Genomic DNA, 142,271 nt, shown 5'->3' on the forward strand with positions numbered 1-142,271 from the left:
AGCCTCTACCTTTAACCATTGTATAGAAGAGGGAATTTTAGCAGGTGCAGCTTTTTAAATCCTTCCATGTTGAGCTGCACCTGCCAAAATTCTCTCTTCTATACAATGGTTAAAGACAGAGGCACTCTGTCCCTATTTGCATCTGGTAACCCTACTATTTAAGAGTGCCATCCCACAACACTTTCTTGAGAGTAAAACCCATTGAAAACAATGGGAGTTACTTCTAAGTAGTCATGCACAAGATTGTGCAGTCAGTCCATAATTAGCACAAATTAACAACAGATGGGGTAAGAAATTTTATCCATCCCAAGAGCATAGTGCTCATAGGAGGTCAGCCCTGGAACCTCCCCCAACTCCTTATAATATGAAGATTCGTATTATATCTTGATATAAGCATCTCTCAATAGATGCATCTCTGAGTATAAACAAGAGCATTTCTGAGTATATAAAAAGTTCCTACCACTCACCACCTCAGCCCCTAAATGAGATCAGGGGATTAATCACATCTCAGTTGATTTCAGCCCCCAACGTAAGTGGGGCAAAGTTATTTATTTCATTTGTTTTCCACATTTTATAGCACCCTCCCTCCAAGGCAGCAATTTTCAACCTTTTTCATCTCTTGGCACACTGACAAGGTGCTAAAATTGCCAAGGCACACGGTTGGTATCTTGACCATCGACAAGGCACACCGTGTTGCTGGTAGGGGGCTCAAACCTCCCAGTGGCCCTACTAATAAATGACCCCCCCCAAACTCCTGCAGCACACCTGTGGACCATCTGCAGCACGCCAGGGTACCACAGCACAGTGGTTTGAAAATGGCTGTGCCAAGGAGTTCAGAGTGGTGCGCATGGTTCCTGCCCTCCTTTTGTCCCCACAACAACCCTGCGAGGGAGGCGAGGCAGAGAGTGACTAGACCAAGGTCACCCAGGCAGCTTCATGCCCATGGAAGGATCTGAACCTGGATCTTCCAGGTCTAAGTCCAGCTCCCTAACTGGCTCTCCCAGGACTGTGCAAGAGCCCCTTTCCCCATCTACCCCTCTCCTTCTCTCCCACCTCTTCAGGTGGGACCCTCATTTGCACCCCACCTACCTGCCCTCCAACTGCCTAAGCAGACCACACCCCCAAGGAGCAGAATGGGCGGGGCAAGCGACTCCCTTGCTCCGCCTCGTGCACAGACAGTTGGCTCCAAGCTCGAGAAAAGCGCAAGTGACCGAACTCCTTTTTCCCGCGCTCGGAGCAGCTGCCTGCGGAAAAGAGGAAGCCACTGGGCTGGCCACGCCCCTGCCTGGCAGGGATTGGGCGCGGAGGCAGCGCTGCACGCTGATTGGCTGCGGGAGTCTGGAGACTGTAGTGGAGGGGTGAGGCTGGCAAGTCCTGAGCCTAGAAGCAGGTGCTGGTGTAGGTGCTCTGGTGAGGGGTTTGGAGACATGTGTGTGCTAGGAGCGTGGATGCGCACGCACTCTCGCTCAGGTGTGTGTCTGTGTGTGTGTGTATATATATATATATATACACACACACACCTACCTACCTACCTGAGAGAGTGTGTATATATATGCTCTAGCTCAGGTGTGTGTTTTTATATATATATATATATACACACACACACACACACTCATTAACTCAGGTGTGTATGTATATATACATGTATACACACACTCTCACTCTAGCTCAAGTGTGTGTGTATGTATATATGATTGTATATATATACACACACAAGCTCAGGTGTGTGTGTAGCTCAGATGTGTGTATACACACACACAAGCAAGCTCAGGTGTGTGTGTATATATATTGTACACAATATATTGTACACACCTCTTGTACACTCCTGAGCTAGAGTGTGTGTACATCCATGCTCCTAGCTCAGGCATGTCTCCAAACCCCTCACCTGGAGCACCTGTACCTGCTTCCAGGCTCAGGGCTTGCCAGCCTCTCCCCTCCACTACAGTCTCCAAACTTTCACAGCCAATCAGCCTGCAGTGCTATGTGTGTACATACATGCGCGCGCGCGCACACACACACACACACTCACTCTCTCTCTCTCTCTCTCTCTCTCTCTATATATATATATATATATACACACACACACACACACCATCCAGAAAGCACATAGGAAGCCAGTTGATCCAAGTTTGGCTGCAGCCCAATGCACACTTACTCCCGAGTAAGCACTGCTGTGCAAGAGGAAAGTTCACTGTCCCTCTTCATTCCAGCACAGCATCTTTTCTAGTGGCTGTTTGCTGGAGTTTTCTTCTGCATCTTTTTTTTTATTGTGAGCCATTTGGGGACACGCAGTCATTTTAGTGATTTGATTTTTTTCCCCCCTGTAAACTGCTTCATGACCTTTTTTTGGTTGAATACTGGTACATTCTGGTAAATATTCTTAATGCTTGCTTAGGAGTAAATATGTTCAGAATTCCACTGTTAGAATGGGATAGGTTTTCCTCTTGGTGCATTTCCTGTTTGTTTCCTGTGCAGCTGAAAATGCACTCTGTGTGTGTGTGTGTGTGTGTGTGTGTGTGTGTGTGTGTGTGTGTGTGTGTGTTATTGGGGCATAGCAAGCCTGACCATGGGGCACATGATTTTTTTCCCCTCTTGTGTAAAGATTTTAGCTGCCCCCCCCCCTTACTGGGGGCTGGAATTTTTCACTGGACCCAAACCCTCTCTGCAGGTTGAGGTTGCAACACTTGGTCTTGGGGCACCTCCTGATGGAATGGAAAAGGTGGAGTATAGATATTTAAGATAAATACAGCATATCAAACATCATTGACCATGCATGAGTCTTGTCATTTGCACTCTATGAGCATTAAATTTATTATAGACGTGCAAGAACACAAAATGGCTTTTCCATACCCTTACAAATAAGGCATTTCAGTTCCTTTCATTGTGTGTTTGGCCCCCTCCATCATCAGTTGCACCTGTTGGCATTCCTGTTTCTTGTTGCTGAAGGTGCTAGGTTATCAGAGTGTGAAAATATGAACTCTTTCATTATTGTTACCACTTACAATTACCAAAACAATTATGCTTGTAAGTGCAAGAAAGGAAATGATAAAATATGGAGTCTTGTATGATTCTAACTGATTACAAGTATCAACACACTTATGATTTATGCAGTACGTATTGGAAAACAGGACAGTGGAAGCTGTGATCCAGTCCTTTGCTTGCTTTTGCTATGTCTGTTGCTTATCCATTTTTTTTATTTTTAATCAAAGCCAATGTAGTGGTTTGGGAAAAGAAAAACAATTGGGATGCATGTCGCCATGATCTGATTTTCTAGAGCGATTTAAACTTTAAAAAAATTCTATTCTAGCTTTTGCAGTCGTGATTTGCTCAACTATAATAATATAAATTCAACATCCCTGACAAAAGAGCTTCATCAATCTTTTGATAGCAATATTTGAACAAAGAAGGTCTTGTTTACATGTGATTATGAATACCATTTATTATCACTGTACTAATAAAAACTCAGACCATCAGTTCAGGGTATTAATAAATATTTTATTCAAGAGATCACAAAAGGTTAGAATGCTGAGATTAATTTTCAGACCCATTAATATTTCAGTGGGTCTGTTTAGCGTCCATCTCTCTCTCTCTCTCTCTCTCTCTGGCGTTAGGTCAGTCTTGACCAGATAATGCTTTAATCCAAGTTTTGAATTCACAACACCATCATCAGTTGCTCCCCATGGATGATCATGAAATACTAGATAATGCATTTTCTCCTCAAGCAGTCTATAATTTGTCTTCTGTGTCTTGGGAATATCACTATGTTCTTAACATTTGAATTAACTGGTTTGAATTGCTAGTCTTGGAACATGCAAAATAATGAAGAAAAGTGTACAGTACTTGAGATCATGTGCAGAGTAGCCTACCCTTTTTGCTGGCTAATGGGCATCAAGGAAGCATGGTCAAGAACAGATCACATTTTGCAGTACACAATTTTTAGAATTTGCAAATCTCCTCTCCCACTTTGTATAATAATATATGCATGATTTCCCCTGGGGGCTGGGGATAAGAATAAGCCCTCAGTTTGGCTGTACTTGTCCTAAGAGGCGACTAAACAGCCACCGGGTAGATGGGACTCGTTAGCCTGGGAAGGCAGCTCATCTGAGAGAAGGAAAACACTTATCCTAAACCTCCACTGCCTTGTGGCTACATCCAGTCATGGAAAAGGCTTCAGGAGTCAACCTTGAGGCAAAATCCGGAGCCGGAGTCCCTGAGGCAGTTCATGGCTGAACACAGTCACGTTCTGGCAACTCCTGTGATGCTGCTGGAACCAACCATACTGGCTTCTGCCTTTCCATTGGACCATTTCAGCGACATGGAGAGGGGGGATTTACTGCATGGGTAACAGTCTATCCTCCATATCTACCTTACCCAGGCTTCGCGCACTGGAGAGGACACTGTTCTGGAACCACTATTCAGAGTGCGATACCATAGTCTTCCAAGAAGGATGCCAACAACTGATTTGTATGATAATCCCTATCTATGATTCAGAGTGCCAGGATAGGCCCTGCTTCATGTTTCATTTGCATAGAAGTTCGGTGGTGGATATGTGGCAGAGGGCCTTTCAATATTAGTACCCAGACTCTAGAACACCTTGCCCCAAGGGACCTGGCTGGCTGTCTCCCTGAAAGTATATCACAATGGCAACTCCAACTTTTGTGGGAGCCTCACAGCAAAAGCCCTTCAAGGATCCTGCAGTGATGCGATGTCTTATGCTTTGGAAATTGTGTGCCCATGCCACTGACCTCATCCTTTCATCCCATGGTGTTGCTGGGAGTGGGAACTGGGCAGCGGGCAGACCTGCAGCTGTAGCGGTAGTGGTGAACAAGAACAGCCACTTGCCCCATGTCTAGCTTCCAGTTAACCAGGCAGTTGGATGGGAAATAATGCTCCTTTGCTTCTGTTTCTACAGTTCTGCTGCTGCTCCCCCACAACTGCCCAGCCAGTAAGCATAGGCTCTGGATTACTGGCTGGTAGTGGGGCAGCAGCAACATTTCACTGCTTCAGGGGTTGACCACCCATGGATGATGGGCTGTTGCATGAGAATGTACCCCTCTAGTGGAGTCCCCCTGCCTACAGATGCCATGCAGAGCCTGTTCTACTTTGTTGGCCTATGGCATGTGTTATGTATGGATCGAAATCCTGCATAACTGATTGGGCCAGACTTATGGCTGGCCAAACGGGTGATGGACTGAAATCCTACCATCCGATTGGCCCTCTAGTTAATGTAAGTTCTGGCCAATCAGGTGATGGATCAAAATCCTACCATCCGATTGGCCCTCTAGTTAAGATTCCAATTGCACCAATCACGGGAAGTCTGGGCGGAGTTAAAGGCTATAAAAAGCCAGGGGTTTGCCTTGTATTTCGCTAGGTTCGGTTCTGAAGATGGAATAAATGTATTGAGCTGTTATCACTATGCCTTCCTTTATTTGCATGGAACAACTATATAACACTGGCAACGAAGGTGGGATGCTATTCCTCCATGCTGAACAACGCTAGAACCAAGAGCTGATCCACTTAGAGCTGATTCACCACTGGGGAATTGTCGCTCCAGACAAAGAAAGAAGACCGGCTTCCATACGTCTGTTGAGCTGCCAGCATGACCACCCAAGGTCACATTGGGGAATTTGATCCAGTGTCCCCAGAGCTATGAGACACTTGTGCAGAATGTCTTGAGTTCTTCCTGGAGGCCAATGCAGTTAAAGATGCCGTCCTAAAGCAGGCCACCTTGCTCAGTGTCTGTGGCTCTGCCACTTTTGAAATCGCCCAGAATCTTGTGGCACCAGCAGAATTAAGGGATACCAGTTATAAGGATATTGTGGGCCTCCTGCAGAATCACTTCTCGCCCCAGCTGTCCTGTATTGCACGCTGCCATGCCTTCTACAAGCGAGATCAGGCTGCCAGTGAGTCTATTCCAGCTTACGTGTCCGTGCTTCGTCATCTTGCACGAAGATGTGAATTCCGAGAACTGGAAGAAATGCTTCTCGAACGGTTCATATGCAGCCTCCGGGACGAAAGGATTCAGAGGAAGCTCTTTGCGAAGGAAGAGCTGACCTTTGAAGAGGCTGTCAAGGAGGCGCTGGCGTTTGAAAAAGCAGAAGATGCAGCAAGGGAGATTCGTGCCTCTGGCAGCCCAGCCACAACTTGAAAAGCCGAGGCAGTCCACCATGAGGACACGGCCGCAGATCATTTGGAAGAAGGGGAGGTGCTACGAATTAATCGAGGTATGTCAAGACGCAATGATCACCAGGAACCACAAGCACCTAGACCCAGGGTCCGGCAGGCCTCCGATGTCTCTAACCAGGGCCCTTGTGCCAGCTGTGGGGAACCACATGAACGTCAGAGTTGCCGGTTCCATGATGTGACTTGCCAGGCCTGCGGAAAGAGGGGCCATATTGCCCTTGCTTGTCGCAGTAAGCCTTCTCAGGCTTCTCAGAGCCTTCTCAGAGCCAGAAAGTTCTTCAGGGGTCTGTCAGCCAGGAAGAGATCTACACTACTTCAGTACACCCCATCCAGAGCGTCTGGTTGCCAACCAAGGAAAAGATACAGGTGACAGTAGAAATTCAAGGATCTCCCTGCGTAATGGAAGTGGACTCCGGATCAGCGCTGTCTATTAGTTCTACAGAGACTTTTCGGCGCATTTGCCCTAGAAAGGGCCCCAGCCTGGAGCTGATTGGACTTTTGCTTACAGATTTTCAGGTTAACCGTGTTCCTGTTTGGGGTGCGGGTAAGTTTCAGGTTCGTTATAAGCACTTTGATGGGCTCCTGGATCTGGTGGTCACCAAGGACATCGCACCAGTCTCCTCGGCCTTGCATGGTTTGATCCTCTGGGCATCCAGGTGACTGGGGTCCAGAGTATCAGCAAATTTGACTTTGATGCAGTCTGCCAAGAGTTCGCCCAGGTCTTTGAGGGGACCCGTGGCTGTTACATTGGCCCCCTGGTCTCTCTGCACCTAGATCCAGCCGTCACGCCCATCCGCATGAAGGCACGGCGGGTTCCCTTTGCACTCAAGCCCAAGATAGACGAGGAACTGGATCGCCTTGTGGCTCAAGGGGTCTTAGAGCCAGTGCCACATGCACTCTGGGAGACTCCAATTGTTACCCCTCTCAAGCCTAATGGGGATGTGAGGATCTGTGCGGACTACAAATGTACAATCAACAAGGCTCTCCAGCAGCATGCGTACCCGGTGCCGGTCATCATCCATCTCCTCGCCTCCCTTGCAGGCTCCAAGGTTTTTGGAAAATTGGACTTAGCCCAGCCTTATCAGCAGTTGCCAGTGGATGATGACACAGCAGAAGCACAGACGATAGTTACCTACCGGGGTGCCTTTAGGGTCAAGCGCTTACAGTTTGGCATCTGTGTTGCACCAGGAATTTTTCAGGGCCTCATGGACACTCTCCTCAAAGGAATTCCCGGGGTCATTCCCTTCTTTGACGACGTGCTGATTGCCGGGGCATCAAATTTGGAATTCGACAGTCGCCTTCACGAGGTCCTTCACCGCTTCCAGTCTGCTGGACTTAAAGTAAAGAAAGAGAAGTGCATCTTGGGAACCCCAAAAGTTGAGTTCCTGGGATACCTCATCGATGCTAATGGTATCCATCCTGCACCAGAAAAGGTTTGAGCTATCATGAATGCCCCGACTCCAACCTCCAAGCAGGAGTTACAGGCATTTTAGGACTCCTGAACTTTTACCATTCCTTTTTGCCACATAAGGCAGCATTAGCAGAGCCACTCCATTGCCTCCTGGACAAGAGGACCCCCTGGGTCTGGGGCCGCAGCGAGGTTGCTGCCTTCCAAGAGGTAAAGAATTTACTCACTTCCAACTCTGTACTGGCTCACTTTGATGAGTCACTTCCTGTTGTCCTTGCATGCAACACCTCTCCATACGGTATTGGTGCAGTCCTCAGCCACACACTCCCAGATGGAAGAGAGGCTCCAGTAGCCTATTATTTGCGCACCTTGTCTCCTGCTGAACGGAATTATGCACAGATAGACAAAGAGGCTCTGGCTATAGTGGCGGGAATCAAAAAAATTCCATGACTATCTTTATGGTCGACAATTTTTGATATTGACGGACCATAAGCCTCTGCTGGGTCTTTTCGCCCCAGATAAACAGACACCACAGATTCTGTCTCCCCACACACATCCTGCATTGGTCCATATTCCTGGCAGCATATCAGTACTCCCTGAATTACAGGCCTGGCAAAGCAGTGGGCCATGCAAATGCCCTCAGTCGCCTTCTGCTGCCTGCTTATGGACCCGATCCGACTCCAGCACATGACATCATGCTCCTGGAATCACTCCCAGAACCTCTCCTCCATGCGTCAGATGTGGCTTCACAGTCGGCCAAGGACCGTATTCTTTCTCGTGTTCTCAACTGGGTGTGGAGCGGGTGGCCTACGGATCGCATGGACGCAGAGTTCACTGCATATAATAATAATAATAATAATAATAATAATAATAATAATAATAATAATAATAATAATATTTATATACCGCCTTTCTTGGTCTTTATTCAAGACTTTATTCAAGGCAGTTTACATAGGCAGGCTATTTAAATCCCCGTAGGGATTTTTACAGTTGAAAGAAGGTTCTATCTTTCAAGAACCATAACATTCAGATGTTTCTTTCGCCGCCTAGGGAGGTACGTGGGGCGGCGGCAAGAAATAGGGCCTTCTCAGTAGTGGCACCAATGCCATGGAACTCCCTTCCCCTTGACTTAAGAATGGCTCCCTCTCTTGAGACTTTTCGGCGAGGCCTGAAGACCCTTCTGTTTAAACAAGCCTTCTGAGTTCTCGGCCTTTTTAACATCTTTTTAACATCTTTTAATATTTTGTACAGGCCTGATTCTTTTATGACTTGCTGCTGCTCTATGCTCTTTTTACCTATTTTTATTCGAATTGCTTTTTTTTAATGATATGTGTTAATACGTTTTTATTTGTTTTAAATTATGTTTTTAATCTGTTGTAAGCTGCCTTGAGTCCCTTTGGGGAGAAAGGCGGGGTAAAAAATAAAGTTATTATTATTATTATTATCTGGTTTCACATTCTGGCCTCCATCCTCCCACGCTCAGAGCAGATGGAATAACTTGGCTCAGCTTGTCAGCTACTTCAAGTTTGCACGGTGCTGGTGGCCTCAAACTGGCAACCTTGAGGATGTTATCTTCAGGCAAATGGAGGCTCTACCCTCTAGACCAGACCTCCTGCCCGCCAGCACAAACTCTCAGCCCATAAGGGTTGCCTCCTCTAGGGAAGCCGGGTCATCATTCTGACTAAGCTCCGTCACCGGATCCTAGAAGCCCTACATGAAAACTATCCGGGCATCGTACAAATGAAGGCACTGGCCAGGAGCTACGTCTGGTGGCCCAGAATTGATGCGGCCATCGAAGAATGGGTGAATCGATGCAACACCTGCCAGGAGTCTCGGCCAGAAGCACCTAGAGCACCCGTACAACAGTGGGTCCACTCACACCCTGTGGTTCCGACTACATATAGACTTTGCAGAGCCCTTTCATGGACAAAATTTCTTCATTCTAGTGAACTCCTATACCAAATGGCTAGAAGTTGTCTCAGTAGCAGCTATGACATCCCGGGTAGTCATCAAGACTCTCTGCAAGATCTTTGCTACCCACGGCCTACCTGATCGTGTCTGATAAAGCTGCCCAGTTCACATCAGTAGAATTCAAGGAGTTCATTGGCAGGTATTTGATCCACCATGTGACATCAGCTCCCTTCCATCCATCCACGAATGGTCAAGCTGAACGCATGGTGAGAACCACAAAAGAAGCACTCACCCACATCATCCAGGGTGAGTGGGACCATCGGCTGGCAGCATTCCTTTTCAGCCAGTGAGTCACACCATGCACTGCCACAGGCCGCAGTCCAGTGGAACTTCTTATGGGCCTGCGCCTGACAACGTGTCTTGACCAGCTACACCCAGACAGGACTTCGGAAAGACCACCGACCTCTGAGATACAAGAGGGTGTTTGTGGGTTCAGCACAAGTGACCCAGTGTATGTACGGAACTATGTGAATGGTCCAGTGAATGATCCTAGCAACCGTCATTAGAATCACTGGCCCCATCTCATACGAGGTGGCCATTCCGGACAGCCGGACCCTCTGCCATCATGTGGACCAGATGTGTCGCCGCCTGGCTGACTCAGCACCCACCACACCTATTCAAGTCCCCAGTAGAGAGCATTAGGTCTTGCCACAATCTGGAGAGGCCATCAGTCCAGACGTGATATTGCAGGAACCAGAAACCTCCCTGGACTTATCTGAGCCACCAGATGTCAGCGCACCTATGAGGAGTCCCTCTGCCATAGATGTGCAAAACCCAGATCTGACTGAGGAACCAGAGGTCCTGATACTGACGCCGCACCATTCTTTGCGAATGCGAGTACGGCCCCGCCACTTACAGGACTATGTTGGTTAATCTTGAACTGTACTGGGGGGGGGGGGGAGTAACTTATGTATGTAAGTTATGCAGGATCGAAATCCTGCATAACTGATTAGCCCAGACTTATGGCTGGCCAATCGGGTGATGGATCAAAATCCTACCATCCAATTGGCCCTCTAGTTAATGTAAGTTCTGGCCAATTGGGTGATGGATTGAAGTCCTACCATCCGATTGGCCCTCTAGTTAATGTAAGTTCTGGCCAATTGGGTGATGGGTCGAAATCCTACCATCTGATTGGCCCTTTAGTTAAGGTTCCAATTGCACCAATCATGGGAAGTCTGGGCGGAGTTAAAGGTTATAAAAAGCCAGGGGTTTGCCTTGTATTTTGCTAGATTCAGTTCTGAAGATGGAATAAACGTATTGAGATGTTATCACTATGCCTTCCTTTATTCGCATGGACCCACTATATAACAGCATGTGCTCTCAAATATCCAATTTTCCTGCCTTCCCAACATGTTTTCCATTTGAAGCTATTAGCTCAGTGGAGTTGCAGTACCATCTAGTGGCCACTTTAGGTAGCACAAAAAATACTTCAATTTAATTTGAAGTATTTCAAATTACTGGCTTTACTACATCCTAAGTGAAATGCCTGTTTCTAGACATCCCAAGGTTGCAGAGGAGAGGAGGTTTGCAGTATTTTTTCCCCCTACATATATATATGATATCATAAAATACTGAAAATCACCTATCCTCACATATCATAATCACATATGATCTTAAGTGACCTGTACAATTAGTAAAAAGGCAAAGAGCTATGGCGACTCAGCAGCTTCAGTGTGGCAATTGGTTCATTTTGCTACGTGAACTGCTTTGAACTTTTTTTCTTTTTGTTGCTGAAAAGTGATATATAAGTATTCTTAACAATGGGTGCGAAGGTGTGTGAAGCAAGCCCTGTTCTGAAACATCTTCATCAAGGTGTTTGGTGTATGGATGAACAAAGCACTCTTCCCCATAAGGCAGGTGAACGTTACGCGGGGGGGGGGGGGGGCAAATCCACTGATCCTATATCTATGGTTTCAGGTATCCATGGATTGGGTCCACTGGGCCCCCCTTGCCTCCGATAGGTGGGGGGGTGTCCCCAGTTATCTGTGGTTTCACTTAACCATAGGAGGTTAACTTAATCATGGATACTGGGGCACACCTGTATTTCTAAAAATCACTTGTCTGAAATGAGTAGTGGCTATCACATGCACCTATATTAAAGCAGTGGTTCTCAAACCTTTTAGCACTGGGACGCACTTTTTACAATGACAACCTGTCAGGACTCCCCCCCCCCCCCAGAAGTGATATCATAGCCAGAACTGACATCATCAAGCAGGGAAATTTTTAACACCTGCATACAACCAAATCAAATTAATTAAATAAATTTAAAGTTTACAATGTCTAAAACTTTATTTAAAATTAAAAAGGAACCTCCTAATTCTCCCAATGATGATCTGTTTAAAAAGAAAAAAATAATTTCCAAACTTTCCAAAGGCTGCAATCCTATCCATACTTACCCAGGAGTAAGCCCTATTGACTATTATTGTTAAAAGTATATACATAATAGTCTGTTAAAAGTACAGATCTGTAATATTTCCCCAAACGCAGTCACATACCATGGTAGCATCAGGCCTAAGGTATTAAAAATACAATATGCATTGAAATGAATAGGGACCCACCTGAAATTGACTCACGACAATACCTGTAGTTTGCAAGGTAGTTGCTAATTGCCCTGGAAAGAGCTCAGCACCTGCAGTTTGCAAGGTCTAATTGCCCTGCAATGAGCTCAGCTTCTGCAGTTTGCAAGGTAGTTGCTAATTGCCCTGGAAAGAGCTCAGCCCATGCAGTTTGCAAGGTAGTTGCTACTGGTTGGCAACTTTCAGTCTCCAAAGACTATGGTATAAGCCTACAGCACCCAGTATTCCCAGGCGGTCTCCCATCCAAGTACTAACCAGGCCTTACCCTGCTTAGCTTCAGAGATCAGATGAGATTGGGCATGTGCAGGGTAACAGTTGCTGCCAGGTAGTTGCTAATTGCCCTGAAAAGAGCTCAGCTCCTGCAGTTTGCAAGCATGTGTACATATATGGAGATAAATGTTTGAGGGTCTTTTCCTGGTTATTGTCATAAATAAATGAGATAAAATATTATTTCTTTCTAGTTCTGCTTTTTTTAAAAGCCTGGTAAACCTAGTTGGGTCCTGATAGAGTGTTGTTTAGAAAAGTGGGTCCCGGCCCTAAAAAGTTTGGGAACCACTGTGTCAGAGAATATGTAGAGGTGTTAGAAAATGGTTTTGTTGCAAGGCCAAAGGGCCAACCCAAATGAGCAACAGGGTGAAAGTTCACAGGCTTTATTGAATTGTATACAATTGGCCCATGGGACTCTGGTCACAAAGCATGGGACCAGGATTGACTATTGTGTTTTAACTTTTATAATTTTTTTTACAGTTTTTTGTTTAAACATCTAGACGTTTCATTTGCTGAAGGTTTGACATCTTAAATGGTGGCACAACTTTAACAGGACAGAGATGATGATGATGATGATGATGATGATGATGATGATACAGGTATTTATATACTGCCTTTCTTGGTTTAATTCAAGGCGGTTTACATAGGCAGGCTGTTTAAATCCCTGTAGGGATTTTTACAATTAAAGAAAGGTTCTATCTTTCAAGAACCACACAACATTTCAGATGGAACTTTTGCCATCTGTTATCACTTTCTGGCCTCCTCCCACACAGGCTGACAGCAGCTCCTTCCAAAGAGCAGGTGGAATAACTCGGCTCAGCTTGTCAGCTGCTTCAAGGTCTCACCATTCAAGGTGCTGGTGGCATCGTGATATGATATGATATGATACATTTACATTCAAGATGGAGGAGAGGTGGGCAACAAGTGAGCACAAACATTGATTGGCTCTCATTTACATACAGGTGGAGTTTCATCTTCAAACTTTGCCAAAATTATACAATTTCCAACAATTCTTAAAACCGAGACAAGGCCATAAAGGCATTTATGCTAAAATTAATCATTTATGTAAATGTTTACAAGTTTAATGAACCAAATGTTTATGTTATGTTATGGGTGTTTATAGCTAAATTAGTTATTACTTTCTATGTTTAAGAAATAGGGGGAAATGTTATGTTTAGCATGCTTATATGTTTGGAACAAGAAAGCATTTTTGGTCTCTGTCTGCAAACAGCAGACAGGCCGTAAATCAGCAAAGGAATGTTTCTTGGCAAATTGCCAAAGCATCAGATAAAGAGAGCGCTTCATGAAAAAAGGGAGTATGAAGCTGGAATTTCCATCTTAGCTTAATTGCTAGTATGACAAATGATTTAAGCTTCTCTTGGAATCAAATTTACAGCCTTGTATATGCATACCAAAGCAACATACCTAAGCATCATAAGAAGTGCCAATGTTTGCATGCATTCATCAATATTTTAATAGTTATTACTTAAAAGTGTAAATTAATGTTAGTAGCAATATACGGTAGTTCAAAGTGAAATTTTAGCTGTTAGAATAGTTAAATCAAAGCATAAAATACACAGAAAGGGAAAAACTATTAAAGAGGCTTAAAGCCACAAGTCTGAAAATGTAATTCAGATGTAACCTTGAGAAAGCAAATGTCTGGCAGAAGTTAATTAACAAGGAGACACTAGAACTCTTATCTTAAGCAAAAGCATTCCAACTCTGTAGACTCAAGGTTCCACCTGTCACTTTAATTGGAACTAGAGAGTTACAATCTAAAGTGAGATTAGATACAACATACAGAGGAACTAGGGAGTAGCCAGGAAGTCAGATATCTCTTGGCACCAAGAAGTGAGAACTAAAGGTTATACACAGGTTAGAAACACTTTAATGAGGGAAAACTAGCAACATTAGATAAGAAAGGCCTTGGCAAAGACAGTAAATCTGTTGCCAATTAAAATAGAGTTTTCTAAGATACAGACACCTGCAGAAACAGCTGGACAGGAACAAGATAATAAAGTTGTCTATGAGAAAGCCCCTAATTAGCAAAACATTCCTGAGAGCCTCTGTCTGAGCTGAAAGCTGACAGGAGGGGCTGGATTTAATTAAAATAAATTGAAAGGTCTCTTAAAATCCTTTTTACAATAAGAAGTTAGTTTGTCTTGTATTAAATATAAGTTTATACCACTATACAAATCACATATAGAGAATCACACATAGAATAGAGGGAAAGACCAAAGGCTTAGTTTAAACAGAGGTTAACAGAAAGCCCACAGTGATTGATGAGACCAGACAGAAGGAATTTAGAAAGATAATGCTGGTAGTTCTATCAAGGACAGAGATAAGCAGAGGCATACCAAAGGCCAGTAAATGAGTAATGAATGAGTAAACAGTGCCACCTAGTGGTTTTTGAAATCTTTAAATTCCATATGTCTCAATGTATGTATATGCCTTTTTGGAGTTCGTAACTTGAAGCCAACCAATCAAATGCTTGTAAAGTTATCTGTGGCCAACCCTGAGAAAGCCCCCATTTCTGATGTCACACACCAGCCAATGAGAAATGTAAGACTCCTCAAACAAAGGAGCCAGAATCAAATATAAGTGAGAGGCTCACACTGGAAAATTGCTTTTCTCTGAGGGCTCTGAGAGTTCCCACATGGCTCTCATTGCTCTCTTCACTTTGGACAGGAGTCCCTGAGAAGCCCGTTGCTGTCAATGAAATAAAGCTTGCAGATGATCACCACTCTTGCTTACTGAGTTTGCTTTTGAACTTTGTTTTTGACCTTGCAACAAAACCAGTAGGGTTCACTGTCTCTCTGTCTTTATTCAGAACTGACCCTTACTCACATTTATTAATTTATTATGGACTTCTTAGAAAAAAACAAGTTTTTCATACCATCTTTATTAAAGAGTACATATAAACACTTAAATGTGAGTGTATAGGCCCTGGTTTGGTAGAACTCATGTTTTTAAACTCCTTTAATTGCTTTAAGCTAATAATTTGTTTGTGAACATGCTAAGCACTATTAAGCTTATAAACATTTTGTTTGTTAGCATAAGTGGCTTTCATGGCCTTGCCTCACTTTTAATTAAATTGTTTTGCTAAACTTACTTATTTACATCTTCTTTCATGGGTTTAACATGTTTTAAGAGTTCTTTTACTAACCTGTGTGAACCAATCCTTTTAAACTTCTTTTAACACTCTTTTATATATTTTGTGACTTATTTTAGAGCTAAAATAAGGTTTTGTGACTGTCCTACATTTCAGCGTTGTACTTTGCACATTCTCTTGGTAACTTCTTGTTTTGTTAACCTTTCATGAACCTACTACTTTACATCATACTAACTTTTCCTTCTTTTATAACACTAAACTGCTCTCTGTACCTGCTTATTAAACTCTTCCTTCTGTTCTTATCACACACTATGGGACTTTCTGCTAACTCCTGTTCTCCATGTTTTAATCTTGTTTGTGACTTGTCACTTCTGGACACTTTTATAGATGTATTCCTTGAGGGATGTATAGTTTTTATTTTAATTCAAAACAAATTAAACTTTATTATAGTAAGGGCTCTTAATAAGAAATACCTTTAACCCAATTTTAGCTCCTTCTGTCTTACAGAGGCTTTTCTTGGATATTTTGTTTTGGTTTCTGCAGGTGCTTGCATCTAAAAAAAGTTCTATTTTTAACCTGCCTACAGATATGGCTCTTCATTTAATGTTGCAAGTGAATCCTTTGGTTCACGGTTGCAGCGGACAAGACAACCTCAATTTATCAAATTATCTTTGAGGAACAACTTCTCTCACATTCCAGTGTTTGTGAGCTGTCTGTAAGACAGTCCTTTGATTTGAGCTGGAATGGTTTTTCACTTTTCTATGTTTCACGGTTCTCAATACTATCTCTGTGAGACCAAAATAACTTGTTTGCTTGAATTTTAGCTGGGAATGTCTTCTTGGATTAAGCAGTTAAAATTTACTTATATTTTGTGGGGCTTTAAACTATTAAGCATTTGTTTCTAAAGATCAAACTTTTCTTTATGCATTTACTTTTAACATTAATACTCTGTTTATACTCTATTGGGTTGGCCTATATATTACAAAAAACGCCGGACTTTAGTTCTATAAAATCTTCTTTAAAATTTTTGTAGTCACCTTTCGCTATCTAATACCTGTTTTATTGAAAGGATAAGGTTGTCCCTTCTGGCTCCTTTTCTTTCTAGACCCTATTTCTTTTTTCTCTATTTAGTTTTCCTGAACTAATCTAGTGGATAACGGTTGTATTGTTCCACTTTGTTGTCAGTTGTCTGCTGTAATATTTATAATGCCAATAAAGGTTAACTAACTAACTAACTTATACTCTATTGGGCCATTTAGGTTTAGGTTCAAAGGTCACCTTGCCTTTTTGTTTATATTATTTATAATACAGTTATTTATATTATTTATGCAGATTTTGGATTTTTTTTTCCATAACCGAAATGAGAGGTGCAGAAAGTGGTGTTAAGTATTTTTATTCATTATCACAAAAAAAAAAAAAATTCCACCTCTACCTATAGGTGCTGCCTGGTGTAGCTACTCAGCAGTGAGGGGGAAAGCACTTTGTATATGTTCAGAGGCACATTAATAATACAGGGGGCTCACATTAAACTGTGGCCTATACAGTTCATAGGATTTTCCTTGCAAATCAGGGAAACCCCCCATTAGGAATCGTGAATTCGCTGACTAGGGGAAATTTTGCCTCATGAGAGATTCCCCCTTCTGTGAAAAATGGCGGGGGAAAAACCCTCATGCCCTCCCCCACCCTCCTTTCTCTGGCACTGAGGCAATCCCAACTGCCAGAGACCTGTACTTTATTTTCCCGCGCTCGACGGTGATTGGTCGCGGTGAACCCAGTGCCTTTCACTGATTGGCTGAGTCGTTTCGGAGCGCCTTTTTGGTCTGTGCCTGAAGGGCTGACAGGCGCTTGTGAGGGGAAGGAGCAGGTGGCAGTGGGGGGGAGGGGCCAGAATTTGGGCGGGAAAAGGGATGGTTACCTCAGAGAGCAGTTTACCTCAGAGAGTTTAGCTTATGGGTTTTGTCATGGAGAGCAGGGCAGGGAGAGGTGGCTGAACCTCCATACTAGGGCTGAATCCCTGAAGGGAGACGCTCAAGTTGAGGCTGACAGGGAGAAATTAATAGGACAAACTGAGTTTGAAGGACTTAAGAGAGAAATGGTCAAGCAGGAGGGCAGAAGCTGAGGAGAAAATATGCCAGGAGCAAAGCCAGGGGACTTTGGGAGGAGATGACCACAAGGCAAGGGGCACAGTGGTTGAAAGGACAGGTGCCAAGTGGGGCTGATGCCCAGGAGGGATGGAAGGAGAGGTCCAGTGGGGTATACTCTCAGGAACTGGGAGAGATGCCCAGTGGGGCTGAAGCCCAGGGAGTGTGGGGGAAGATGTCCACTAGGCAACGGGAACAGCGGGAGAAAGGACAGGTGCCTACTGGGGCTGATGCCCAGGAGGGATGGAAGGAGAGATCCAGTGGGGTAGACTCTCAGGAGCTGGGAAAGATGCCCAGTGGGGCTGAAGCCCAGGGAGTGTGGGGGAAGATGACCACTAGGCAAGCGGCACAGCGGTTGAAAGAACAGGTGCCTACTGGGGCTGATGCCCAGGAGGGATGGAAGGAGAGGTCCAGTGGGGTAGACTCTCAGGATCTGGGAGAGATGCCCAGTGGGGCTGAAGTCCAGGGAGTGTTGGGGAAGATGACCACTAGGCAAGCGGCACAGCGGTTGAAAGAACAGGTGCTCACTGGGGCTGATGCCCAGGAGGGATGGAAGGAGAGGTCCAGTGGGGTAGACTCTCAGGATCTGGGAGAGATGCCCAGTGGGGCTGAAGCCCAGGGAGTGTGGGGGAAGATGACCACTAGGCAAGCGGCACAGCGGTTGAAAGAACAGGTGCCCACTGAGACTGATGCCCAGGAGAGATGGAAGGAGAGGTCCAGTGGGGTAGACTCTCAGGAGATGGGAAAGATGCCCTGTGGGGCTGAAGCCCCGGGATTGTGGGGGAAGATGACCACTAGACAAGGGGCACAGCAGTTGAAAGGACAAGTGCCAAGTGGGGCTGATGCCCAGGAGGGATGGAAGGAGAGGTCCAGTGGGGTAGACTCCCAGGATCCGGGAGAGATGCCCAGTGGGGCTGAAGTCCAGGGAGTGTGGAGGAAGATGTCCACTAGGCAAGGGGCACAGTGGTTGAAAGAACAGGTGCTCACTGGGACTGACGCCCAGGAGGGATGGAAGGAGAGGTCTAGTGGGGTAGACTCTCAGGAGCTGGGAAAGATGCCCAGTGGGGCTGATGCCCAGGGAGTGTGGGGGAAGATGTCCACTAGGCAAGGAGCACAGCAGGAGAAAGGACAGGTGCCTACTGGGGCTGATGCCCAGGAGGGATGGAAGGAGAGGTCCAGTGGGGTAGACTCTCAGGATCTGGGAGAGATGCCCAGTAGGGCTGATGCCCAGGGAGTGTGGGGAAAGATGACCACTAGGCAAGGGGCACAGCGGTTGAAAGGGCAGGTACCAAGTGGGGCTGATGCCCAGGATGGATGGAAGGAGATGTCTAGTGGGGTAGACTCTCAGGAGCTGGGACAGATGCCCAATGGTGCTGCAGCCCAGGGAGTATGGGGAAAGATGTCCACTAGGCAAGGGGCACAGCGGGAGAAAGGACAGGTGCCAAGTGGGGCTGATGGCCAGGAGGGATGTAAGGAGAGGTCTAGTGTTGTAGACTGTCAGGAGCTGGGACAGATGCCCTGTGGGGCTGAAGCCCCGGGATTGTGGGGGAAGATGACCACTAGACAAGGGGCACAGCAGTTGAAAGGACAGGTGCTCACTTGGGCTGATGCCCAGGAGGGATGGAAGGAGAGGTCCAGTGGGGTAGACTCTCAGGATCTGGGAGAGATGCCCAGTGGGGCTGAAGTCCAGGGAGTGTGGGGGAAGATGACCACTAGGCAACGGGAACAGCGGGAGAAAGGACAGGTGCCTACTGGGGCTGATGCCCAGGAGGGAAGGAAGGAGAGATCCAGTGGGGTAGACTCTCAGGAGCTGGGAAAGATGCCCAGTGGGGCTGAAGCCCAGGGGGTGTGGGGAAAGATGTCCACTAGGCAAGCGGCACAGTGGTTGAAAGAACAGGTGCCTACTGGGGCTGATGCCCAGGAGGGATGGAAGGAGAGTTCCAGTGCTGTAGACTCTCAGGAGCTGGGAAAGATGCCCAGTGGGGATGAAGCCCAGGGAGTGAGGGGAAGGATGTTCACTAGGCATGGGGCACAGCGGGAGAAAGGACAGGTGCCCACGTGGGCTGATGCCCAGGAGGGATGGAAGGAGAGTTCCAGTTTTGTAGACTCTCAGGAGCTGGGAAAGATGCCCAGTGGGGCTGAAGCCCAGGGAGTGTGGGGGAAGATGACCACTAGGCAAGGGGCACAGGGGTTGAAAGGAGAGGTGCCAACTGGGACTGAGCTGAAGGGGCTGAGGCCAGGCATATCAAACAGGGCTGAAGTCCAAGGGTCAAGGGAAGAAACCTCAGGCAGAGCTGAAAGCCAAGCACAGAGGGCAATGGAGGTTGAATGTCAGGGGCTTAAGGAAAAAATGGTAGTTGAGATTGATCTAAGGAATCTTGGGGAAAACACTTTGAAGGATAAAGTCAATGTGGCACCTCCTCCTAATTTTCTAGCAGTTAAAACAATGACAGGTACCAGAAAGGGCAGATCTGGAAATAGCGGCTTTGCAAAGAAGGGTAAAAAACAGACCAACAAGAAAAAGGAGCAGAAACACAAGGTGAGGCATACAGACTGGGCAAAGCTCTGGCAAAAGGACCCATAAGAAATATCTGGGAGATTACAATTGTCTGAGAATCTTAGGGAGAATACTTAAGAGGAGAAAAGAATGAGATGTATTGTGTATTTGTATTGAATAAGATGTATTATGTATTTCTGGTTAAAAGGAGCACACAAACCTGCAAACTCTGGCTTTACCAAAAGAGCATGCTCCCTTGATGGGACACTTATGACTTGTTCAGATAGCTGGTTCCATGCTATATTGACAAATTAGAAATTGACAGGGGGAAAAAAGTTATATCATGCCGGTGAGGTTTTCATGCAGGTGTTGCTGCTTTAGACCGTGCCCCTTTCACTAATCCTGCTAGTCCCTGATTAGTCACAGTTCCTATTTTGCAACTTACATAGGCCATGTGCCTGAACCCTCCCACCCAAAGTATTTCATGTGGAAATATTCACAGGAAGATTCATTTTTCTATTGCAAATGATCAGTTAGGTCAGTGTTTCCCAAACTGTGGGTCAGGACCCACCAGTGTATCATGAACCAATTTTTGGTGGGTAGTGGAAAGTGTTGGAAAACATTAAATAAATTTGCAAGCATGCTTGCCCAGTTTGTAGAAGGAAATTGTTAGCTGGCATGCTAACCTATGGTATGAGGTCATCGTCATACCTCCAAATTAAAATGTCACATTTTGTGTAGTAATTGGTGTGCCATAGATCACTTGTGAACCCAGTTTCAGCCTTTTGTCTGTCCTAGAAATCCCTAACTGCACATCTTGTCTCCAGTTTAGCCCTCTGCATACCCTGGAATGATTGTCAAGGTTTGGGGGAACAGTTCTTAAACTGTTTCTAGGAAAAGTAGCAAATGTTGACTCTAGCACAGAACCCCAACTATTATGAATTAATAATTTATTATTGTTAAAAATAAAATATTTCTTTCTAGATTTCTTTTTTTGACTAGTGCAGGGATGGGCAAGCTTTCAACTTTAGGGATCCTGGACCTTTAACAACTGTATAGAAGAGGGAATTTCAGCAGGTGCAGCTTGTCATCTCTGACATGCTGCACCTGCTGAAATTCTCTCTCCTACACAGTTGTTAAAGGTCAGGATCCCTAAAGTTGAAAGTTTGCCCATCCCTGGTCTAGTGGGTCATGATGGATTGTCATTTTTAAAAATGGGTCCTAATGCTTATAAGTTTGGGAAACACGGAGTTAGGTGATGATACCCAGCATAGTTCAGTATATCAAATAAGCATCATCTAGTCAACTGGTCTAACCAGTTAGTTGCTTTAATTGAAATAAATTTATAAGTCTAAATAAAAGTGTGCTTTGAGGACTTCATTGGAAAGAGACGTTTTAAAAAAGTTTAATTTGCAATTCACTGAGCAAAAAGTATAACTTACTGCTGGAACAAAAGGCTATCCTTTAATATCTTCTAGAAAAATTGAGGCATCCTCTCTATTACAATAATTAGAGATGTCTGATTAAAGTTTTTATTGATTACCTGATTTCTGAGTATTGGATCAATTGATTCATTTAAATATAATTAATTCATAACTTAGAAACCAGATAATAATGTTCATATTATCAAAGGCTCAATATTAATCCATTTATGAGGCTATTGAAATAAGGCAATTATCTTGTATGATATTAGTTACAATTCATGAAACACAAGTTACTAATCCTTGTTAGAAGGAAAGAGCATCTTTAATATTCTCTTTCATAAATGCAAGCTGGAATGTAGAATGTGCATGGTTGCAATAACATGCTTGAACAGTATGACTTAAAATGTAAAGAAAATCCAAATCAAACACCTTCAGTATTATGGAAGATCTTGAAAAGGCACATTTTCTCAAAAAGTCTCAAAAAATCTTTGCTGGTTGTCAACCCCATTGATTAATTGGTATGTGAATTTAAATATGTTATTAGCATTTATTAAATGCATAGATTGATTAAAATTTGTTGCAAAGCCTCTTTTTTTTTTGCAGGAAACTTCAACATGTAGTGTTGTTTCTAATTCCTTCTAACTTCCCATGTATTAGGCTGAAGATGCTTTTAAAGGATTATCTATTTACTTTCCTAAAGAGCAATGGTCTGAAATGGGAGAATGGGAGAAAATCCGCTACAAGAACATGAAACAAAACTACAAGTTTATGATTCAACTAGGTGAGAGATTACGGCAAACGGGGGGGGGGAGGAGTAAAAGGGTAATTGTCAAAATAAAAATATTGGCATAACTAAGATTGCCAAGTTGCAAAAGCCGTTGAAGAATTTATTCCTAGCAGACACTCTATTTTAACTTTTATTCATTGTAGAGGGAGAATTTTCAAGGAGCTACATGACATTAACATTTGGTAAAGTGTTATGTACAGTTATCAGGAGTTCAAAATGTGTACCTGTCTCTCAGATTAAGTTATGCACCAGCATTTCTCAATGTTTGTCTCCTGCTGTACCACTTTGCTTTGTCCACCTATTGGAAGTACCACCAGAAGTGGTGATGATGTCATCAGTAGTTGCCTCCAGATTGGGAGGCCAGACAAAATGCAGCAAACACCAGTAAGAGGCTCAGGGCAGACAAGCTTTTTCAAGTTCATGAAAAGCACATGCTAACGCTCCGCCCACTGAGCTGAACCTCCTACTGCTGCTTGTTGCATTGCATTGCTGGAGAGCAGGGGTCTGCATGCATACCACCGGACACCACTTCAAGTGCCACCAGTGGTACAAGTTGAGTACAGTGGTTCAGAAACACCATTTTCAGATCCATAAGAAAGGCAGGATATAAATGTAATAATAAATTATCTACTTGATCATTCCCTGAGCATGTATCAATCACTGCTGTAAGTTATGGGTTTAAAATTCAGTACTTGCTTCTTTAGGTAGAATCTAGAATATAAATCTGGCGGTGGTCGTAGTAAAGAGAGATTAGAAAGAATGTGTGTGGTCCATTGTGGATTGTACCTTGGATGTCTGGGTTCAGCTTCCTGCCAAGCCACGAATTATCTCACTACTATTAGACTTGGGTAAAAGTCACTGGTTTGTACAGTATCTAAAGAAAGTGAATCCTGACTGACAGCTTAATCTTATGCATACTTCCCTGAGAGAAAGCCCCAAAAACAGCAGGGTTTACTTCTGAGTAAACATGCATAGGCTTGTATTGAATGTACCATTGAAATTAATGAGGCTAAGGGCCCAATCCTATACAACGCGTGCATTGTCGCTAATGTGCCTTAAGGCACATTTGCGGGGGATTAGTGCTGGCCCAGCACTGGAGCAGGCTCAGCAAGAGCATGCACCTGTCTCAGGATGGTGGAGTGCTGGCTGGTGTTGCATGGAAGCGCTAGACAGCAGAGCGGTAAGTGGGGGCAGGGGAAGGTGGGAGAAGACATGGTGGGGAGGGGGGAGAATTGGTGGAGATCCAGAGCCCTGCATCAGACCTCCTGGCCTGACACAGGACTCCTTTATACTATGCTGGCTAAATAGCCAGCGCAGAGTCGAGTAGCCCTATTGCAGGGCCAATTTCCTTACTCAGGGGAAGGCGGCCAATATCCCCTTCCCCCGAGGAGGCGTCGGGAGACGCCAGTGGCTGCCTGAATACCCATAGGATGCTGCAGTAGCCGTTTTGGCGCCATGGCAGCCCTGCGTGCCGGGCAGCTCAGGACTGGGCTGTAAGAGCCGAATTCAAACTAAATTTTCTGTCAGCAGGATCCAGGTGGAAGTGCTTGGATTCAGCCGGAAGTTGTGCAACTTTGTCAGTGCAGTTGCTGGTGGCTGTGCGTGCAGACCAGTGGCCAAACCACTGTCTGCTGGTGCAAGGTAGTGTGGCAGTGGGGGCAGGTGGAACGGAGTGGAACAGAGGAGTTTCTGGATGGGGAGGGAGGTGGAATGGGGGGGGGGTTCAGAGCACAAACGTGCATCCAAATCCTATCCCCCTCCCTTTCTGTTGCTGGCACAGGACCAAGGAGTCCCATAGGGACAGTAGAAGCTTTCCCCATTGCAAGTGAACAAACTTTCACTTACACAGAGACCTCTTAAACCACCACCCCCCCCCCCACCATAAGAATGTAGCGTGCAGCTACTACAGTGGATGGAGAATTTATTTTGGATTGGGCTGTTAAGGGAATCACAATGCATTGATTTCAATTGAGAAAGGGCCCAATCCTATCCTAGTACCAATGCAGCTCTGAAGTAAGACAAAAAATGTTCCCTTACCTTGAGTGGTCTCCACCACAGAATGCAGCATACACCTGTTGGCACACCTGCATCAGAGCTGGAAAACTGGATAGGACCGGACTCTTAATGAAGATTCACTTTCTTTGGATACTGCCTGCTACCTTTCAGCTTCACTTCCTAACCTTCCTTAATAGGAATAGCTGTGACCTATTTTACTGAGGTTTGGTGAGAATGAGAAAGATGATCAGGTTATTTATCTTTAAAAAACTTGTTGGCATGTTAGAATTGATTTGTAAAATCTTACTAAAACCTTCTTGTGAACTCTGATGAGTAGGTTAGCATAGTGATCCAGTATAGCTAGGGTTACCAGATGCAAAGTGGGAGAGTGCCTATACCTTTAACTGTTGTATAGAAGAGGGAATTTTGGCAGGTGTGGCTCAACATGGAAAGGTTTAAAAAGCTCCACTGCCAAAATTCCCTTTTCTATACAATGGTAAATGAATACATTAGTGACGGAACTTACATGAATGAATGAATTTTAATGATCTTATTTATAATACACATGAGAACTGTAACACAGGCATGTAGAACCACAAGAGAATGATGAACTGTTTGCCACACACCTCTTGCACAGTGAAAACATACAGACCAAGTCTGTACACATGGAGACATAAGTTGTCCAGAGGCAATGGGGGGTTAAAATAATGCCCAGGTGTCACCTAGGCCCAGCCCAGGTGGACTGGAGCTCCTCAGGAGCAGGGATCTCCTCAAGGGTAGGGGCCTCCACGGGAGCAAGACCTAAGCACTGTCAGGACTGGGGTCCCAGGCAAGACACCTCCCTGGAAGTAGGACCTAGTGCCTCCTGGGAGCAGCCAGCAGTCACGTGGGCAGAAGGGGTGGGGCTGGCCCAGCCCAAGGCTGGCTTCATAAGGAGGCTGGATAGCATAGAGAGGGGTCACTCCTCTCCAGTTGGGAGCAGGGTCAAAGGGAAGGCCAGAGGGAGTAGCCACCCCGGCCTTATGCTGACAACCCAGGATCCGAGGGGAATTTTGCTGACCTCGGCCCTGGAGAAAGGGGCCGGGGAACTCCCTGATCCTAGGCCCACCCGGGCCCCGGGGGTGATAGCAGGAGAGGTGAGGTTGCTGAACCGACGACCCGGTACCAACTATCTCCATTGGAGGCCAGCGGATCGGGAGGCAAGCCCGGAAGTACCGGGGCCCTCCTGAGGACTGCTAAACTGACCCCAGGCAAGAGCACTGCTGCCCTCGGGAATCCATACCCTTGGCCGACAGGCACCAGCCAGAGAGCTCTGCCGGAAAGCTCAAGGGATCGGGAAGGAGCAGGGAAAGAGCATATCATGCGCCGATGCCACGAGTCTGTGTAAGGCAATGGGGCCTGTGATGTAACAGGCCCCATGAATGTCAAGAGTTTGACATGAGTAAACCGTCTGTGCAAAACAGCTGTGTCTGCCTCCCGTCCTTCTTTCCGCCGCCGACCAACTTGCCTTGACAGGGTAAGCTCCCCGCACTCGGTCGCACAACAAGGGGCGGGGTCTCCGCCCGCCATGGACGTTACACCTGGGTAAAGCAGAAAACACATGGAGACTATGAAAGACCTTGCTCTAACTCAACCTGCAGCTCATGTCTGGCAGTCGTGACTGGAAGTTGCGGGCCAGCATAGGCTCCAACAGTCTCCGATGGACCAGAGGCTCATTGGAGACTGGGGGTTCCCTGCAGGCCAGATTGGAGGACCCCAATGGCCACAAATGGCCCCTGGCTGGGGTTTGCCCACCCCTGATCTAGGTTATCCTTAAAGGGGAGCAAGGAAACAAAAGGGCATTCACCACAAGTGGTTTTCCGGTTTGCTCCTTCAGCTATGGGCTCTACAAACGATTGAAGCTAGATGTAGTCAGCTACAGATCAGAAGTTTCTCATATCGTGTAGAGATGTTATTTGGCTTTTCCTTAAACCACAATGTTGGTAATTACATTGGCATCAATTAGAACATGGTTTTCTAGAAGCACTTTCTCAGTAAGGGCCTAATCCTATTCAAATTTCCAATGCCAGTGCAGCCATGCCAATGGGGCATGCTCTGCATCCTGCGGGGGGGGTGGGGGGTGGAGGGAGTCACAGACACCTCCTTAAGGTAAGGGAACATTTGCTGCCTTGTAACCTTGCAGCTATATTGCAGCTGCACTGGTATTGGAAAGTTGGATAGGGTTGCGCCCTTAGTTTAATCACTCTATAATGCTTATTTTTTATTAGGTCTTCCTACTCCTAAACCAACATTTATGTATTATGCACGGCAGTCCTCAAAGTCTGAAGGAAATGAATCATCTGAGTCAGATGAAGAATGGACACCAAAACATTTAGGTAAATTTCCAAAATGTGGTCCTTTGGTTTAATGAGACATACTAGGCAGTGATTTGAAAGTGTCACTGAAGGATGCATTCTTTATACAAATACTTAAGCTAGGTATAGCTAATGTGTGTCCTTTATTTCAATTGCTTAGTTGAAAACCTGAATACATTCTTTGTGTTTTGTTAAATACAGGTTGAGCCTCATTATTCGCATGGGTTCTGTTCTACTTACGTGGATGGCAAAAAACGCACTATAGCAAATCAATTTTAAAAACAAAGTTTCTTTGCTCCGGTGATTTAAAAACCGCCTTGCTGACCTTTGTGATGTAAGATAAGAGTCATTAAGAAGACAATCCATCAATCAGCCATCCTCCAAGCGCTTAGAAAGGCGCTTCACTCCCTCCCTCCCTTCACCAATGCAAAATGATCACCTTTCTTTCACGTGCTCAGGGGGAAGGGAGGGGTCGCCTGGAGAGAGAAGGATTGATGGACTGTCAGCCAGCTGCTCCCCTCTCATTAATGAGGCTATTGTTAAAGGACTGTTCCGTTTTTTAAACTGATTTTAAACGGATGCATTTTTCCCCTTCTCCAGGGATCAGCACATTCCTTCTCATTTGCAGTGGCCATTCGTGTTGAGTCAAATCCGTGTATAAAAAATCCGTGTATAACAAGGCTGGACCTGTAGTTACAACTGTACAGAAAACACTATGTCATCTGGATTCCAAAGTCTTTCTAAGTCATGGGCAGTAATATATAAATAGAATACAGCACAATCCTCTCTTGTGCTGGTACAGGCAGGCCAGGAGGCCTGTGCTGTATCCAGCGCAAGATAGGGCCCCAAAGTGGCTCAGCTGGAGGTAAGGGGAAACCACTGCAGCCCCAATGGGTCTCATTGGACTTGCACAACTTCCTGAGGTGGCATAAGTCTGAGGACAGCAGAGTGACTTGAAGTCGCTCCGCGCTGCTCGAGCACAGGGGTTGGGACCCAGTATAAGAGCCGGGTCCACCCACCTTCCACTTCCCACCCACCTGCCCCAGGACCGCCCTCCCCCCACCTTGGAACGCCTCCCTCCCACCTCCTCACTGCCCACCCCAGAGCCTTACGTTGTCCAAGCTTGGTGGACACGAGGCTCTCCAGCAGAGTTGGTGCGGAGGCTGGATTCAGCCTCCACAGGCCGGCACATGTCCATGCACTGGCCCAGCTGACTCACAAGGAGGTACAAACATACTTTATGGCACATTTGCGACCCTCCTGGCCTGGCGCAAGGGACTTGCTCCGACCCAACCCTGGGTCAGGATTGCACCCTTAGTTAAGTTTTGATTCAGAGCTTTGTGTGGGACACTTTTTCTTAATTGCTTCTACTCATCTGAAACTTTATGGTGGTGTCGGGGAAACTGTTTGGGGAAAGTGGTGGATGTGAGAAGAATTAAGCACTTCTACTAACATTCAGATTATCTCTTCCCAAAGTGAATTTGCCTGGAAGGTATCATTGGTGCTTTATTATGTCTGTTGCACTTAATGTGTAATTTGGCTCTTATATGAATAGACTTTCTTCCTTTTTAAAAAAAATAGCTCTGAATTTTCAGCAATAAAAATGTATCCGTCTGAATCATTGTTTCATACTAGTACTAATATTCGAGTACAGCTCAGACTCAAGTCTATCTCTACTTTCTTCATTTCTGTCATTATTGAACATGTTTCATATTCTCAGGAAGTGATGCATTTTTCTGTGTAAAACAGTTTGTTTTTTCACTCCAGTAAAATCTTTAAGGCTAGCAAATAACCTGAACAACCTGAAAGAGGAAAAGAAGAAAAAGCAGAACTTTGCAGACGTAAGATGTTTTTAGATATTTTCTAGTTATCTGTAATTATTTCTAATTCTGTTTGCCTGATTGTCATGGCAAATACGGAATCAAATAATTTTTGAGAAACAATTCAGTGTGACTGAACTCACATGCAAAAGATATGGGTGATGGCAGAAATGTGCGGGTACATGGAGAATTTTTTTTAATTATTCATAGTTAATTTGACTGGGAATAACCATTCAGAATCATTAGCTTTCAGTATTCTGTATCCAAACTGTGAATTCTGACTAAGCAGCTTTGAAATTGGTGGAAGCCAGTTCATTATGAATAGCTTAAATCCCATTAATTTCAGTGAAATTTAGGCTGCACTCCAATACCAATTATCTGGGAGTAAGTCCCATTAAACCCAGTGGGGTGTATGTCTTTACACTATGTTCTATCCAGTGCCAGTTCTATCCAGTGCCACTCCATAGCATGCAGCTGTGTCAATGGAGTATGTGCTGCACACCTTGGTGGGAAGGAGACCAGAAGGCCAGCAAGAGGTAACTAAAAAAATTTATAAGTAATTAAAAAAATGGATAGACTGCTGATGAAAGTACTTTTGCTCATACATATAAACCATGATTGTTGTAACAACTGTTTCTAAAACGTTTTATGGTACTCTCCAGATGCAGACAATAATACTGATAGCAATACACATTCATAATTATTACCATGTATGTTGAAATACTCTACTTTATTACCAGTTTAAGAGCCCAATCCTGGGCTCAGTGCCGCCGTGCACTGTCGCAAACATGCCGTAAGTAATGTTTGCGAGCCTTACCGCTGGGCTACTGCCTGTGCTAGCCCAGCACTGGCCAGTGCTGGGCTAGTGCGGGGTGGGCACCCAGCCACTGTGGCTCAGTGGTCTCATGGACTGCTGAGCCACAGCACAGTAAGTGGGGCAGGGAGGAGGCATTCCGGGGAGTGGGGAGGCTGGTAGGGGGCAGAGAGAGGGCAGGGGGAGGCGTGACGGAGAGGTGGGGGGCATGACGGGGAAGGGAGGGAGGCGGGTCAGTGGAGCTCTGTTCCACTGGATCCAAAGCGCTTGTGGAGGGCTCAGTGCCCTGCATGAGCGCCTTTACTTTACAGCTGACCTTTTGGTTGGCGGTAAAGCGAGTAGCCCCATTGCGCGGCTGCTTACCTTACCTGGTAAGGCGCCACCCGCGGTAGCCTGGGTCGCACAGGATCTGGCAGCAGCCGTTCTCAGTGCTGCCAAGACTGGATGCCCAGGACAGCTCCGGATTGGGCTGCCCAATGACAGAGATTTTTGAGAAAAATAAATAATTGATAGGCTCAATACAGTTTAATAGCTGAATATACTAACAATAATTTTATCTCCCGTCACTGTTGAGGTGAAAATAAATGTGAAAATCTCCATTCTGAAGATTCACCTAATCCACAAGCTTCTCTTTAAAAAGTAGCTTTTAATTCTTTGTCAGTATTTTCCTATCTCAGGTTTGATTTAAGATGCTGCAGTATAATACAGGACAATTTTTGTTGCAGAATAAACAAATAAATATGGAGAAATTCACTACAGAACTTAGCTTCCAAAATCAGGATGATACCAAAACAACTGACAAAGATACATGTACAGACACATCTGTCCACACCACTGATCATACAGCAGACTCCAAGGCTGGTAAATGCTGACTGTTCAGTCATTTCCAATTTATTTTCATAGCAGCTCTAACTTTAGATACCCATAAGAACTCTTGTGACCTTTATCACTGCTGGCAAAATTATTTACACTAAAAAATTTAAGTTACTTTCCAAGATTAGAAAATGGTCCTCTTAATTGTCTGCTCCTATGGTCTAAAAACAAAACTAAAAAGGTTGAATGGGATATAATAGTCAGTATGATGCTGCAAGTTGTTATTCCTTTAGCACCAGGGCAGAAAAATGTCTGACAGCCCATCTCTAACCTGCACTGGCACAGCCAGGGCACTTGGCCTGTGCTGTATCCAGTGCAGGTTAAGAAGTGACTGGAGGTCTCCTTGGGAAAAGGGGATATTTTCCCCTGTACTCCGAGTAACACCTCAGTCCGCCTGATAGGGTTACTAAGATCTCCACCAGTTATACAGCTGGTGGAAGTCTGAGCAGCCTGGTGTAACACTGGATGGACTGAGAGGGGGGTTAGGATATGGCAGAGGAGGCCTCTGCTGATCTTACCCCCTCCCAAGCTTGTCCCACCCCCATTCTGCCCTCACCTTACCCTGAAACTCCCCCTCCCCACCTCAGAAATGCCCTCCTGCCCCCTCTCTCCCAGCCTCTCCGCTATCTGACACAAAACTCACCTCCACCGTTGGCCATCAGGCTGGATACAGCATTGGCAGGACAGAGCAGGCCTCCCAACTGGTGCTGTTTACTCACTGGGTGTGCAAACATGCTTTATGCCCCGTTTGCAACATCTTCCACTGGCACAGCCAGTTAAGATTGTGCTCTGTGATGTTCTACTGAGACTGCAATCCTATGCACACTTTCCTGAGAGTAAGTTGCATTGAAGATCATGGGACTCACTTCTGGGTAGACAAACTTAGGACTGTGTTCTCATTGCACCTGCTTAAGACAGTGCAAAGTACACTGAAAGGTCTTGTGCAAGTTAAATGTAGGAGGAGAAAAGGTGTATAATGTGACTAAGGTTACACAAAGTGCTATTTGCACAACACTGCAACCAGAAAATAGTGTTCATAAGACAAAAAAGGATAAGTTCCATAAAATATTCCCCATAGAATACAAGAAGATACTCATGTGACAAAACTATGCCACATACTGACCAGGAAACATGATGGCATAATTATGTATTAAAACACATTCTACCCCTTGATTCTTCCACTATGGTTTTTGACTTGTAGGTCTCCCTGGTAGCCCAGTCCTATGCATCACTGGTGCAATGGGGCCATCAGGCCCACACTGTGTCCTGTGCTGCAATTAAGCAGGCAGCAAGTCTCCTTGTGGTAAGGAAACATTTGTTCTAATGCAGCTAATGAGTTTCTAGGTGGGAACAAAGTGCTTATTTCTGGCCATCATCTGCTTAATGATGTCACTTTCTGCTAAATGACATCACTTCTGGTCCTCAGTGGGCACCATGAATGCTGACTTAGGCTCTATGTATGAAACAGGTTTGACACCCCCTGCTTTGAAGTTTGTTGTTGCCATGGTTCCAAACCTGACTACATCCCCCCCCCCCACATGCTAATTAAAATATAAAAAACTTTCTATTGGAAAAGTAAAATAGTAAGGAAATGTTTTAACCAGAAGTACAGTTTTTGACGGAAATCCTAGTGTAAGTATCTATTGGTCTTCAGTCTGAGTAACCTTTTTAGATGCTTCAGTACTGTTTCTTCTCTCTGTTCTTTGGTGCTTACTACTGGCAGGCATTTTCTATGCACTTATGATGTCATCCTGCTGTACATCACCCATTTGTACCCTGCCATGCGAGCTCTCTATCCAGTTCAATGTGCTCATCCCATGTATTTAGCCAATATCTGATTTGCTTAACTCATTAAAGACTCTAATATATTAGAGAGTTTTTAAGGGAACAGCAGCATTACTCAATATAATAGAATCTTCTTGCTTGTCATTCTATATCCAACTTCCAGAAACAATAATTTGACTCATGTTCTTGCATGAGTTCCATGATTTTAAATAAAATAAATTAAGTAAATTTTTTTCCATAAGTTTCTGTATTACAAAAATTACTCTGTGTGTTCTGATCTTCAGCTTTCCAGAGGCACGTTGTTTCTGGGGAAAAAGATAATGAGAAAAGGAAACGGAACAAACAAGTTGGCATATACAGTTTGCGGAAGAGAGAGAGAAAAACATATATGGAAATAAATGAACCAAATGATGATGATTACTTGTGTAAGTGACACCATTCTAATCAGCACTTTTCAGGCTTTGCTTCTATGAAAATTGTTTACAAACATAAACACTGCTTGTATGTTCAAATAGTTGATGGCATGATTTTCAGACTCCAGATTTTCAAACTTTGAAGGTTTGTATTGCAAAGTAAACAGGAGGTCTATGCTTTTGTTTTAAAGACTGCTTAATTTAAAAAAAATTAATTAATACCTCTGCATCAGGATTATAACAACTGCCTGATGGAAAAGGTCAAGGCTATTCTAGACTCACCCCCTGACTTAAAGCTGCCTTGATCTTTTGTAACACTAGTTTATCTTGTAAGAATTTACAACAACCCCCCACACAGGAAGTGCCTGGGCTATATCTCTGACTTTTGAATGGAATTTCATTACACCTTTTCACTAATATCGGTGGAATATGTTATTGAGATTTCTTTAAAAGCCTAAGCCAAGATAGTATTAATATTTTGTTGTAAAAGTCACTTCTTCATGGCAGCCAGCATTATTCAATTGGATTTAGAGTTTGGGATGATGTGCCCTTCTCTATTTAGAAAGATTGGGAGAGGTCATCTGGGGGTTTGGAGTGAGGTGCCATCAATATGCTGATGACACCCAGCTCTATCTCTTCCTTTCCTCCAGACTCCAGGATGGCGATTGAGGGCCTGGAGCGCTGTCTGGAAGCAGTGAGGATCTGGATGGGGGCTAACAAGCTGAAATAAAATCCGGATAAGACAGAGGCTCTCCTGGTTCGGAAATCCTCGATGCAGGTGCTGGATTATCGGCTTGCTCTGAATGGGGTTGCACTCCCTCTGAAGGAGCAGGTTCGCAGCTTGGGGGTCCTCCTGGACTCACAGCTGCTCCTGGATTCCCAGGTGGCGGCTGTGGCTAGGGGGGCCTTCGCTCAGCTTCGGCTGGTGCGCCAGCTGCAGCCGTACTTGGATAGTGCAGACCTGGCCACGGTGATCCATGCCATGGTGACATCGAGGTTAGATTATTGTAACGCGCTCTATGTGGGGCTGCCCCTGAAGATGGTTCGGAAACTGCAATTAGTGCAGAATGCGGCAGCCCGTGTGGTCACTGGAGCTAGGCGGTTTGACTCTGTCAGTCCGCTTCTCCGGGGGCTACATTGGCTGCCCATTCGTTTCCGGGCCCAATTCAAGGTGCTGGTTTTGACCTTTAAAGCCCTATACTGCTCTGGGCCAGGATATCTTAGAGACCACCTACTCCCGTACAATCCGGCTCGCCCTCTCAGGTCATCAGAGAAGGACTTTTTACAAGTGCCGCCACCCAAGGAGGTCCGGGGGGCGGCTGCAAGAAATAGGGCCTTCTCAGTAGTGGCACCAACATTATGGAACTCCCTTCCCCTTGACTTGAGAATGGCTCCCTCTCTTGAGAGTTTCCGGCGAGGCCTGAGGACACTGCTGTTTACACAAGCCTTCTGATTCGTTGGCCTTTTAAACATTTTTTACACATTTTGTAGTTTTTACAGGCCTGATTTCCTCTGTGACTTGCTCTTTTGTACTCTTTTTATTCTGTCTTTTAATCTGACTACTGTTTTTATGGTCTCTGTTAATGTGTTTTTAATGTTTTTATCTGCTATTTGTCTTAAATTATGTTTTTAAATGTGTTTTTTACATGTTGTTAGCCGCCCTGGGACCCTTTAGGGAGAAGGGTGGGATATAAATAAAGTTTATTATTATTATTATTATTGCCATTTGCATGTACACTTACAGATGTTATCAGCAGAGTAATAACAATAGCCAATTGTAAGTCTTCCTATGAGCTTTATGACCATATTCCTCAAATTTAGTTTTTCCTGACGTTTCACTCTTTCACTCACTGTGAGGGACTAGATTGCTTCTGGTAATTTTAGTTTTTAGGTAGCAAAGATGTAAATGCTCCAAACATGCAGATAGTAGGCCTAGAACAGAAATTTCCCCAGTCAAAGTCCAAAAAGACTCTAAACCCAGGCAATTCAAAGTAGAATCTAGCTCCTGAAAAAGCTTACTCCCATCTGAATGAAGAGGAAAGAAAGGGTATTTATAACCACAGGCTTCCATTGCCCAGGAAGCTTCAGCTAATCAGTTCCCTGATTACCTTCCACATGTCTCCAATTAGATGATCAACCTCCTGTTCCATCTCTTGCTGACCAGCTCCATTACGGGGCATGTATTTGTAGATCCCGTATCCGTGGTTTCACTCATCCATGGATCCACTGCCCCCCTTTGCCCCCTTCGGAGGCCGTTGGCCCTCATAATGCCTTTTAAAGGCATAAAAATGTCACTTCTGGTTTTGCTGAAAAACCAGAAGTGACTTTTTTGCTTTTAAAAGTTATTCTGAGCCCCACATAGGCTGCAGGTGGAGGCATGCGGCCTCTGTGGGACTCAGAAGAGCCTCTAGAGGTGAGGGAAGCTCAGCTCCCTTCACCTCTGGGGAGCAGGGGTGTCTCCCCATAGTCGAGGATTCAGGTATCTGCTGGGAGTATCCAGAACAGGGGCATGTCTGTATTCTTAAGGGTACCCTGCTCTCCACTGAATCTGAGGATTCTGGTGTTTTTGAGCACAGGGAACCAAGCATGACTGAGACTAAGGGCCCAATCCTATCCAATTTTCCAGTGCCGGTGCTGCTGTGCCAATGGGACATGCAGTGCATCCTGTGGTGGGGAGGCATTTGCAGAGGCCTCAAGGTATGGGAACATTTGTTCCCTTACCGTGGGGCTGCACTGCAGTTGCACAGGTACTGGAAAATTGGATAGGATTGGAACCCAAGGGTCTCTTCCTTACAGTTCATATTCAGATTATGTTTCTGGATCTCTTTAGCCTCTCGAAGAATTTGTGTCTGGTAATGCTGTTCTTTAACCAGCACTTGTGTTTGGGCAAAGTTGATCTTGCTCAATAATAACTGCTTTCTAGTGAGCTAATATTTTGTTTTTTGTCAGTATTCTTTTACAAAGTTCTTTAATACAGTTCTCATAAACTGTGGAAACTGTTGGAAGAGTAGCAGAAACTCTCTCGAGACAGGGTAATTTTATTTATTTGATCTTTTTGGATCCCTTTATAGGCTCCTGGGAAAAGAGGTGCCTGGACTACTTTAATTTTTGCGATCTTTCCCCTGAGTCTTTAACGATGATGAGCCTGGGAGACGCAAAAGAAATTTTGTGTCAGAGGTTGGTGGATCTTGAAATGAGATCTGCGAGAGCCAGACTTTCTACATATGTTTTTCTTGGGGATCAAGCTCTTATGCTTTCTCCTGCCAGATATTTTTATAACATTGTTATTCCAAAATTCAGGAATGCCTTTACTAAAGCCAGGTGCAATGCACTTCTATCAGCAGTTCTTTTGGGACGTTACGCAAGGCGTCCTTATTCAGAGAGACTGTGCCCCTGCCATAATAATGTGGTGGAGACAACTGCCCACATTATTCTGCAATGTTCAAACTATGATGATTTGCGATCAAAATTTATTTCCCCGATTTTTGGCGCTGCAACGGGGATGCAGGTGGAGAAGCAGCTTGCTTTTCTGCTATCTGATGTTAATCCTGATATATCACTCAGGGTGGCCCGTTTCTGTCATGCTGCACAGTTGATAAGAAAGAAAATCGAGAGTATAAACTGATGATTTTATATATGTGTAAAGGGATGTTGGTTTTTAATTTTGTGTATTTTGCTGTGTTTTGTGACTAGCTGGTCGGATGACTGTTAATAAAGTATCTGTATCTAGCAGAAACTCTTTCAAACCCAGTGAATATTGTTTAAATGATCCTGGGGAGTGTGGAGTTCTTCTACAGACAGGTGATAGTCTTGATGTTATCAGATACTGTACAAGGGATCTGTGGCACCTGAACTGAAAGGATAGACAACTGAGGGCCCAATTCTATCCAGTTTTCCAGTGCCAGTGGAGCTATGTCAATTGGGCATGTGCTGTATCCTTTGGTGGGGAGGCAGTCATGGAGGCCTCTTCAAGGTAAGGGAACATTTGTTCCTTTATCTCAGGGCTGCAGTATGCCTGCATCAGTGCTGGGAAGTTGGATAGGATTGGGTCCTTAGGGCCCAATCCTATCCAATTTTCCAGTGCAGGTGCAACCATGCCAATGGGGCGTGTGCTGCATCCTGTGGTGGGGAGGCAGTCCCAGAGACCTCCTCAAGATAAGGGAGTGTTTGTTCCCCTACCTCGGGACTGCATTGCAACTGGACCACTGCTGGAAAGTGGGATAGGATTGGGCCCTCAGTGGTATCTCTGTCCAGAAGCTGGTATATTTTTTTAAGGATGGTGCTGTGGAATTTTCACTAGTAAATAAATATTTCATAAAATTATAAGGATGGAAGGAGCCAGATGGCCACCTAGACAAATTCCTTGCTATGAAACTGGTTTTAAAACTTTAGCTGTGTGTGTGTGTGTGTGTGTGTGTGTGAGAGAGAGAGAGAGAGAGAGAGAGAGAGAGAGAGAGAGAGAGAGAGATTTTGCTGCATCATGTCTCTATTCTCTCTTTTCCCTTCCCAGTCTGTGAATGGTGCCTAATATTCTTTATTGATGAGTGTTCAGTTCATGGCTCTCCAGTTTTCATCAGGGATTCACCAGCAGAAATAGGAGTGGAAAAGAGAGCTACCCTTACTTTACCTTCAGGTTTGAGAATTGGCCCTTCAGGTATTCCCAAAGCTGGCCTTGGAGTCTGGAATGAAGGAGAAACATTGCCTGCAGGAATTCATTTTGGGCCTTATGAAGGGAAAATGACAGAGGAAGAGGAAGCAGCCAACACTGGCTATTCTTGGCTGGTATGATTTACTCATAGAATGTATTTATATATATATTTTTACAGCATTTTTACCCCATCTTTCTCCCCAAGGGGACTCAAGGCAGCTTACAAAAGGGCAGGTACAAAAAAGTAAAAACACAGTTAAAACAATCATATTCTGCCCTAAAAATCAAAATTTTTTACATCACCCCCAATTACTTCCGTATCTGTGCACTGGGTGGGGTTGCACCACAAGTGACTGCCCTGAGTGATACCAAAGGTAGAGCTACCACTGTCTAGACCTCATACCTTGTGACAGTGAATTCTATCAATTCATTATCCAATGTGTGAAGTATTTTCTTTTGTCTGTTCTGAATGTCATTGGGCAGATACAGATGTCAGAGGTAGATTCATTTTTATCCGTTGCACGCCATGTATAATTTTATAAACATTTATCATGTCTTCTCTTATTGGTCAATCGTTTTCCTATCTACTCAGAATTAAGCTCCATTGAGTTCAGTGGGACTTACTCCTGGGTTAATTAGCATAAAATGGCAGCCTCCATCATCTTTTTCCCCTTAGGCTAAACTAACATTTTATCCTGTCCTTTTAGAGAATGTGCTCCACCACTTAGGGTGCAATCCTAACCTCCTATGTCAGTGCTTTCCAGCACTGACATAAGGACAATGCAGCTCTGAGGTAAGGGAACAAACATTCCCTTACTTTGAAGAGGCCTCCGTGAGTGACATCCAACTGCAGGATGCAGCACATGTCTCATTGGCACCGCTATGCCAGTGCTGGAAAGCACTGACATAAGGGGTTAAGATTGTGCCCTCAATCATTTTTGTTTGTTCTTCTTTTCCAGCTCAACAATGTCCCTTTGAGATAGAGTGACCAGGGTTGGGCAAAGTGTTCCAAATGTGACCACATTACTGATGTATCTGAAGGCATCACTGAGGCACCATGATTTAGGATAATTTTTTTTAAAGTACTATTCAGTGCTCCTCACTTTTCTAAGTGGTGAGACATTCTGGGCAGTACTGCAGGGTCTTTAGAACTGGGCTGTTTGAACTGTAGGCATTGTCAGGTCCTTTTTGGAGGGGAACAATGGGGGTAAATCACCTCATGCTGCACACATGGAGGGGACCACATCAATAGTGATAGCATACTCCAGCTGAGAACAGAAGGAAAAGGAGACCCCCAAATTAATATTCAGTCCCTTGGTGTTTAAAGGTCCTGTTTGTTGTGGTGTTATACTGATCCCTGTGGTTCATGTCTCATTTAATTACAGATTACCAGGGGGCGAAACTGCTGTATTTACGTTGATGGATTTGATGAAACATATTCCAACTGGATGAGGTAAAGAACGTTGGTCAAGCTATTTGGTTGGGGGATTTTGCTTGTGCAAAGCTAATAAATCTCGCTTTTGTCTTCATTCACCCACCCACCCCCGTCTCCCCATCTATTATTTCCATATCCACCACAAACCTTTCCCTTCTGGCAATGCAAAATGTAGCTTGCAGAAAAAGAAAGCATAGGTGTTCCAGTGCTCCTGACATCAACTGTTTTCACTTGAAAAAGGGATTGCTGTTCATAGTGTGCCTAATCCATTTTTGCTAATGGCAACTATGGGATAAAATGTGTATGTGAGCATCATGGGAAATAAAACTTATTTCAATCTTCTTCTCTCTTAGAAAATACTTCCTTTCCCCCTCTCTCAGACTGAAACTAGTCTAATCTGATGTTCACACTAGATGTGATATAGGATAGGAACTCTGTGTGTGCACATGCTCTCTCTCTCTTGAATCAGGGGCACAGCATGGTGGGATGTCTAATCATTTTTGCCCCAAATCGTGACATCAGTCCAATTCACCCCCAAGTTACTATTAGCTGCATAGGAGCAAACTTACAGGCCCTCAATTGATTTACTTTTCTTCTCAGCAGTTAATGGAAGATGCAGGGCAATAACCATTCTTTCCCAATCCAGGTTACCTTTAATATCAACCTGCAGTTTAGAACCAATTTAGATCTTTTCTCACCCTTTTCTACTCTCTACCCTTCTTCTTCTATTGGCTGTCCAAAAGCTGTTCATGCCAAATGTGGACCACACCAGCTTTGTCAAGTTAAGAATTTGTGAGTTGAAAACTGATGCTTGCAGGCTAGTATGATGCATACACTAACTCTCTCAAAAACACTAAATATTTCAGGAATAGCTTATGCAATTTAGACCTAACATACTGTCTTGAGCATGACTTGCGAGTCTTCCCATGGTAACATTAGTTATTAAAATATCTGCTAACCAACTTGATTTTTCTGGTAAGAATGACCACTGAAAATCTTTATCCAGACTACTTCTTTTTCCTGGCCATTGTTTTGCACCTTCTTTCATATTTACTGATTTTAAAACTCTTGTGTGTTCAGTTGCCTATTTACTGATCTAAATTCTGTGGATTCTTGGTCTCTGTAAATTGATTTACAGGCCTATTTACTGGCCTATTTACTGATCTAAATTCTGTGGATTCTTGGTCTCTGAAAATTGCCCCTCTGAAGTCTGCCACAGGCGAGGTCATCCAGGATCGGACGCAGCAGATGGAACGCTGGGTGCAGCACTACTCTGAGCTATATTCCAGAGAAAATGTAGTCACCGAAGAAGCGCTGAACAACATTGAGTGCCTGCCTTTGCTGGAGGAGCTTGACAGTGAACCAACCCTAGAAGAACTTCACGTGGCCCTGGACTCCCTTGCCTTTGGCAAGGCACCTGGAAAGTGCTGCAAAGAGATCATCACTACCGAGCTGCATGAAATCCTCTGTCTCTGCTGGAGAGAAGGTGAAGTACCTCAAGACATGAGGGATGCAAACATCACGCTGTACAAGAACAAAGGTGACAGGGGTGACTGCAACAACTACCGTGGCATCTCTCTCCTTAGCGTTGTAGGAAGGTTGTTTGCCCGAGTTGCACTAAAGAGGCTCCAGGTACTTGCAGAGAGCGTTTATCCAGAATCACAGTGCGGATTCCGAGCCAGCAGGTCCACCACTGATATGGTATTCTCCCTTAGACAACTGTAGGAGAAATGCAGGGAACAACGACAGCCACTCTTTATAGCCTTCATAGATCTCACAAAGGCTTTCGACCTGGTCAGCAGGGATGGCCTCTTCAAGATTCTCCCCAAGATCGGATGTCCACCCAGTCTCCTCAGCATCATCAGATCCTTCCACAAGGACATGATGTCTATCCACAAGGATGTCCACCCAGGCTCCTCAGCATCATCAGATCCTTCCACAAGGACATTCGATGGCTCCACATCAGATCCCTTTGACATCCGAAGCGGCGTGAAGCAGGGCTGTGTTCTTGCACCAACCTTGTTTGGGATTTTCTTCGCTGTCCTGCTGAAGCAGGCCTTTGGAACTGCAACAGAAGGCATCTATCTCCGGACCAGATCAGATGGAAAGCTCTTCAACCTCTCCAGACTGAGAGCAAAGTCCAAAGTCCAGCTGAAATGTCTTTGTGACTTCCTCTTTGCCGACGATGCTGCTGTCACTACCCACTCTGCCAAAGATCTCCAGCAGCTCATGGATCGTTTTAGCAAGACCTGCCAAGATTTTGGACTGACGATCAGCCTTAAGAAAACACAGGTCATGGTTCAGGATGTGGACTCACCTCCCTGCATTACAATCTCTGAGCATGAACTGGAGGTTGTCCATGACTTTGTGTACCTTGGCTCAACGATCTCCGACACTCTTTCTCTCAATACTGAGCTAAACAAACGCATCGGTAAAGCAGCGACCACGTTTTCCAGACTCACAAAGAGAGTCTGGTCCAACAAGAAGCTGACGGAACATACCAAGATCCAGGTCTACAGAGCTTGCGTCCTGAGTACACTTCTGTACTGCAGCGAGTCAGGGACTCTCCGCTCACAACAGGAGAGGAAACTGAATGCTTTCCACATGCACTGCCTCCGGCGCATTCTCGGCATCACCTGGCAGGACAAAGTTCCTAATAACACAGTCCTGGAACGTGCTGGAATCCCTAGCATGTATGCACTGCTGAAACAGAGACACCTGCGTTGGCTCGGTCATGTCGTGAGAATGGATGATGGCCGGATCCCAAAGGATCTCCTCTCTGGAGAACTCGTGCAAGGAAAGCGCCCTACAGGTAGACCACAGTTGTGATACAAGGACATCTGCAAGAGGGATCTGAAGGCCTTAGGGATGGACCTCAACAAGTGGGAAACCCTGGCCTCTGAGCGGTCCGCTTGGAGGCAGGCTGTGCAGCATGGCCTTTCCCAGTTTGAAGAGACACTTTGCCAGCAGTCTGAGGCAAAGAGGCAAAGAAGGAAGGCCCATAGCCAGGGAGACAGACCAGGGACAGACTGCACTTGCTCCCGGTGTGAAAGGGATTGTCACTCCCGGATTGGCCTTTTCAGCCACACATCTGAGTAGGTCCATTGCAGCTGCTGGGGTGTTACCCAGAATTTCTGTGCTGGATGTGATAGAGGCTGCACTGGTGCCACTGCTTTAGAGCATGGGACTTCTGTTAGGATTGTGCTGTTAACAATGAACTTTCTCTTCGCTGTTCATTGTTCTTTCAGGTATGTTAACTGTGCCAGGAATGAGGAAGAGCAAAACCTCGTTGCCTTCCAATTTCATGGGAAAATCTACTACAGAGCATGCAAGACAATCCTCCTTAATTCTGAACTTCTGGTTTGGTATGGAGAAGAATATGGAAAGGAACTTGGCATTACATGGAGATCTAGATGGAAATCGCTAACAGGTACAATTAAAATGTTTAACTGTGCATTTAAATTTATTTTTTAAAAACAAATTTAGCTTTGTTCTCTGCAGCAGAAGGCTGGCTGCATGTACCTTTAATTTCTGAACAACAATCCTCTCATTGTATTTATCTGTGTGTGTGTGTGTGTGTGTGTGTGTGTGTGTGTGTGTGTGTATATACACACACACACACACACATGAGGTATGTCTATAAAATAACGAGACTGATTCCACCTAGTAAACCAAGCAGTCAGAACTGGTTATAACTGCATATGTAGTGACCTTGAGCATGTCTGAACCTGCATGACAAGCAGCAACACTATGACATTCAGTTGATTGTGAGTCGCTGTTTGGTTGTGTTTTCTGTAGAGTGCCGAAAAAAATGCTAAGTTTAAAAGTTGAACGTGTCAATTTGAAATTTTTAGTAAAATTGCACAAAACACCAACAGAATTGGATGCAGATCCAAACCTGTTTCATAAAGTAATCACTTGTGATGAGACCTGGATCTTCCAGTACGATCCTGAAACCAAAAGACAGTCAATGCACTGGAAAACACCGTCATCACCAAGAATGAAAAAGCTCATCAAAGCAAGTCAAAATTCAAAGCAATGCTCATTGTTTTTTTTAATATCAAGGGTGTAATTTTGGAAGAATGAGTTCCAGAAGGCATAACAATTAATCAGCATTATTATAAGGAAGTTTTGAAAAAGCTGAGAGTCATAAAGAAACGGCCGCAACTGTGGAAAAATGGTTTCATTCTTCACCAGGACAATGCACCTGCTCACACAGCACTTTCTGTGAAGCAGTTTTTGACCAACAATCACATGACTACACTTGAACATCCTCCATATTCGCCCAGTTTAGCACTTTGGGACTTTTATTTTTTCCCAAAAGTTAAATCAGTGCTTAAAGGGACACATTTTGAGTCAGTTGATGCTGTAAAGAAGAAAACGGCGGATATGTTGAAACAACTGACAGAAATTGATTTGCTCCATGCCTTTGACTAGTGGAAAACAAGACTACAGTGATGTATTAGTGCAAATGGGGAGTATATTGAAGGGGACAAACATTAAATTTGTAATACCAATAAATAAAGGTGTTGTTTAATCAGTCTCGTTATTTAATAGACATACCTCGTATATATGCCAATGAAGATTCTGATGATGATTGTGCCTCTGAGCCAAAGGCAATCTGCTTCTTTGCAAAGGAATGACTTGCCTTCTGCTCTGAGGTACAGTCTCTGAAGAAAGCCAAGTCAGTGGGTGTCAGCCCTCACTGGGGAAGGACGACACCCTTGATTGACTGTTTTCAGCTGCTTCAAGTAGCTTCTTTGTGTTCTCCTGAGCTTTGCTCACAAGAACATGAGAGGCAATTTGGAGCTATGATAGAAGACTGCTGAGCCTGGGGGTGCAGTGGCTGTGGTGCACCCCTAAAATTGGTGTTACATGGTGTGCTCTGCGCCCACTACACCCCCTAGTGATGCTCCTGCCCCCCTGTCATACGTGTGGGGTGAATATGGGTGTCATTCTATAGCTTTAAAAAAAAGGCTCAAAGATCCTACTGAGGTAGATCTCCTATAGAAATAAATGAGAATTGGTCCCTTTTTGACCCTGAGGTGGAGGCATTTCATATATTACAAAGCTCTCTATGTAGGGGCTTGTCAGTGAGGTCCAAATTTACTTTTAACATAATTTGGGTGAAATACCCATTTGAGGCCAATCTGTCTCATAATATATTCAAAAGCAAATTCTGGGAGACTTGGATAATTTTCCATTATCCAAGAGGGTCTTGGATAGGTCTTCAAGAGGGTCTCCCCCCCCCCCCAAAGCGTAAGCAGTCTAACAGCCCAAACCTATCCAACTTTCTAGCACTGATGCTGCTGTGCCAATGGGCCACGCGCTGCATCCTGCAGTGTTGGGGCACTCATGGAAGCCTCAAGGTAAGAGAATGTTCCCTTACCCCAATGCAGCATTGCAGCTGCATTGGCTCTGGAAAGATGGATAAGATTGGGCCCTAGTATACCACATAGTAAGACCATAAGATTCGCATTCTCAACTCTCTAGTGTGGATAGAAAGTGCATAAGCATAAGTGCTGATATATCTTTGCTTGCAAATAAGTACACAGGCAGAATTCATACCTGATGCAGAAGCAAGATGGAGCTTGTCATCCGTGTCCCTGCTGTAAGAAGGCTTTCACTTGCAGAGATTACTTCAGCCGACATATAAAGCGACAGCATTCTGCAAATGGAATACACTGTGCAGAACTCCAGAAGGAAGTGGGACTGAGCTCTTTATTGAAAATCACAAGCTATGCTCCCTGCAGTGATATGCAGATAATGCCAAATTGTGTGAACAGAATTAAAGATAAGGAGAAACATTTTTTTAAAGATATAAACAGAGATGCAGAGCATAGAAATCTACTTGCTTGCAATACAGATAACCTTTCTTTGTTTAGTGTTGGTGAAATAGCCTTAGAACAGTTCTCAGACCTGCCCAAGCAGACGCATGCAGGAGAGAAGTTGTATTCATGTAGTGAGTGTGGGAAAAGCTTCAGCCGCTCAGGAAACCTGGCTACTCACCAGCGAACGCACACAGGAGAGAAGCCGTATTCATGTAGGGAGTGTGGGAAAAGCTTCCGCCTCTCAGGACACCTGGCTGGGCACCAGCGAACGCACACAGGAGAGAAGCCGTATTCATGTAGGGAGTGTGGGAAAAGCTTCCGCCTCTCAGGAGACTTGGGTAGGCACCAGCGAACGCACACAGGAGAGAAGCCGTATTCATGTAGGGAGTGTGGGAAAAGCTTCAGCCGCTCAGGACACCTGGCTAGGCACCAGCGAACGCACACAGGAGAGAAGCCGTATTCATGTAGGGAGTGTGGGAAAAGCTTCAGCCTCTCAGGACACCTGGCTAGGCACCAGCGAACGCACACAGGAGAGAAGCCGTATTCATGTAGGGAGTGTGGGAAAAGCTTCAGCCTCTCAGGAAACCTGGCTAGGCACCAGCGAACGCACACAGGAGAGAAGCCGTATTCATGTAGGGAGTGTGGGAAAAGCTTCAGCCTCTCAGGAAACCTGGCTACTCACCAGCGAACGCACACAGGAGAGAAGCCGTATTCATGTAGGGAGTGTGGGAAAAGCTTCAGCCTCTCAGGAAACCTGGCTAGGCACCAGCGAACGCACACAGGAGAGAAGCCGTATTCATGTAGGGAGTGTGGGAAAAGCTTCAGCCGCTCAGGACAGCTGGCTACTCACCAGCGAACGCACACAGGAGAGAAGCCGTATTCATGTAGGGAGTGTGGGAAAAGCTTCAGCCGCTCAGGACACCTGGCTACTCACCAGCGAACGCACACAGGAGAGAAGCCGTATTCATGTAGGGAGTGTGGGAAAAGCTTCCGCCGCTCAGGACACCTGGCTAGGCACCAGCGAACGCACACAGGAGAGAAGCCGTATTCATGTAGGGAGTGTGGGAAAAGCTTCCGCCGCTCAGGACACCTGGCTAGGCACCAGCGAACGCACACAGGAGAGAAGCCGTATTCATGTAGGGAGTGTGGGAAAAGCTTCAGCTGCTCAGGAAACCTGGCTACTCACCAGCAAACGCACACAGGAGAGAAGCCGTATTCATGTAGGGAGTGTGGGAAAAGCTTCAGCTGCTCAGGAAACCTGGCTACTCACCAGCGAACGCACACAGGAGAGAAGCCGTATTCATGTAGGGAGTGTGGGAAAAGCTTCAGCCTCTCAGGAGACCTGGCTGGGCACCAGCGAACGCACACAGGAGAGAAGCCGTATTCATGTAGGGAGTGTGGGAAAAGCTTCAGCCTCTCAGGAGACCTGGCTACTCACCAGCGAACGCACACAGGAGAGAAGCCGTATTCATGTAGGGAGTGTGGGAAAAGCTTCAGCTGCTCAGGAAACCTGGCTACTCATCAGCGAACGCACACAGGAGAGAAGCCATATTCATGTAGTGAGTGTGGGAAAAGCTTCCGCCTCTCAGGACAGCTGGCTAGGCACCAGCGAACGCACACAGGAGAGAAGCCGTATTCATGTAGTGAGTGTGGGAAAAGCTTCAGCTGCTCAGGAAACCTGGCTACTCATCAGCGAACGCACACAGGAGAGAAGCCGTATTCATGTAGTGAGTGTGGGAAAAGCTTCAGCTGCTCAGGAAACCTGGCTACTCATCAGCGAACGCACACAGGAGAGAAGCTGTATTCATGTAGTGAGTGTGGGAAAAGCTTCCGCCAGTTTGGAGACCTGGTTAGGCACCAGCGAATGCACAGAAGAGAGAGACTATAGTTGTATAGGGAATCTGGGAAAATCTTCTGTTACTCAGTAGCAGGAGTAGCAGGACTGTAGAACGCACAGGAGACGGAGTAGCAGGAGTAGCAGGACTGTAGAACGCACAGGAGATGACTCATTAATAGATCATAGGGTTGTCAATCTTAGATTTGGCTGTATCAGACGGCTCTTGTCACACCCCAAAAGCTAGCATCTCTGCATTTCCCCTCTCACACTTGTACTTAAAATTAATCTTTTACTCCAGCTGTAGCAAGCAGAAGCTCTTCTCAGTCTGCTGTGCAGGCAGCTGTGACACAAGGATGCCTAAACAGCCAAGACATGGTTGAAGGTGACATCTCTGGTCATAATCTTGCTATCTGAGCTGTTAACTATTCAGATGGAGGCAAATTTAGAAGTAAGTTATGTGACAAGTCATGAGTGGTTATTTGATAAACAGGTTTTTTAGAAAGCCATGTTCTTTTATTACTGTTAAAGCTGATCTACTGAAATGAGTGAACTGTATGTATTCAGTCTGGAATTCTTTTGTACAACTTTTCTGTGTTTTGTTTCTCTTTGGCATTGGTAGAAGAAGCATAGAAAGCTATATTTCTAGAGTTACCTGACCAACCTCACCTTTTAAGCATGATTATTTGGAAGCTAGTCCCATGTAAGTGGACATAGGATTGCAGTCCTAAAGCTCTAGGTTTGTAGTATCCCCTGCTGTGCATGCACAAGCAAGTAACGCTTCACTGGAGTAACTAGCTGCACTGGACCTGATAATCTTCCATGAGGTTCCTCTTGGTTTCCTTCCTCCTCACATGAGCCAGTATTAGTACAATTGGGCTGATAATCTTTGATTTTTTTTTTAAAGATTCAGACCTGAATATTTGACTGTATATAACAAGAAAATCCAGTTAGACAATAAATGCAATACCTCAACTGAGAAGTGCTTCCATATCATGCAGCTTTCCTGATGACTATTTATTTTACGAACATGTATCCCATCACCCTTACAAAATATAAGATGGCATACAATAAAGAGTTACAAGAATGTTGTACTTGTTGATCTTCTGCATTATTGTTCTTGAAATAAATGGTTTTCTTCCACAGTTAACTACTATTGCTGTAATAGGCAAAGACTACTATAGTACTTATAAATTAGGGAACAGTTTTTGTTGCCATGTCATATGATTGACATCTCTTGCAGGTTTTTTTTTCTTTTTCTTTTTTTACAACATGGGACCTTGGGATCAAAGACCATGTTACCTGAACATGTGTAATAAAATCCTGATGACTATTTGGTAAAGACAGAGCAGCTTTTCTAGTGAATGTTTTGAAATGGAGTAGCCACAGAGGACAGGGTGCTTAACATTTTTCCTGGTCACCAACCTTCTGCTGCAGCCTTCCCTAGACTGCTTTCTGCCCTTCCCTAAGGGTTCTTCCATAGCCTTACATGAGAAAAAAACAAGGCTGGAATCAGGTCAGTCAAATTGGGCACTGGCTGAGGTCCCATGTTGAGCACAGAGCCCACCTGGTGGGGACCACCAGTCAGGGGACCACCCTGACTGCTGTTTGTTGCATTCAGTGTGCTATCAGGCTGGGGCTACACTGCAGGACTTTGCTGCATGGCCCACAGTAATCTTGGGCTGGTACTGTCTGAAATGTTACAGGGAGAAAAACATTCTGGAGAGGAGGGTCAAGGGAAAAGCAGTGTTGGGGGATTATCTTCCAAATCCTCCCTGCCTGAATTTTTTAAGTACTGTTGGTGAACCCTTCAAAACCTGTTAACATTTGCCAAGTGACCAGCTCCCACCTAAAGGACAGCCAGAGCAAAACTGGGGCCAAATTGGTTGAGTGAAACGAGAGCCAAAAACCACTTTTTTCTTCTAAGCTGAGGTCCTTTATCCAGCTTTTTAGAGGAGGCTAGGTTGCTTCTGCTGTGTTTAAGCCCCCCTCTTTGGCAGTTAATTGCCCATGGCTCAGCTGTTGCCCTTTAAGAGGTACCACTGTGGTAAAGTGAAACTCCTTGCCTCAGATAGTCTCTGCCTCCCAACATGTAGGTCAGAAAGGATTGAAAGCAGAAAAGTAACCTTAGTAGAGAGCTTTCATGTGTCACTATCCCTTGCATTCATCGTGGTATATCTTCTGCACAACAGTATTGTGTGAGTGTAAGGTGTTCTGCTGAAAACCTTCAATTCAACAGCAAATACAACTGTGACAGGGACAGTTGCTTACCTGAAGTTGTCAACAACTTTGAATTTCATAAGAATGACTTGGAAAGTAAGTTTTATCACGATTGAAGTCCTTTGAAACTCATATCCTGTTCAGTGTGCCTGGTTGGAGAATTTTTCTCAGGCCAGGATGGGGCATTTAAATTCAGATGTCAAGTTGTATAGCTGGAGTCCCCAAACTATGGCTAAAGGCCACATCCAGCCCAACATCTTGACTGGCCTACCATGGCATTATAACTGCATGTGCCCCTTGCGCTTCTTCTTCTTCCCCCCCCCCCATCCCCACCACACACCACCTACTGGCAGAAGTGACTGCTAGGCTGGTTCACTCTCACTGAGAGTCCAGCTGAAAGATAGACAGCAAACAGCCTTTAGCTGTAATAAATATTGCAAGTATTTTTCTCATATTGTGAAAATTGTAAAAAAATGTAAAATGCTCTGGCTCACCATAAGAGCAAGACTGAGTGATGTGGCCCTGGCTGCTGAAAGTTTGGGGACCATCAGTGTATGACCACTGTTTTGTGCCTTTGTGGGAAAGAGCTGTCCAAAGTGTTGAAGTACTGAGCCTGAACATACCCAGAATGTTATCTTACATGCAGGCTACCAGTGGTAGTAGTTTGAGTTTGTAGCACAGCTGAGCAGCCAAAAAAGAGCCAATGTGCATGGTATAGAATTAGTCCTACTTGTCTCTCCTGCACTATGTGATTGCCTGCTTTTTGACTTCATCATGCTGGCATCCTTCAGTCTCTGAAGACTATGGTATCGCGCTCTGAATAGTGGTTCTGGAACAGTGTCCTCTCCAGTGCGCGAAACCTGGGTAAAGTAGATAGGAACTATCTACTTCATGCCTTCCTTCGTAGGCATGGGGAAAAGTATGTCAAGAAACCGAGAGTAGAGGAATTTATACCATAGCATGCAGTATTGCAGCTGACACCTCTTCATAGTTTGGACTTGACTTGTGCCACATTTGACAAAGTTTGGCTAACACTGCCAGTTCCATCTAACATGCACCCATGTATCCAGTGGTGTAGCTAGAGGGGGTGCAAAGCATTAAGACTGCCATGCAAGCAGCCCCTCCCCCTCCTTCAGAGCAAAACAGGTGGAACGCCCTTTGCACCCCCTCTAGCTACGCAACTGCATGTACCCATGCTTAGAGTGTTTGTTGTTTTGTGTTACAAATAGTTCACTTACAAGCTTTTTCTTCTGCCAACTTCTCAACCATGGCAGTCTCAAAGTGCTAACCTCAATTGTTAGATCTTCTTATGTTAGAAGTCTAGCATAGTCATTCTTGCCTCCAGGCGGATGTTTCTCATGAATTTTAAATATGAATAAGTAATTCTGGACACTTCAGGGTAAAATCAGGTATTCCCCATGCAGGTAACATTTCTTCTATTTTCTTCCATAACACTGAATCAGAAATGTGTCAAAGCCATGAACTAGCACTCAGAAAACAAAAGATGTGTATTTTATTGACACCTAATTCACACAATAGTTTTAAAAAAACAAACAAAACAGAAGAAATTTAGTCTTTGGTTATAATATTAAATTACAAGCTGATTCCCATAAGAGTTTTACTAGGCAGTGAAGAACCTGCCCCAGTTTTTCAGGTCCAGGGTAGTTCACCACCTTTGTCCATTTGCTATAATGCCTACATGACCCTCACACTGCAATAATGAGAAGACATGCATATTACTTTGGGAAACTCATCAAGCTCTTAGAGAGGCCTGACCGTTTTTGTGGTGGGTCCTATGATAATAAACACTTGTTGGTTTTTTTAATCCTAGATCAGCCACAGATCAAGCCTATCAATTCCATGCCTCACCAGTTTTTGTTTTTTAAGAAGGGGGGTGGAATTAGAGTGGACCCTATTTGGAAAACCTATGGTGATAAGTCTATGTCTATGTCTTTTTCCTATAGAAGGACAGGACAGGAAGGCATACAAGTAATAAAGAATGAAGGCAGATGCAGTATTTAAAGAGATTGTAGCAGATTCTTCACCATAGTGTGAGATCAGCTTTCTTCTGGCTTTTTCAATTTGTATGCCAGTCATAACCATTTATTTTATAAGTTGAATGCTTGATCACCTGTCAGCCTCCTTGTTCCACTCTGACTTACCCCCTCAGTACATTTACCAATTTATATGTTCATTCTTTGCCCCCTCAATGAAATATCTCATTGTTGCAAAATTGCTAGCTCAGTTGTAGAGAGGAAACGATTGTATCAAGTAAATGAAGAAGACACTTCCAGACCATCCCATCGCTCTATATATTCTATGTCCCCAAGTCACAAATGGAAACTAGAAGCAAGACACATTTCTGGAGGATGTCTTTTCTCGCTTGTCAGAACCCTCTGTAAATACCATTGAAGGGAATATTTAGCATTACTTGTGACTCAGAATAGGTTTCCAGCACTGGAAATCAGGAATGGAAAAAAGAATGGAGAAATGTTGAGTGAATAGTACTTAGAATATTTTCTTTGGAGTACCAGTATGCCAGAGAAGTCCCACTACTAGTTCAGTCACACCCCTATTAAAACTAGATCTTTAACAATGCAAGTCCACTCAGTTCTCCCCAGCTTCCTTGTTATACACTTGAAATGGTTGTACAACATGTCAGCATCCAAGAGTCAGAAGCACACAGAATTTCACCCCACATTAACTGCAGGATAAATAGTGAGAGGATTCAAAAGGGTTGTTTATGGGCTCATGGAAGCCGCATATGAAGTGTGGCTCTTTTTATCATGGCTTCTCCGGTTTCTCCAGCTGCAGATCAATCACTTTGACATTGCCTATGTCCTGGTAGGTGGCTTGCAGCCCCCTGGAGATGTCCTCATACATGGAGCAATCATCCAAATTCAATCCCTAGGAAGGGGAAAAAAAAAAAAGATTCAGGATTCTGAAAAAGGCTGCACACAAGAGGGTTTAAACTGCAATCCTAAACCTGTGCTAGGAGGTCATACTAATTCAATTAAGTCCACAATCCTAACCAACTTTCCTACACTGACATAAGGGCAATGCAACTCCGAGGTAAGGGAACAAACATTGCCTTACCTTGAGGAGGCCTCCATGACTGCTCCCCAACTGCAGGATGCAGCACATGCCCCACTGGGATAGCTATGCCAGTGCTGGAAAGTTGGTTAGGATTGTGCCCTAAGAGTCCAGAGTATACATGCATAGGAATGAGTTGAGAAGGGGATGTCAGGCCTTGACATAGGAAAGAGGACCACTTCTGCCATATTGGGATCAAAAAACTTTAATTATGTTTAGTCTCACTAAACTTTTGCAGGAGATGCCAGGAGACCCAATCCCCCACAGATATGACTCAAGGCTTAATCCTATCCAACTTTCCAGTGTCGATGCAGTCATGTCAATGGCATGTGTGCTGCATCTTGCAGTGGAGGGTGCAGTCACAGAGGTCTTCTCAAGGTAAGGTAATGTTTATTCCCTTACCTTGAAGCTTCATTGCAGTTACACCTGTGCTGGAAAGTTAGATAGGATTGGGCCCCCACTTGCAGTGCAATCCTATGCCTGTCTACTCAGAAGTAAGCCCCATTGAATTCAATGGGACTTACTCCCAGGAACCTGTATAGGAGCCTTATTTAGCTTGCTTAATGCCATATTGTAAAAGCCAAAATGTACGCTGCAGTGGAAGAGAGCTGCTGGTTAGGTTTCTTTTTTCCACTGTCGTACAAATGCACTACCACCACATCATGTCCGTGGAATCTGCCTGCATCCTCTTACACAGATACCTCCCCAAGTCACCTCATATAGGTTCTCCTCTTCATATGCTTTCTTCTTGGTTTGCAAGATACGTTCATTTTCCCATCTCTTCTGCAAAGGGAAGACAAAATAGGAGGATCAGTGTAGTACAGAGGGAAAGTGTTTTTTTGGACACGTGTATGGATCATTGTCAATATATTTTAACATCTACATCAGCATTTCTCAATCTGTGGGTCAGGACCCACTAGGTGGATCGCGAGTCAATTTCAGGTGGATCACATAGCACCTAACTCAGCCACCATTGAACATACAGAGTTGAAAATAAAGGGTACTGGGCTGCTGGGGAGGGCAGGTTCCCGATGGGAGAAAGGCCTGGTGCTTTGCCCTGAATAGATAGAAGAATGGGACGCTGGAAAGGGCAGAGAGCTGTGTGGATGGAGAAGGATCCAAGTCTGCATGTTGTTTTGATTTCTTAGCTGGAATGTTTGAATACTTTGAATGCAAAGTAACAGCATGAGCGCTCTGTGTAATGGGAACTTTGGCTGATCCAGCTTAGGTTTGAAGCCTAGACTGATGATGACACTTCTGCCCATGACATCACCTCCAGGTTAAAGACATCACTTTCACTGGGTCCCAACAGATTGTCATTCTAAAAAGTTGGTCCCATTGCTAAAATGTTTGAGAACCACTGGTCTACAGTTTTTGGTCATTTTACATAAGCTGATGCTACACTTAGACCAGTTTATCACCTTCTACCTGATTTATACATTTCTAAGGGAGCAGGAAATAACCATCAGAGAATTATCAGCCATCTTGCAAAATAATAGTTGCCCAGCACGGATTGGATCAAATTTTAAAATGCATACCATATATTATTATTATTATTATTAACAGTATTTATATACCGCTTTTCAACTAGAAGTTCATAAAGCGGTATACAGAGAAAAATCAAATAACTAAATGGCTCCCTGTCCCAAAAGGGCTCACAATCTAAAAAGATGCAAATGAATACCAGCAGACAGCCACTAGAACAGACAGTGCTGGGGTGAGGTGGGCAAGTTACTCTCCCCCTGCTAAAAAAAAGGAGCACCCACTTGAAAAAGTGCCTCTAACCCAATTAGCAGGGGTATATAGATTTCATAGGGGTTTAATACCTATAATAATTTAACATGTTGTTCACAGAACTAAAAAAGTGAATTTGTGTGAGGCTCTGCCTCTTATTGGGGTAACTAATATTTAATATGTTATAGATGGGGGCATTGTGGGTTTATTTGGAGGAAGTTTAAATGGGCATATATGGGTAACTCAAGGGACAATTCACGTCACCCAAAAGGGCACCAGCTAACCAGTATATTGTTAAACTGAATCCAAGTAACAACTGGTGTAGCAAAGTGGCCATATAATCTCTGTGTCATATATGGGGTGGGAGGGCAGGAAATCTTCATCCTGGACTGCTGTAGGATTGAGGAATCAAAATGCCACGAGAACCAATATTATGACTGAATATGCATTATATTTGTAGGGGGTCCAGTCTTTGATTACTTGAACTGGTTTTTGATTTTTAGAGAGAACTAACAAGAAGTCTGATAATTTTGGACTTAATATTAGGCCCAGGGTCTGGTCAGAAGGCACATGATATAACAGCCTAGCTGAAGCTAAGCAGCACCAGTTCTACCAATTCCCCACATAGGCTGAAGGGGCAGCATATGTGGAGCACTGTCAAAACTGGAGCTGCTTAGCTTCAGCAAGGCTGTTACATCATGTGCCTTCTGTCCAGACCCTGGGACTAATATTAAGTCTAAAATCTCCATGCGGGAGACGAGTAGTACAAAAATGTAATAAATAAATTGTGAAAATTTTTCAAGGGATGCAGCAACAGAATGGTATCTTTGGGACTCAAGTGTTGACCATCTTCAACATGTCTCTCTAGTAGACTGGACACCAAGATACCAGCAAACTGCTGCTTGGGGGAACTGTTGTACTAGAGTCAGACCCAAATCCTAACCAGCTTTCCAGCACTGATAGAGCTGTGCCAATGGGGCATATGCTGCAACCTGCAGTGGGGAAGCATTCATGGAAACCTCCTCAAGGTAAGGGAATGTTCGTTTGCTTATCTCACAGCTGCACCTCCCTTACCTTGGTGTTGAAAATTTGGTTAGGATTGCTCCCTCAGGCTATTAGCTAGCTGCAGCGTCTAAGCCTGGTATCTTCACTACAGAGAAGGATATTGGAAAGAGGTCTATCATATAATTTTGGGAAGCCTACCTCCCAGTAAGAAGCTTAAAGCTATTTGATTCAGCAAATGCATGGGTTTGCCAGGGGTTCTCTAACAGTTTATTAGTGCCTCTGTGGGAGACCAGAGCACTCTTTAACACAGTAAGCAAAAGCAGAACAAGATCTGGTGACTGGAAACTAGGCAGTCAGACTCAGAGTGGGCTCTGATATATGTGTAGGTGCACACAGTCTGAGTAAAAGGAAAGAATAGCTCACCCTGAACAGCAGAAAAAGTCCAGGACCGATGGCACAAATGAGCAGAAGGAAACCCTCCGCTGTGATGATCTTATTTTTGATGGATTCCTTCATATTCAGGAAGGAGGTGGGGCGAGATCCTAGAAAAGAGTGAACGTGAGAGAGTGTATTGTATCTAGACCTCCCACACCATCCCTGAGCTTATACCTATCACTCACTAGCAGACTCAGTATTAAAAAAACCCAAAAGATAATGGAAAATCTAATTTTACACTTGGAAAAATGTGATGAATCACATAGTATGAATTAAATAGTGTCTCAGATTTTGCAAAATGAGGATTATTTCCTAGGTGATGGACTTAAAACGGGGCAATGTAAGCATGTCCTAAGACTTAAGCTCTAATTTAGGGGAGCAGATGCACTATTTTATGCTTTTAAGCCCTATCCAAGGCTCCAATCCAGTGGATATTGCTCACACTTAATTCTCATTTAAACCAGACATCAACTTGCTCTGTTTGCTTTCAATGGGACTGAAATGCAATTAATGGTATCTGGAGCCTTGTGTTTCAATCTGTCCTGGTCCACAGTGTCAGTGTGGACTAGCACAGCCTTTGAAGCCCACACAGCTGGCTTCCCAAAATAAGCATAGGGCTATCCTAGGACTGGAGAAAAGAATTTTGCTTGCTCTTCTTTGTGTACAGCCCAATATGCTACCTGTGTTTCTACGAGTGTGCAACACTGTGTTTCTGTGTTTCTTAATCGTATTATGAAGTCTAACAAGCTAGAAGAATTTGAGAAAGACAGAGAAACCCATCCAAGCTTGTAGACCTTCAAGCAGACATTCTCAGTCCATTTTCAAACTACAGACTGTTTGTTATGTAGAATGACAACACATCATGCCACAGGCCAACAGCAATTTCAGACAGGAAATGAAAGTTAAAATTGACAGCATGTGGTTGCAATGCTTCTTTAGAGAGGCAAAGGATAGAACCCCGTCCAAGATTCTGTCTGACCAAAACGCAAGAATTTTATGCCAGTACCCCCAGCCTTGGGCAAAAAAATCCTCAAAAATTTCCAATCTAAAATAGCAAGCTCATTTTGTCTTCCCTTGAGATTTGACACCAGGAGGATATATATTTACTCAAATCACAACTAACCAAGATAAGCCCATCGTTTGTCAAATGATAATGTGAGTTTCATGTCTTCCACTAATAAGAAATCCTGGAAAGCAGGCAAAAAAATAGAATTCTCTTTGCCATTTGGTAGGGCAATAGACAACCGGTTTATCAACAGGTTGTAGGCCGAGGGCGGAATACTACAGATGATCATTTATCAACGATACCTTAATCAGTGATCACTTACAGGAGAGAAGGGAAGAGATTCTCACTAATCCAACTGCATTTCAGACATAAAAAAGTGGCTGTTTTAACTGTCCCCCTCCCAAAATGGCTTCCGGCAAATGTCTTGTTCAACGAGGAATCACATAAATGAATGCACTGATCTGGTTTGGTCCTTCTGTATGTTGGCTTTTGCTTTGTATCTGCCAACATTGCCCGGATCTGTACGCTCAACCGATGTGTCTGGACTGTCCAGAGTGACCTTCTAATTTTTTCCTAACTTTTAAAATGTCACGTAGAGGCAGCCAGAAAATGGCCAGAGATGGCTGTCTGTGAAACACCACAAATCTAAGAGTTGAAACAACTTTGGCAAGGGAGAACATACCCTGCACATTTCTTGCTCTTTAGATTTATCAGGAAATGTTTAAATTCATGTTCTATTTTTTTCTCTCTGCTTTCCCAAATATGAATTTTGTCTTGAAAGCAACCTGGTGAGGTTGAGACACGGTTAATTGCTCAGGGCAACTCATTGAGCAGGGGAGCTGAGTTCTGAATTGCGAGTCCAAATCCAACTGAAGCCAAAATTCAAAACAAAAGCAACATTTTGAAAAGTGTTTGGAATTCAAAAAGTTGTGTTTTGAAACACTGGCAAATTTCAGAAGTACTGTAAGCATTTTTAGAAAACACTATATGGATGTTTGCTAAGCTATTCCTGAGTGATGGAACTTGTATTACTTCTTTACAGGCCACGTCCCTATACATATGTTTCAAAACATTAATAATTAGGTAAATATACATTTTGAAACAGGCTTCAGATCTCCCCAACTAATCAACACCAGTCAACTTATGCTGTTTCCTCTGCCCACATGATGATCTTCTAATCTAGTCAGGCTGGAAGTCCAAGCATAACTCTCTTATCCAGTGGTTCCCAAACTGTGGGTCATGACCTGATTTTTGGTGGGTTGCCAAAGGGTGATGGAAAGATCAGATAACTGCCTTAGGCCTGTAGGCTATTCAAAAATCATATATTGTAGTTGCTAATTACCTTGTAAAGCGTTCAGCTCCTACAGTTTGCAAGCTTGTGTAAATATAGGGAGATAAATGTTTGAGAGTCTTTTTTCTGGATATTATTACTTATAAATAAAATATTATTTCTTTCTAGATCTTTTTTTTTAAGTCTGGTAAAGCAAGGTGGGTCCCAATAGAGTGTCATTTTAAAAAGTGAGTCCCGGTGCTAAAAAGTTTGGGAACCACTGCTCTATTCTCATACTGCAATGGATACTCCCTCCATTGCCAGTACCAACCCATCCACCCCACATAGGTGCAAGATTTTCACTCACTTCGGACCCATAGGTAGGTGCCGCACGACTGGTGGAAATTAAAAGAATGTTGGACAAAGCAGTAGTACATGCCAGTATCTTCTCTTTCAGCTCGATGGAAGGAGAGCACTGACAACCCATGCTTGGTGTCCACGGAGATGTGCCGGTTCGTGGTATTGGTGACATCACGGCTGTCGCTGCAGTTGGGGGAACAGGCTCTTTTCCAAGTGACGTTGGCATCAGGTGGAGAAAGGAACTTGCACTCCAGAACAGCAGAATCCCCCTCAATGATTATATGAGAGGCGGGTCCAGGTTCCACGGACACATTCTCTGGTTCACGGTCAAGGTTTGCTGCTGTTGCAGGCCAGGTGGCTGTATCCTGAGTGGCTATATTGGCCACATGTGCAGTAGTTAGATTGGGTTCCGCTGGACTGAGATTTGGCTGGGAGACGGAGAGTTGCTCTGAAGCAGTGCTGCCTACAGTGGTGGCCAGTTCTCCACAAAAGTAACCTGGGAAGGACAAAGTGACAACTCTTGGGTACAGAAATAAGTGAGGAAGGAACAGTGCTCTCAGGCCTGGTGATATATTTTGTAGGAAAGGGGTGTCTGGGAGCCACTTCTCTTCCAACCTCACAGCTCCTATAATACTACAGAACAGTGTATCTCAAACTGTGGGTCAGGACCCACTAGGGGGGTCATAAGCCAATTTCAGATAGGTCCCCATTCATTTCCATATTTTATTTTTAATATATTAGACTTGATGCTACTATGGTATGTGACTGCATTTGGGAAAATGTTACAGACCTGTACTTTTATCAATATACTATAAAGATGCTTTTAATAATGATAGTACTTACTCCTGGGTAAGTGTGGATAGGACTGCAGCCTAGGGTTGTTAAAAATTTTCCTGCTTGATGATGTCACTTCCGGTCATGGCATCACTTCTGGTGGGTCCTGACAGCTTCTCATTCGAAAAAGTGGGTCCTGGTGCTAAATGTGTGAGAACCACTGCTAGAGAAGATTCACTCTCCATTTAAAAAGATTTCATGCAAGGCGCTCTGTCTCAACTCCCTGGAAGCACTTCTAGCCAAATGGTCTGAAGTGGTGTAAGATATTTCACTAGGTTCTATATGTTCTATCCAGTTCACAGTTAAGGGGGGATGCTAACTTTAGTGTTCCCAATTCTGGGCTTTATACAAAATTTAACAGGTGAAACTTTTCCTGGTACGGAGATGCAGCAAGTGGGGGAGGGACTCTCAGGCTATTATTAAAAACAAAGGAAAAGAGTCTGTTTTAAAAGGAGGGAAATTAAGAAGTTGTCCTCTCCCCACCACCACTTCAATTATACCACTGTTCCAATAACAAGCTCTGTCATTATCTCTCCTTTGTTCCTTCCCTGCTGGTCAAGTCACTGAACCACATCTCCATGCCCTCCCTACTAACCTCAGGGGTATTCTGCAGGTTTTAGTTCCCTTTCCCCCCTCTGTTGACAGGAAACAGAAGAAGCACTTTTTAAAAGGGAACTTTGCACCCCAGCAATATGGCAATGTACTGTAGAAGGTAAGGGGGTTTGCAGGAAGGGGCTTTTGTGCAGAACCATACAGATGAGGCCTTTTGCCCTCTGGAGAGTAATAACTCTAAAATAGGCACTGGTTATCAGGAAGGAAGGAAGTGTGGTCGGGGTAGAAAACTCACATGCCATGGAATAAGCATAGAAACTGTCTGCTCAAGACCTACACCTTGGGTAGCAATGGGCTGTAGTCTTGCAGGCTAGTAAGTCCTCAAAGTTACTAACCACCCAAAATAATGTCCTAGACTGTTTGCCTCATATACACTAGTCATTTAAAGCCTATTAAAAGAAAAAAGAAAAAAGACACAGTTTATAAATGTTGCCCTTTTGGTCATATACTGTAGTGTTCTTCAACCTGTCCGTTAAGACCCCAGTGGGGTTGTGAAGCCTCATTTGAAACCTTTCAAAACCTGAGAAAGACAGTCCTTGGATCCAATCCATTAATAGTACTGCCTTGTCAAAACTGGGTGGATCAGGTCCAGGGAGGGGGGCGGGATTGGCGGGGGTCGCCGGTCTCCTACTTTAATTATTTGTTTATTTATTGGGGTTGTGGCATGAAAAAGGACCACTGATCTAGAGGAGATTCCTGCTTATCATAGATGACCAGGCGAGTATACCATTCCATCTGAACAAGCCTGTTTCAGTATGCCATTTTAGCAAAACAAATAATACTGCAACATCTTTAAATGTGTCTACCTAAGAGTAAGCACCACTAAACTCAGCAGGACTTATTTCTGAGTAGGCTTTCAGAGCCTGACTGCAGTGCTATCCACACTTACTTGGGACCACACTCCATTAAATTCAATGGCACTTACTCCAGGCTGTAAATTATGTGAGTGTATAGAACCAATCAACATTTTCAAACTATATGATGCTCAATTAAACCAATAAAGAGATTGGTTTAAATAAATTTGCATGTTATCAAAATATGTGTGTCCTTGAGAGGCTTACAGCCCAATGCTATCCACACTTTCCTGGGAGTAAGCCCCATTGACTCTAATGGGACTTACTTCTGAGTAAACATGCATAGGATTGGGCTGTTACATGTTAAAGTAATTTATAATTTATGTAAATTTGTAATTTATGTAAGAGGAAAGGTCATCTTTTTCATTTCCTTTTCCAATAAGATGCCAGAACTAAATTGCAGACCCACCTTTTAAGACTGACCCTCTGAAGGGTCAACCAAAGCTTTGACATGCCATTTCTCAACCTAGCCACACAGCGTGCATTTTACTCAGGTTAGCCCAGCTGCATCCAAACCTACCAGTGCCAACTTTTAAAAAATTTGTTGTGCTCCTCTGCCTCTAACAGCAAATTAAGCAAGCAAAACTTTACCTGGCACAAGAATAAGCTAAGGAGGGCAAGCTGCACCTTAAAATTGCTACATGCCAGGCTGCAAGGAAAGCCCCACACACTAATGCAGACTCTGTTTTTGTTTGTTCCAAAAGTGCCTGCATGTTTTCAGAGCTTCCGGTCCCAGAGGCTTCCTACCTGCAAAGAGGCCCAGGAGAAGAAGGGAAAACAGCTGCTGCGGACCACCTTCCATCCTGCTGTTTCTTGGGGTCCTCCAAGCCAGCGGGTGTTACCTGCTGCTGTTCTAGATGGACATGCCTGGAGCAGTGACAGAATGAGGGTCTTTGCTGCACTCTGAGGTTGTCTTAACTTGTAGGCGTATTTTTTTCTCTCCTCTTTTCAGCAGACACCAGGAGATGCGCTCAGCTGCTCCCTCGCTCCACCCCGCTGAGCTAATGAGGCTTTTGCTTTGCACCAAAACTTCCATTTTCACTTGAAATTTCTTTTGAATCTGATGTCAACAGGGGAGCAGATAGAGGGCCTTATGGTTCTGCAGGGAACACAGGCTATTTTACAAAGAACTTGACCAGGGACAAGGCTGACTGTTGATCTCTGTGTATTGGGGGTGGGGGGAGGTTACACTCAATAGTCTATACAATTAATTTTAAAATGACATTTTGTTTATTACTTTGATGACAACACATAGGCTTGGGGTAAAGTGGGGTAAAAATGTTTTTAAATGAAAAAAGTTCAGTGCCACCCTTGTATTAGGTATTTTTATATTAGTTATACCTTGCTGGTTAGGTATCAGATATTTATACCGTGCATTTCAGCCTTAATTGGTTCCTGAAGTGGGTGGCCATCACATGGGTAGCCATATCTATCCTTGCTAACTGGGCAAAAAGGCACCTTTCAAAGTGGTGCCCTATATTGGAATTGCAGAAGATATTACCGAGGAGACAGGGTATGGTGTTCACAGTGCCCCTTGCTCTGAGTAAATGCAGGATTAAAGCCCAGGTGGTAGCTGGAGGTGTGCTGCACAGCTGCAGCCACTAGAGCATAAGGAGATCCCTCAGGTATATAGGGAGCACCTGAGGCAGAAAGTTTTTGGGTGGGTGATAGAAGGAGTGCAGGTTAGAGAGGAGACTAACTTGGCTTATTGAATAGGGAATCAGACTGTGGATTGTGACTGGACTTTGGCTTAGGACTTTGATTTGGATACCCTGATGGATTGGACTGACCTACCTGGAACCTGACTTTGGACTGTAACATGGCTTATTGGTAACTGATTGATTGGACTGGTTTACAAGGCCCAGTGGATTGGGATTTGGCAAAACATGCCCTCTTATATTTAGCAGGGGGAGAACAACTGTCCATCTTTGCACCAGCAAAGCATCCTTTCCAGTGGCTGGTGTCTCCTCTGTGTTTTTGTTTACAATTCTGAGCCCTTTGGGGATAAGGAACCATTGATTTTATTATGTAAACTGCTTTGTGAACTACTCTGGTTGAAAAGTGGCATACTGTATGGTATAGGCTGCTGACATTTCTTTTGTCATTTTAATTGCTGCTTAATCTTTGGTTTAGTAGTTTTAATGTTTAATAGTGTTTTATCCTTGTTGTATGCTGCTTGGAGGGCTGCTATTGACTGGAAATGGGCATAAACTCTAGTGTAAATAAATAAAGGGCACACACAATCCTCCCAAAGGCAAATGCTAATGTGCCTAAGAAAGGTACAGGAAAAGGTCTCTCTGAAAGGAGTAGTAGTAGAGCATCTGTGGCCAAGCTATCCGTGACTACCTCTGAACATTTAATTTCCCTCTCTAACAGCCTGGTCCTGAGCTTCCCAGAGCCCATTGGAGTAGCAGTGTCAAAGCGGCTACCCCTGTATCCAGCAGGTACCAGGAAGCAGTTGGAGGTCTCCTCTGGGACTTTCATTCCCCTTCCCCTGGGGCAAGCCCCACCCCGCAATGGGGCTTCTCAAGTCCAGTGCAGAGTTGAGAGACTCCATGTCAGAGAGAGCTCCATCGATCCCGCTTCCCCCCTGCCCCGGTTCCTCGCCTGCCCTGCCCTCCCCTTCCCCCGCCCTCGTTCAGCCCTCCCCACCCCCAGAGGCTGCACCATTGCCTGGCAGTTGCACTCACCCTTGGCTGTGGTGCACCCTCCTTTGGCCAGTGCTGGACCCAGTGCTTGACTGGCACAGACCCAGCACCAGTGCTCCCTACTTGCTGAGTGCTGTAAATGTGTTTTACCGCATGTTTATGGCACCCAGCACTGGTGCTGGTTCTCTTTAGAATGGGTCCTAAAATGTCTGCAGATAGAGCAAAAATATTGGAGAGCTATATCTCAAGGTGTGATTATTTTGGTAGTAATGAAATTAAAACACGTAACACCGTTTTCTGCACTTCTCATTTTTATTTTTATTTTTAAATCCAAAATATGTGAAAACTCAAACCATTTTCTAACATCTAATTGATTGTGGCTGCATCTGTCGACACTATACACCTATATCACCTGTACAGTATACACTTTTAAAACTATTATAATTTATAAAATGCACGCTTGGAATAAAGACACCTAACCCTGCTTTCTGAACTTTTCCCTTGGGATAAAACACAATCTGTGAAAAAGTAACTTTTTTAAGAACACCTCTAGCTATATCATATAGCTTATCATATTCCTTCTCTCAGTGGCGTAGCTAGAGGGGGTGCAAAGCACTGAGTTTTGCAGGTAGCCTCACTGCAGCATGCTAGTGGTCCCTCCCATAAGAACATAAGAGCCCTGCTGGATCAGAGCAGAGGGCCATCTAATCCAGCTTCCTGTATCTCACAGTGGCCGAGGGAGCACACAAGACAATAAGAGACCTGCATCCTGGTGCCCTCCCTTGCATCTGGCATTCTGACATAGCCCATTTCATAGCCCCACACTGACAGCCTGGAAAGGCTCCAAAGGGCAGACAGAGAGGCTGCCTGCATGCCATGGTGAGGCTCCCTGCAAAACTTAGTGCTTTCAACCCCCTCTAGCTATGCCACTGCCCTCTCTTCCCCTCCTGAAAGATTTGACAACAGAAGAATTGCCCCTTTTACAACCACCCATACAGCCTGCTTCTTTACATTTTGGCAACACTTGTAAAAATTTGCCAACTTGCCTATTTGGATTTACAGTTCAAAGGTTCCTTTTTTGTTCTTGCAGCTCTCATCACACATTTCCTCCCCTTTTGGTAGGCCCACAGTATAGGTGTGTGCCACTGATTAGGTATGCAAATGTCATGCAAAATACAAAAGTGGACCACAAGACTCATCTGGTCAAATGAACAAGAAACCAAGAAAAAAAATCAGGAACATGGAAAGGAAGGACAAAGAAGGTTTGATGTCCTGCCAGCAGAGTCAGGAAAGGTTGAAGTCAGCAAACAGAGGCAGAGTGGTAAATTCCAGTCCAACTGTTCCTGGGTGGAATAGCACTCATGACATGATCGGATGACCCTTGAGGTTGGAGATAGGAAAGCAGTGTTGGCACCTTCTACTCTTGGTATTTCAAATGAGCAGAAGGGGAGGGAAATACAGGCTGAGTATCCCCTACCTGGACTGCTTGGGAGGGGAAGGTGTCTGGATTTCAGACCTGTCTGGATTTTGGAATATAGTAATTGCATAAATATAATGAGAACTGCTTGGTCTTTTCACTGTTACCCATACAGGTGTCTGTTGGCCTCTTTGACATTTTCCAACCAAGTCTGTACAGGTACACACCAAAGGGCAGAGAACAGAATTTACACCCTATACTTGCACCATATATGGGAATTGGCACAAGACCTTTTAGTGTTCACACTACAGAAAGTAAAGAAGTCTTGGACAAAAATGACTGGATTTCTGAATAGTCCAGATTTCAGATGTCCAGACAAGGGGAAAATCTACCTGTATAATTAATAGCAGTACCAGAGCAGGTGGTCTCAATTTCAGATCACAGTCCTAAGGCACTCTTGGGCCAGCACAAGTTCCTTGTGCTGGTCTCCAGGTTTCGCAAAAATTCCATAAGGTACTTCTGTGCCACCAGGAGAGGTGGCAGGCTGGCACACAGAGGTGCGTCGGCCTCTGGAGGCTGAATCTGGCCTCTGTAGCATCAGCCCGAGTTTGTGTCAGTGATGGGCCACTGGCATGGGGGTCTGGGGAGAGTGGGGGGGGAGGGCATCCAGGGGCATTCCATGGCAGGGGAAGGGTAAGCCAGTGGAGGACCAGGTCTGGGAGGGGGCAGGACCAGGATTCGGCACTGAGGTGGATCCTAACCACCCTTCCCAGTGGCCCATCCTTACACTAGACCACTCAGATATGCATCACCAATTTAGGTGGTGCAGATCCGAGTAGTCCCATAGGGGTGGCTGCCACGTGACATAGGGTAAGGGGAATGAATTCCCCTTACTCAAGTTGTGCTGCAATCTGGCCCAGCCCTGCTCTGGGTGCAGTGCAGGCCTGCTGACTGGCCTGCCTCCTCCAGGGCAGGTTAGGATTGGGCTGCCTGTCTGTTTACTCCAACAAATGGAGAATCCATCCTCATGGATGGACTAGGCTGGCCTTGTTGCCTTCAAGTCTTGTTTGTGAGCTTCCTGAAGGTCAGGAAGTCAGCCAAGTTGGGAAGCAGGATGCTGGGTTGACTAGTCCTTCTAATGTTCTTATGTCAATACCTGAGATGCTCTGCTGGTGGCTTTAAGAACTCTGGGGCAATGAAAGTATGAGCAAAGGTGTTCACCATAGTACTTGAAAGATCAACTTACCAGTCGTACTGACCTAGAGAGTGTATGCCTATGGCAGCCTTGCTGGATCAGGAGATGGCAACTTACAAGAAAGTCAGGAAATACTAGTTTGGTGGGACAATGTCATTATTAAAATGAACCCCAAAGCAAACCATAATGGCATGTTGCAGTATTCAGAGCCTGTGAAATGACAGGTTAGGGATGGAATGTGCACCGGATTGCCTTGTTGTGGTCTGATTAGCTTTGATCTAGCCTTTAGATCAACACCATGACCCTAAACACATTGGCTTCAAAGTAAAATCTCAGTAATTTTTGTATGACTTTATATCCAATTGAGTTTTCTATTGAAATGTAACAGGGCAGCCGTGTTAATCTGTAGCAGCAAAAACAGAGACTTGCACCTCCTTGCATCTGAAGAAGTGGACTGTAGTCCTCGAAAGCTTATGCAAAAACTAATTGGTAGCTAGTCAGTGAAATACCACAAGATTCTATTGATACTGAAGTGCAAATCTGATTGTGTAATGCCAGCGTTTCATCAGCAGAGGGACCCCACCACTACTCAAATGAGCCTTCTGAAGAATGCCACTGGCCTACAGTCCTTGGAGCTACCAGCCATTGGACTGGGAATGGACAGTGATTACAAGAAAAAATCAGTAGAGGTGATCCCAGCAGTGAATTCTGACTGCTTTCTTCACAGGTGGCTTCTGTGCAATTTTGCAGTATAAAAACCTGGTTATTTGGGAGTTAGTGTGACACTAACAGGGCATCTTGATGCAGGCAGAACATCAAGTCAACAGTTAGCCATCCCCTCTTGTGGCTCCCCATTAACTAGTGCTCAGTGGCACACTGTCTCTGGAGGAACATGAAAAGTTCCTAAGATAACCCAACATTGTTTCTGGCCCAAGGTTTTGTTCTAGCACAGCATATTTCAGCATGTGATGCCCCCCCAAGCCTATGCAGATGAAGAAACTGAGGTTTGGAACCCTAAAATAAGCTGTGGACTGGTCCAAATCATATAGCCCTGACACCGTCAGGGAGACTGTCACCTACAAGGCCACTTCTGCATTCTTGTTGCTTGCATGTCCGTGGTCGGAGTTAGGAACTGAGAATCAGGAACCAATACCAGCCTTGTAGGAGTTGGGCAACATCAGTATGGGCTATAAAGAGAAAGTTCTAGGTGCCTACACAACCTCAAAGGGATGCCCTTATATAAAGCATTCTCTCTTAACATTAGCCTTCTTCCCCCCCCCCAAATGGGCACTGTGCTACCAGCCAATCTTATGGAGGCTGCAATCCTAACCACACTTTCCTGAGAATAAGCCCCATTGAACAAAATAGGACTTACTTCTAAGTAGACCTGTTAGCATTGTGCCCTGAGTTGTTGGAAGGAGCACATGAAGTACTTTAAGTCATTAATACAAACAGCCTGTCTGGGTTTACAGAGGAACCCACTGCATTCAGAAGAAGCTCCCCCCCCCCAGACTGCCAGGTCTGCTGGTGATGAAAGTGGAAGTGTGTGAGGGTGCCTTAAATACCCCCCCCCAAAAAAGACCAACAACAAAAAACAAACTGGTTTGTCCAAAAATTATGGGGGGGGGGTGGCCCAAGGAGACTTCATTTGATTTTTAATCTCATACCCCCTAAAAAGGATCCATGAAAACAATGAAGTTTGGGGGTAGAGAAAGAAGGGTTAGGAAAGAAGTGTTGTTGTTTTAAAATCATCACACAGGTATTAAAGGGGTAATAAAAGGTTGGGCATCCCCGCATAAGATTGGGAGAGGCAACAAGAGAGGGGCAAAAAAAGGGGAGGCAATTATTGCCATGTGCTGTACAGCCCAATCTTATGTTCACTTGGAAGTAAATATAACTCCAAATGCACACCTCCATCCTGGGCAAGGGGGAGATGAGAATGACTTCAGCCTGCAATCTGAGGAAAAAGTAGCTGCAGGCTCTTCAATCTCCATTGACCTCTCCCCTCCAGAAAGACCCCCACTCCACTTGACTGTTGCCCTGCAACTGCAGAAGTGAGAAGGTCATCCTGGCCTCTGCCACTGGCCAAAGGCTGCTAGATAGTTGTGACATCTGCCATCCTTGCAAGACCAGCAAGCAAAGGAAAAATTAAAAAAAACAACTTGGCATGGAAATGTTAAAACAGGAATGGGGAGGTCCAGATTCAAACCCCCCCCCCCACACACACACCCCAGCCTAGGGCCATTGCACAAGCCTATGTCTGCCTGCTCAGAAGCAAGCCTCATTAAGTTGCATGGGCCTTACTCCCAGGTAAGTGTGCACTGGATTGTAGCCACACAGCCCAATCCTATCCACACTTTCCTGGGAGTAAGCCCCATTGACTCTAATGGGATTTAGCTAGGGTAGTTTGGCTCTGAAATGGGAATAGTGTGTTTGGGGGGGTTCTAGATAGGGGACAGAGGTGCAGAGTAGGGGTTGTCATAGCTATTGCCTGGGGGTTGATTGCTAACTTTCTTGCTTGTGTATAGGTGAGACATTCTCTCAGGTGTCTCCCCCACACCAAGTTTGGCCTCCCCCCCTCCATTTACAAGTTAGTAGACATGCATAGGATTGGGCTGACAGTCTCTCGGCCTACATAACTGCACAGGGCTGTAATGAAAACAAGGGACACATTGCCAAATGCATATCCCCCTTTCCTTGTCTTCAGCATTCATTGGTGAATGTGGAGGACAGGGCCTGTGTCTTATATTTATTCATGTAGAGTGCCATGGCCACCAGCACTGTATACTTTTGTGTGGATTGTATCAAGCTTTGGCAGCAAAACAGAATAAAATTGTCCTTAATAAATAAGGAAGTCCTCCAAAGCCAATGGAACTTACTCCCATGTAATTAAAAAGAACAAAGAGCCTTGCGACACCTTAAAGGCAAACCCATTTATTTTAGCAGGAGCTTTTGCAAACTACAGTTCACATCAGCAGATGCAAATCCATGAAAGTTGTTGCGGCATCTCAAGGAGGATATTGTAGAGCTGGAAAAAAACACAAAAGAGGGCATTTAAACTGTTCAGAAAACTGGAACACCTTCTTTACAAGAGAAGGCTACAGCGTTTGAGGCTCTTCAGCTGGGAGATTTATGGAGGGAAGGTCCATCACAGGTCACAAACTGGGATGGGTACTGCAGCCTCCTGGTTTTGGAAGTAGGTTGCCTCAGAATGGCAGGTGCAAGGGAGGGCACCAGGATGCAGGTCTCTTGTGGTCTTGTGTGCTCCCCGAGGCATCTGGTGGGAAACTGTGAGGTGCAGGAAGCGGGACTAGACACGAGACCCTTTGGCCTGATCCACTGGGGCTGTTCCTATGTAATTAGCCTGCGGAACTCCTTGCCACGGGACGTGGTGATGGCGTCTGTCCACGATGCCTCGAAAAGGGGATCGGACAGATTGGCGGAGGGAAAGTCCATCCCAGGTTGCAAGCCTTGATGGGTCTGTGCAGCCTCCTGCTCTTAGAAGTGGGCGACCTCCGAATGCCGGGTGCAGGGGAGGGCGCCAGGAGGCACCTGGTGGGCCTCTGTGAGACGCAGGGAGCTGGGCCGGGCTGTCCCGGGGCTTCCTTCTGAGCAGCTGGGCCTGGGACTGCGGATCCAGCGGGGCTCTTCTGCTGCTCTGCCCGGAGTCCTTCCCCCGACCCCCAAGAGGCGCGCTGCCCTCCCGGCCGGGTCTACCTGAGAGCAGCTGCGCCCGCCCGGCGCCCCTGCGCGCACCAGCCTCCGCCCGGCCTGCGCGCACAGGAGCCGCAGGAAGAAGGGCAGGGCCTGGCGGGGAGGAGGAGGAGGCGGCGGCGGCGGCGGCCAGCGGGGAGGGATCCGGAAAGTGCCGCGGCTTCCTGCCCCCTCCCGGCCCCGCCAGCCGCCCTCCGCCAGCCAGCCAGCCAGCCAGCGCTCTCCCCGGGCCGGGCCAGGCGCCGGTGCCGTCCAGGTGAGCGCGTTGCGCGCGGGCCCTGCCGCCTGCACGCAGCCGGATCGGGGCCTGGGGGCGGGAGGGGGCTCGCTTCCTGCCTGGCTGCTCTGGGCCGCGGGGGGGGGTCTCCACCCCGGCACCCCCTTGCGCCTGCAGAAGCTGGAAAGGCCCCGAGGAAAGGGCCGGCTCCGGGGCTCCAGCCCGCCTGCTCTGGCCCTCTCCTGGCGGGGGGAGGGGGAAGCGGCTCTCTGTCCATGCTCAGAGGATCAGGGGCGCGGGGTGGCAGGGCTGAACGCTGGGCTTCCCTCCCTCGTCTCCGCCTGGGAGACACAAAGTATCGCCGGGGAGGAAACGGGGGGCCTCCGCGCCTGTGCTTCCTCGCTGCGCTAACGATGCCCACCCGCCCCCCTTGGAAGGGACCCCAGGCTGAACTGGGGGCACCTCCCTCTCTGGAAGTGGGCGCTGGGCAGAAATGCACTCTGCACGTGCTCAGAATGGTCTCTGCTTTCTTCTAGGGTGGAGCCCCAGTGTTGGGCTATCAGGTTTGAAAGTTCGGGGGAGGGGCTAAAGCAAACCCCAGGAATTAAGAATTCCTAATTGCAAGATAGGAAGGGACACCAGGTGGGGTTGTTTTTTAAAAAAAAAAACAAGGGCGCATTGATGTGCCCAGCTAGGGTAGTTTGGCTTGGAAATAGGAAAATGGGGGGGGGGGGGAGTTCTAGGTTTGGATGGAGGACAGAGGTGCAGAGTAGGGGTTGTCATAGCTATGGCCTGGGGGAGTTGATTGCTAACTTTCTTGCTTGTGTATAGGTGAGACATTCTCTCAGGTGTCTCCCCCAGCCCAAGTTTGGCCTCCCCTCCTCCATTTACAAGTTAGTTAACTATTAAGAGCACTGGTTCTCAAACTTTTAGCACTAGGACCCACTTTTTTGAATTAGGATCTGTCAGAACCCAGCAGAAGTGATGTCATGACTGGAAATGACATCATCAAGCAGGAAAAGTTTTTAACAGTTCTAGGCTGCAGTCTTACCCACAATTACCCAGGAGTAAATCTCATTGACTCTCATTGTTAAAAGCATAAACATAGTAGCCTTTTAAAAGTACAGATCTGTCAATTCCTCAGATGAAGTCATGTACTATGGTAGCATCAAGTCTAATATATTAAAAATAAAATGCACTTTGAAATGAATGGGGACCCACTTGAAATTACTCGCGACCCACCTACTGGATCCTGACCCACAATTTGAGAAACACTGCTTAAGAGAATTGGAGTGCACACCCTTTAGAGAGGTCTGTAATATAGGGATACCTTTGTATTTGGGACTATGGGGAAGATGAAGGCAGGTTGCAAGAGACCTGGTGGGTGGGAGGGCATGGTATAGGAAGGAAACTTGGGGTTCAGAGAGTCAATGAAGGTGTTTTCTAGTGCAGATCTGGTTGTGAAGCCTCAGGAAGGAATTTTAGTGACTGTTGAGAGCAATGGATGATTCTTTGGTATTAATGCTGTTTATGGTCTAGAAGTAGGGATTCTTTGGGGGGGTGAGTGAAATGGGGGGAGAGCATTTTGTGTGTTTAAAATAAGGGAAACTTTGTGTAATGCAGTTGGTCATTTTGAAGATACCTGTACAATGTTGCTGCCAGTATAGATTTAGGGACATGGGGTAAATCGTAAACATTCACAGTGTACACCCAACTCCCCCACTGCAATTGGACTGATATGTCATGGTGGAAGGTTTGTAGCTTGGCCCATATGCTGTGAACATGAAGAGTGCTCTGTTTGTTTTATATGGTGTGCCTGTGTAAACATCACTCTAGTGAACTGCCCACCCCACATAGCTCGCCATGCAACTTGGCTCCTGCTTGGATTCAAGAACTGAAGCAGCAAAGTTTATGTATGTGCCTTCAACCCTGTGATTTTGTAGTCTGTGTATACACCCACGCACCACCCCCACCCCCCATATAAAACATCTGGGAGCAAATTGACCTTTATTTGAATGGGGAGAAGAGAAACTATCTCATCCATGAATCAAGCATTTTTTCCCATGCCCTGGAACTAAGGAAACTGAACATAAATAAATGACAAAAACACTTTGCAATGTGAGATGTGGGGTTCTGAATTCCAAAGAGACAGGATATTTTCGAATATGGCAACATTATGCATTACCTGGAATGGATTTGGGAGCCGGTGCCCTCAGAAGGCATGTTTCCCCCTTTGCCACCTCCACCTTCTGCTCTTTCATCACTCCAGCTGCCCTGGGATGAGATTCTGCATGCCAGAAATTTTTCTGGCCAGGGAGACCGAAGTAGCATCTTGAGCTTGTGAGATCAGTTCCAGAGTGCATGCCAGGGGCCGTGTGGTTGGGGGGGGGGGAAGGGACTGAGCTGCCTTGCCTGGGTGAGGTTTTAGACTCCATTACACTCTCTGTCCTTTCTTTTGCTTGCCTGCCTTCCCCCTATGTTGCTAATGGGGCACTGAATGAATGGACCAGTTGGGGGGGGCCTTATTGCAGACCATGCAGTCCTCCATCACCCTTTCCTTGCATGGATTAAATATGTATGTCGCAAGCAAGTGATTTGTGTGAATTGGTTTCTTTTGCACAGCGTGGAAAAAGTCAGTGTACAACCAGTTCTCTTTAGGAAAATTCAGACCATGTACCAGGATGGGGTGGGAGGAGTCTCTCCTCATGGTTTGGAAAAAAAGAGTCCTGTCCTCAGAGCAGCCACTTATAAAGTTTATTAGCAAACTGCTGGTCATTGTGATGGTGTGTGCGTGTGTTGTATTTACAAGGAGCTCAGGGTAAGGAGTGATGCTGTGTGCCCTGTGTGTGGATGCTGTATTCCTTTCTAGAAACTCTCTTGGGGCTAGAGAACAGATTTTGCCTTCACCACAATGGTGTCCCTGAAGTATGGTGTTTTGCTTATTTTCTATAGGCACAATGCAAGTGGAATATGAGGGATACCAGAGAATGTTGTGAGCCCAACTGGGTAAGCTATTGAGATGAGGATTGAGCCTGTTCTCTGCCTCTAGCGACATCAGCCCTTGAGAATGAAGCATGTCTCTCTGCGCAGCGCCATCTTGGTTTCTGTGCAGCACCGTCACAGTACAATGTGACGGAATGTCAGGAACTGGCTTTTTCAATTGTGTGTTGCAGGTCACTTGTATAACACCAGGCTTTTCAACCAGTGGCGCATCTACCATGGTGGTTCTTTACAGTATGAGAGGTGGCTACTGGGGCCAACTGACACAGAGACCACACTGATCTGCCTGACCTGATCATGCTCTAAGTGGGGCAGGAGTGCACTGGTGGAGAGGTGTGGCTGCAGAGCAGTCAGACCCTTCAAAAAAGGCAAAGGTTGGATAACAGGCGGGAGATCGAGAGGGAGCCACAGCAACCAAGCAAAACATCTGCCTTGTGGCAGAACAACTGTGGGGCAAGTGGTCCACTTCTGCGCAAGTAGCTGGTGGATGTTGCACTTGAACAAGTGGCTTTGGACAACCACTTGGACAGTGGTTTTTCTACCTGCAAAAGGAAAAGGTTGTTGCTGCCTGACTCATCTCATCTCTCTACAAGTCCCTCTCCCCACACAAAAGCACTCTGAGGAGCTTTCTGAGAGTTGAGGCAGGCAGCAAAGAGAAGGGAGGAAAGGAGGTAACAAGTTCAGCCAAGAACTGAACACAAGGCTGTGTGGTTGCAGCAGGAAATTGTTTGCTTAGATGTTGAACCTGTGGCAAGCGAGTCATGCTCACATGTCCCCCTGCAGAGGAGTGTGTTTTGTGGCACAGACCTGCAAATGTTGTGTGTTGAGTATTTGCCGAGTGGGTGAAGCCGAACCTTGCAAGTGACACTGTAGGCCTGCAACTGGTTTCTTGTGGGCCGGAAAGCGACAGTGTTTTTTGTGTGGTTACCCATGTGACCCAGTTTGTTTCTTTAACTCCAGTGCCTCAGTTCTCTTTTGTATGTTTTATTCAGTGAAAAATATGAATGACAAACTCTTAAGGTGGAAAAAGTGAAATATTTGGGCATTATACGGACAAACAAACAAATAACAAGGAAGGGCAGGGAATGATGGGAAGGCCAAGGGGTCTAGTAGTGGCAGAGAGTACAGGGTTAGCGTGGAAACTGGCGAGGTTCTTCTTTGCCTTACTATCTGTGCATGAGATATAGTGCACGAGATGTAACAGTGTTAAAATTCACTTCAAATTGTTCTCTGCCTCTGCTTCTTTTTTTGTTCTTAGATAATTCTGGGCCTGTTGTTGAGGAGGGAGGGGAGTGTGAACCAGATGGCAGTGGCAAAGTTGACATGAGGGCAACATGGAGGAGGCTTCCTTTGTCAGAATGCAGCTAGAGAGACTCACTGCACCCCCCCTCCCAGCCCAAGCTGCGGTGTGTGCAAAGCTTCCTCGCTCTGATGGGATCTTGTAGCCCTCCCACTCCTCCTCCTCCCCCTTTCCTCAGCTAAACAGCTGGAAGAGGAATCTTAGGGTGATGCCAAGGGCCTAGGAGGAGGAGTGCATGCTCCAGTAATTCCCATAGTGATGAGGAAGAAGGGGTGGGTCGGTGGGAGAAAGGAATGGATTTTGGGGACTGGGGAGGATGCTGGTGGACTGTTGTGCTGGGAAAAAGGTGGGGTTCACCCTGACTTTGAGGTGTGTTGACTGACCCAGCTGGGAGATGGAAGCCAGGACTTGTTGAGGGGTGGGGGAGTGATGGCAAGTGATTAATCATGGTAGCTAAATGGAACTTCCATGGTTTCTAAGGGCTCGGGGCAAAGGACGGGGCAGAGTTTGCAGGCTTCACAGAGGCATTTCTGTAGCCGCCGTTGAACCTGTGATGTTTGGACCACATCCTAAAAGTGACACGGCCCCATGAGATAGCGAAGCCTCCCTCGCTCTGTGGTTGTGTGTGCGCGAGATGGCTGTGCTTGCATCACTTCCTGCTGCAGGAAACCAGCGCTCTCTGCAAATACGCTGGGGCTGCTCCTTTGTTTTAGGATCCGTTGCTGCCTTGAGCTCCCCCTTCAAACCAGGAGGAAAGGGAAAACCCCAAGGAACCCAGGTGTCCTGGTGTGGGGCTCTTCCCTCCCCCAGGCCTGTTGGTGGGGAGGCAGCTAAGAAAAAGGGTGTTGCAGCTTCACTTCCTGTCTGGATTCTTGGCCCTCTGGCGGCAGGTAGTGGCTGTGGGAGTGGATGGGTTAAGGGGTCTAGGGGAGCTTATTCACCTTGTTTGACTTGGAGCTTTCCCCTTAAACTGGAAAGTGACATAATTGTGCATTAATCGCACCTCTCTGCAACTACTCAGAAGCATATCATTTGCCAGCAGCTTCAGAGCCCATCTTCTGAGCCATTCTGTTCTCGTTAAGCAAGTTCCTGCGCTCGTTATCACTTTTCCTGTGTGTTTTTTTTAAAGTCCTCTTCTCTCCCCACCCCCAATACCAAGTCTGTAGCTGAACTTGCTTTATGGGGCTGGCAGTTCAGCCTCAGACTCTGGTAGTCTTGGAACCCTGGGTTAGGCTGAAGCTCTCCCACAGCTTCCAGTAAGCTGTGCAAGGGATGTGGGTTCCTCCAAGCTCTATCTGAGCTCTATCTGAGCTCTGTCTGAGCACTACACCACATAGCTGTGTACATCTGCTCATGCACCCTGCGGTTCCTCCACTGCAATTTATTTTAAAGGTTTCTTCTTTTTAACCACACCTTTCTAGTGAAATAGTCTTCAAAACACTAAGGAATGTGGTTGTTGGTTGGGGTCATATTCCATACTCCTCTTCAGCGGCCACCTTTGTGTCTCTGTCACCTTAAGAACTGTGTCACAGGTACAAATCCCAACAGAGACCCACCTTTTCCCAGCTTGGAGATTCAAGGGTGAAAAAAACCCTTTTCCCTCTTTATCAGGGAAAACAGGTTGCCAGGTTTCTTCAGTGGGGGGCAATGGCAATTGTAGCTTATCACAGTTTGATTAAATGTGTGGTGTAATCAAGTGCATCACTGCAAATATATCTCTCCCTCAAGACCAGAAGGGAAAAGAGACAAACCAGCTGCAGTTAAGCTTCCTTTTCTGGTGCTCCAGAGGTGATTTGTACTTGCTTCAAGCAGCTGAGCAGGGTGTGTGTAAATATCCTAGTAGGACTTTAGAAATCTGGTCGAAAGTTGTGCCCATCTCTACTAGGAGGCATCTTCGTGCCAAAAGTTGCCATTAAAGTTTTATGCCAAAAACTTTTAAACTTCTGTAGCACTTTTATGCCATAAAGCGGGTTGTGTTGTCCCAACTAGGGGGTTCCAAAATGCTAAATACCCAAGGAGGTGTGTTCCCCCCCATCCATTTGTTATTCTTTTACTAAAGAGTACCGACTCCTGTTGGTAGGACTTTCACCTGGTCCCGACAAGAGGGAATATATAGTGCGAGCTACATTTGCTAATTATGTTTCTATGACACCCTTCCTCCAGGCAGCTGAGGGAGGTATACAGGAGCTTCATTCTGCACCCTCTTTCCCCAAACTTTGCCTCTCTTGAAGGGCCCGTGACTTGCAGATTAATTTCTTGCAAATTGCACCACTCATCTTTGTTTCCAGCCAGTTTGGACCAGGTGTGGCAGCACACTGTGTTCTCTATGGGGCTGAGGACCACCTGCTGAACTGAGAAGTCTCACTAGTGGCACTGCAACCACCGGTTGAGAAGCACTGCTCTAACCATTGTGCCACACTCCAGGTGTTTGTGTGTCTGTCGGTATGGGTACAAATGACAGTGTCGCCCAGCCCTGGAACCTTTGGAGGTGTTGCAATGGGGTGTTTTGACCCATATGTTCCTTCCCCCAAACGGGTTCCACCCTGCCTGGATTTCCTTGCCCTAGTGCCAGCCTCTTGGATTGCTGCCCTGTATGAGTCAGGCTGTCTGCGGGGTGTGGAGTTTCCCTCCGTTTCTCTGAGGCCTCTTTGTAGGTTACAGAGGTGGTATTCATGCCCTGGTGTATCTCCACCTCGTGCTGGAATTTCTGAGTAATTGGGGGGGGGGGGGTGCAAAGCAATGGCAGCCTTGCTAGCTTGAATACCTCTCTGTGTGAATTGCCCCCACCTTCTTCAGTTTTGCTTTCCAGCCCACACCTTTCCAGCCCCCTGGTTGTAGCTGCTGCTTTCAGGGCTGTGGGCCTTCATGCAAAATTGAGTTGAGACCTCACAGGCTCATGTCACGCCGGTGGGAAGAACAATCTGTGGGTACACTTAGAGCGTCCCCATATCCTGCCCCACCTACTGTATTTTCTCAGCTTAGGGTTAAATTGTAGCCTTATGCAAGAGTCCAAGGCTTGGTTCTTACTGAGCTGGTAAACCTGTGTCTGGACTGTACCTGGGGTGTGCAGTGGGTGGGGAAGCAGGTGAGGCAGAGCCTCCTCACTGGAGTCCTTCGAAAAGTGGAGCAAGCTGGTTGTGAGTGCTTGCACACCTCCCACTTTGAAAAGTGGCAGTGCTTTTCAAAGGACCCCGGTGGGGAGGCTGTGCCTCACCTGCCTCCCCACCCCACCTGCCTCCCCACCCACCACACATCCCAGGTCTGTATCACTTCAAACTGCAGGGCTGTGTGTGCGCGTTTGTGTGTCATACAGTGGAACATGACTCCATCCAGTAGAAAAATCTCTCCCATGCAGCTCCTCCTTCCCAGGGGCTGTTTAAGCTCTGCGTGCCCTGAGGGGAAAAAAGAAGAAGGGGTAGCTTATAACAGCAGCTCCAGTGGAGGCCTACATTGGCCAGAGAGTTTTATTGTCCTTCTTAAAATGATGTGTGAGCCATCTTGGGGGCCTGTTCTGAGGCAGAAAGGTAGGATGTAAATACCTGGATAAGCAAACAAGTCAGGGAGGTGGGAACGAACCTCTCTGACACACTCACATTCTATGTCTAGGAATATCTTTTGTGAGTGAGAAGATTCCGTCATGTAAGACCCTACGTATCTGAAGTGGTACAGTTCAAACACAGGTTTACCACCTCGGTGAGAACTGAGCTCCAGTTGGCAAAGAGGGGGTGCTGTTTTGAGGACGTATTGAGGGAAGTGTCCCTCCTCTGGACCACGACCCACTCCAGATGTCCACAAGCCTTGAGACCCCAGCCATTGCTCCTTAGAAACCCCCCAGCTCTGTTTTGACGTTCATGGGGGCATATTTGGGCCCAGTTTGCGCTGCTATGTCTTTTTGGAAGATGGGGAGTCCCTTGGGGATGAGACTATTCACGTGTAGAAAAAGAACGCTGTAAGCCATTCTAAGCCCATGAGCTGTAGCAGAATACAGACATAAATAGCACAGAGTCAAGTGGTGGAATTCCGCTTCAGAAGTTTTTTTAGCTGCCCCCCCATGCAGATTTACTCACCCTGCCTGTAGTAAATCTGCAAATCTGTATTCATTTACTATTTACAGTTGTGCGTGTGTTTGGCATGGGAAAGCATTCCAAAATATAACCTTAGCATATGCAAACTGGGGTGGAACAGTCTAGAGTCCTACCACGTCAGTTTACCACATCAGTTTTCCATCATGTGATGGTTGGGTCTTGTTTCTGGAACTGCCAACTGCTGATCCCAGCCTTAGAGGAAACAATACATTGTCCTACACACCAGTCGACCGACTGAACCCCCTGGCCTTCCCGATTTGGGAAAACCAATGGGTGTTATAGAGGGGAAAGACCTGCCTGTCGGATGGTATTGGGAGAAGGTGAGATAACTGACTGGTGAATTTTCTTTTTGGGGTCAGATGTAGGTACATACTAAACGCTTGGACCCTTGACGAAACTGCTGGGGATTCCCCCCCCAGCCCTGGAGCAGGATGGAGCTGGAGGAGGCATACAATGGGGTGAGTAACCTGTTGGGAAGGAAGGCGCTGGATTGTGGTGGAGTTGGAAAGCCCAGAAGGGCTTCACAGGGAGCAATGAGCATTATAATCTGGTTGGGTTGGAATGTGTGGTTCATATAGAAAGATCTCTGTTTCTATTAGGGGCTTTGTGGGGGGATGGTGAAAGGGCTCTGAATAACTGCAGTCTTTGAAGAACGTATTGAAAAATCTTTGGAATGGTAAGAAAACTGAAAGGTGTTTGGTCACCCCCCCCCCATGGGATGAGGTGGAACTCCCTTATACTGTCACTGAAATGGCCCTGGCTACATCCTTCCTTGTTAGAGTGCAGCCCTGGGAGCCCGGAGTGGGTCAGCCATGGCAATCATTGGAGCAGAAGACGAGGATTTTGAAAACGACATTGAGCCTGTAAGTAGGAACCATCAGGAATCTGTGCTGGGTGGGAGAAGCATGGAGTGGACGGAAGAAAACAGGGCACTGGGTGTGAAATGGAGAAAGGACAGTTGGGTGGTGTGGTGGGAGGGGCAGGAAGGTTGCTAAGCATGTTGAGGAAACTGAGTGGGAGATGATGAGCAGGTCTTGGGGTGATTCTGGACTTACGGAGCTGCTGAACTTATGGGGCCAGACATTGGTTGATCTAACCTAGCACTGACTGGCACCTGCTCTCTAAGAACGCAGACAGGGTCTTCCCACCTGGAAGTGTTGGGGAGTGAACTTGGGAACATCTGAAAGCAAAGTATGTGCTCTGCCACTGGGCTACAACTGATTCCTTATCTTTTATTTCCTGCCTTGATTTCTCTCTTCCCCCATCCCAGTTCCAGAACCCTCATGCCCAAAGCGGTTTTTTTCAAAACCTAGAGATCTTGAAGAAGCATCCGGCCTATTTGATGGTGTTCTTGCAGCATGTGGTCCTGCAGTTCGACTCCAGCCCCGTGGTGAGACTTGGGCATATGTGTGTCTTTGTTTTGTCAGTGCAGGCGGGTGCTGTCTGCTTCCATGTCACCCTTTGCAGTGATGTGGGTACCTCGCCCGACAGGCTGGTAGGAGCAGGCAAGTTTGTGTTTTTAGACTAAATTGGCCCAAAGAGTTAACTTCCCATTTAGTCCAGTTAGCAAAACCCAAAAGATTTAATACACAAAACAGCCAAGCAGTACAGCAGGCAAGTAGGTTCTAGATCATAGAAGGAGTCTGTGTAATAGGAATGAATGAATGAATGAATGAATGAATGAATGAATGAATGACAAAAGAGAACACTTTCAAACCTTGCCAGTCAGCTGTTTCAGCATTTGCCTTCCTCAGTAGCTTCCACCATCAGTGGCTCACTGATAGGAGTTCTGTATTCTGAAGAGAGCCTGTCTTCTTCCACAAACTCCAGGAAAATATCAGCAAAGAACTTCATATCCCTTTTGTGGCAGAGGTCCATCCAGAATCTCCTGACCTTGCAAAGGAGAGTTACCTCTTGGTGGCCAATTCACTACACCTTGCTAAAGCCATCCTTATTATTGCCTTTTACCAACCTCCTAATCTCCATAAATTACTAATGAGAGCTTAAAAGAAAACCATCCATTGCCTATCCTGGCTTGCATCTCTGGGAATCCATTTGTTGTATCATCTGCATTTACCTTGAGGAAACGGTCACCTTTTGAAAGCAGAATAACTGGTAAAGCAGTCATTTAATTAAACACCATCATTTACAATCCAACAGTGGAATATATGTTTTTGAATGCAGGTGCCCTGGCTAACACATTCTGCATTGGAGTATAGGTTGAGTACCCTTTATCCAGAAGCCCAAAATACAGAATATTCCAAAATAGGGAACTTTTTTGAGCAACAACATTTTTTATTGTTACTTTTTTGCCTGAAGAAATGAAGTCACAAACCTTGTTTCATGCACAACATTGTTAAAAATGTTGTGTAAAATGACCTTCAGTCTATGTGCATAAGGGGTGTATGAAACAGAAATGAATTTTGTGTTTAGACTTGAGCCCCATTCCCGATATTCCTCATTATGTACATGCAAGTATTCCAAAATACTAAAAAGCCTGAAATCTAAAACACTTCTGATCCCAAGCACTTCGGATAAGGGGTGCCTGTACTAGAAAAGCAACAGTAACTCTTTGTGCGTGATTTAGATTCTGCATTTTCTGGATCTGTAGATTTAAGGTTGCAGCAGCCCATGGCCTCAGTCTTAAAAAAATTTGATATTGCTTTAGATGTGTTTTATTCCCTTGTGTTTGCTGTGCAGCTAAGAATTCCACCAGCTCTAGAATTTTTTTTAACTGTCCCTTTGACTGGCAACATTCATTTAAATAGCAATTCTGTGTGTATAATTGATGAGTGCCTGACTGGAAAAAAAGTTTTAAAGTGATTTTTGCTTTGTCATTCATTTTTATTTGTACAAATTGATGTGCCACCCATGTAGGCACCAACCAGTAAGCAAATGACCCCCATCTTTCCATCTCTGTTCCATCTGGGACTGGGCAAGTTGTCTTGAATGCAGGATTTTCCCTTTCCTGGAGGGGAAAGGCAGGAATTAAATGTTGCAAAATAAGCCTACATACCGCTTAATGGAGTGTGAGAGGACAGGCCTCTGAGAACTTGCTGTCTAGAGTTTAACAATGGGGAGAGAACAGAGGGAAATGGGGGGATTGGAGGCTAGAAAAAAGAGCGGCAGAATCTGTTTTCATTTCAGTTACAGGTACTTAGGCTTAGTTTTCTTTTTGGGAGTCAGACCTGTTTTGACAACCTGTAAGGCAATTAATTGCATTGAAGACATTGTGACCTCAGTCCACATCTCCTCATTTGGTCACAAATACTTGGTTTAAAACTTTGGAGTGGGGAGATATGGGGAAAAGCCGCTGGAAGTGGCAAAGGATACATCCAGCCACTCCTTCCTTGTTTTAGTTGTCAGGGGCCTCTCAATTCTCTCCCCTTTCTGTAGCTCAGTTACCTGCACGCGGACCTTATACGTCACCTTGGGTGCAAGGAAGGGAAGAAGCAGTTCGTGGAGTTCTGCCACACCTTTCTGGACAAAGCTGGGGTGAGTGAACACTGTGGGATACTTTTAGGCTCCCCCCATCCCCTAAATCTTTTGGTGACCACTGAATGTATTCCCTTCCAGTCTTAGGAACCTCACATGTTAGCAGCAACGTTGACTTTCAAACTCAGGCTTGATTAGGGCTCTTCCACCATGGCAAGCCAGCAGTGTTTTTAGGTATTTTTTTCCATATGGAAAACATGTCTGTATAGGTATAGGTCTGCATAGATGAATTCTAATTATTATTAGAGGTCTGAGAAGAAGAGGTTCCCTGTCCAAAAAGAGCTTATGATATTGAAACAAGGACCCAATGAAGACATGGGCCAAAAGCTGCTAGAATTAAAATGTTATACTGAGTTAGTCAGAGGCAATAGGGACAAGAGAGTCCTTGCTGATGTCTGAAGTATCCCTGAGAAGCAAGGAGTCAAACTGTCCCCTGAAACCAATTCAGAAAGCTCTTTTTTTCAGTGCACCAGATCTCTTGGTTGCCATGAACCAGATCTCTTGGTTGCTAAAATCTCTTGGTTGCTGTGAACTGGAACGGAACCTCTTCTTCTTAAAAGTGAAATAATAGTTAAAGTAATAGTTAAAAATAATAATAAATATTATGTTCACAGGTTAAATAGTGAATTACTATATTCATTTTATAGAATTACACTGCAAGCAGGAGAGTTTGATATTATTATTCTGAAATACATCAAAACCAATTCAAAAGTGTCTGGACTGGTTACAAGCCACTCTTTAAAACCAGTGCCTGAACTGGAATGAGCTGGATAATTATAAGGGAACCTGAAATTTTCAATTTGTTGATTAAATAAATGTATTGAGGAACCTGAAGTGAAACTGAACTCAAATGCATAATGACCTGACACAAGCACAGCCTCCACCCTGCTCTTCCCTCCCTGCCTGGGTATCTGTGTGTTCTCTCCTGCTTACTGTGTAGGGATAAAATTCCTGTTTGTATGACAGAGGGAACAGCTGGGCAGAGCCTCCTCCTAAGAGCCTACAATTGGGTTGCTGGATCAGAGCAAAGATCCATCTAGGCCAGGATCCAACAGTGACCCTCCCTTCCAGATGCCTCCAAAACGTTGCAAGCAGGGCATGAAGGTGATAGCCATTCTTTGCTTGTTTTCAGCAACTGGTACTCGAAGGTATACTTCCTCTATACATGCAGGTTTGATTTAGCTATCATAGCTATAGCTGTGGTGAACTCTACCCTCTTCACTGCAGTGTTTTCTCCTGCTTGTTCTGATTTTCATCTCTTCTCTTTCCATCAGTTGCTGAGGGTTTCTGTCCCACAGTCGGTGCAATTTGAGCTGGGTAAGAGCCAGTGTTAATGGTGTGTGTGTGGGGGGGGGGGGAGAGATCAACCGGGAACAGACCCTCCTGGGATCTTCTGTGCTAGTGCATTTTGCAGTTCAGATAAGTCCTGTGAATTAATTGCTTTGATGTATTTTGCATAATTTCATTTCTTAAAAATTAAAATAAGAGAAATTTCATTGCTAATCAAGATGCTAGTGAAGCATGCCCTGAGAGATTACTCAGAAGTAAGCCCTATTGTGTTCAGTGGGGTACACTCCCAGGAAAGTGTGGTATGATTGCAGCCTAAGGAGAGTAAAGTCATTGCAGGCCCCAGTGCTGGATGTTTTCCAATTCCTACAGGCACAGAAAAACCACCAAATTTGGGTATTGGCTGCAGAAGTCGGCATCCTACGATTTGTGGCTTCTTCCTATTTATGTTTAAGTAAATGTTCTAATCCTGATGCTTGGGCAGAATATGTGGGTGAAAACTTTGAGGGAATGGAGGAAGAGTAGGAGTGGATTTGTGCAATCTGTGGATTTTCTGGCGGTCTGGCATTTGGAAGGTGAGACCCCAATGGTCTGTGTATCTTATACTCCCTTTCCCACAGTGAGCAGATTAAAATATACAAACAAACTCACTCAGTTTGCATAATCTCTACAGGTTGCACCATTTAGCTGTTCCAGAATATTTTATTTCTTTATTTTTAACATACTGGCACGCACAGCCCCTGGATGAGCTGCAGGGCCATGAGATAGTCGCTGCAGGGGAGGGTGTGCAGAATACAAAGCCTCTTGCAGGTTGGAGATTGCAGCTGTCTCCTGTGGCAGAACGGAACTGCCCCAACCCCATCCGGTCTTTGGAAAGGGCTTGGCATGTAAGATTGTGGATGTTCCTTCTTTTTCCCCTCTTGCAAATAGCACGGGGCGGTTGGAGAAGGGCTGTTCTAGGGCCGTCGTCTCATTGCACACTTCCTTGGGAGTCGGTCCCATTGATCACAGTGCAAGTTGCTTCTGTGTAAACATTTGCAGAGATTGATACAGAGGGCCCATTGTGCACTTGCAGTTGTTGTATGTTTATGCCACCCGTAAATCTGGCACTCTTTAAAAGAGCTGCAAGCCTCTCCTGTTGTTACTGCTCCAGAGAGTTGCTCTCAGTCCAGGCTGCACCTCCTCCCTGCCCCCCTTCCCCAGTGCTACAGTCTCTGCTGGCAGCTCCCCCCTCCTGGCTTTTGCTCCCAGCTGTCACTGGGCCGCACCCAGCCGGTGAAACTGTGTGAAAGGCAGGAAGTTGGAAGATTTGGAGAGCAATGGGGAGAGCTACTAGTCTCTGGGCTGTCCTGGCCAATAGATTAGCTCATTTGCAGCCACAGGCTGGCCCAGCCTTCTCTCTTGCCAAGCCGGGGAGGTAATGGGGGTGGAGGGGAAGAGCTACCCAGACCTCTTTATGTCCTCGTGGCACCATCTTGTGGCCCAGCTTGATGATTGCAACTGTCCCTTCCTGGCTGGAGGAGGGCTGTCTTTCTTTGGGGAAAAAAAAGAACTTTCTGCATTTCGATTCAGCACCACATAGCTAGGGGAGGAGTTTCTGTGGGGCTGCACTTCACAGGGGGAGGAAACTACCCTCTGAAACATTGAAAGGACTAGGAGTGCAAAGTTGCATCCTGTCACAGCTTCCTGTAAAAAAAAAAAAAACAACACAAAAAGAGAATGTGCTGAAAATATTGTTTACGTACAGAGAGGATTTGCTGGGAAGGGGGTAGAGAAAGGGGAACACAGGTGAACTTCCTCGTTCAGAAATGGTTCTGAGAAACAGCTCCTTTCCAGCTCCCATGATCAGAGAAAGGGTGATGGGGTCCTACACATCTGTGTACAAACACGCAAAGCTAATCACCTTCTTCTGGCCCCAGGCGGAAACTCGCTTCCCGTCCAGATCCCTGAAATCCACCAGGCACTGAATCTTTGCAAGGCAGTAGGTCCTGGTATTGCACACCTTGTGAAAGAGAACAGCTGTCTGATACTCAGAAGCAGCTGTGACTCTCTGTCTTCCTCCCCCCTCCTGCCGCCCATCAATGGGAGCTGCATCTAAACAGACAGCTGCACCACCCCAGAGATGGCTGCATCTTAGTGCCTGGGCCAGCTTGCTCAGCTCTAGAGGCAGCTTCCACCTTGGCAGCCAGCCAGGGACAGTGGCATCCAAACAGCTGCAAGTGATTTGCCTCGATGGTGCTGTGTTTGCACAAAGTCACAAAGGAGGAGCTTCCCCTCTGGAACGGCCTCCAAAAGTTCTTAAGTCACAGTGCTGCGGGGTGAGCTTGTTTGTTTATCTTGCGGGCTTCCTGCCAGGACAGCTGAGGCAACTATTGGGGAGTTTAATCTCAGTTTGTGATGTTTTTGCTTTTGTACAAATATAGCAACAAGAATTCCCTTTTGGACTTCAAGGATGGGAACCATGAAAGGAAGTAAAGAACAGCGTCCTGTCATATCTAAGACTCTCCTATGGCAGGAACTGATGCAACAGGGGTCTATGGCAACAAGCTGCAGCAGGGAAATTTAGTCATGGTGTTACTTAGGGGGCTAAAAGTCACAACCCTGCCTGCCCCCTGTTGGAAAGTGAAAGTTAGGGAAAGTGAAAGTTAGAGAATATTGCTTTTTCACTTTTTTTTAAGTTTTTAAGTTTTTAAGTGAGCAAGTTTCTCGTTCTCAAGAGTTCTTACAACCTTCATGCATCTGGACCAGCAATTCAAAGGACTCCATCACTCCAATTGTATTTCCAATCAATAACAGAAAACTCACATTATTTTTCTTTTGAATGTTAGAATGAAGGTTGCATCCAGGGTGCAAATTCAGAGAACTCGATGAACTGTTGTAATTCCATGTTTAAGAGACTTGAACCAGGAAGTCCCGGATTCAAATTTTTCCTAGGTCACAAACAGAAAAGATTAGTGTTTCAGCCTCCTATGTGCATTGTGGGAATAATAATACAGGTATATTTCGGCGGGGTTGTTGTAAGAATTACTGAGATAATTAATGAAGATGTTTGCAATGCACTTTGAACACTCTAAAAATGCTGTGTAAATGCTAAATTATTTAATAATAAAAAGGGGCAAGTTTCTAGTTCTCATGATTCCTCACATCCTACATTCTTCTTGCCCAGGAGCTTTTCCTTGATATATTTGCAATCAGTACCCAAACCCTCTAGGTTATTGCATAATGCAGTTTGCACATTGCATATATCCTGCAAGTTTAGTTATCTTGTTACTAAATTTGTAAGAGCTTAGCTCTTTCAGATTTTGAAGGAATGTCTTAAATACAGGATTCTGCTATCTTCCTGTAGCAGGGGAACCTAGAATGCCTGATTGCTTGGAGATTTGCTGGGAGGAAGCTTATCTAGAGATGGTGTAAAACATCCTGAGGGAGAGAATTCTCCAGCCTCAAGATCTTGAATATGTGAAATTAGACTTGTCTTGAAACGGATTCTGCAAGCTAAAGCACAATTTTGCAACTTGTCTAAAACTAAGGGCCTCTCTCCTCTCCTTCTCACAGACCGAACACGACCAGAGCTCGTTCCTGATGAGCAGCAGCGTAAATTTCTGCAGGAGATCCAGGCTTTCCAAGAACCGGAGATTAGCCGGCAGCTGGAGGATTTCAGGTCTGGACCCCATGGCCCTTGGGCCCTGATGAGGCAGCAGAGAGTCATGGGGAGGATGTCAGGAAAGATAGTAACTGTTAGGATTACAGAAGGTCAACATTTAGCTGTGATGTTGGGGAAAGACTTTGGACAGTAGCCTTCACACATCTTTATTCGAACATGACATTTTTACTGATTTCAACTCATTTTAGAATTTATCAGGCAAGAAAAGGCACACTTGCTTGTAACAGAACAAATTTTATCATAAATTGGGGAAAAACACAGGAAGGCTGATGTTACTGTGCTGGAAAGAAAACACTTGGATTGACTTTGAAGCAGGCAGGGTTGGAAGAGGAGATGGGAGTCCATGAAACTTTTTGTTTTTGTACCTTCAGATAGTGCTTGCACTTTGGCTTGTTGGTCTTGGGACTGCTGCACAAGCCTTTTTTTGTGTTGGGGATCTGGGGACAGGGCACAGCCTGGTCTGGAGGGCAGCTGACGCAGCCGCTTTGCTGAAACTAAGCAGGTCTAGATCTGGTTAGTGCCTGGCTGGGAGTCTGTCTGAGAACCCCATGTGTGCCTTGACTTTCATGTTGGGTGAAAAATGCAGGATATAATAATAATAGGGCACATGGTTTGGGCAGGCAACTGGTGTAACCTCCAGCTTCAGGGAGCATGCTTCAGAATATCCCTGATCTACTGATGTGCAAGACTGGTCCATCTGTGAGGCCAGGTGAAGTGCTTGCCTAAGGTAGGAGGTTGTTGGGAGGACAGACACCAAACCTCTGTCTAATGAGCCTCCTCTGCCACTCGCCTCCTCCTCACACACACGTTTGTAAAGGAAGAGAAGATAAGAGTGGAAGAGGGAATGCGCTCACCCACCCCACTCCTCTGCTCCGTTTCCCTCTTTCTTCTTGAATCCAGTGAGTGGGAAGAATGGCAGTGGTGCTAGTTAGATAAAACAGGGCGTGGCATTTGGCACAGGAAATCTTGGGCTGGCTCAGTCATTCTGCAGGGTGTCCTGTCCATCATAACCAGTTGTCTCATTAAGAATTCTTTCTGGGGCACTGCTTGAAACTCACTAGCTTTGGAGGGAGCAGGGTGTCAGCTGGGGCCAGGCCGGCATGAGGAGATGGAGTTCGCTTCTTCCTGCTTAGGTTGGGAGAGAGTTTTAACAGTGGTCTCTTCTGTTTCTCTGCAGGGAAAAAAGGAAGATGGGAATGACGCCGGGGGAGGTGGAGCTTTCTGAACTGGAGTGCTACCGAACCAAAGACAAGGGCATCCGTGAAGCCAAAGAGAAGCAGCTAGCTGAGTGCTTGCTAGCCAGGGTAGAGGAGATGCAGTAAGTGAACATGTCCTGATTTCTCCCTCTTGAGACCAGCAGTGGGCCACTTAGGTCTATCCTTTGGCAACCAGGGGAATGGTTCCTTCCAGACTCCTGCCACTGGGTCTGACTTGCACACACAGATCTCCCTTCCCTACTCAATCCGGTGCAATTCTGTGCTCTAAACTCCTGGCTGGAGTCAAAGCTCCATCTCCTACAGTGGACCAGTCCATTCTAGGCTCCAGTCGTGGTGGTGGGATGATGTCTGTTGCCTCTTCCGTGCCAATAGGCCTCTTGACCTTGTGTCCCCATCAATGGGCCCAGTGGACTCTTTCAGCTCATTGTGTCTTCCATGTCCTATTTAGATTAATGGACTGTGAACCAATACTAGATTTGAAACATCCGCTACCATCAATTGTAGCCCAAACTAGTGCCTCCGTCCAGTCTTGCCTCTTCACACTAGAAGAATGGGTCCATGCACTCAAACTAGTGTGTCTGTCACAGAAATCTACCCCACCTCTTTTTCCCATGGATGGAACTTCTGGTTTCTGGCACCCAGCCTATTTGCACTGGGATCCAGGCCAGGAACTGTCTGCTGGCTCTGATCTCCTGTCTTTGAGGAACAAGGGGACGTGGCCGAGGCTGGCTGTGGCCTCCCCCATGCTTGTTCACTGCCAAGTTCCTACTGGATAATGGAAACCAGCTGTTGGTGGTGGGGGATCAGGGGAAGGAGGGAGTCGTCCTCCACCCATCCCGGGATATTGCCTCTGGTTGCATCATCCTCTCAGGGTGTATAAACTCCTTGTGCCCCCCTCCCCGCCTCAGTTTTGCGTCTGATTTGGTCCAGCAGCCGTCGTGTCTCTGCAGCTCATACCATACAGATCATGCTAATTTGTCTTTTGACTGCTTTTTTCTTACCAAGCAAAGATGGGGCTGTATTACCGGTGAGTTTAAACATGCCTGGGAGGTGGAGGAAGAGAGAGAGAGATTGCTTTGAGGAGCAGCTTTGTCATGTGGGCCCGGGCGGGGGGCGGGCGGGCGGGGGGAAGCTGCTTTTTAGCAGTTTTCAGCTTCTTCATCTTGCAGTCTGACCCAACTGATGGGGTTACTGAGAGGGGAAAATGGAACAGCCCCATGTAAGTCACCCTGAACTCCTTGGACAGAAGAACGGATGCATGTGTAATTTAATGCACAACCGTGAATTTCATGGTCCAATCTCTTTCTCTCTCACATCTTCCTCTTTTTCATTCCAGCCTCACCATATCTGCAGACGAGGAGAAATGGTACGTTGTGGGTGATACAGTGTGCAGAGATGCAACCATTGTGGGTGTGGGTGTGGGTGTGTCTGTAGGGGTCGGTACCACTTTTGCAAGAGTTCCACTGCATCTCTTCCCCTGCCCACCCCCCACCCCCCGGCGTTGGCTGCCACATCACCAGTGCTGCCGGATGCGACTTGTAGCAAACTTGCTTCTTTCACTGCACAGGAAGTGGTTTGTGGGTGAGGTGGGGGGAAGGGAGTTTTTAAACTGTTAAGCCTTGAGCCTAATGAGCGACCCAGTCTTTCTTTAAAATAAAAAAGCTTCCAGCCAGTCCATTCTGGACTTCCAGAGTCAGTCCATTAACCCTTCTAGGTCAGTACTGCCTATTCAAATTGGTAGTGTCTTCCACCAAACTGGTAGAGTCCAAACTGGTAGAGGACTCTTCCCGGTGCTGCTGCTTGCCGTCTTTTTCAGCTGATGAGGCCAAGTGTTGGCCACATTAAGCACATCCCTAACCGTGGTGCTAAGGAGCCTTCCTGAGAACATTCTTCTTCCTGCCCCTTCTGTGTATTTATCCCAATGTGTTTTAGGATTGTAGGGGAGAAGGGGCTCCTATCATCCTAACATCTTCTTCACTTCCCCACACGTTTGGGGAAAGGTCCCTATGTAAACCACAATTGTTTAAGCCTTGGGGGTTGTAGCAACATATGTGAGTGCTTGATTTCCTTATCACATTCATTTCAGGATTAGTGGAACTGTAGAAGGATCTTCTGTGAAGGTTTTGCCTCCGCTCTGTCTCTTTCCACTGTACACCCACAGCAGTTTGCTCTGAGTGCTGTGGTTGGCCCACTGGGTGATTATATCTCCCTCTAGTCCAGCAATAGCTACGATTATATCAGGGGCCAATTCTGTATGTGACCATGTACTTTCCAGACATACTTTCCAGATTGGTGGCTGCTACCAGTATGTGATTTGATGCTTAGAGATGGGAGAATCAGCAGCTTCCTCCTTCTCCCCACAGCAATGGAATAGGCAACCAAAGCTTCTGCCAGCTCCTTACCTAGAGAAATGCTCACCTGTTGAATGTCTGCCTGCCATAATAGGTTTTTTTTTCCCCTATCTATCTGTCAGGCATTTATAGCTATAAAATATATATTTTTATAGATATAAATACAAGACAGGATAAAAATAGTTATTTTTACACTTAACACTGCTAAGGACCTCCTTTGCTTATTTAATACTCATACTGAAAGTAGCCCAGTTTGCTCAGTTCCACCTTCCGTCATGCTCAGCCTGTGTGGCACTGTGGTCTGGAACACTTTTTTCTGCTCTGTCCCCTTAGCTCTGCCATTTTCACCGCCATCGTGACTTATATGAAGCACCTGGGGGTTAAGACGAAAGGAGCTGATAGCAAGAAGTCCAAAGCCAACTTCTTCCGCAAGAAGGTAGGCAAAGATTTGAGACAGGGAGACGGTGAGTGTCTGATTTGTGATCACTGGATGAGATCTGGAAGTGCACTGCAAGGCTGAGGTGGAGGGGGCCATCCTTAGCCCTCTCTTTCCTGAATTCTTAGTTGTCCCTGAGAAATGGGTGTAAAAAGGGTATTGGGGTTTTGGTTTTTGCAGAGATATAATATATCTAGAGTGTAGGTCACTCTAGACTAGCCTTGCAAAGTTCATATTGTAGAGGAGGGGGAGTATTCTGTGGAATGGCTTCTCTTGAAGGTGTTGTATGCACATGGCTTCCTGGTTTTTGTGTGTATGACTGATAGATTCAATTTGGCTTTCCTCTCTCTGCCTCCCTCTCTTCCTGCTAATCCAGATTTCAGGGACCAAGAAACCTGAAGAGGCTCCCAAACCCAAAAAAGGCTTTAGCATCTTGGATCCTTCCCGGTGGAACCGTGGTGACTCCCACTGTAAGTAGCGTTTTAGCGAAGGAATAGAGTCATATTGCCTAACCCCTGCTCCTCTGTTTAGCTCAGGATTCTAGGCTTCCTTCCCAGTCCTTTAGGCAAAAAGAAAAGAACTTTGGGTGCTCCCTGGGAAAGGTGGTGGCAGATTGCCAAGGAGTGGCAGATTGCCACTTGCCCACCCCACCCTGGAACCAGAGGGAGCCAATGAAAAAGAAGTTAAGATTGCCACCTGCCAAAAAAGAATTCTATTGGTCAAGGGTGGGACAGGAAATGGGCTGGCTTTCGTGGCTCTTGCTGTCATTCAGCGGAAACCCCAATGGCACCCAGCCAGACTTGTTTTGCTGCATATAAAGGGATTTGCAAATGACTGTGCTGGAACGCATTTCTGTAGCTGTTCTGGACCCGGGAGGTGCTTCCCCTAACATCTCTTTAGCATTTTTAGAACTGGGGGAGGGAAGGGGGCTGGAGACACCTTGCAGATGAGCAACAAAAGCCATGATCAGCCCACAAAACAATGACCCGATCATATGTACAAGGCCAACACAAGTGCTGCATCCAACATATCCTTCACTCAGAAGGAGTCTTTTAATTGACACAGGTATAGGTGTTCCTGGGAGGAGGGAATTGACTTTACCTCTTCCCTGTTCAATTTTCTTTTGCCTCCATTTTTGTCTTCTTCTCTCTCTCTTTCCTACATTTTTTGTAGATTCTGATTACAGACAGTCCAAAGCTGAGGGTGAAGGTACCAGCCCCCTCTCCCCTCCAAATCACCTTCCTGTAATGCATGGTGTGCCCCCATGTGTCACCTCGTCCCTTTGCAGAGGGACCCACCTAAAACTAATACATCAACCCCCTCACCGGTTATAACATCAGATGCTAACTTCATTGTATCATTGGTCCTTCATCATGATGTCATCTGTCCACCTGTAGCAATAATGTACTAATTTGTATCACACACACCTCTGTAGAAGTCCATCACCCTTGTGTTCATAGCTAGTCTGTGTATGACCTTCTGTGTGTCTGCCTGCAAGGGCTATCTGTTGTCTCTTAATTTGGCAGAGTGGTGGGGGGCGGGGTAGAACTCCTAGCTTCTGTGCTTTCCTCTTAGGTCTTCTGCACAAATTATGTGTGTTTGTACTGGTTTCTCCAGGGTGAAAGAACTCTGTGGCTAGTTTGTTTTGCTTTATTTTATTGTATTTACTTAATTCTGCTTCCCTACGCTCTCAAAGCAGCTTAGGAGCATGCACAATTTAAACAAACAATTTAAATAAAGCAGAATTTGAGAGACAGTGCACAGTGATCACAGTGCACAAACCTGGAACTAAGGCTTATAAGTTGACATCCTGAGAAAATCTGCCTTTATATTTTAAAATCAAGTTTCTAGCCCTCATGACCACCAAGATGAGCTGGGAAGACATGAACTAGTGAAATAATATTTCACTAGTTCACCAAGAAGCTGGGCTCTAGGGCTGCAACCATGAACTTCCTTGGCCAGAGTTGGAAGCCACCTGCAGGCTGCCGAGCCCTCATTAGGCCAAGAAAGAAATAAGGATGTGCAACAAGTTGGTGTAGTGGTTCCGGTGTTAGACCTGGAAGATCCAGGTTCACATTGCTTCTCAGCCACAAAGCTCCTTGGGTGAGTCACACTCTCTCAGTCTCTTCTACCTCGCGGGGTTGCTGTGAGGACAAAAGGAGGGGAGGAACTAAGTACACCATAGTTGAGGGCCATGTCATCTTTGGTGGTGTGTGTGTAGATCCTTACCCCTGTCTGTGATGAGCAAAGCCAAAATAAACTTGTTCCTTTCCCAATACAGAGTTTCTACTAGTGGTAGAAGTTTGTACACTTTATTTTAAAAGTTCTTATTCTCTGCTGCTGTTTAACCTGTGGCAGAGTCTCAGTTGGCACTGTGGTGGTAGGAATCTACCTACAGGTAAATGAAGTCATTACCTCTTGATCCAGAAACCAAGCTTGTGTGTTTTGAAGTGATCAATTTGTGCATAAGCCCTCAGAGGGGAGCAGAGCCTGTTGGCTGGGGAGATGGAGTGGGCAAAGAGGGCTGTATATTAGAAAAGATTAGAGGTTGAGTGCTTTTTTTCCTCTTCTCGCTTTTTATTTCTCCTTCTCCTTCCATATTTGTTCCTACAGCAAGTGACAAAGCTCCAGCCTTGGACAAGAAAGGAGCTAAGCTTGCAGAGGGAGTCACAGGGCGGGGCAAGGGCAGCTTTTCAGGCTCAGATACCTCTGGAGTGTCCGTCACTGTCCACCCCCCACCTGGAGAGGGCAACGATGGAGAACAGGGTGAGAGATGGAATGAGCTGCTGGGGGTGGGAGACAGGGAGGAAAACAATATAAACCCCCAGCTTATATGTCGCTCTGCCCTGCCTGTCCTCCCTTTGCTGCCTGCAGGATCAGACAATCAGGTTCAAGTGGACCCAGGGGACTCCCCTGTTACGGAGCAGCCACCGGCTGGGGAACAGCCCCCAGTGGATGATGGAGCAGAAAATGAAAGGTGAGAAGGAGTCAGGCAGTGATGGGCCTACAAGAGGGTCAGTAGGGTGGGGAGAAAATAAATCGATTCTGCCCTCCCCCCATTTATGTGTGGATTGGTGATTCTCAGGATCTGAATTGGTGGTTTCAGTACAAGCTGGTTATTCTGGATAATTTGGAGTGAAAAACATGCAATATGGGGAATGTTCCCCTGGAAGAAAAACCCTGTAGCCCCATGGATACTAGCCACTGTCATTGACTTCAGTTCACAGCGTGCCTGCATCCTCTCACCCTGGTTCTCTGGTGTTTGCATCTCAACTAAAACAGAATCAATGCTCCCTTTCCACAATGTTTATGATGAGGATTGCACTCCCCTTTCCCCTTACTCTTGCTTCCTGTCCTCTGAATGTTAACCAAATCACTCTTCTATATTCTGTTCTTTCCTTCTAGAAAGCGAAAAAGGTTGGTGACTTCCCCACTTCACCCCACCCCTCACCCTTTTGCATGAATTTCTTCCTCAGGGAAAGGCACACAGACTGAGTTAAGTATTACCGTCTTACCCGCCAGGGCTGTCTCGAGAAACAGTGTCCTGCCACCAAGACAGTTGCTTGTGAAACGGGCACCATTTAAATGCTGGTGCTTGGCTGGCTCAGTGCTGCCCCTGGTGGTGAACCGGGGTTACCGCTGGTCTCCTGAATGCTCTTCCCTGACCACTGCAATGTGTTGGCCAGGAAGAGAGGCTTCTTTTGAGGTTTCACCTTCCTTCGGGACCACAGTGGTTTCTCTGGCAGGCCTTTGCATGGCAGCATGGGGGGATTCAGGCTGCCAGCAGTGCACCCTTCCCTGTTCCGATGCATGAGTCTCTCACTGGTTCTGTGATTCTCATGTCTCTCTCTTCTCTTTCCACCGCTGCATGTGCTGGTGTTTCCCCACCCACCCCCCACTGGATATTATGCTTGGCTCATATTCTCACTGGTTGTGCCCTCCTTGCTGCTATCTCCAATCCTACTGGTGTACGGCACCAACATCTCGTGGCTTCTTGCCCTGCCTCTGTGTCTCTTGTGATTGGTCTGTGGCCCTCCCATGTTTCATGGCTCATTTCATCTCCGTGTCTCCGATTGGTTCATGGAACCCAACGTTACCCCCCCCCCCATTTCACTCCTGTCCCTTGCCTCTGGTTGGTCTGTGTCTCACGTGTTTGTGGCCTGGCTCTGCCCACCCATCCTTTGGCAGGCTGACAGGAAAGTTGGGCCGCTCGGAGAGCCTGCGGGTTTACGAGCGGAAGCGGTCTCAGCGTGGTTCAGCCAAGGGCAAGCAGCCGCGCTCGAGGAGCGATGTGGACATCGAGGCCGCTGCCCGGGCCAGTGAACTGGAGGAGAAGCCATCCCTAGAGCAGGCTCGGCAGAAGCAGGGAAGCCGCAAGTAGGTGAAGAGGGAACATGAGGTGCTCCCCTCCAAATGTCCCCAAAGGGAAGTGGAAATGGGGCAACTGCAACATGAACCAGGTTTAAACCTTTGCAGGCCAGCTCAGGGAGGTGTCTTTGCTGTAGTGAGACATGCTACTTTCTTCAGCTCTCATCGTTTATCTGTGAGGCCACTTCAGTGGGATTTAAACTACAGCTGTTTCTTGCTCTTTTTACCCTTGTGCTAAGAGGGAAAGAAGCATTTATCACAGTTTCATGGTAGGATGCAGTATTGGATCTGGTCAGTCTAGCCCGGGGTGGGCAGACTTTCAACTTTAGGGATCCTGGGCCTTTAACAATTGTGTAGGAGGGAGAATTTAAGCAGGTGCAGCTTGTCCTTTGTGAGATGACAAGCTGCACCTGCTGAATTTTCCTCTAGCCCATTATTTCTTCTGCCCAGGAGGACTGAAATGGTTCCATGCACCTCCCAAATTATCCATACACTTTTTTCCAGGTTTCTCAGGAGGAAAAAAAAAACGCACCAACAATAAATTACCACTTGATCCTGCTATAATGTAATAGCAAATGTGGCAACCATTATAAGTGCAGAACCAGCAGCTGTTTAGATGCACAAGAGTGACTTTGCTAAAGTTCATCAGTACAAGTTCAGCTTTGTGTTTCACAGCACTGTTTTTGACCATGGAGTAATGACCATTAAACTGTCACTGCTTAATAGCCACGGATAGACAAATTCATGGAGAATAGTTCCAGTTTGTTTGTTTGTTTGTTTGTTTTAAAATAAGCCACCTTAAACTCTGACTGCAACTTGTAGCGTATTGTGTAAGTTTGTCCAGTGACACATGCTGGGGAGACAGCATGCACACATGAGAAGTGAAAAGCATTTGGTCAATTGAACATTTCTACGAAAATATTAATGCTAACTAACAGAATGATGGCACTAATTTGGAGAAGAGGAGGGGTTTAGAAAGGGAAATGAATTTCTCATTTTAGTACTTTGGGGGAGGAGCAAATATTAGGGAGTTGGGTCAGGCTGGGTTGGGAACTGGCATGAAGGGTGACGGTTGAACTATTTGTACAGGGCATGTCCTAACCGTCGGTCTGTCTGTCTATCTGTCTTTGACCCATGCAGTTTGGAGCCAGGAGGGGCAGGGGGAGGGGAGCCCCCGCCGTCCTTTCTGCTTCCCCAGTCTGAGGAGACTGAGCCGCGTGTTTCGGAATTGGAACTGGAACCGCCGAACTGGCGAGAACTCGTCCCAGCCGACACCCTCCTCAGGCTGAAGAAAAGCGAAGTGAAGCGGCAGGAAGTGATAAATGGTAGGTGAGATGCTCCCATCCCTGTATTATTGCCTGATTCAGACATACCTGAGAGAGTTAAGACCCATGAGTATTTCACAGGTGGAGAGGAGGTGGAGATATCCTACATTCCATGGGCTGTACTCTGGGATGACCTGCATTTTGCACAAGTAAAGCTCTGCACCTTAGTTACTACAGTTTATTGGGGGTGTTAATGCTAAACTCTAGAGCTGGCCAGCAAAGTTGTATAAAGGCCTGTAGGAAGACAGAAAATGCTCCTTTTTTTTTTTTTTAAGGCAAGGAATAGTGAGCTGAAAGAAAAGCAATGAGCATAAGACCTTGCTGGATCATTTCTTTTTAACTTACAATTTTACTCCCTAGTCTTAAACTTCTGGGCATCAGAAGTCAAGTGGTGTAGCTATGCCATGTGGCACCCCAGGGCAAATGAAATTTAACACCCCCTCCCCTTAGACAGGCCTTCCAAGGGTTGGGGAAGCTGCGCAGTCTTCCCAACCCTCGGAAGGTTTGCCGCTTCCGGTTTTTGCAAAGTTCAGAAGTACATTTGTAAGGCTTCCAGGAGGCCTTGTAAGACCTTCTGTGGGTCGGGGAGGCTGCAGATGGCCTCCCCAGGCCTCAGAAGCCCCCCCCCCCTTATGTTCTCCAAGTGTGGAATCTGGGATAGATGCTCCCCCCAGCTCCCCTCTAGCAATACCACTTTAGAAATCCTTTCCAATCTTTTGCAAATCACTCAGAGATCTACGGCATATTATCAACTGCTTTAAGTTGTGAAGGGTCAGTTCCTTCATAGTTTCAGGACATGTGCTGGTTCCCCTTCAGCCACCCATACTCCTCACCCTAGCTAGATGAATGATTGGGCCTGCCCTCTAATGGAACCATAAGGACTAGAAACTTGTTTTTGTTATTTTGTTGTTTCAAAAATATTTTTGGTGAGATTCTTGCTCTTTTTCTCCTCTGGTTATGTTGTGACCTCAGCTTTTCCCATATCTGGATAAACATTCAAATGGTGTAGGTTCTCGGAAGGTGTGCCTACTCTGACAATTCCCCTTGTCTTTCCCCCACAGAGCTGTTGATCACAGAGCACGCCCACTTGCGGATGCTTCGGGTGCTGCTGGAGCTCTTCTACCAGCCCTTACTGATTGAGGGGTTCTTCGGGGAGGAAGACTTGGCAAACATCTTCCCCAGCCTGGAGGAGTTGATTGATGAACACAGTGAGAACATTGTGGGGGGGGGGGGAGGGCAAAATGGCACATTGAATGTTACAGGAATAGCTTGTCCACATTATATGACCTGAGCAGTGTTTTTCAACCAGTGGTATTTGCACCACCAGTGGTACTTGAGGTGGAGTCCAGTGGTATTTGCAGGACCCCCCATACCCTCACTGCCTGGCAGCAAGACCGGCAATGCAGTGCAATGCAACAAGCAGCAATAAGAGGCTCTGCTTGGCTTGGCAGGCAGAGCTCCAGTGTGCTCTTTTCATACACTCCAAAAAGCCTTCCTGTCCACCCTGAGCCTCTTACCAGTGTTTGTCACATTACACCTGGCCTCCCAATCCTGAAGTTACTGGTGATGATGACATCACCAGTCATTCCAATAGGTGGGCCGTGCAATGTGGTACAGTGGGGGACAAACATTGAGAAACACTAGTCTGGACAGCATTACCTAGGGTAATGCTGTATATTGGGGAGTGAAAGGCAAAGGGTGTAGACCCCACCTGATAGTTAGGTAAGGGACTGACATAGCCCCAAATGTGGGGAAGGTGCATTGTAGAGCCAGTGAGGAGGATTCATTGCCAAGGCAACAGAGACATTGTGCAGGAGCCATACAGTAGGCCAGAGTTAGGCTTTTTTGCTATAAAGGAAAAGCTCACCATCTGATGGCAGGAGCATGAAGTGCTGGTGTAAAGAAGTTTTGGGGGAGGGCGTTGAGTAACCTGGCTTGGGTTCTTGATTGGAGACTGGTCAAGCAAAGGTTTTGGAGCCCATAGAGTGATCTCCAAATGTGCTGGCTTATTTAAAGCAATGGCTTGATGCACACCTGCAGGAAGTAGGTGTTGTGTAAAAGAAAATAACTTTTCATGGTTATTTCCACTGGGTTATTGAACATATACAAGTTGGGCATCCCTTATCTGAAGTGCTTGGAACCAGAAGTGTTTTGCTTATCGAATTTTTCCATATCCAACTTTCCAGCATTGGTGCAGCTGCAATGCAACCTCAAAGTAAGGGAACAAATGTTTCCATACCTTGAGGAGGCCTCTGTGACTGCCTTCCCATCTCAGGATGTAGCGTGCAACCCATTGGCATGGCTGCACCGGCACTGGAAAATTGGATAGGATTGGGCCCTTAGGTTGTAGTACTGTCTTACTCCCTGGAAACCAGCATCTCTATTTATCACCAATATTCATTCTCTCTCAGGAGCATTTCTGGAGAACATGAAGAAGCTGAGAGAGGAAAACAATTCCCTTGTTTCTGAGATTGGAAACACTCTGCTTGCTCGGGTAAGAGCAGGAAGTAGAGCAACTTGGAAGGGACAGAACAACAACAAAAAAAAAAGATTGCCAGAGAGGGCTTTATTGCAGGGATCAGAGGTCAGACAGGGTGGTCAAAAGATGAGGACTGAAGTAGGACGTCTCAGAGAATGACTGGGATTTATTGTGCCCATATTGGTGCGTGTTCTTAGAGCGTAATCCTAACCAACTTTCCAGCACTGACATAGCTGTGCCAATGTGGTGTGCACTGCATCCTGCTGTGGGAGGCAGTCAAGGGAGGCCTCCTCAAGGTAAGGGTGTGCTTGTTACCTTACCTTGGGTCTGCATTGCGGCTAGGTCAGTGCTGGAATATTGGTTAAGGTTGCGCCCTTAGTTTCTCTCTCCTGTGGAAGAAGAGAGAGATACAAGATTTGAAATACTATTTTGGAAAAGGGGTGGATGTTTTAAACTCGAGGAATGGAAGGATAAAGGCTGGCAATGAGACCCACTAGAAACAGCCTCCTTGCTTTGGCCCCTCATCTGAGTTTTAACTTTCTGTGGAGACTCTCCAAAGGATACCACAAACCTTTGGTCAGACCCTTTACGTCTGGTAGTCATACATGGGAATGAAAGAACTGGCCTAAGTAGTATATGGTTGGCAACCTTCAGTCTCGAAAGACTATGGTATAAGCCTACAGCACCCGGTATTCCCAGGCGGTCTCCCATCCAAGTACTAACCAGGCCTGACCCTGCTTAGCTTCCGAGATCATGGTATAAGCCTACAGCACCCGGTATTCCCAAGTGATCTCCCATCCAAGTACTAACCAGGCCTGACCCTGCTTAGCTTCCGAGACCAGACGAGATCGGGCATGTGCATAGAGAAAGCGCTACCAAGGAAAAGGCAGGGAATAGAGAGGGCAATCTTAGGTTGACTATCTAAAGGAGACTAAGTGATGAGTGATATAGAGAGAATGGGACCACAGACACATTTGGAAGTGAGTATAAGAGGCCTAAATCGAAGAGGAGGAGAGAAAAAAATGTTTGGCAACCTTCAGTCTCGAAAGTCTATGGTATAAGCCTACAGCACCCGGTATTCCCAGGCGGTCTCCCATCCAAGTACTAACCAGGCCTGACCCTGCTTAGCTTCCAAGATCATGGTATAAGCCTACAGCACCCGGTATTCCCAAGTGATCTCCCATCCAAGTACTAACCAGGCCTGACCCTGCTTAGCTTCCGAGATCAGACGAGATCGGGCATATGCAGGATAACAATGTTTGCAAGCTAAATACATTTGAAGCTCTTTTAATGCTTCAAAAAGAGTGTTAGATAAAGCCTAGGTCCTTATTATTGGTGACATGCTATTCCCAGATCTGTAGTGGTTAAGCTCTTAGCTGGTTAGTGTTAGAGGAGATACCCTGGTGTTGGTAGTCAGGTAACTTTTATGTTCTTTCATGTGGTGTTGGGCTTTGTTAACCTTGATTCGAAAAACATTTTAAGCAGTATTCCCCAAGGGTTATTGCATGTGTGAACCAAGATCTATTATTTTTCTGAATAATTAAAAATGGAGACAAGATGGGCATAGAAATGGGTGAAAGGCTGAAGTTGTCTTGAATAGGGGTTGACACAAAAGCTTGAAGATCTTTCTATGTTGACCTCCTTGCTTAATATTTTCCTCAGTTTGATGGAGAAGAAGGAAAATGGTTCCAGAAAATCTCAGCCCGCTTTTGTAGTCGCCAGTCTTTTGCTCTTGAGCAGCTGAAAGCCAAGCAGAAGAAGGAACCCCGTTTCAACCAGTTTATTCAGGTAACGATGTCAACTAATCGCCTGCGGGAGTGTGTGGTTTCTGCTTTTTCATTTGAAATTTGCTGCAGAATTCAACAGCATCTCACCTTTCATTTTGAAAAGAGTGGTACAGATTTCTAGCCCCTGAAGTGCTGATCAAAGCTTGAAAAGGAATGAGCAATTCCGTTTTAGGGGGGTACACAGTTCCCCGAGACTTGCCATGATGTGCAGAAGCAGATTTATTTTTAAAATATATACAAATATACCTAATTCATTTAGACAGTTTTATTTGGCTTTTGTGGTACAAAATCTTCAAAATTTTTCCTTGCAGTGTTTGCATAGTCCTGGTGATGAGTTCCTACTTCCTTTCTCCCAAGTAATTTTCCTCTTTTGGGGTCATTTCACTCATCAGTCATTTACGCCCTTAGGAAGAAAGGAGCAAGTTTGGTTTGTTGTTAGACTGACCCTGTAAACTTGAAGCAAAGATGCACAGATCCGAAGCCCACCTGTTGCGGCTTTTCTTCTCTCTGTCTTCAGGAGGCCGAAAGCCAACCTCGGTGCCGGAGGCTGCAGCTAAAGGACATCATCCCCACTGAGATGCAGAGGCTCACCAAGTATCCATTGCTTCTTCACAACATTGCCAAATGCACTGGTGAGCCATCAGAGATGTGTGGGGAGGGAAGAGCTTGCTGTGGGTTTAGGGTAAGTGATGTGTGGCTAGTGCAGTGGGACACTGGTATGAGAAGGTGGGACAACTCCCTCAGTATGGAATATGAGTTATGCTATATTTTCCTTTTATTTATATATCTTTTATAGATTTTGAGCCCTTTCGGCAGGGGACCATTAAGTTAGTTGATTTTTTCTCTGTAAACTGCTTTGTGAACTTGTTTTGTTGAAAAGGTGTATATAAATAGTCTTCCTCCGTTACTGTTACCCCAGGAGTTCTCCTCTGTCTGCATATGTATAAAAGAGAGTTTGGCCATGCATGTTCCATGAGGGGGTAGTCCACTGCAAGTATCTTTCTCAGAGCTGTCAAAAATCTGGAGCCAACCCTGAGCTGAGCACCAGTTGGAGAATCACTGGGGCAGTATTGAAACGGAATCCTTATCAAGCACTCCTTTCTTCGTCCATGTTACAGAGGAGACTGAAGAGCGTGAGAAGGTGGAAAGGGCAGCTGACTGCTGTCGGCAGATCCTCAACCATGTCAACCAGGAGGTTCGCAACATGGAAAACTTCCTGGTAAGGGTCCCTCCTCTTGCTGCTAGTGTGTTTGCCTTTTGACAGCCACACTCTCTCCTTGCATCTTTTTTCACCAGGGGTCACAAATGTCAGCATGATTTACTAGCCAGACATTGATGTGTGTGCATACTCCCACATAACATTTGCTGCAGTGACACAGTCCACAGCTGTGAACCATGTTCCACCATGATTCTGCAGCAGTGGTGTCCCAGGTTCATCCCCTGCTTTCCTTGGGGAAAATGGTGATGGAAGTTTTCTCGTGGAAGGGTTGAGATCCATTGCCATAAAGAGTTGGACAGAATTGGGCTAGATGCAGCTTTGTATGTTCCAAACTGCGATCCTGTACTCAATTACACTAGCGTTGTGTGTTCCAATTTTAGTATATGTGCTGGTGAAGCAAGCATAAGTGTCATTCCTGTTAAACCCAACAGGGCTTACTCCTGCAGAGTTAAGGAGCCACACAAATACCCATGCACAAGCATTGCCAACCAGCTGCAGGTGGCTCCTGCAGCAGTTATGGGGTTAGAACTCTGCAGTTCTCCTGCAGCCCCAAGATCTCTTTCCTTCCTGACCTAATAGTTGCAAGCAGCCCCTGCTGGCCTCCTGCTGTGGGATCAATTTGACTGAAGTGGTAATCCCTTGAGGTCAATACGCTTAGGGCGTGCCTTACTGCACCATCTGCCCCTTAGGTAGTTTTTGGTTACCAGATTAAAAGATTCCTTCATTTTGATGACTTGCTTCAGTGCTTTTGCTCTCCACCCTTTTCCAGAAACTCAAAGATTATCAGCGTCGCTTGGATCTCTCCAACCTGAAGCAAAGCACCGATTCCATCCTGAGTGAATTTAGGGTGAGTTCCAACCCTTCACTCTTTCCACAGGCAGTAGAACTTCTGTAGCCAGAATGTCCCTCCTTTGGTCATAGCTTCTCTCCCATAGTAAGAAACTTCTCAGGGTGGACAACAAAGCCTGATAGAGCTTCTGTGCCTTTATTAATTTCACAAAAGACACAAATTCTACAACTATCATACTGCACAACATCACCTTCTCCCCCAGTCATGAGTTTGGTGAAGCAGACTTGAAAGACAGTGTCTTTGAAGCTTGGAATGGATTTTCTATTAGCGCTAAGTTCCACAGGACCTGAAATTGTCCTCTGCTGTTGGTTCTCTCCCTGTCTCTTGGTGTGTGTGTGTGTGAGATGTTAATGTATGTAAATGGCCAGCAATCTAACCAACTTCTTTCTGTAGAACTCGGACATCTCCTTAAAAAACCTTGTATATGAGGGGCCCTTGACGTGGCGTATCACCAAGGATAAAGCAGTAGGTAAGCTGATTTCTTCAGTGCCCAGGCTCTTGAGCCCTGTGCTGCCATTGGCACCAGGTGATGGGTGAGGTGGGCTACACTTGGGGGCAGGCCAAACTCTGGAACCTCTCTCTTTGATGCCAGAGGTTTGCACTGAAAGAACAATAAGGGGGGTGCCTCCACACATATGAAGAGGATGTTCTCTCATTGTGGAGTAATTGCACCCCTTCTCCTTCCTCCTTTGTAGGAGTCCTGGGACAGAGGGCTTCTGCTTTGCTCCTTGCTCCCTGGGCAATATGTTTGCCCCTCTCTGTGGGCCGTTTCCTTCCTTAATTCTTAAGTGATTCTCTTCACTCCAGAGCAGTGGAGATTGTGGATGAGGAATTGCACTGGGCTTGGCTAGCGATGCTCCTTTAGACTTGACTGGACCCTGGGCAGCTATCCAACTGTGTCATGCGCTTGCTGGCCAAGTTTGGAGCTAGTGGGTGTGGCATCTGTTAGTGGGTGTGGCTTGGAGTCTTTTCTTTGTTTTTTTAAAAAAGGCCTAATGTGACCAAGGGTTGGCAGCCAGGCTTGGACTGCATAAAGCTGATCTAACTTTTTCCCCCCTTAGTGTGCCTGTTTTCCTCTTCTTCTCATGTCTTCACTCCCACCCCCTGCTTTGTCCTTTTCAGATGTCCATGTTCTCTTGCTGGACGACATGCTTGTTCTCCTACAGAAGCAGGAAGAGCGCTTGGTCCTCAAATGTCACAGCCGCACTATCACCCCAACTCCCGATGGGAAGCAGATGTTAAGCCCCATCATCAAGCTGAATTCAGCCATGACTCGTGAAGTGGCCACAGGTGGGTGTTGGGGGAAGGACTGGTGAGACAGAGGCAGCCTCCAAATGTCTCCGTCTTGAACCCACATTCAGTGGGAGCAGTTTATGAGGAGGAAGCCATAGCTGGCAGCCATAGTGGAGGTGTAGAAGTCTCCAAGCTCAGTCTGACACCTCCATCTAATAAAGGGCCTCTAGTTGTCAGTCTCAGGAACTCATCTGCTTCCTAGTATAAGTGCAAAAAGTTGCACTGTGTGTACCAGTACAGCCCACCCACTGCTAAGATAGTTTTGCTCAGCCACAGGTAAAAGTTAGGAAGGTAGTCTTGACTTAACCATCCACCACTCTGCTTAAGTCTTGAATCCATTTTTTTTAAAGAAAAGGGTGAAAAATGCAGATACTGCTTGATATTTTAAATCTAAAGTTCTGCTAAAAGCAGTATCCAGTTTCTGCTATTGGAATGAATTACGTGACTGTAGAAGCATTTTCCTTCCCTCTTTGCCTGTATCCAGGGCTGTGATTGTGTGTCTGTACAAAGTACACAACTTTGCATAATTTCTTTTATTTTGCATTTACAGTATAGTTTAATGGTGGGGTAGGGGAACTACTGGCTGTTAAAAGAGTATTTCCATTTTTCTTCTATTTGTGACCTAGATTTGGGTCAAAGCTCTCTAGTAACCAAATATATGATTGGAGATTTGTGAGAAGGTGGAAAAGGGCACCTTCCTCCTCTTGCTGATTCTCCCTGCGTACTTCTTTCTTTCCTCTTAGACCACAAAGCCTTCTATGTGCTCTGCAGCTGGGAGAACTCGGCTCAGATCTACGAGCTGGTGGCCCAGACCGTGTCAGAAAGGAAGATGTAAGAAGTTGGGGCAGGGAGGGAGGGATTCCTGGGTTGGGAAATGGGAGGGGAGAAAATGGAACACTGCAGCTGGAACAGAGCTGGGGTGGGTGGCTTAGTGATGGTGGGTATCTTCTCAATTTGAGAGGCCTTTGGCAAAGTGTGAAGGTGGGGGGGGGGCAATAAATGTAGCTTCCTTTGAGCCAAGGCTGATCCTTGGAGTTACGTGAAGCCAGTAATTCAAGTATCCCTCAAAGCCACTAGTGGCAGCCTCAGCTCAGTCTGGTGTTTTGGAGCAAGGCCTCCAGACCAGCTTAAGACCCAGACCCTCTTTGTAAAGCAGTTACCTATTTTAGGATGTATCTGATGACTTCCCTTTGTCCTGTTGTAGCTGGTGCAGTGTGATCAGTGACACTGCTGGGTGTTTGAAACTTCCCAGTAGTAAACAGCGTCTCTCAGTGCCACGGGCTCCGCCACATAGCCCAGGCTGGTGAGTATGGTGTGATCAAGATGGGACAGGTATGGTGGAGGAAGCTTAGAAGAAGAGGACCAGAAGCCAGTAGGACTTTGATGCAAGGATTGCCTAAACATTTGTGGTTCACCATCAGTCAAAGGACTCTACATAGTAAAGTCCTGGAACATCAAAAGCTCATCCAGACCACTGAGATCAGGTGCCGTCAAGGTCAGCAGGAACCTCAGTTAAATAAAACCCTTCTCCAAAATGATGCTAAAATCATGACATAAAAATGTGCCAGAAGGGAAACTCCCAAGATGGCAGGCAGCTGGAAAGGTGCATGGCAGTTCTTAGTGTAGGCTACAGTTGTATACTAGCATACTACTTCTAGTTTATTAGCTCTTCGTATAGACTACAGGAGAATGTACAAAACTCAGACAGGCCCTTGCCAAAGCACATTGGCCCTTCCCAGCCGCCCTGGGTGCCCTTCGAGGAGAAAGGCGGAACACAAATCAAATAAATAAATAAATTGCCTGGGATCCCAAGCCACAAACCTCCCTGCTGAAGCAAAAAGGGGGAGCAAGAAACTCCCCAGTATGATGATACTCATGATACTGGGAAACTGTTGGGCTGACACTTCTACTCACAGCACTTCTTTCTCTTCCTCCAATAGCTACTCAGAGGGGCTGCTGGCTGGGACGGAGAACGGCAGCTCCCTCAAATCAGAAGGTGAGTTTTATGTCCAGTGATTTGGAACTGTGGCTGGGATTTCAGGAGCAGTGGCAGGAAGGGAGTGGGGGAAAGGAGGAGAGGAGCTCATGGCTGTTTGCTGGGCTCAGAGGCTTTTGGGAGAGGATGTTGGGAGATCTAGGAACATTACTCTGATCTTTTGCTCTTTCAAACCAGAACGAGAGAAAGATGGGTCATTAGAAGGGGATTTTGAAGAACAGAAGCCAAGTAAGGCTTTGGAGGAGTTTGTGGCGGACGTACTGCCTTTTTACAAGCCTCAGCCTGATGGACAGGGTGCCTTGGCAGCCGCAGCGCAGGAGAGAAGTGCGTAACCCTAACCCTTTCCCCCACATCTCTGCTGAGACTGACTCTTTCTTCAAGAGAGCAACACATCCTCACCCAAGGATATAACCTCATAGACAACTTCTGTCTTTACAGTACTGGCACTGAAGAGGCTACTTCAGGTATCGGAGGAAGTAGATATTCCCTTCCCAGCAGAGCGCCCAGACTGCCCCCCCGAGAACGGGAACCTCCGTGAGGGGGAAGAGGAAGAAGAGTGGGGTTTGGGTCACAGGACCAAGACGGAGAGGCACCAAAAAGAGGGTATGAAAAAGTCATGCTGGGAAACTTGGGACTGAAGAGGAGAGAGGCACGGGGAAGATATTGGACTGGTAGCTTTAGAGATATTATTCGGGGGGGGGGGAATGAGGCATGGATTTGTATAATGGTAAGGGCTGCATTTGGAAGTTTATCAGAGATAGAAGAGTGAATTTAATGGGAACATTTTGGGTTGGAAGAATGAGGTAAGCACGGTTTGTGAAAACAGATGCCAGGCATAACACTCAAAATATTTGTCTCCAACAGGAGGTACCCCAAATGGCCCTCAGGACACCGAGTGGAGCTCCGACCACCTACATAGGGAAGGACTTGGTTCCCCTATCTTTCTGTCCCACCAGCAGTTAGATGGGGTGAAACATCACTTGCGGCTTCTAGAGGATGCAGTTCAGAGTTTGAAGGTGAGAGAAGGTTGTGGGGACCCAGAAACTCCACATTGCGTGCTCTGAATAGACTGTCAGTTTTTTGTTCGTTTGATCATGGAGTATAACTTTGACCTCCAGTTTTTGAATTTGTACAGATGTTGAAATATTTTTGAAAGCACTAGTTAGGTTGATGGTGAGTGGAAAGAGGAAACAAGTGTGTGTGAGTTTTGTTGTTATTGTTTTGGTGGTAGTGAGATGGGGAGTGAGCACATAGATCAAGACCCATGTTAGGATTGAGAGTGGAGAAAAGGGTAGGTGGATCTATGTGGGCCCGCCCCCTGAACACCGCAGTCCCCACCCACAAGACCATTAGCACTTTATAGTTTTCAGTAAAAAAGCAAAGACTTCTGTGCTGCATTCATGAAAACTATAAACTTATGCAGGCTGTGAACTACAGGTCCCTATTCTGCTTGTGAAATATTGACCACCCTCACATAACATCTCTGCTGTAGTCTTGGTTAGAGAAACCAAGAATAATAATAATAATAATAATAATAACAGGTATTTATATACCGCCTATCTTGGTCTTTATTCAAGACTTTATTCAAGGCGGTTTACATAGGCAGGCTTTATTTAAATCCCTTATTAAATAGGGTTTTTTACAATTGAAAGAAGGTTCTTTCTTTCAAGAACCACTACATTCAGGTGTTTCATTCCGATCTGGCTTCACATTCTGGCCTCCATCCTCCCACGCTCAGAGCAGATGGAATAGCTCGGCTTCAGCTTGTCAGCTGCTTCAAGGTCGCACGGTGCCGCTGGCCTCGAACTGGCGACCTTGTGGATGTTATCTTCAGGCAGACGGAGGCTCTGCCCTCTAGACCAGACTTCCTGCACTGATGCAATGCATTCTGTTCAGAGTGTCTAGTCTTAAATTCAGCTAATTTGGCAGAATGAATCTCTTGCTGCAACCCCTTGGGTTCTGCCCTATTTGGGAAAGTCCAGGAGGACACCATTTCTCCCTCTTTGTCTTCGTCTCCATTGTTCCCGCTCCACCCTTTTGGAGATATTTCTCAATATGTTTCTGTCTCATACTAGGATATTGAAGCAGATTTTTGGCGCCTGCAGCACCTGATGGGCAAATTCAAACTGTCTCAACAGTCCAGTTTCACATGAAGCTTGACCTGGCAGAAAAGGTAATGCTGGGTGGGGAAGCAGGCCGACACTGGGGTTCCTAGTCTGTCTTCTACTGAAAAATGTTCTCAGTTGAACTACCCTCTGAAAGAGGAATGGCCACTTCATTGGGGAGTCAGGGCCAGAGAAGAGCCTGGCAACCTCTTTATAACCGTTGCAGCTGCCCCACTCCAAAGGAGTCACACACAGGCTCCTGGAGTAGGTTGTCTTCTGTTGCCATCTGTGTAGCTGATTACGTGCTTATCCCACCCTCCCTCCAAGAGCTTAGGGCAGTTTACATGCTTTCTCTCCTTCCACCTTTTATCCTCACAAAAACCCTGTGAGGTAGGGCAGGCCACAGATAGTGACTGGCTCAGACCCACCGAGTGAGCTTCTTGTCTGAGCACAGATTTGAAATACACTTCTATCTACTATACTGCACTGTCCTCTCATGTAAACCTATTAGGGGTTATAATCTATTCAAGGGGGTTTCTACCATGTTGGAATAAGTCATGTTGCATACCTTTTGTTCTTGCACCTGCTGGGACTTGGAGGGGGGAATTCTTAGGCTGCCACTGTGGGGCTGGCAACACCTATATAAGGAATCTTCCCCTCAGCTGCTTCCCCACAGAGAGTTTCCTTGGGCTCATTTGGAATGGGCTGGTCTTGAACAAGCTAATCTGGACCAGTTCATGCCTGACTGACCCAATTCATTCCAGCTTGGCCCAATAAAACTCAGACTTGGCTAGTAAATGGAAGAAGACAGTATGAATTGAAGCAGCAGAAATTATGAGCTGGGCCTGAATTTTGGTTTGATCTCAACTCATCATGGATTCTGGTGTTTCATACTAGAGAAGATTCTTCCTAATTCTGAACTCCAGCAGTATTTAAGAGTCACCACCATTTTTGCTATTTGTATTAATGGCCTTTTTGTCTTGGTTATTTTTGCCTCTCTAGGCACATCCCAAGCAAGGACGAAGAATCTTCTGTGGCAACTGCCCTCTCCTGCCAGATGGTTCTTCCCCAACATCAGCAACCAAATGGGACCTTTGCTGCTTTTTGTATAGAGGACTTGTAGTGTAGGGAGAGATTCTGGAGTCGTATATATATATATGTCTAGACCACACTATAGGGGGCCATATTTAGAAGTCAGGGAGATTAGTGGCATAAGGTTGTAAGATGTCAGCCTTCCTGAGCAGGTGGGGACTGGCAGTTTCATCAGGTTTAAAAAGGTGCTCCGGGGTGTGTACCCTTTTTCTTTAGTTTTCTTTAAAGGAGAAGTTGTGGTGATGATTCTAATGAGGGACAGGTTAAAAATGAAGTTGTGATTGCTTGCTGGTAGACCAAAGATGGGAGCAGGGTAGTAGCTTTTGAGCTCCCGGAAGAGCAGCGTTATCTGGCTGGGCTCATAGCAGTGGCCACATAACTGGGCCTCTTGTCTTCTAAAAGTGGCTAGCCAGGCACCTCAGGGAAGGCTCTCAAGGAGGGCATGATAGTAGTATCTACCCTGCCCCACCTCATTTGTTAGTCTTCCATTTCTGGTGATGTAGGTCAGCTAGAGGCATATCATTACTCATGCCCACTGATGAATTTTATATTCAATATATGCATATGACCCTTAGAAAAGAAAGTCATGAATGATAATAGCAACCCTTCAGCCGTCCTTTCCTTTCCTGCCAGTCTCCTTGTCCTGACACTCCTTCTCTTTAACCAATTTCGGTCCTAGAGGCAGCAAACCTTTGCCAACTTGAAACTGGTGCTCCCTCCAGACCCCATTGTGGATTGCAGCCTGGCACTCAGATCTGAGCACTTTAAGTGGATTACATCAGCGATGTCGCAATCATTGAACGGGTCTAAGTAGGCAGATAAATAGATTTTGAGAAGGGAAAAGAGAGGAAGGAAGGAAAAATGGGTCCCATTTTCCAGTTAGGTCAAGGGCATGAACCTGAAGGAAGTAGTTTTCAGACATTGCTCTGGAGTACAGTCATGTTCCCTGGAAGCTTATCAGTGCTTCCTTGATAAATATATTGATAATGGTAGACAAACTTCCCTAAAAGCGAACTGGTCCATCACCCCAATCTTGCCATGCAAGGTGCACCTGCAGGACTGTGTACTAAGTTAATCATCTCAGGCAAAGCGATACTTCACAATCCCAGCAAGTTCCCGCCTTAGCCTTAGTGTACCCTGTAGACCATGCCGCATAATCCTTTGCAATGTGCAAAATTCCACAGCAGGTGATCCTTACTGTGGAAAGTTTGAAATTGTTGCCTTTGGGGGAAAACCCCAACTAGTGTTCTCCTTTGCTTCCTTCTTTCTTCACCACAAGTCTCAAGGAATCCAAAGCTTCTTGAGGTTAAATACTTACTCTGTGCTTACCAGGGGGTATCTTAACAATTAGTCTACAGTATTCACACATCCCAGGAATTGCATGGGTTTTAGCCATGAACTTTGCAATGAAACTGTCACCGATATAGCTTGTGAAAACTAAAGAAAACCCATGAGATTTTCATGGGGGATAAGTGGAGTTGCATCTGTGCCAACATACTACCTTCTCTCTGCCCTTTTGTGATTTGCTGTTCCACGAAACAGACAGCAGATGGAGCCATGTCATTAAATACCTGGCACACCTATGCTCCCTATATCTGGCCATTGGGGTTTTTGGCTTTTGCAGCATTTTGAAGGAAGAGGGTAGCAAAGCACCTATTCCTTCTCTGAGCCGCTCTTGGTTGCATATTGCAATGAGCTGCTTTGCTTGGAGTAAGGAGGGCTTTTGTCACTTCTGTTGGGTTTGAGAGAGAGAGAGCATTCTTAACCCTTTTGTTTTGCTACCTCTGGTTACTCTTTTGCTGCACCACAGCCCCACCACTTACCTGTATCCTGCATGCCTTCTGATTTTGTCTAATTTGGAGGGTTGTGTGGTGGTTGCTAGGCAACCACAGTGTGCTTCCATCTTCCTTTGGAAAAAAAATCCAACTACTAGTGGTGGACCAGGGTATCAATGTGGGTGACATGGGAGTTCATAGAAGGAAAGTGGGGCTGGTCTGATCTGGTGTCAGTGTCATGGTGGGAAAGGAGAAGAAGAGTGATGGAAGTTCAGATAGAGTGGGGAGGAGGAGAACCCCAAGAGGGAAACAAAGGAAAGGGGGCAGACCCCAGGTGGAGTAGGTAAGCTAGCAAATCCAGACCTCCTTCTGTGTTGTCAGAGGCTGAACTACTTGTACACATCCCACTTCTTCTAAGTGCCTTTATATTTGTTGATAATGTGCTTTGTATTTTTAAGATAACTTGTATTTTTCTGGGATATTTTTGTACACACACACACACACACACACACACAAATAACTTTGACTCCCTTAGCTGGGACAGCAAACAAAGAAACCCAGGGCTTCTTACATAGAGTGGTATTATATATGTATACATATATATATAAGCATTCAGGGGTTTTTTGTCTGTTACTGTACAAAGAGTATAAACCAATTTATTCAGAGAGAAAGAGTGTGACTCCAACCCCTTTCTTGGCTTTCCAGTATTATGGAATGTATGATAGCATCTACCAAATCCGTTACTGTCAGAAAGGGGTATTCTTAAGTCATACTTTAAAAGTCTGGATTAAATAGTCCAGGATAAAAAAATAAAAGTTAAAAAGCCAGTCCACAGGATCCATTTCCGCAGTTTCTGACATTGTTCCCAATCACTGCATTACTCATTAGAGAACATTCTCAAGATTGCATTGTATGGATTAGCATGTCCTGTACGGTAGCTACTACTTGTTCTATATGTACAAAAGTGCCAGCCATTTTTCTGTTTGTTTCTGGCCTTAGACGTTTACTGCCTCATCTTGCACAGAAAGCAAAGGCAGAAAGCCAATTGTTTTCTTTTTGTAGATTCATAGGAAGAACATGTGTGCCACTGTAGATGCAGAATCTGGCATTCTCAGAATTGCCAATGATAAGGCATAAAACCAACATTTAGGTTCCAGACCTTACGAAAGTGGAAGGAAACAACAATGGCCCTTGGGTGAAATTTGGAAGTCTAACATAGGACTTGCAGAGGGCCATTTCAGAGTCCTGTGCATCTCCGTGTTTTTTTTCCCATTCATCACCCAGGCCTTCACCCTGGTGAAGACTGCTTAAGAATCCTTTGGAAGACAGAATAAAACAATAGAAAACAAAACTATTTTAACATTTCCTAGCTTGTTGTGATTATAAAATCTAGTTCCCTCTGTGTTGCCTCTGCCTAAAGAGTACATGTCTTCCTTGTCAAATTGAATTCAGCCAGCTTTAGAAAATGGCAAGTATCTTCCTCCCCACCAAGAATGATGGGAAATGTAATGTACCATTTTCAGTGCAACAACCTAGGAGTAAATTTTAGGAAGGGATGAGTTCCCCGACTGTTCCTTTTCTATGGATACATAAGTGGCCAAGCAATATTATTCCCCACTGCCCTTTCTCTGATCCACATCTGGTGAATTCCCTCAACTCTGTGTTGGCCCAAGACCTCCCAGTGCCTGAGTCAGTATGCCAAATGTTACCCCTCCCCCTACCTGATGGTGTGCCAGCTTCTGTTCATTCAACACTCTGGCCTAGTGATTCTCAAACTTTTAGCACCGGGACCCACTTTTTAGAATGAGAATTTGTTGGGACCCACTGGAAGTGATGTCATGACCAGAAGTGATAACATCAAACAGCAAACTTTTTAACAATCCTAGGCTCCAATCCTACCCACGCTTACTTAGGAACCAGTCCCATTTACTATCATTGTTAAAAGCATATACATAATAGCCTGTTAAAAGTATAGATCTGTAAAATTCCCCAAATGCAGTCACATACTGTGGGAGCATGAAGTCTATTAAAAATAAAATACTGAAATGACCCGCCTAGTGGGTCCTGACTCACAGTTTGCGAAACACTACTCTAGCCCACTGCTCTCCTCTCCTCCACACTTCTGCTCTGTTCCTTTTCTAGGTCAGGAAGTGGGAGGAGGGTGTTCAGTGGAGACAAGTGGATGAACCGAATTAGGTGCCTCCTGATGCCTGGTGTGACCAATTCAGTTGGCCTCAGGGATGGGCTGCCCCTGTGCTGACCTACACCTGTTTAATCCCATATCCCTTGAGATGGAATGCCATTACAATCACTAACTGGAGCTGACTGGCTGTGCCTTTTATTCAAACAAACAAACCACCCCTTTGAAAAAGTGACACAAATCAGAGCTTGCATTAGGCTTAATTCTTCCCAGCTGTGTGCACAAAAGGAAACTACCAAAGACTGGCTAATCCGTGGTGAAAGATCTTGAGAATGCTCTTGCAGTGGCCAGAATTAACCCACTTCTGTGTGACAGTTGCTTTTTGGATTTTGGCTCAGGTAGGAGTGAAGGCCCTTTCCACTCAACAGGTTTTCTGATGGGGATTGCAGGTGGGCATATTGATCAGTGGAAATGCCCCTTTCTTCCAGAGATGGGGTATTGGTTGGAGTTAAGATCTGTATATGTTAGAATGGAAGGCAGCATGGGGGAGAGAAGAGGACCAACAAACATCCCATCCCTCCTGAGGACTGTGTCTCTCATTCTCATCTTTCTTCTCACCCTTTGTTTTTAAAGGAAAGTTGAAGGCCTTGTGTATGTTGAGAGAGGGTTAAAAGAATGTGTAGGAGTGGAGAGTGACTGGACTGAGCCAAGAGTACTTTTATAAGATGCCAAATTAAAATATATATTAATCATAGCTGCCAATGTCTTTGCTTTTGGAATTTACCTTCTCCTCCACTGTTTCCTTTTAATTTTTCATTTATTTGGTTCTTGTTATATTTTTATCTTTCCCTTTCTCCCACAGATCTTGCAGCAGCATAAGGTCAGTTGCCAAGATCTGATCACCTTGAATACTATCCAGGCTTAGCTCAGATTTGTTGGTACTGCCATATTGACTCTTAGGAGGAACTGTGGCCAAAGGTATTGATTACTGCCTTTTCAAATTGTAACAATTGCAGGACACACACACACACACCTTAAATATCACCTTAAATATCATTCCCCCTTACCGTAATACTGTAAGGGAACCGTAATACTGTGAGGGATGGTGTTTGCTGTTAGTAATCTCTAAGAAATCTCTCTTGGTACTTTATCATGCTATAGTTCCCAGGATTCTTTGGTCAAAGCCATACTAGCTGAAATAGTATACAACTGGTGTGGGTTTGTAGTGTAGATATACCTAAAAGTGATGGATTTTCCTTACACAGGAATAAAAAGCCAAGAGGAAGATGAGGAACTTGAACAGTGTTCAGATTACATGGGAGGGAGGGCCTGGTTACCTTAAATACTGTTAGTGGGAGTCTAAGAGGGGGATCATGGACGACTATTTAGAATTGGGGTGGTGGCAAATGTAAAGACCACAGGCACTGGAGAGGGTGAGAGAATGCTTGTATCTCTCCCATTGAAGTCAACTGGACTTTGAAGTGAACAAAACTGGCTGCATTGTTTTCTTGATTCTCTTTTTGGAGGTGAATTTTTCAAGGGTCCAAACATCAAGTTGTTTGTTCCCTCCCTGGTATGTACCCTCTCTGGAGGGAACACACGCACATGTGCATGCATGCTCTGCCTGTGAACTGAACCACAGCGACGAATAGATACTTTATTGCTTTAGAGGCCGACAGGATCATGGGCTGCCGGGGTAAATTTTTTTCCATCTGTTATTTTTCTTTACACTCCATAAATTAATACATTATTTACAAATGAAAAGGAAAAAGGGGTGTTAAACAGCTTCTTCATATCAACCACACAAATACAGTTTTGTTGTTCTTTAAAACACAGAGACACAAGCACGGCGATGGGTAGGGTGAAAACCATTTTTGTTTTTTGGGGAGGGGTGGGGGAGTATTTTTACATAGAAGAGGGTCACACCAGAGCATGACAAGACAATATTGCACTTTGAAAAGTTGAAGATGGGGGCATTAAGGGGTAAACTGTAGCTCCTCCCTCCCCCAGGATACAGCAGCCTTTAGGATAGGATACTTTATTTCAGAGTTTCTCAGTTTTTGTCCTCCGCAGTACCACTTCACATGGTCCACTTATTAGAAGTACCACCAGAAGTAACTGGTGATGACATCATCACCTGTTGCTTCTTGGGTGGGAGGCCAGATGCACTGCAACCAACACCAGTAAGAAGTTCAGGGTGGATGGAAAGGCGCTTCTGAACATGGGAAAGCATGCTTTGGAGTTCTGCCTGCCAAGCCTCCTACCACTGTTCGCTGGGTCGAGTTCCTGGTCTCTGTGCCAGTCAGCAAGTATCCAGGGGTACCACTAGACACCACCTCAAGTATCACTGGTTGAGAAACACTGCTCTTTTTCTTAATTTTTAACTGAGAATTTGGGGAGCAGAAATCAGAGGTGAGTCCTGGAGGTTACACCTGGGTTGAAATGCTTGGGCTGTTTCACATATCCCATAAAGCCAAACCGATGTTGGCCAGCAAGCATACACTCAGTGGGAGCTGCATTCACTCACAGATCCCGACAGGTATATCTGTCTGCTACAACTGTTTACTGAACTCAGACAGCTTCAGTGTGAGTTGACCATACAATGCAAGGGGGCATGGGGGGGGGAGAATGATGGTGCTTTGGCTCCCAGCTCTGAAAGCCAATTCATACAACCAGTCTGTATAATCTGGGTGGTTCTGCATTGGACACAGTGATAGGGTACAAAAGGCTGCTAAAAGAGTGGCCCCCAATCTGTGGCAAATAGAAGCAGCCCTCCCATGAAGCGAGGGAAAGAAGTACCCTCTGGTACCAGCCTTGGGGCACTATCAAATGTGGGAGCAGACAGGTATATGAGAACTTTCCAGTGCACTGGGTTCCGTGTTAATTAGATTTGGGTGGGGAAACATTTGGATTTTCAGCCTCAGGCACCCAAATGTCTTTTGTCAGCCTTAGTGGCAAGCTAGTTCTCCACACACCCATGAGGACTAGGCACTTGTCCTGAACAAAGATGAAAGCTGCAACTGCTTCCCAAAGGCAGGGAATTTCATGGTCAAGGAAGTGTGGAGCTTAACATGTGAGATTCCTCAGGGAAGTCTTATAGGGTGGGAGGAGGGCAGAGCTGGTGAAAGTGCTTGGCGTTAGGGGTAAGGTCTAGGTGGGTTGGCTGCGTCTCTGCCCGTACAGTTCCTCCATCCCTCTTTGGCGGAAAGGCTCTGTTTGCACCAGACTTGTGTACCCCTCATTCTTCAACTATCAGAGGAGTGATAAGGCCCTCAGTCAACAGTTTTGAAGTGGACGAGTATTCCAGCCTGATGGAAAGAAGTGGTGCACTGAGGGAGGGGAAGCTGGGGGAGGGGGGGATGAGACTAAATATATGAATGAATAAATTTTTCCTATAAAAATAGACATCAAACAAACAGGGTGGGGTTTGTTTTGTTTAAAACTTTTTCAGAGTCTGCCTACTGCTGGAGAGGGGCCTCTCAATGTGGCTTGAGTTCAGCTGCCTGGCAGCTTTTCCCTTCCTTGGTGGTGCCCAGGCTGCCCCCTGCTGCCCCCTCTGGTTGGCTGGGTGTCGCTCCTGCCACTGTTCGATCAGTCTCCAGCTGCTTGTAATTCTGCACTTGGCTCTCTAGCGCCTCCAGGCTGTCAGGGCTGAAATCACAACCTTCATTCTCTGAACTGCATTCACTCAGATCTGTGATCTCCAGCTCAGAATCTGAACCAGGGTCCTCTTTGGTCCCTCTTCCCCCTGATGGGCTCTGTGCCCTGGTACCCAGCAGCTCCTTATCTCGGTTGCTCATCCCATTCCCATCCCCACGCAGGGGCAGCGTTGTGCCATGGGGAGGCAGGCAAAGACGGGGGACAGAACCAGCCCCCAGTGCTGCAGCCCGCTCTGTGCTATCTCCTGGCAACAGGGAGATGGGGGCTGGGAGCTGGGCCAATGATCCAGACAGGGGGTTGGGGTAGAAGTGGGGTGAATATAGGGAGGCAGGAAGCTTCGCACTGTTCAGTGGGAAGGTGCTGGAGAGGTATGGGTTAAAATTCCAGGGGTAATCTGGGAAGGAAGCATTCCTGCTGTAGGGAGTCAGCAAACTGGGAGGCTTTGTGTACCCAGCAACACCTGCAGGGAGAAGGAAAGAGATGTGAGCAACTAGGATATGCTGTACTCAACTAAGCCCTTGGGGACAGGAAACCATTTATTGATTTATTTCTGTGTAAACCACTTTGTGAACTACTCTGTTGAAAAGTGGTATATAAATATACTAACAATGCCTTGGGCCAACTAAGTTGCTCCTAATAGCTTGTCCTCATGCAATATGTTATCCTCTTGGGATGGATCCAAGACAAGGAAAAGGAACCCAGACCAGGACCAAGGGAGTTGTTTTTACAGGCAGTAAAAAGCAAATTCAGGGATCCATACTTTAATCAGGGCCTCCCAAAAGTGGATGGGGGATGGGGAAGTAGTTTGTTCTCACCTGAGCCTAGGAACGGGAAGGTGGCATCCAAGCGCAGCTTCTCTGTTTCCGTCTGTCGCTCAAAGAGTGGGGTGCGTGTGGCTGGGTCCCCCAAGCGAGGGCTGGAGAAAAGGCTTTGCAGGGTCTAGAAGAGGGGATAAATGACGGCATAGCCCAAATGACAAGTGGTTAATCTCTACCAAGGCAAGTTGGAAGACTGGAAAATTATACTGTACCCTGTGGCTTAATTGCCCTGCCTGCAAATGCAGGGGTGGGGCCACTGTAGTTTTCTTTGAAGTGCTGAAAATGGCACTCTGCCTATACACCATGGCATTCACATGCCAAAGTACTGTAGGTGGCTTGCAATCAAAAAGACACAATGCAAATAAGGAAAAGAGGAATGTAGAGGAAAGAGGCAAAGCCAAGTACCCAAATTCCATGCTCTTGAAAACGCAATCATCTCATGTACTCCACCATCCCTGAGCCCTGGCATCAGAAATCAAGGATGGCACCTGACCTGAAACATTAGCCCTTGTGGGGGAGAGCAAAGGACATGGTCTTCCCCCCTCCCTCAAAGGCTTTTCTCTCTTTTTCCTCATCATACCTCAGGGGTAAGTGGGGCACAATCAGCTCCGTGGTTGCTCCCATTGAAAGGGTTCTGGGTCAGCAGGAACGGGGAATTGGCAGCCATGTCTAGAAGAGGGTAGTTGACCAAGACCACCTTGCTGAAGTTGAACTTGTAGGTAAACCGTTTCCCCTTCGTCTTGTGTAGAATTCGCTTGTTATAGTAATACCTGGTGGGAAAGGAAGCAAGAGGGGAAGTGTGAGTGAGCTGGAAAATAAGCAGAGTGACTAAATTCTTGAACCAAGGCTGTGGTTGCCAGGGGCAGTGGACTGACAAGGGGTGCCTACCTCTACCTACTCACCTGCCTGTGCCACTCTTCTTGAAAAGGATAAGGGGAATAACATAGAAGAGGAGAGTGATGGACTCCGACATTGGAGACCCCCTTCAACTCCTCTTCCTCGTCATTCTTCTTTTCCTTCTTGAATTCAGGAGACAAAGAGGGGCAGGCAGCTGCTTTGCTGCCAGGTTTGAGGGGGTGGCACTTGGTACTTCACCTCAGGTGCCAGAATCTTGGGTTGGCCCTGTACTGGACCTGAACAGGGGTGCCAGCCAGGAAATCATAGTGGAACATGCAAAACTAAGACACTCCTGCTTGTTAGCTAAGCAAGGCGTCACAGAAGAGGTGATCTCTGCAGTAGAATTGTTTTGAGGATAAAATGGTGACTTGGCAAAGTCTTTTTACTTAATGCTTGCCATAAATCTCCTAGCTTCCTCCAAGTTGGTGCTTTGGGGAGAGAGGTAGAGTTACCAGAGCAGCTGCGGAATTTATTTACTGGGCAGAACAGAGCTAAATTCCCAGGCTGAGTTAACAGGAAGCATCAATAGTGCTTAGCTCCTCATAAATATTAATTAGGGAGGTGGAATCTCAAGTGGCACTAGAGGCAACTCTTAATTAATAAGCAATAACAAATATTGCTGTGGATCAATTACACAGGGGGGGCCTACTGGGATGGCAAGCTGTACTGTTGTTATAGGTAACTCGCACAAGTAAAAAAATTGTATTGATTTATAAAAGTTTTAATTGATTAATGAATTGATTAGTATAATTTGCATATGACAAAAAATAATTCCAAAGCAAAACAAATAAAATGAAAATAAAATACATTTTCAGATTATATATGTCTGTGAGACAGAAGGAGGAATACCCATTTTTACAGTGCAGCCCTAAACAGGTTTACTCAGGAGCAAGATTCACTTGACGTCTAAAGCTTAGGATCCCAACCCTAAGAGGTTGCTTATCACCCACAGTAGTTTTAAATGACTTTAAAAAAAAAACCCCGAAAAGGTTAATCAAGGTGACTTTTAAGTGTTTTTTTTCACTGATTAATGTAAACATGGTAGTCCTAATACTTACTGTTTGTCCAGCACATTTCAAATGTTCAAACCACTTCAGGGCAAATACATTATTTCAGACACCTTTTCAATAGCCCTGTAAAGTGGGCATGTCTTATTCTTACCATATTGCTGGTAAGCATATCCCTGCTGAAGTCCTAAAGTGCTGCAAAGACCACAGCTGCGATACAAGGACATCTGCAAGAGGGATCTGAAGGCCTTAGGAGTGGACCTCAACAGGTGGGAAACCCTGGCCTCTGATCGGCCCGCTTGGAGGCAGGCTGTGCAGCATGGCCTTTCCCAGTTGGAAGAGACACTTGGCCAACAGTCTGAGGCAAAGAGGCAAAGAGGGAAGGCCCATAGCCAGGGAGACAGACCAGGGACAGACTGCACTTGCTCCCAGTGTGGAAGGGATTGTCACTCCCGAATTGGCCTTTTCAGCCACACTAGACGCTGTTCCAGAACCACCATTCAGAGCGCGATACCAGAGTCTTTCGAGACTGAAGGCTGCCAACAGATTGCTGGTAGTCTGGGAATAGCCAGGGTTGGCCCTTCTGTGAAGCCAGCTGAGGCAGTTGCCTCTTATGATGGATGGTGGGAGTGCCCACCTATCTTTGTTCCTCCTCTCCCTGACAGTTACCTGAATTTGAAAACAGAGAAATGGAGTGGAAGAGGAAGTGTGAAGTTGAGGTGAACATTGGACTCAAGCGTCAGAGATACTGTTGTCCACTGCTCTTCCCTTCTCCACTCTGCCTCTTCCATTCCATTCTCCTCTTTGTTTTGAATCCAGACAGCACAAGGAGGAGGAGCGAAAATGATGGCAGACATGCCACCAGGTATGGGGGTGGCATTTGGCTCAACAAAGTGCTGTGCAAGGAGAGGCTGTCTTTGGGACCTCACCTCAAGTGCTGGGAGGTCTCAGGTCACCCTGGAGATCATAAACTTGCCTAAGCCACCCAGTGAAGTCATGGCTGGGATAAGAGTTGAGTCATCTCACATTCTTCTCTGCAGTGCTCTGTCAAGTAGGTGGTCTCAGGGATGTCACACACCTATCATGTTGTTGGTTCCTACACTACACCTGCAAGTGCCGATGACAGCATGAAACATGGAAAGTTAGGAAGGAATAACCAGGCTGTAAAGTGGCTACAGAAGAGAAACTGTAGCTCTGCTCAGTTCAATCACAGCAGGAAGGGGAGGTAGTGCTATGGCGCAGTAGTGCTGAAGTGTGAGGGTTGCTTTGATGAGCAATGTGCTGTCCCACACCGTCCAGTGCTGAAGTGGGCAGGGACCCATGCTGCTTCTCATTCTATGACACTCCCTCATTTCATCAATTGCCTCACCTCAGGGCCCTGCTCAATTTGTCATAGTTCATATGAGGTTTGCATTTGCGGATGCCCCACAGCCGGGCCACTTCATCTGGGTCCTTGATGACAAACTCGCCGTAGTCCCCCTGCCAGGCGATGACGTTCTGATATTCTTCCTTCTGCAAAAGCTCCAGGATGAAATGCCACAGCTGGATCTGACGTGAGCCGGGGCTTGACTCGGGTTTGTAGGCCCAGTCTGGGAAGGCGAACCCTGCCGGGGGAGAGGGACCAACAGAGAAAGATAAACCAACTGCTTTCTGGAAGGGAGCCCTGCTTGTAGCCAACTTGGACACTCACTCCTGCTTGGTGTGTTTCCTCATGAGCTTCTCACACACAAGCAGAGGAAGGAGGCCTGAGATGAGTTGTAGCTCAGTCTTGGCTGGACACCAACTGAGGGTGCTCTGCACCCTCAAACATCGGAAAGAGGCAGATTCCTCTACCAGTGGGCAAGGAGAGATGGAACATTGCATCATTAAATTCACAGAGATGTCTTTGGAAATTAGCAGTCAGTACTGTCGTCTGAGTAAAAAACCAGACTTGATTAGTCAATGAATTGTAAGTGATTGAACAGTTAATTGATTAATTTTTTAAATTCAATCCATATGTTTGCCTATGAGTAAAATAGTAGTTGTGAAGCAAACACACACACTTACTTTGCTTTCAGGCGATGCCAGCTTACAAGAGGCACCCCCTCTTATGAGAGAGAAAAGGAGGGGGGAAACTGCTTTTTCAGCCAGCTCTTGCCATTCATTGTTTTCATCAGTATTTGTTTTTCAAATAACTTGTGAGCAAAACTGTGTTGTCAAATTATATGGAACACCTTTTTAGTCAATCAACATATTTTACTGGATTAAACACTGCAGTCCTTGTGTCTATTAACCCTCTTTGTAATTAGCAACCAATTCTCCTGTGCCTTTTGTGGCACCACAGCTAATGGGATACTGAACTGAGGAAGAAACAGCATGAAAAAATAAAGACAGGATTGCACAACTGGGGATCCACACAGAAAGCCACCCTTCTACAGCACAGTACCTTCCACACCAACTGAAAGCAATTCTCTGAGATTTCAAACAAGAGGGTCTTTCCCTGTCCTAGAGCTGCCAGGCTTTGAACCTGGGACCTCCTGCATTAAAAGCAGATTCACTAACACGAGCTTATGACATTCTCAATGAGTTTATAATAGTGTCTCTGGGTTTCTCCTTGTTTTTCTTAATCTAGTCTCTTACAAGTGTTTACTGTATGCAGTTTTGTTGTTATTTTACCATGTATGTCCAAAATATTTTGGTGGTCTGTTTTAAGGATTTTTTTTTTTGCCAGTTTGTGTATTCACATCCTCTGTTTTGGTGAACGTGCAGTGCACTGCACAACTGCTTAGTGCCCAGCCTTTCAGCAGGCACATACATGTCTATGCACAGATTTTGCAGACACTCACACAAAAAATGTTACACGTGTGCAAGACCTCCACTGCAGTTTCCTCTTATACAACTTAGCAAAAGTTGCCCAAGCTCTTTGAGATCTCTTGCTTGAAGTGCTCCACTCGTACTTATTTCCTCTCTTCCAGTTTTGGATCTTAATTCCACAGTGGGATTTAATAACAACCTGACACTGTGTTTAAGAGCAGGCATCTCCAAGGAACCAGGATAGCCAGCTCGGTCACCTCCACCCCAACTAATTAATCACGGCTAAAAGCTGAGCTCTCTCTGCAGCTCATGGGGGATGGATTTCAAGCAGAAGGTGCTGGGGGAGATTCTTGGGCCTCTTCTGCAGAAAAGAGGTCAGGCCGGCCTCCTCAGATCTGTGCCTCTATCTATGAATCTATCATTAACAGGCCTAATGAACTGCTGATCAATGCCTTGATTTTCAGTTACACGAAGCACCTTTGGCACCCCTGCAGTAAATTACATTCACTCTCCCGAAGGCCTCCCTATACATCACTCGAATGCCATGGCTCTCAAAGTGTGAGGCCAACCTCCCTGAGGAGACTCAAATATGTTGGATGGAAAGTCCTGAACACTACTTGTGTTCCCTTCCAGTCTCTGTGTTGGGAGAAATAAGGATAGATGAGACCTGAGGTTTGGAGGTTACATGAGCTCAAACTACTACAATATACTACACTATTTGGCTTCTATTAATGCTGTATCTCTAGAGCATACAACCTAAAATTAGTCCCCAAATTAATATACACATTACCACATCATCTGCAAATTTTAGGGGTTTCCCCACTAGGTAGGTACGTGAAGAAAAGAATCCCTGAAGATCTGAAAACCTAAAAACCGTATAGGCAGAGATAAGAACATAAGAACAGCCCCACTGGATCAGGCCATAGGCCCATCTAGTCCAGCTTCCTGTATCTCACAGCGGCCCACCAAATGCCCCAGGGAGCACACCAGATAACAAGAGACCTCATCCTGGTGCCCTCCCTTGCATCTGGCATTCTGACATAACCCATTTCTAAAATCAGGAGGTTGTGCATACACATCATTGCTTGTACCCCGTAATGGATTTTTCCTCCAGAAACTTGTCCAATCCCCTTTTAAAGGCGTCCATGCTAGACGCCATCACCACATCCTGTGGCAAGGAGTTCCACAGACCAACCACACGCTGAGTAAAGAAATATTTTCTCTTGTCTGTTCTAACTCTCCCAACACTCAATTTTAGTGGATGTCTCCTGGTTCTGGTGTTATGTGAGAGTGTAAAGAGCATCTCCCTATCCACTCTGTCCATCCCCTGCATAATTTTGTATGTCTCAATCATGTCCCCCCTCAGGCGTCTCTTTTCTAGGCTGAAGAGGCCCAAACACCGTAGCCTTTCCTCATAAGGAAGGTGCCCCAGCCCCGTAATCATCTGGCAAGATGGCAAGAGATGGCAAAGATGGCAAGAGTAATCTAGGAATCCATTAAGTACACTGCTTAATTTCTAAAAAGATGCCTGGGATTTCTTAGCAGGAAGTGAAAGGTAGTCTGAACATGTTCAGAGCCCATCTTGTCTTTATTCATACTTTCTAGGAGCACATCCCTTGGTGATCACATAGCCCTAAACCTATCACATTTTCTCTCTTCTAGAATCAGTGATGATAAACTACACCTTATGCCTAATTAACTTGAAGGATCAGGATTTAGACTGACAGCAACAGGATTAAATTTGGTCAATTCAGAGTTCTTTAAGAAGTATGCACTGTACAACCTAGTTAAGCCAAAATTAGTCTCAATTTAAAACCTCTTTCAAGTTAACTACTGTACCTGCCTCAGATGATGTGGAACAAGCAGGGATGTTGTTGAGGGGAATTCTGGGACTTTTCCTACAGCAGGAGTGGTGATGTCATCAACAGGAGCATGCAGGTGCTGGCTTTGAAACATTGTTCAAAGGACTTAGCAGGAGGCAAACTGAGCAATTTGCCAAGGAGCATAAGCCAATGCCTAGGGGGGCCATCAGCTTTCCCAATGATTGTCTGAAAGTCAGTATGCAACTCATGTTATATTAAAGCTACAATTCTATGCAAATTTGCCTGGAGTAAGTCCCATTGAACCCAGGAGGACTAATTTCTGAGCAAACATAAGTATGTTTAGGGCGCAATCCTCACTTAGGGTGCAATTTCCAGCAGTGGCATAGCTGTACTGGTGGGGTATGTGCTGCATCCTGCAGTCGGGAGGTACTCACGGAGGCCTCTTCAAGGTAATGGGATGTTTGTTCCCTTAGCTTGGAGCTGCATTGCCCTTGCTTCGGTGCTGGAAAGTCGGTTAGGATTGCACCCTTATTTATTTATTTATTTATTTGGAATACCTGAAACCCACTCTAACAGTTTGAGGTAAAATATCCTTAAATGAGGTATAAATTTCAAAATACAAATAAATGGCTGGGGAAGAAAACATGCTAATGGAGAAGTTTGAAGCTGATTATTTTATTGTATGATGGAGGATGGTCATGACAGACTCCTGCGCTTTGAACATTAACCCTACACCACTGGTAGCCAAAGAAGGTTAAGGAATAATTGAAAGCCCTGCTGCTATTATAGCAAGAGCTCTGGGACTGACATTGCCAAGAGTGTTGGGTTGTCAGATACTGGCAATCATTTCAAAGAGCTGAAAATGATTTTTAAAGTCCTCGGTGGCCTAGATACCTTAAGGACTAGTTTCCCTCTAACTGAAGAATGCTTGGATCAACAGAGGCCCTGTTCTGGGACCCCTCCCCCGAGTTAGTGGCTGCCTATACCAGATTTGGATCAGATTTTCAGCTGTAGCCCCCACTTTGTGGAATTCCTTGCTCCAGGGTGTTTGGCTGGCACCCTCCCTCTCTGTTTTTAAATGCTAGGTCAAGATGATGCTATTTCGGTGCATCTTTGAACTGGGCAGTAATTGATTACTGGCTGGTCCTCTTATGTGGTTCTCTAGTTTGATTTCTGGTACTGGAGTTTTATGGTACTGTCAGTATTGAGGTGTTGATCACTGATTGATTGTTAACTGCCTTGAGGGTCCTACATAGGTGGAAGAACACAGTATAAATGTTTTAGTAAAGAAACATAATAATATACTTTGCATCTACTTGACAACATTGAACCCATGGCAACAATTGGATTCAGAGAGGGAAGATCTTAGTTCAAAACCCTATAACCGCAAAACTCGCAGGGGGTACCATGGGAGGGACCTTACCTTGCCACTCAGGATTTGAGGGAGATGAAATGGGGAGTGGACAACTCACATGGTCTGCCTAAGTTCCTTGGAGGTAGGTTGAAAGGCAAAGGTAGAGCAAATGAGTCACGATTCCTCCTCCCCTCTAATATTATGCTGGACTGATAAGATTCTTGTTATGAGTTCTCTGCCATGATTCCAGCCTGGGTGTATGGGGGAAAAATGGAGTCAGCTGGCTAATGAAACATGCAAGGCTTCTGTCCTCAGAGGCCCAGCATGGAAAAGAGTGCCCTGCGGATAAAACCAACTCCTTTGATTGTCGCTATTGCCCCCAGCCTTCAGCTTGGAGCTACAAACTCCAGAACTGCCTAGACCCTTGAGAGAGATTTTGCTGTAAGAGAGGGGGAGGGTGCAATTATTAGCTGTGTAAAATGAGTGGATCCAGGAGTGTGTGTTTGTTTATAGCTAACTGGGAGAGGATAATTGTGCAAGCCATGATGGCTGAGTCCAGTTGCAAATCTGGGTGAATTTGTATGAATGGGGTACTCCGTGTTGGAATGGAGATACATTTGTTCACCAAAATCGAGTGTGCTGATGTGTTACTTTTACCAGATACTCTTTGAATATGCAAACAGTTGTCAAGTAGTCACTGAATCTTTGATATATGCATATGTATTTGACATCAGATGATATTTCTTTGTATCAATATTGATTTATTTATCAAATTTATTTACTTAGTATTCGATAAACAGTTTTTAGAACCCTGGATCTTAAAGACTACTTTTAAAAATTTTATTGTTATTTTTATGGATAAGGATAGCACAATCCTGTGTTTGGGGAGCACCACTGCAATGGTCGCTATGCTGGCGTGAGCTGTCATAAAAGCACCATAAAACTTTTGTAGATTACTCATGAGAAAGCAGTGCTGGTGGCCTGCACCAGCCTATCAGTGCCAGATTTGAGCCCTTGGCTTACCTGGTGGAGGTAGGTTTTATGCAGAGTGGGACAGGGGCTGGGAGAGGTTAGGGGGGAGGGTTTTGGAGGCAGGGAGGGGGTGTTCCTGGGTGAGAGGGGCAGAACGGGGCCTGATTGGGCCCAGATGGGGGGCAGGATTGGCGGAGGTCTCCTCTGCCATGTTGTATCCTCTGTCCTGGGTCAGCCGGATCTCTACCAGATATATAGCTGGTGGAGATCCAAGTAGCCCCTTATGGCTGGCTGGGGCATTAGTCAGGGTAAGGGGGAAAATATCCCCTTTCCCAGGAGACCTCCAGCCACCTACTAACCTATGCTGGATACAGTGCAGGCCATATGGCCTGGCTGCCCCTGCGCAGGCTTAGGATTTTTTTTAGCAGGGGGAGAGTAACTGGCCCACCTCACCCCAGCAGTGTCTTTTCTGGTGGCTGTCTGCTGGTATTCATTTGCATCTTTTTAGATTGTGAGCCCTTTTGGGACAGGGAGCCATTTAGTTATTTGATTCTTCTCTGTAAACCGCTTTGTGAACTTTTAGTTGAAAAGTGGTATATAAATACTGTTAATAATAATAATAATAATAATAATAATAATAATAATAATAATAATAATAATAATAATATGGCTGCCGTTTTTGAAGTATTGAGGAAAAGGGGGCATAAATTTTCCAGACTAAGCCTGTACATGATCTTTAGCCTGTGACTGTGTTTTTACAGTCTTTGTATTTGATCGGTGGTAGCTAATGCTATCTAGCATGTGATCGTTAACATGCAATGGTATTTGGTATTTGATAGCCGGCATGCAATGCAATTTCATACTTGATTCGCAATGGTATTTTTTAACAATCAATATGTTATGTGATCCCTTATTTGATATCTGTAAATACTGAAACAATAAAGAGATATCAACAGGTCTAAAATAATCACATTTTGAGATTAAAGCGACATTTTGCATGCCAAATTTTCATGGTGAAATTTGAAATATGGAATCGACAAATGTCTGAATGTTCTTTTCAGCACTACATGGGACTGCCTTCAAAGATTTCTTGGAAGCTTTTATTCCAAAAGTGATGCTATTCTGCTAAGTTTTATTCAAAAACTGCCAGTTCATTTAGGGTCACACTTTAAACTGCTGATGACCACCTTTAAAAAGCCCTAAATTGTTTGGGGCATTTAAGTATCTCCAAGACTGCTGCCTTCCAAAAGGGCTTGCCAGTTTCAACCACAGCCTTCCTTCATGTTCCCTTCTCTGCCTCCCCCCCCCCCATCTTCATGTAACACTCTAACTCAGAGTGTTGATGTTGACCAGTGTTGACTGGTGGTGACGAGGGAAAGGGCTTCTTTGGACTGTGGTGCCTTGTATATGAAATGTCTTCCCAAGGAAGTCTGCCTGTCACCTCTTTTAAGATCTATCTGGCCCCAATTAAAAATAATTGCACTGCATCTTACTGCAGGTGGTTTCAACAGATTGTTTTCTATTTTCCACTATTTTTTCATTGATGCCTTTCTTTCTTTCTGCTGATTTTTAATTGCTATATTTGTTATTTTAATTATGAACTGAACTGAGAGATTTTTTTTTTTTTAATAGGACAGCGTACAAATAATCTAAATAAATAATGGTGTTTAATACAGGATAGTTTTAGGGCAGTGGTAGGCATCCATGAATTTTTCTAGAGTCTGTTTTGAATATCAGAGCTCAGCTGTTGAATAATAAAGTAATACAAGTGCCTCTGAGCCTGTGCAAAGTATCCTTGCCACTAAGTAATCCCAAACAGACTCCTCACAACTGCAATTAGGGGGAAAGGCTCTTAGGATATAAGGACCACATTCTTGAGATTTTTATACAATCAGATTGTAGGACATAGATAAAGGAACCCCTGAGGCATGTTTGCACTGTCTGATGGGGGGGGTAGAGTGACAGTCAGCTGAGCAGTGGTTAGAGCAGCCATTTTCAACCACTGTGCTGTGGCACACTGGTGTGCCACAGATGGTCTGCAGGTGTGCTGTGGGACCTTGGGGGAGGATCATTTGTTAGTAGGGCCACTGGGGGATGCAAGCCCCTGCTGTCAGTGTGATGTGCCTTGTCAATTGTCAAAACATTGATGGTGTACCTTGACAATTTTAGTGCCTTGTCAGTGTGTGTTGATATGAAGAAGGTTGAAAATCGCTGGGCTAGAGTGTTCCATTGAGGTTGAAATCCCCACTGCATTAATACACACTGAGTGAGTTTGGGTCAGTCACTCAGGTCCAAATCCTAACCAACTTTCCAGCACTGACATAGCTGTGCCAATGGGCCAAGTGCTGCATCCTGCAGTTGGGTAGCAGTCACCAAGTCCTCTTCAAGGTAAGGGAATGTTTGTTCCCTTATCTTGAAGTTGCATTGTCCTTACCTTGGTGCTTGAAAGTTCGTTAGGATTGTGCCCTCATTCAGCCTAGGCTACCTTCCAGGGTTGTTGTGGGAGATAGTGTGGGGAAGGGGGAGAATCAGGCATGCTGCTATGAACTTCTTGAAAAAAGGAGGGGGCATAAATGCAGCCAATAAATGTGTAAATGGTATTTCTGGTGACCCACCAAATACAGGTATGTCTGTATTCTTCACTGAGATTCAGGCCCAGTGCCAACCTTAAAAAAAGTAAAGACTGGCAAAAAAAAAAGTTCACATGGGATCTTTATCACAGCCAAAGGTCCTGCAGGTCTGAGTTGGCTGGTTTGTTGATTAGGCAAGGAATAAGGCCCAAAGGATGCAGCCAGTGAGGAAAGATGGGGGGGGGGGAAGTGTTACCTGGAGTCCAGAGAGCTGGAACAGGTGAGGTGAGGAGCAGATCAGAGACACAGTTACAGTCCATGCTGAAGGAGTGTTACACCTGCAGAAAAGGGGGGAGGACAGATGAAGGGAAAGGGAAAGGAAAGAAAGGGCGGTGGGAGAAAATTGGACAAGAGTTCAGAAGAGGAGAAAGGAAAGTGGAAAGTTTCAGGCCGATCTCTCCAGCCCCACCAGTTCCTTTCACAGCTGCCCCAGGGATGTGTGCTGGGTGACCAGCAGGTGTCCTCTTTTCCCAGAACGTGTCCTCTATTTTAGCCTCATGTCCTGGAAAATAACTCAAATGTCCTCCTTTCATATGTGAGCAGGCAGCGCAGAGCCTTCTTGCAATTAAAATAATTTTAAATTTAATAAGTAATATAAGGTTTACATTATAAGGCTCCGCCCCAGGAGCCTGCACAGCCCGCGTCCAACAGGCGAAGGGGCCTGGCCACTGTCCCCCTGTCCCCCAAGTTGGGGGGCTCCCGTGGCGCAGTCCTCCTCCCCTTTGCCGGCCCCTCCCTGCATTCTGCCGCCTCCCGCCCCCCATGTTTGCGCCCCACAAGTTCCCTCTTTGCCCTCCGCCCCCTCCAGGTTCCATCTGGCGCCCCCGTCCCTTCCCTGCTCTGCTCCGCCCGCCCGCCCGCCAGCCAGCCTATTTGTGGGCAGGAGTGCGCCTCCTCCCCCCGCCCACGCTCCCCCTCCAGCCGCCCCCGGGCCCAGCGAGCGAGCGAGCGAGAGCGGCTGGCCGGGCTGGGGATAATTACCGCCGCGGCAGAGCAGGGCCCTGGGCGACTCCGGCCGGCCACACGCGCCCCAGAGCCGCATCGCTGATGCATTCGCCTCCCGGACACCAGAGAGGGAGAGACGGGGCGCGGGGGGGGGTCTTCTTCCCGGACCCTGCCCTCTCTCCGACTCCCCTCTCCTCCAGCCCCTGCCCGGTCCCTCCCGACCCTTCTCCCTTCAGCGCTCCTTCCGCACCCCCGTTCATTTGCCTCCCCCCTTCACCCCGCTCCCGCTTCTTTCCCAAGCCCCCCCCGCACCCCTCGCCCTCCTTCCCCCACCTCCTCCCTGCCCCTTTCGCACTCCCCCTTCCTGCTTCCCTGCCCTACTCCCGAGTCGTCCTTCGCCTCCTCCCCTCCCTCCCGGGTGTGCTGGGGATGGGGGGGGGCGGAGAGTCCAAGTTGGAGGGCAGGTCCCACAGCGCTGAGCTGTCTTCACGAGGGGCTGACACCGCTTCCGACAAGGGGGGGTGGAGAAGGGCAAGTTCATAGCAAAGCTCCGCAAGCCGGCCTGTCAGCGCCCCAACAGAGGCCCCCCCCACACCTGCCGCGTCCAGGACACTCGCTCTCCGCCCCGAAGAAAAGCCAGCGTGTGCGCAGCTCTCCGGGGTCTGCAGCGGGGGCTTCCACCCAGCGAGCAGCAGGCGGCCCGAGTCCCCCACCCAGCCCAGGAGAAAGGCCCCCCACTGTCATTGTGCTGGATCCGTATCGACAGTGATACTGCTTCTTGACAGTTTTCTTGGCACCCCCCTTCAAAACGAAAGTTTTCAAACCCCCCCCCCCAAAAAACACATTTCAGTTAACTCAAACTGAATGAAAAAAATCGATGGGAGGCCTAGCCTCCCCCGCCAGGAACCGAAACACGAGCGTGGGATTTGGGAGAGGTGCCAGAACCTTCACTGAAGGCCTGGTGTTGGCGGGGGGGGGGGGGGCGGTCCGGGCCGCTGCTGGTAGAAAGCCTCGGTGCCACCCCCAGGCTGTACATGCGACTGCTGCCCCTTCTACAATATGCTTCTCTTCATCTGCACACGCACGGAGGCCCGTCTCGTTCCTGCACGGACAGGAGCACGCAGCACACGAGTGGCTGTGTATCACTGGAACGAACGTTGCACAATCCCACCCCAGAAACTGGAGGAGCAGGGACCAAAAACGAAGGGGGGGGGAACGTGGAGAGGATGAAGACCACAGCAGCACCAGAAAGGGACTGGGAAGGAAGGCGTATTGAAGGCGCCACCTGCGAGGGAGCCGAAAAGGAACGTGTGAATGCACTGCACGGGTTCGTCGCCATCGCTCCAAGTGCTCAGCCCTGTTCAGCACCGGGGACAGCTCCATCCACTCGCGAGGCGGCGCTTGCTCACTACGTCCCCTGCCCGACACGCGGCCCGTCGCTGCCCTTGCAAGCGACCTCCACCTTTCTCACTTTCTCCCCCCCTCCCCCGCACGCCCCCGTTTCTGGGATGTGGCCCAGGCCCCCCCTCCAGGTTCCGCCTCGTCCTCGGCTGCAGTAATTTTCCGTTTGATTCGGGAGGTGATGCATTTTTTACAATCAAAGAGGAAGCGGCGGATCCCCCCGCAGGCCCCCAGGAGCCGGGCCCAGATGAGAGGCCAGATCATTTCCTTGTTAGTTTTGATTTCGGTTACCAGGCTTTCAACTCCTCGCCAACCTCCTGGAGAAATGTTATAACAAGTAGCCCAGGGAATTTGCTTCTTTGCTTTCCCCCTCCCTCCCTCCGCCTCCCTCCCCTCTCCTTCTCCACACAGCCCTCCTTCCTCCCTCCCCTCCTCTTTTCTTTCCCTCTCATCTCTGCATATGCCGAAAGAGAAGCCCCCCCCCCGTCCACAGAAAGAGGCAGAGGAAAAGCACCCCCACTCAGGACTCCAGGCCCCCCCCCCGCCCACTGCCAGCTTCCCTTCCTTTCCTTCTTTTTGTTCCGGTTTCAAATTTTCCCTCTGTCTACCCCAGCAGAGTTTACTACCAACACTTTGGAAACTACCCATTTTTAAGAGCCCCCCCCCCCAAAAGATTCCTATTTTCCAGCTTTCTGTTTGGGTGCCATGTTTGGGGTGAGTGTTCAGTATTTACTCCATCCTCCCTCATCTGTGCATAGCTGTGACCATTCCAAGGAGTGTGTGTGTGTGTGTGGGAGTGGGAGTGTGAGAAAAAGCAAGCTGTTTTCACCTTCCGTTGGACAAGGCTGCCCGAAGAACCGTCAGACCAGGGACTCTCAACCTTCATCAACAGAGAAGAGCTACAACTGTCAAGGCGCACCACCAGTTTGACAATTCACAAGGCACACCGAGGGCACACCGATGTGGGGGGTTCACATCCCCAATGGTCCTACTAATGGCCCTACTAATAAATGATGGTCTTGCTCATAAATGACCCTACTCCAAGGTCTTGTGGCTCACCTGCAGACCTTTTGTGGCACACCAATGTGCCACAGCACATTGGTTGAAAATCGTTCCGCCAGACAGTTTACTCGGAAGTCAGCGTCGTCGGTGAGTTCCACGGGACTTAACTTCCAGGGATGGCATCAATTAGGCTTGCTGTAAATGGGGAGTCACAAGCACACGGGTTTCTCCCGCGTGCTAGCAAATTCGACATGCACAGGTACACACGACAACTCACTAAGTACCTAATGCTGCATCTCCTGCCCACCTATGCACACACCTTGTGGCACACAACGTACGTGTACAAGAGAGATGGCCGCACACAAACACGTCGACCAATTAAATAATGTTAGTTGATCATCTGTCTTTTAATCGATTCAATTGAAAATTAATTAGCATGCCACCAAAACCTCAATATTGATGACTTTTTGGGATACTGTTGAGGTAACGCCTTATTTAAGAACCCCACGCTGGTCCTCGTGTTCCTGGAGAAAGCGATCTTCTCCAGAAAGAGACCTTAATTGTCTCTCACTCAGTCCCTCTGTAGCCCCAGAACTCCAATATAAACACTTGTGTTCTCAACTCTTGGATCCATGGATGGCGTTAGCCGATGAATCAACTAAACACCCAGTTGATTAATCTACTAATTATGCCAATTTAAAGTTAGAGCCATAGTCCTGCACCTTCCCACCGTGCCTAAGCCCAAGGAAGGCACAAACACAAGTGTGTACACGTGGCAACACAAGCCTATTTCTATCATGTACACACCCAAGTCACAGAGCCCAGTCTTATGCCTCAGAAGTCAGTCCCATTACAGTCAAGGACGCTTACTCCCGGGAAAGTGTGCGCAGGATCGCAGCCCCAGTCTGCACGAAGTTTGGGGGCGGGGGCAACCCCCGCACCTTCTCCTACTTGATTCGACCTGTTAATCTCATCTCACTTCCAATGCAAAGATCTGGGACTTATCCCGCGATTTCGGGGGCTGGGGGGGCGGGATTGAGCGTTTCTTCGGCTTCCCCCTTTTCATCTTAAAGGGTCTCTTTGCCTTCCTCCCCCCCTTTTTTTTGGAAATCGATGCTGTAAATTATTCATTGTCATTAATTATCGATTTGGATATCTTGCGGCGGCGTTTGGAGGATGAAAAGGTTTGTTCCTCTCCCCTCATTGTTCCATCACCTCCGGCGAAAGAAGGCAAAGCTGAGCCCCCCCGCGCCCCCCCTCCACAGGCCCGTTCGAAGCAGCCCCCATACACATGTTAGGGCAAACTCCGCGCGATCAATGGGGGATCAATGCGGAGGCATGAAACTAATAGCCAGCGAAGCGCCTTTGATCTGAAATCTCGGATCAAAACTCGAGTACCTGCTTCCAACAAGACGGAGGGGGCGGGAGGGAGGGGGCCGCAGACCAGCCGGCCGGCCGGCTTTAAACGCCGGACAAAGACTTAAGCAGGCGGGTTGCGAGTTCAACAGCCGTGGAGTTTCGGGAGGCGGAAAGTGGAAAGGAACGTCTGACACCCTAAACGGGGGGCCGGGAAGGGGGGGGAGGACCGGAACACACAAAGGGGTGGACGGTGGGGTTTCTTTCTCCTGGTTTCTGTTAAGCAGGCCCTAAAAGGATCAGCTGGAAGGAAGGAAGGAAGGAAGGATGGGACATGGGATCAAGAAGAGATGAAGAAGGGGAGGAAGGTGCCGGGGAGACTGGAGAGTAGAGAGACGAGCCTTCGCTAAGGGATAGTAGCTGGAAGGATGATGAACAGGGGAAGCTGCCTCTTGTTATCCGGACCACGTTCCTCCGGTCACATCCAGCAGCTCGCCGCAGAAGCCAGCTAGCAATTTATTAAGCCAAGTAATTAATAATTATTTTTTTTTAACAGTCTAATAGGGCTTCTCCCCTCCTCCCACCTCGCGCTGCCTCCTTTAATTATTTTTAATGCTCTTGGAAGTTCTCCGAGCAACAGTTTGTGCTGTGTGGTTCCCCAGCCCCCTCCCCGAATATCCAAGCTCTGGGCTGCATTCCCCAGCCAGCGGATCCCAATGGAAAAGCGAGACCTGCACAGTCCGCGCCCCCCTTCCCACTTCCTTCCTTGGATCCCTAAATCCAGTGTCACACACACACAGCCCTCGGAATGTGTTCCACCCAGGAATCACTGCCCTCAGAATTTGACAATAACTCATTAAAAACGGGAGCAAGAGGAGGCGAGCACGGTCTGCGGCCCAAACCGAGGAAGGTCAGGCTTTAACTGCTCAGCAATTCTCACACTTTATATAATTTAGATTGTAAAGGCCTCGGGGCAGAGACCTTACTTTTTGTCTCAATAAAACGCCATGTGCAGCGATGGTATTACTTATTATTATACACACAACGTATTTCTAGCCAATCTACATATAAACTAGTTTCTTCTAGAGATGATATAGGACTCATATAGAAATATGTCCCACCCCACACACATCCCACATGATATATAATTCCGTACAATGTGCTAGTAACTTTCTTGATGCAAACTCTAGTGGTCCCGATCCACCAAGCAATGCACTTTGAATATCCCCTTGAATTCGATGGAAGGATTTTGAGTCCTCTCTGTCTTTCCCATTAGAATAAGTGGAATGTTATTCTTGCTCCATTAAGGTGGATGGTGCTTTACAAAGTACAAGAGGCCAGATCTCTGCCCCGATGGACTCACAATCGACACTCGAGGAAACAACAGAGGAAGGACAGGGAGGAAGGGACTTGGGAAAAGAAAGGATGCTACTATTTCAACATAATGTACTAGATAGATTATGTTGTATGTCTAGTACATACAACATAATGTACTAGAATTCAGTAACAGTAAGATACGGGGAGAAATTTGGCTGGATCTTGCCTAATGAATGTCCTGTCCAATACAGTTGCTCTATAGACATTTCTTGTAGCATATAGTCCAGATGCAATAAGATGAGAGAAGCAATGCATGCAGTATATGTATGTAATTGCCATCTAGATATTGTTGCACAACAGCTACAGATAGCTTGTTCATTTCTTCTTCCAGTTTATTCTGCCTATTCGAATCTCAAGGCAGCTTAGATATTAAAACAACCACCCACAACAACATGGCAATAAATAAATTAAAAAAACAGCTAGTTCGATCCTGGTGGTTTGGCTCTCCTTCTTTGTTGGTACTTGCTATAGCAAATTGGAGATTTGGTACTATCCTAAAGAGGAAAGAGGTTGCAAGGAAACAAATCAGGCGATAGAAACCCAGGTGTGGAGACTTGTAGTCAGGTAGAAGTCTTTGGGACAACACTTTGGGACAGCACCTTATAGGTGCCAAGAGTTTGTGGACTGCAAGGGGGAGGTTGAGAGAGCTAGAAGTACTTAGAATTGACATAAAAGTTGCAAAGATTTAGAAGGGGTTCCGTGTCTTCCCCATCTTGTGAATTGGCTTGCTTTCTTGAGCCAACTGCATTAGAAAGATGATCAAGACGGAAGATGCTTTCCAGAGGTACAGCGATACTTCCAACCTCAAAGCACTTACAGTCTCTCCCATGGGGAAAGCTGGACACAGAGCACAAGGCAGTTCAGGGGGACTAACACCCGTGTCAATGTGGAGAGGAGTACTTCCCTAGCGCTGCTGTGGAAACCCAAGGAGATATAGAAGGTGCTGTACTTCGACTGGACTGCAGCCCAGATTCCTACAGGAGGGAATGAAAGGGGGGAAAGAGCAAGAGCTGGTTGCCTGAGAAGGCGCCCACCTTACAGTCTGCAACGCAACACAAGGCGAGCAGAGATACTCCGAACAACGACGGTTAAGATGACTGACAGTCCACCCTAAACGCGGAATAAAGTCATCCTTTGCTCTGTAGGGCTTACTTTCGAGAATGAAAATGAGTATAAGACGGCAGCCCTCTGCTTCCTATTCCTAGAGGCTGGCTGCTGATGAGCCCTGCCATCTCCCCCCCCCCCCCAAAGTGCGAGACTAGAATGACTGCAGAGGGCAGTCCCAACAGAGCCTTTTCTCCCAGGAAAGGTGGAGAAACGTGGACAAAAGACCTACCTTGAAAGTTGGAAAGTGTGTTTAAAGACTCTCATATTTGTCGTGTGGGTTGAGATGCAGGTCTTGACAACTACTACACCTATTTTCCACACCCCCCCCCCAAATAATGAAGGATAATGAATTCCCCCCCCCCTCCAAGGATAATGAAGCCCGTGTGGCAGGAGTGGATTGGAATCAACGCTTCGTTTCATGAATGCTGAGAACAGAGAGCGGGGTGAGGCTGGGGAAGCCTGAACAATGCCGAGAGAGAAAGGCACCTGGGCTGAATGAGACAGACAACTCCAGTGATACGGCCCGTCTCGCTCCCCTCTTAACACAATCTTCGAAACTGAAATTAAAATTGATTTTTCTTTTTTTTTAAAAAATCATATTTTCTCTGATCTTTCTAAAATAAAGAGCAAGTCAGAAAGAGAGGGAGAGACACAGAGGGGGGGCTGTCGAAATGAAAGGACAAAAACTGACACTCTCCGTTGGGGGTGAGAGATGGGGGGGGCTCCTTTTGAACCACAACACTGGAGAATCCCAGTTTGCAGAAGGTGGGGACTACCTGGAGCTATTTGTTCAACCGAGTGGGAAGCTCTGGAAATAGTTTTTGTTAATTATTGTTTGAAAAATTGGTGTGTGGCCAGTGAAGAGAGCCGGTTCCAGGCAACTTCTTTACATTCCCTGCAAGGAGCAGAATGCCAGCGTGGCTCTTACAGAGAGAGGTCTTGGTCTGGGTTCCTGCAGTCACACTTCCGAGCCCCCCACTGCCCCAGGCGGATCTCCTTCCGCTTTCACCACACATTTCAGCTCTAATCTAAAAATCTTGTTGCTTTCGAACTCCAAATATCCCCACTCAAGGACATGCACCTTATTTTAACTATTCTTTCATCAGGTTCCATCCATATAAACTATGAATTGACTAGCAGCAGGTGGTTTCCCCAGTTTCGGGGGGTGTGTGTGTGTGTGTGTGTGTGTGTGTGTGTGTGTGTGTGTGTGTGTGAGCAGGTAAGAAAAAGAGCCAATGTGAAGGTGTAAACAATGATAAACAATGACGAAGGGAATTCAGATAACAAACAGGACCACCCACCTCCCCCCAAAAAGAGAGAAAGGGAATGGTTATAGAATAAAACATACAGAAGCAAAGAAAAACAAGCTCCAAAGGAAAAGTGGGAAAAGAAAATAATAGGGGGGGGGGGGAGGAAGGAGAGAATTAACAAAAGGGCAAAGGGGATTTCACGTATGACCCCGAAAGTCATGCGCGGACTGGTTAAAGATGCAGAAGGAGAAGTTAAAAGTGAAAAATGCTCCTGATTCTTTTATTTACTGTTTGTTTAAGGAAAAAATAACGGAGGGAAACCACCACCAGTCAAAATGCTAGTAAATTTCGGCACTCTGATCGTCACCGACCCCTTTCTTCCTCCACACACACTTCCTTCAGGCTGCCTGGTTCCCTTTGAAATTTCTCCCTTAATGAACATCTCCCGAAGCACCAAGTGTCATAAATAAATATATACACCCTGGACCCAGGGAGGCGAAATCTCGCCTCCTTCCCACCTCGCCTTTCCTGGAGAGAAAGGCGCACCTCCCTCCGCGCCTGCTAAACTTCGGGCTCGTGGCGTTCGGCGGAAAGAGGGCGACGGAGGAGCCTCTTGGGAAGGGAAGCCCCGCGGCCTTCGCCAGCAGCGCCTGGAGAGGCTTTCAAGTAGGGCAGCCCGTCTCTTCGGCAGGTCCGTCACTCCGCCCGCGCCTAGAGGGAGCTAGAGAGTCGCGCGACCATCGGAGACTACGAGTCCTGCCCTGTCCTAGCAATCTCGTGGGGCTTCCTTTCACCGCCTTTAGTGATCATTCGATGCCCACCCATTTTGCAGCGCACCGTTCTGGTTCACCCCTGCCCGCGCCCGGCTGCAAACCCCTTAGGACTGTCACCTCTGCAAGGCGCTAGTCCTCAATCTCAGTGTCCTCTTCAGAGTGGCCTCTTAGTGCTCTCTCAGGCAGAAGGGGTGGGTGGGGGTAGAAAGGGGGAGTGAGTTCATTTTCCTGAGTCCAACATCTATATATTTATTTATGACACTTGATGCTTCAGGAGATGTTCATCAGGGAAGAAATTTCAAGGATAGAAGCCTCCCTCCCTTATAGTGTTTTTACGTAATAACATCCTGCCTACCTTATCCATTCCCAGCTGAACTATCCTCTCTCTCCTCTCTTCTCCCTTCCTTCCATCATTAAGTTCCATTCGTCATTCTCTCTCGCTGCCTACCCACATTAATTTCACTGGCCAAGTCCTTCCTTCCACCCCACACATGGAGAATGACAGGGAAAGTCCCATTCCCCTTCCCCCCCATCTCCCCTGGCTGGAGATTGGCTTCTCTATGCGCAAGGTGACCAGATGTCATAACCGCAAAAGAGGCCAAGGGACCCCTAAAATGTAGGACATCCAAGGAAAATGTAGGACATGACAAAATAAAGGCTAATAACACTCGTATATTGATTTCATGGGGTTAATAAAAACACGAAATATTAAATTTAAGACTATATCAGTTGCAAGAAGGCCCTGCGCTGCCTGCTCCCAGGGAACACTGAAGTTCTTTTCCAGGACACGAGGCTCAAAAAGAGGACGTGTTCTGGAAAAAGAGGGCGCCTGGTTACCTGTCTACGCGGAGAAGCGCACGCCCCTCGCGGGGCCTGGAATCGCCCAACAGGAAGGGTCCTTTTGGCCTTGTCTGGAAAGCGGAAAGACCGAGAGGCGCCGTTTTGTCAGCGGAGGGAGGCGAAGGGAAAACGTCGCTGGCCGGCTGCGGGGCGAGCGGCGGGCGCTGCTGCAGCACCAGCCCTCCTGCCTACCAAGCAGCGCCGGGCGGAGCGAGCGAGCTCTTGGCAAGCGAATTGGCTGCGCCAAGGCTGGGCCCGCGAGAGCGAGGAGCAGGGCCAGGCCGGCCAGGGGAACCCAGGAGCCTTCCAGGTCGCCAGAAGGCTCTGCCATTTCCTCTGCTGAACAGCCTCTGGGCGACGACCAGGTTCGCTGCTCACTAGGCGGGCGGCTGAACGCGGAACCAACTCCGCTCACTCGCGGAAAGGGCCCTTGCGCGGATGTTCGGTAACTGGAAGGCTCGCTCTGTGGTTCTCCAGCTGGCAAGACTCAGGCCGCGATCCTAGCCAAATTTCCAGCCCTGGTGCAGCTGCACTACAACCCCAAGGCAAGGGAATGAACGTTCCCTTACCTTGTGGAGGCCTTCCACCACAGGACGCAGCGCACACCCCACTGGCATGGCTATACCTGGGCTGGAAAGTTGGATGTGGCCCTTAGGCCACAATGCTATGTACACTTTCCTGGGAGTGGGCCCCATTTAACTCCATGGGACTTACTTCTGAGTAGACATGCCTAGGATCGGGCTGTTAGGCTGCTGCCAGATTCACACACTTTCACATGTGAACACAGCAGGCAACTATAGATCTAACTCTTGAACGACCTTATGCCTCCAGAAGGCAGTCCACCCCTTCAGCTGCTAGCCACTGTGTAGCGCGAATACAAGTTTTGTGTTTTATAAGCTGCCTTGAGACTTTTGCTGTAAAAGGGAAAGGTGGAATATAAATGCTTTTTAATCAACCAACCAATCAATCAATCTATGCCGACCCCCTCTGATATGGGAGTCGTCCCTAAATACTGCAGTCATCAGATGACGAAGGCGCATGTGGGACCCCGTCTTCTTCTCTCCATCAGCAACTGATAGGGTTGCCAGGGCCAGCCTGAAATCGTTTGGTGCCCGGTCAGTCTCACCAGGACTTTGCCAGAATATTTGCCAGAATATTTCCTGAGCTCCTGTTTTGGAGAACCGGGATCACAACTACTCTGAAGTAAGATCCACTGACTCAGTGGGGCCAGGGTGACCAGATGTCATAAGGACAAAAGAGTACAAGGGCCCCCCAAATGTAGGACATCCAAGAAAAATGTAGGACATGACAATATAAACGCTAATATACGCATTTGTATATTGCTGTCACGTGGTTAATGTAAACACTATATTCTTTTTAAATTTAAAACTAATATTACCTATAAGTTATTACATCTAATTTATCAGTTCCAAGAAGGCTTTCACGGGGAAAAGGAGGGCACTGAAGTTCTTTTCCAGCACTCGAGGCTCAAAAAGAGGGCATGTCCTGGAAAAAGAGGGCCTCTAAGTGGGGCTTATTCCCCAGTAAGTACGTTGAGGAAGTCAGCTGAAGAGTCGTTCTCTCCACTCCCTCCACGTGCGCAACGGATGCCAGCGGAGCGCAGGGAAAGCGCTCTGTTTGCAAAAGAGCTGAGAAGCGCACCATTTCGAGCTGAGGTCCCGATCCTCCAGCCTCACCCCGCGAACCCGATGCATTTCTCCTTCGTTCTCCTTACTGAAGGACTGTGGAGGCCAAGAGGCTTGGGGCGGGGGGGGCGGGGCTAGGTGGCCGCGCTCTGCCTGGGTCACCGTCTCCAAAAGCTCTGGAGAAAGTGCTTCTCTCTGGGGAAACGCTTCCACGTGTTCTCCTAGGAAGGCCACAAGTAAAGCGACGACCTTCCGAGGCGTGAAAGGACCCAGCTGGGTCAGTCAGATCCGTATATGTGGGAGATCCTCAGGGCCACTGGTCTGCGAAGTTGGGGGGAGGGTGTGGTTGAACTGGTATTCACATCCTCAACCACTTTGCAAACACCCAGCGGGCTGCGAGCGGCATCGATTTGCAATTAGGCCAGCCTAATGCGCACCAGATTATGGCAAGGACGCCGAATTGGGGGGGGGGGGGACGGGACGGACTGAGAGCGCTCCAGTCACATCGAAGCTGCTCTCCCCACCCCGCAGCAGGCGAGGGGGGAAGACCCAGCCCAAGACCCCTGGAGTGCTCCTCATGTCCTTAGGTGGCTTGCTGCCCTTCCAGCTGGTTCCAGACTGGGCAGGGGGGCGTCTCCCCCATTCAGACGACGGCCTTCCTCTGAAAGACCAAAGATGCCTCCCAAATCTCTTTCCTCGATTCACTCCACCCTTTTACTGGCGCCCGTTTCTTATTAGCAACCAGAGGCTGCGGGGCTGCTTCTGATCCCAGAGGAAAGGGGGTGGCGCAGGCGGATGTTGGGGGAGTTTGGGAGGAGGAGGGGGCGAACCGGCTCTCAGCTGGGGGGGGGGAGAGCGTCGACTGCAGAACAAATAAGAGATGCAATGAAGAGGCCGGGAGGGGGACACGAGCAGGAGCACAGCCTCTGCATCGCTGGATGCTGCGGCGTCCGAGGACGGACCGTCCGCGTGGCTGCATGAGCCGTGGAGTCTCACTGGTCCCGGGTCGCCCAGTGACGCCTCCGCCTCTGCGCCCTTCCGAGGAACCCCTTCGCGCAGGGACCTGCAGCTGCCTGAGCGTGGAGGGATGAAGGCGAAGCAGCCGGGACAGATAACGCACGAGTTCGTGTGATCACGCCCTTGCTCAAGGGCAGGGTGACCCGATCCGTGGAGGAGAGAGTGCCGCTCCCGTGAACCAATGCACGGAAGAGGGCATGTGGGCAGGTGCAGCTCTTTAAACCCTTCCATGCTGCGCTGCATGGTTAAGGGTCAAGGCGCTCCGTCCTCCATTGCATATGGTCACCCTGCTCAAGTGACGCAGACACGTGGAAGATGTCGAGAATCTCAGGACCAAAAACAACCCCCATCCCGGTCCCCTTGTTCTTCAGGCTTGGAAGCAGCCCCCGCCCCTCCCCTCCCCTATCCCTAGGGATCTCCCCATCCACTCCATACCACTATTTATCAACCCTGTATGCAGGGAGGCTTCACACACTCCATTGCCACAAACCAGAGTGTGAGATGTGGCCAGTCCCGGCTTCTGATGAGGGCATCTGAGGGGCTTTCCGAATTACCATGCTCTGGAGATTTTAGGTGTACCCTAGAAATACTGAGCGCCCGCCTTTAAAAACATACATTATTGTGTAATAGGCTGGGGGTCCCTCTTTATTTAGAAGGAGGCTACCTCGGAATGCCAGCCGCAGGGGAGGGCACCAGGACGCAGGTTGTGTCTTGCTGTCTTGTGTGCTCCCTGAAGCAACTGGTGGGTCACTGTGAGATACAGGAAGCTGGACTAGATGGGCCTTTGGCCTTATCCAGCAGGGCCATTCTGATGTTATGTATTCTCAGTGCCCGGCAGAACACCTAGAAAAGCACTAAGTAGCAACGGTACTAAAGATGTACTGAGCATCTCTGAGGCTATGCAGAGTCCCTCTCCCTCATACTGCGCTTTATGCGAGCATGAAGCCCACAAAGTTAGTGCTGAAATAAATGATTCGTCCTCAACTGGCTGTGAAACTCTGTGCTGCTTTGCGTCCGTCCCAGGATGACCTCAGGAGGGAGTGATGACAAACCTTCTCAACAGAGGTGGAAATGGAGGGAAGGCCTTCCTGGCCAGAGCACTGGCAGTCTCTCTTGGTCCTAACACAAACTCTTCCACTTTTGGATCCAGAGAGATAAAGGCCTGACCGTAGGAAGAGCCACAATCCACCAGGGAAAATGTCCTGTCCTGGCTCCCTTTGTAATGAATGGCAGGCACCAACGGGCTCTTCCCTTACTCCCATTCTTACGGAGGGGTGGACACGAACGACTTGCTCAGAACTTCCTGCCATGACCTTCCTTCCTCCCATGACCACCTTTTCAGCTAGGAACTCACAGCTTACTACGCTAGTATACTGTTTCTCAAACTGTGAATTGGAACCCACTAGATGGGTCGCAAGCCAATCTCAGGTGGGTTCCCATTCATTTCAATATTTTAAGTTTAGTATACTAGACATGATGCCAACATGATATGTGACTGCATTTGGGGAGTTCTGTACTTTTAAGAGGCTACAATATATATGCTTTTAACAATGATTG

The 142,271-nt window shown here is 46.3% G+C and overlaps 4 protein-coding genes and 1 pseudogene across 7 annotated transcripts; 2 read left to right on the top strand and 3 right to left on the bottom strand.

Moving 5' to 3' along the window:
• The first annotated feature begins 1,133 nt into the window (after positions 1-1,133).
• On the top strand, positions 1,134-46,222 carry LOC136661089 (uncharacterized). Its single transcript, XM_066638109.1, has 12 exons — positions 1,134-1,358; positions 5,771-6,084; positions 6,700-6,727; positions 6,840-7,616; positions 7,715-7,801; positions 9,251-9,394; positions 9,598-9,808; positions 32,292-32,432; positions 36,931-37,202; positions 38,454-38,521; positions 41,752-41,933; positions 44,052-46,222. Exons 1-12 carry the CDS (start codon positions 1,134-1,136, stop codon positions 46,220-46,222), a joined length of 4,620 nt encoding a protein of 1,539 aa, XP_066494206.1.
• A 3,708-nt stretch (positions 46,223-49,930) lies between these two features.
• On the bottom strand, positions 49,931-60,393 carry CD79A (CD79a molecule). Its single transcript, XM_066638110.1, has 5 exons — positions 60,339-60,393; positions 57,299-57,787; positions 54,644-54,762; positions 52,196-52,264; positions 49,931-51,295 (listed from the first exon to the last, which is right to left on the bottom strand). The coding sequence occupies exons 1-5, from the start codon at positions 60,391-60,393 to the stop codon at positions 51,173-51,175; spliced, it is 855 nt and encodes a 284-aa protein (XP_066494207.1). The 3' UTR covers positions 49,931-51,172.
• An 8,006-nt stretch (positions 60,394-68,399) lies between these two features.
• Positions 68,400-112,800, top strand: ARHGEF1 (Rho guanine nucleotide exchange factor 1). Of its 4 annotated transcripts, XM_066638193.1 has the most exons (33): positions 68,400-68,821; positions 71,735-71,788; positions 77,527-77,625; positions 77,947-78,030; positions 78,438-78,557; positions 80,564-80,662; positions 81,937-81,979; positions 85,505-85,610; positions 86,791-86,931; positions 88,167-88,196; positions 89,515-89,617; positions 89,994-90,087; positions 90,791-90,826; positions 92,231-92,383; positions 92,492-92,594; positions 93,806-93,994; positions 95,126-95,310; positions 96,372-96,518; positions 97,722-97,804; positions 99,452-99,577; positions 100,094-100,208; positions 100,695-100,795; positions 101,565-101,642; positions 102,039-102,114; positions 102,768-102,935; positions 103,682-103,769; positions 104,143-104,241; positions 104,879-104,934; positions 105,112-105,258; positions 105,373-105,537; positions 105,799-105,950; positions 107,010-107,107; positions 108,042-112,800. In XM_066638193.1, exons 3-32 carry the CDS (start codon positions 77,599-77,601, stop codon positions 107,085-107,087), a joined length of 3,192 nt encoding a protein of 1,063 aa, XP_066494290.1. In that variant the 5' UTR covers positions 68,400-68,821; positions 71,735-71,788; positions 77,527-77,598; the 3' UTR covers positions 107,088-107,107; positions 108,042-112,800. The 4 variants fall into 4 exon arrangements, with proteins under 4 accessions (XP_066494290.1, XP_066494289.1, XP_066494291.1 ...); XM_066638192.1 differs by lacking the exon at positions 71,735-71,788; XM_066638194.1 differs by lacking the exons at positions 71,735-71,788; positions 93,806-93,994 and having other exon boundaries at positions 68,401-68,821.
• On the bottom strand, positions 98,937-99,056 carry LOC136662080 (5S ribosomal RNA; annotated as a pseudogene).
• A 2,725-nt stretch (positions 112,801-115,525) lies between the features above and the next one.
• Positions 115,526-128,260, bottom strand: ERFL (ETS repressor factor like). The gene is made up of 5 exons (XM_066638111.1): positions 128,197-128,260; positions 119,798-120,032; positions 117,105-117,294; positions 116,522-116,645; positions 115,526-116,166 (listed from the first exon to the last, which is right to left on the bottom strand). Exons 1-5 carry the CDS (start codon positions 128,258-128,260, stop codon positions 115,526-115,528), a joined length of 1,254 nt encoding a protein of 417 aa, XP_066494208.1.
• Positions 128,261-142,271: the final 14,011 nt, after the last annotated feature.

The sequence above is a fragment of the Tiliqua scincoides genome, chromosome 10, assembly GCF_035046505.1.
Source record: "Tiliqua scincoides isolate rTilSci1 chromosome 10, rTilSci1.hap2, whole genome shotgun sequence".
Taxonomy (NCBI): domain Eukaryota; kingdom Metazoa; phylum Chordata; class Lepidosauria; order Squamata; family Scincidae; genus Tiliqua; species Tiliqua scincoides.

What these genes read in the sequence shown, in the direction of transcription:
- ERFL (XM_066638111.1), bottom strand. Translation starts at nt 128,260, where the DNA reads ATGGACTGTAACTGTGTCTCTGATCTGCTCCTCACCTCACCTGTTCCA. An exon ending in GTGCCCCACTTACCCCTGAG is followed by an intron (nt 116,646 to 117,104) that starts GTATGATGAGGA and finishes CCCCTCTTCTAG; the next exon opens with ACCCTGCAAAGCCTTTTCTC. An exon ending in CTTCCCGTTCCTAGGCTCAG is followed by an intron (nt 116,167 to 116,521) that starts GTGAGAACAAAC and finishes TTCTCCCTGCAG; the next exon opens with GTGTTGCTGGGTACACAAAG.
- LOC136661089 (XM_066638109.1), top strand. Translation starts at nt 1,134, where the DNA reads ATGGGCGGGGCAAGCGACTCCCTTGCTCCGCCTCGTGCACAGACAGTT. An exon ending in GCTGTCAAGGAGGCGCTGGC is followed by an intron (nt 6,085 to 6,699) that starts GTTTGAAAAAGC and finishes ACAGATTTTCAG; the next exon opens with GTTAACCGTGTTCCTGTTTG. An exon ending in TCCATCCTGCACCAGAAAAG is followed by an intron (nt 7,617 to 7,714) that starts GTTTGAGCTATC and finishes TTGCCACATAAG; the next exon opens with GCAGCATTAGCAGAGCCACT.
- ARHGEF1 (XM_066638193.1), top strand. Translation starts at nt 77,599, where the DNA reads ATGGAGCTGGAGGAGGCATACAATGGG. An exon ending in CGGCAGCTGGAGGATTTCAG is followed by an intron (nt 85,611 to 86,790) that starts GTCTGGACCCCA and finishes GTTTCTCTGCAG; the next exon opens with GGAAAAAAGGAAGATGGGAA. An exon ending in GCGGCAGGAAGTGATAAATG is followed by an intron (nt 95,311 to 96,371) that starts GTAGGTGAGATG and finishes TTTCCCCCACAG; the next exon opens with AGCTGTTGATCACAGAGCAC.
- CD79A (XM_066638110.1), bottom strand. Translation starts at nt 60,393, where the DNA reads ATGGAAGGTGGTCCGCAGCAGCTGTTTTCCCTTCTTCTCCTGGGCCTC. An exon ending in CACCTACCTATGGGTCCGAA is followed by an intron (nt 54,763 to 57,298) that starts GTGAGTGAAAAT and finishes ACTCTTTTCTAG; the next exon opens with GATCTCGCCCCACCTCCTTC. An exon ending in AAGAGGAGAACCTATATGAG is followed by an intron (nt 51,296 to 52,195) that starts GTGACTTGGGGA and finishes TCCCCTTCCTAG; the next exon opens with GGATTGAATTTGGATGATTG.